General features: G+C 35.7%; 1 protein-coding gene and 1 pseudogene across 5 annotated transcripts; one reads left to right on the top strand and one right to left on the bottom strand.

Moving 5' to 3' along the window:
- Positions 1–35,564: 35,564 nt before the first annotated feature.
- Positions 35,565–94,381, bottom strand: LOC121315491 (casein kinase I-like). Of its 5 annotated transcripts, none has more exons than XM_041249622.1 (14): positions 94,229–94,381; positions 74,243–74,745; positions 66,624–66,664; positions 66,460–66,529; positions 52,684–52,832; positions 52,054–52,288; positions 50,430–50,515; positions 49,964–50,048; positions 49,533–49,681; positions 48,855–48,953; positions 45,568–45,663; positions 43,912–44,018; positions 38,949–38,972; positions 35,565–37,399 (listed from the first exon to the last, which is right to left on the bottom strand). In XM_041249622.1, exons 2-14 carry the CDS (start codon positions 74,421–74,423, stop codon positions 37,345–37,347), a joined length of 1,377 nt encoding a protein of 458 aa, XP_041105556.1. In that variant the 5' UTR covers positions 74,424–74,745; positions 94,229–94,381; the 3' UTR covers positions 35,565–37,344. The 5 variants fall into 5 exon arrangements, with proteins under 5 accessions (XP_041105556.1, XP_041105565.1, XP_041105574.1 ...); XM_041249631.1 differs by lacking the exon at positions 94,229–94,381 and adding an exon at positions 77,246–77,469; XM_041249640.1 differs by lacking the exon at positions 38,949–38,972.
- LOC121316828 lies at positions 87,431–129,589 on the top strand (annotated as a pseudogene).
- Positions 129,590–144,179: the final 14,590 nt, after the last annotated feature.

Raw genomic sequence — 144,179 nt, 5'->3', positions numbered from 1 at the left:
ACTTCATCACCATGAAGTACGTACCTATGCACTTCAACACGTACGCACTTCAACACGTACGCACATTCGTCAAATGAAAACCCCCTTACAGTACCGTGCCGTCCCTGCGTAGGTCACGTTTCCCATTCTATTCTACGATCAGTTTCTCAGTCTAGCATTTCAGGTGTTTTAAATTATTATTAGTTTTACTTTTTTAGTTGTAGTTTATATAGTTTTTTGCGAAAGCTAAACATGGCAACATATGTGGTCTTTCTATAATGAGCAATGGTGGTGAAGTTGTTTTGGAGGATTTCTATACCAGCGACAGTGATGCTGACTTATCACTCAGCGATGATGATGAAGAGGATGTGGAGCCAAGAACAGTACAAACTGTACAAACAAAAGAGCATGCAGCTTCTTTACAGGTAAGCCAGCTGCAAACGGGAAGCTGTTTGGTTTGAAATGGCAGTGCTGTGATGAAATACTATCAAAACACAGTACTGGGTACAGGCAATGAAGCAGGTATCTGCGGCTGCCAGATCCATGACAATGCCTGTGCAAAGTAGCTGTGTACACACTGTTTACTGATTATTATTGTTATTAGCATTATTCGTGACATTTTTGTTTTCATTGTTAAAAAAAAAAGTGTTTTTATCTCTATATTGAACATGGGTATGTAGTACACAGGAGCATAAAGGGTTAATGAAAAATTTTATTTATTATTATTTTCAAAATCTGGTACCTGGGAAGGGGTTTCATTTTTACATATGGAGTTGAAGTGGTTAAACAGGGTACTAGAATAAGGGCGTTTTTCAAAAACATGAATTAGTGGTATTTTAATCACTTACAGTGGGCATCTGTAGACATCTAACCATATCTGATATTTTATACCTCAATAACAAAATGAGTGTTTTTGACATCCTAAGTTTCAGCTGCTGGTAAAATTGGCTGTACACTACAAAGGTTAAAGTGTGAGAGTACTGTAGCTCTTTAAAGACATGATTTACACAAGTTTCATCATTTGTTATTAATATAATTTTGGGGAATTTATCCAAACCAAAACACTTCTTTTCACTGTCTTGATATATACAAATTAAGCGTTACTGCTTTTAAAAGAAGAAAAAGCAGATATTCTTCAGTCCTAGCTAATAGTTGCTTTATCATTGACCTTTACCAGTTCTGTGTTGTAAATGCTCAGACAGTTTCTCACGCCTGTTTAGCATCTCTCTGTCTTGTTCTGTTTTATATAGGGAGTTTTCAGGCGTTCTGCTGTGAATTAGTAGTGATATTACTAACTGCCAGGCACAAGCTCACTCTAGTCATCATTCCCGGCTGGCTGCAGGAGGCTGTGCAGCTCCCCCTGTTCTTCCTTGTTCAGACCAAAGCAATGCTTTCACTCCATCTGTCAGTGCTGTCATTGAGAGGGAAAACAGTATCAGCACTTTAAATATAGAGCCCTCTAAAAAAGCAACATAGTGATTGAACTGGCATCAATCTCTGTATCGCACACTGCAATTCATGGCTGGTCAGATCTCCATTTAGATTGTAATTACTGTGCTGACCCCATGGGGTCATGTTGGTTCTTTCCGGGTTTAGTCTATAAGCAAAGTGATAAACCTTTCAGCCTAAAGTACTGCATATTTGCCAAGATATTACCCTTGCAGAACTAAAAGCACCACCCGCTGCTGTTAAAGTACCATAAATAGTAATGATCCACTACATGGCCAAATATAGTCTAAATTATTTTTTTTTCTAGCTATCATCTAAACATTGTAAAACATTTTCTTTTTTTGCATGCATGTGACATATCTCATATTATATAATATATATATATATATATATATATATATATATATATATATATAGATAGATAGATAGATAGAGTGCCATGAAAAAGTATTTTCCCCCTGACTGATTTTCTGCACATTTGAACAATTTTTCACATTGAATTTGGGCAGATCTTTTTGTGGGTTGTAGTAGTATATAGAGGGAGTCTGAGAGAAAAAAGTTTGTTGCTTCTTTCATTTGTTTGGTGAGCAAGGTAATCAAACATGCAATCTACAGGTGTGAAAAAGTTATTGCCCCTCTAGTTAACTCAACCCAATTAAAGGGATAATTAGGGTCAGCTGTTTGAATACTTTGGTTAACAATCAGACCTGATTTGGGCCAGCCCTGCCCAATATAAATCTGTCTAACTTTGGCCCTTACCATCAGAGTGATGTTGTCAGCACACAGGTTCTAGAGGCACATCATGCCACGATTAAAAGAAATTCCTAAAGACCTCCAGAAAAAAAAGTTGTTTATGCCTATCAGTCTGGAAAGGGTTACAAAGCCATTTCTAAGGCTCTGTGGCTCCACCAAACCACAGTCAGAGCCATATTGTCCAAATAGAAGAAGTTTGGGACAGTAATGAATCTTCCCAGGAGTGGCCGTCCTGCCAAGATCTCTCGAAGAACAACGCATAAAATCATCCAGGAAGTCACAATGAACCCTAGAACAACATCCGGGGATCTGCTGGCCTCTCTCACCTCGGCTAAGGTCAGTGTTCATGACTCCACCATCAGAAAGACACTGGGCAAAAATAGGTTTCATGGCAGAGTAGCAAGGCGGAAACCACTGCTCACTAAGAAGAACATGAGTGATCATCTCAAGTTTGCTAGAAAGCACCTGGATGATTTCAAGAGTTCTGGAACAATGTTCTATGGACATATGAGTCAAAAGTGGAACTTTTTGGCCAACATGGGCCCCGTTTATGTCTGGCGAAAACCAAACACTGCATTCCACAGTCAAGCATGGTGGTGGTAGTGTCATGATTTGGGGATGCTTTGCTGCCTCAGGACCTGAACAACTTGCCATCATTGAAGCAACCAGATATTGCTGCTAAAGGTGGCGTAACCAGTTATTGAGTCTAAGGGGGCAATTACTTTTTCACACGGGCATTTGGTGTTGCATAACTTTCTTTAATAAATTAATTAAATAAGTATCAAAATGTTGTGTTATTTGTTCACTCAGGGTCCCTTTTATCTAATATTAGATTTTGGTTGAAGATCTGTTAACATTCAATGTCAGAAATATGCAAAAATATTTGGTATAGTGTGGGTGGTTCAAATTAAAATTCCACATGCAAACAGATTTAGAAGCATTGAGATTTATTAACACCAATTGTGCATATGAAGGCTCAACGTGAGAATAATAAATCATGATCAATTTGTGCATGTTCAATTCAAGAACTTAATATCTGTACATTTGATAAATATGGGCCCAGGTCTTTCATTGTTTAATTGAACCCACAGTAATTAGCTAATTAATAGACATGTAGCAGCAGACAAAGTAATACTGGGAGTTTATTTGAACCCATGTTATTAAATTACAACATAATTTTTATTTTCCCTTGTTTGGGCTGTACTACAGTTCAAAAGCATTATGTACAGTAGTTGATGAAGACAAGTAAGTTGCTTTCTCACAACTGGTAATCTAAATAAAGAAGAATACAAAAGTAGACCCTTTTTAGAGAAAAAAAACAAAACAAAAAAGTTACCAAAAAGTTATGTGTATCAAGAGTTAGGTTAACAAAGGAGTCTTTTTTTTCTGTGTAGGAGTCAAACCACACAGTCCGTTCTTTATTAACAATAGGACTCTATGCTAATTATAGTATGCTGACCCTGCTGTCATTACTGTGAATACAACATGCTTTGTTTGCTGTTGTATAATAGCTATTTATTCTTTGGAATGTGTTTGAGCTAATATTGTGAATTTGCCTGCCCTTCTGTAGATTAGAGGTTTTAGAATCTGTTTCATTTTTTAAAGGTAAAAAAAAAAAAAAAAAAAAACATGAAAAAGAGGGCTATGGACTAAATTAATCTCACTTTCCTTCTCCTTCATTATGTCTCTCATCACTGCAAAGCTGGCTGTTTTGTCCATCCTGTAATTCTACTATACAAAGTAGAGTTCAAGCTCATTTATCTTCGTAAATACATGTGTGTGTCTCTTTGTATCGTTTTCTCTTGTCCACATCTACAAAGAGCATTAATGTTTGGATGGTTCCAGTTTAAGCAGGTTGGCATTAGCAATTCTGAAGCTTCAAAGCCTCTTTGATGTTACAAGTAAACAGAACAAGTGCTCTCAAAATACTGTCATGCAAAAAGATTAGTCAGCAATCTCAGTAAAAATGGAAACAGTTTTAGATTGTAAAAGAATAATCATATTTCCTAGTGCACATACTATGCCCTGTCGTTTTATAATAATAATCTTTATATAGCACCTTTCATAGTGGAACACCATCACAAAGCGCTTTACAAGATATGAGACTAGGGTGTGTGAGCTATGCATCAGCTGCAGAGTCACATACAAGAACATCTCACCTGAAAGATGGAGCACAAGGAGGTTAAGTGACTTGCACAGGTTCAACAATGAGTCAGTGGCTGAGCTGGGATTTGAACCAGGGACCTCCCAGTTACAAGCCTGTTTCTTTAACCACTGGATCCATACAGCCTCCAAAGTAAAATGTTGTCTTTAAATTAGATTTTTCTTTCTTTCTACTGACGTTACCTTTACGCTAACATTTTCATCATAGACGGAAAGAATGTACTGAAATAACTTTGGTTGTAAACATTAGAGCTTACAGATGGATTTTATTTAACAAGGTCATACACTTAAAATTAATTGAACTATAAATACATTATCAAAAATCTCCAAAAATAAAATGGGATCATGCTCCCGATTTATTTCATAAACTGTAACAAAAAAATATCCAGTGAAGACAAAATCTGTTAAACAAAGCGTATTATTCTTGTACAGTGTCGAGAAAAAGGATTTTCACATATTTCAAACCTAAAATGTTATTAGATCTTAATCTAAGTCCTAATAATAGATAAAGATAACCTGATTAAACAAATGACACACAACAAACAAACATGATACTTTTTCAACATTTATTTATCCACAAATGATTGAACATTCAATATCCATGTGTGAAAAAGTATGTGAATCTTTAGATTCCGTAACTGGTGGCACCCCCTTGAGCAGCAATGACTTCAACTAAGCTTTTCCTGTAACTGTTGGTCAGTCTCTCACATCAGTTTTGAGAAATTTTGGCCCATTTGTCCTTACAGAACTGCTTCAACTCGGTCTTCTTGCATGGACAGTTCACTTCACTTCAGGTCCTGCCACAACATTTCGATGGAGTTTAGGTCCGGACTTTGACTAGGCCATTCTAAAACACAGAATTTCTTCTTTTGCAGCCATTCTTTTGTAGATCTGCTTGTATGTTTAGGATCATTGTCCTGCCACATGATCCACTTTCAGTTCAACTTCAGCTCATGGACGGATGGCCTGACATTCTCCTCCGGAATCTTTTGATACAATGCAGAATTCATGGTTGTATCAATGATGGCAAGCCGTCCAGGTCCTGAAGGAGCAAAGCAGCCCCAAACCATCACACTCCCGCCACCATGCTTCACTGTTGGGATGAGGTTCTTCTGTTCGAAGACAGTGTTTGGTTTTTGCCAAACATAACATTTCTCATTGAGACCAAAAAGTTCTACCTTTGACTCGTCTGTCCAGAGAACATTGTTCCAGATGTCCTGTGGATCATCTATGTGTTCTTTGGCGAACTTCAGACGGGCTGCAATGTTCTTTTTAGAGAGCAGTGGTTTCCTCCTGGCTATCCTTCCTTGTTCAGTCTTTTTCTGATAGTTGAGTCTTGAACACTCGCAACAGCCAAGGCGAGAGTGGCCTGCTGATCCTTGGATGTTACTCTGGGGTTCTTTGTGACTTCCTTGATGATTTTCCAGTTTGTTCTTGGAGAGATTATGATAGGATGACCATTCCTGGGTAGAGTGACTGTGGTCTTGAACTTTCTCCATTGTCTGACAGTGGGTTGGTGGAGCCCCAAATCCTTAGAAATGGTTTTGGAACCCTTTCTAGACTGATGTGCATCAATAACTGCTTTTCTGAGGTTCTCAGTAATTTATTTTGTTCATGGCATGACGTGTTTCCACACACCTGTATGGTGAAGACCAAACTCACAAAGTTTCTGATCTTTATATAAAGTGGGGCCTCCCAAACTCCCATGAAGATCTACCAAATTATTTAAACACCTGATCCTAATAATCCCACTTACTTTTTCACATACCCTCAAACTTAATTACTCATTGTTTGTCTAATTCATACATCATTTTGTTTAAAAAAACATAGAATTGGTTAATATAAACCCTAGTGGATATTTAAGAAAAGACTGGTTTTGATTCAAGAAATCTATCATTGTAAAACTATGTTATTTCATAATTATCATTGGGGTTCACAAACTTTTTCTCAGCACTGTATGTGCCGATATACTGTGAGAAGAAGCTGTCAGTGCCAAAAACAGTCTGGGTTCTTACCATTCCAAGGTGAAATGTGCATCTGATCAAGCTTAGATGTGTACCCTTAACAGAGATCAATGTCATATTGACAGTATTACAGTGTGAGAGTTGTTCTTGTGATAAATGACTTATATAGTGTATAATTGATCTGCAGCACTGCGTACCAGTGGTAGGTTGTCTGTTTCATTTTACACACATTTTACCCTTTGTGATCTTATGTCAGACCAGGTTCGACATTACAATTTTCCCTTTCCAGTTTGATGTCGTGTCCTGTCCGACATCATCAAAAAAACGTAAAGCACAGGTCTCTAGCTGTCTTTTCTCCGGAAAAAGCCAAGAAAACCTTTTAATGGCCGAGTTAGACTGATAGGAGCCGAATGGCTGGAGATGCAGTACTGAGTGTACTTTTGCGATTCAGTGCCTTTTAAACCTGTTTTACTCTGTGTGAACTGTGCGAGTGGTGTGGTGAATAAAACAATGTGCAAACAGTTCTTTTCCCCCAAATTGTCCATGTTTTTAATAAAAGAACAAAAGGAACCACCCCTCTACCAGCAATGGTATCGGGGGGAACACGGCTGGTTTGCAGTCCCAAATAATAAACACAACACTCCACAATAATCCTGTGCACAAAAGTGTGCTCTTAATCCGCCGGGTGGTGCTGGTGTCGTGTGGTGAGGGTAGTGCTCTAATGATGTGAGGAAGAAACTTTGCTATGCTCAACTAGCTGCTAAAGCAGAACAGCGAGGATGGAGAGTCCGAGTTTACCCAGTGGAGGTGGGTTGTCGAGGATTTGTGGCACAATCTACAACCCGGTTTCTCAGAGATGTCGGATTCAGTGGCCAAGAGTTTCTGCGTACAGTGAAGAACTTATCTGAAGCAGCAGAAAGGAGCAGCAACTGGCTGTGTTTGAAAAGGAACGATTCTCAATGGGGGTCTCAAGCACAATAGAAAGAAAACAACAGGTAAGTAAGATGTACGGGTAAGTAAGCTGGGCTGAGTTGAGTGGGGGATGGAGGGGGGTAATTCTGGGATGCCAGAATCACTGTTGAGCCCTCTTGAGGTGTTGTGGGCTAGTCGATGAAACACAGGACAGAAGGTGCCCACTTGAAGACCCCAGAGATGTACCCTACTTAGTTCAATCCAGACGGTTGTCATGCTGAGACTGACAGACTGTTCCTATTAGTGAGCAGGTATTTATACTAGTTTGGAAGGACTGAGTACTTTGTAGTTATGAAACTGCAGCAGATCTTGGCAGAAAAATATAAACAGCAGGAAAATAATGAACCATTCACTTTCATCTTAGTAAAACCACAACAATTTGCCAATCATGGAATTTGTGTGCTAGACCATTTAAAAAATCACAGGCTTATGTATCTCTAAGTAACTTTATTTATTTTACACTTTAAATTTACAGTAATGCACATTTGGATATTAGTTTACTGGAACTGACAAATTCCTGTATGCTTTGCAAGAACATGTGAGGTAATCATGCATTTAGGCACACAGTATTAAATCATATTCAAAATACAATGGCTGATTAACTGAAGTGATTGTGGTTTGTATAACCCTTATTAGATTTATGGAAACAATTTAGTGCTTTAGACTGAGGGAATGTTAACATGCTCACCAAATTTAAAATGCCACAGACAAACATTTTTCTTTCTACAAAGGCTTCAAAAGCCCCCTTTCCATCCATTTATCGAGCGAGATTATAAATTACTCTGTAAAATTGCTACAAAAATAATAGTGACATAAGGGTGAAGAAATGTTTTCCATCCACTGCAAATTCACTAGTATAGTGAGTATACATTCTACTAAGCAAGCACCTAAAACAATGGAAATTAAACTTGATCCAGTTACATAATAATAATAATAATAATAATAATAATAATAATAATAATAATATTTCTTTAAATATATATTTTTGTTTACATTTTCTTAGATATTTTCCACTTGTTTATTTATTAAAAAACAAGTTTGTTTCTTTGGTGCGCTGACGCAATATATTTTTTAAAAAAAAAAGAGTTTTTTGGAGTTGCGTATTTGAAAGCAAGTCACGCAAATGGATCAACGCAGGGAAAATACACCACTGTAAAGAACGCTTCTGTTTGAAAGATTTCTACTGCTTTTGCTGTTTATTACTGATTACTTTGTATTATTCTTTAGTTACTGTATTTATGTATTTGTTTATTTATAATTACCAATTATCTTTTTACTGTATCTATTTAGTTATTGTTTATTTATGATTACGGACCTTCCCCTCCTTCATTTAAATCCACCTATTTCTGGAATATAATTTAATTTCTTCTTTTTATTATTTTATACACCTTGTGTTTCGGTTATCATTATTAATTATTGAATGTGTCCTTTTTGCACCGTAACTTTGACGACAAAGTGCAACCCCACCATGACCTGCATGGACTGTGTAGATGCAGGAATTAGTCATGTCGCTTGATTTTATTTGGACATTTGATATTTGTTTGCACATTTATTTTGCACTTGGTGTTTTTGCGGTTTCATATAAATTTGTTTTCTCTTCATGATTTATATTTTATATTTATCTTTGTGTAATTATCACATTTCCTGTGTCTGTCCTTTTCCTTGCTATTTGTGGTGTGGTTGTCTTTGTATCATTTTTAACTTCTCTACAGACCTTAAATACTTGGTGTTTCTTTTTTTAAACTTCAACCTCACCTGTTAAACCATAGAAACCTGATATTTCCTTTTTTTTAAATTCAACTACATTCGAAATAAGGTTATTCAACTTTAAATTTCCCCTGCCCTAACCAAGGCAGACACAACATTTTGGACATTTTCTTTCAATCAGAGCATGTGCATTAAACAATTTGACATCACTGGAATGGCGAAGAAGGGCGCTAGGACCTCTAATATGCTTGTTACAGTTTACGACCTCTAGCAAGCGAGCTTGTCATGAGAGTAAAAGCTTAAACCGTTTTCCGTAGCGTTTAATGCATTTTTTTTTATTCGCATAAGTTTTACCGTGCTTAAAAGTTGGATGGAAAAAGGCTTAAAAATTACACACCATGTAATATGCTACCAACATACACCATAGTAGCAGTAGAACAGAATTGGGCCACATGGTGTTGGAGGCTGGTGCATGCATATTCATTTTCAAAAGGGAGATGATTTTGTATGTTTTATATCTTTGAAAAGAATACAATGTAAGATTATATTATTTTTTAATGAAATAAAAGACATGTTTGGGAATTCACAATCTTTATAAGTCCTTTCTATTAATTTCAAACGGGTAAACATTTAATCTAATTACTGAATCTAAGACTTCAGGGTTCACATTTTTGTGGGCTTTGCCTGGTGCATAACAACACACCTTAAGTGTAGTTTCACAATCACGCACATCTTGGCTTGTCTTTTTGCTTAATATTACCATATTTTAAATAGTACATTAACAGTAAAATACCAAACTTGTAGTATTTGTATTCCTGACATAAAGTGTAGTAACAAAAATGAATCATAGAATGCTATGGTTCCCTAAAGAAAGAAGGTTGATTCAAACCAAACGCAGTTCTGAAAAAAAGACCCTGATCACCCTTAAGTCATTAAGACATCATGCAAGTACTCAAAAACCAGCATCCTCAGAATCTCATTAGTTCTGCACACATATAGCCTGTAAAATATTTACATGTATAATGTCTTTTAACCCTTTGCAGTCCACTTATTCAGCGCTTGTCAGACGCATCGAGTCCAATTTATTTTCACACGTGCGGTTTATTTTACATGCACTGTTTAAAATGTTTTTTTCAGAGCTAAACAGTTTTAAAAGACATTGAATCACAAAACGACACTCAGTACTGTATCTGTAGCCAAGTCCCAACCCCATGTTCACTGTATTTTTCACATAACTCTTTATAGAGGTGCATACTGATAAATCCTCTCCTGATCACTCGTTTTAACACCAAACTCCTCAATAATCTGATCACAGTCATTATTTTATTAATATAACATCTCCAAAAAGCTCTGCAAATGTCCATAATATTCTTTGAGCGCTGGATGCAGAAGCAGCTACCTCCTTTGTTTTGTCTGTGTTATCTCTGTAGTGGATGGGGCTATGAGACACACCCTTTTTCCTTTTCTTCAGTTTCATTTGGCTCCTGTCGGTCTCACTCGGCCATTGAAAGGTTTTCTCTGCTTTTTCCAGAGAAAAAAATGATTAGAGACCTGTGCTTTATGTCTTTTTAATGATGTTAGACAGGGTCTGACATAGGACTGGAAAGGGTTAAATATTGTGAAATTGTTTAAAAAGGTTCTATATTTACACCTCTGATGGCATGAGATAACAAAACATATATTTTCATATTGCTCTGCAGTGTGATTTGGGAGATGTATTACATCATAGCCAATATATTACATTCATAGACTCCTCAAAAATTCACTTAATCCCGCGGCTAATCTGTCTTTATTGTTTCATTGAGATTGTTTCATGGGTCCTTCAGAAATCTATTATATGTTTTATCAAGAGCCATTTTCCAATGACTAACCTTTGAATGTATCCATTCAAATAACATCAATAACGCAGATGGATCTGTCTGTACATGTCTGAGGGTGCTTTGGGAGCCTTGGATCACCAGAGGTTTCTTCTTACAAAGTGTTTTTTTTTTTTCCCAATCCTTCATTCTTTTTGCAGCCTCCATTAAGTATTTTTTATTTATCTAGTAGTCTATGGGTAGTTCCCATCATCTGTGTTCAATTCTACTCTTTGCCTCTCTTAGCTGTGCAATTACAGCTATCTGTTATCAAACTATATTTCACATAAAAAAAGCCAAGGCTTCTGTCAGTCTCATATAGTTCTTTTGTGATATTCTAAACTTACATTTATTTGAAAATATGTGCATGTATAAACATCCCATGTAAGCTCTGTATTAGCTAATGTATATTCATATTATATCTGTATATTGTTCTATATCTTATATTTTATATAAGCTGTGAAAGTAATAGTAAATGTGTTTATTTTATACCATGTTTTTATTTTATTGTTTTCATTATGTTAGTTTGATACTGAAACAGACTAAAGTTTATTATATGGACATATACATGTCAAATGCAGATAAAATGTAATGCAAGAAGGAAGAGACAGTATGAATGATTTAGTCTTTGTATTTTTAAGTAGAACCTTAGTGCATTTTGGGGGGGGAGGGGGGAGATCTCCCTATGTATCATCCAGCTAAAATGACCTGTCAGTCACCCTATTTAAAATGTAGCCAACTCCCTAATTCTTGTCTTGCTTTTCAGTTTGTGTTTACCATGCAGATTTGCCCCATTCATTCCCTATAGGTGCAGCAACATCAGCAGCCAAATTTAAAATCAATGTCCTTAATTTAAAAAATGGGCCGTTGGTCTTCATCTGCAGTGGAATCTTACATTCTCTCTTCTCTTGATATTATTTCTGCTCAACAAAGTATTGCTAGCATGCCCAGAGTGGGGTCATCTCTCTGCCAGGACCAGAGGTGTTTTCCCTCTACGCCGAGCGGCTAGATTAGTTAAATGTACCCATTGCCATATAATATGTAGCCCCGTGAAAATTCCCCTTTCTGAAAGAATAGTGTAAATACATATTTTTTTATCACTTAAAAATAAATACAGCAAATGTTTGCCATGTTGCACTACCTGTTACATTACATTTAGGAACCTGGCAGCTGGTTTCACTTGCTTCCAGTAAATGATCGAACACACTCCATGGAGCTGCATGATTTATTTTGAAGACACAAGCTGCATCAAAGATGTTTCTAATAAAGATCGCTCTGCCCAATACAAGACGAGGACATCTGACATGTCTGTTGTAATTTTTACATTGATTTCTGTTTTTATTTTGTTTGATAATCTATTTAAAAAAAAAATGCTTGACCGTAAAGCAGTTAAACCCATTCTCAGAATTCAATTGAATATGGCATTGCATCAGCATTAGACAAAATCCCAGGTACAGGTAGTAGTCATTCAATACATTATATATACAATACTTATTACAACAATATTTAGATAGCCATATACCTTTAATAATCTGAGGGCTAGCTGATGAGTTAAAACAACTCCACAAAACTAATTGAAAAAAAAAAACAACAATTATTATAACTGTGAATAATGAAATCCTTAGGAAGCAGATTTATTATAGATTTGTAAGCACAAATGGATCAATTCAGTAATAAAGAAAAACACATTTGAGAACTTAATCCAAAGCAAAAACACCTTTTTCATTTGTTCTTTGCTTATTTTAAGCACATGACTGTCATTATTGAACCCCAGGCCAAGCTATCCAATCCTTTCCCAGACTCTTTATAAGAAGCTGTTCTCACGGTAGCTAAGACTCAGTACAGCTCATCCCAACCCCACCCTCAGCATTGCAAAGAGCCTCCAAAGAAATATTATCCTTTTCATGAACAGCAGTTGTATAGACCATAATGCATACAGTAACACCTGAAAGTAACAATAATTGTAATTGTTTATATCCTGACCGCCCTCAGGGAAAAATTGTATTACTTTGAGAGCTGATGGAGTAAAAAATGCAGTCTACTACATGTTTGTCTCTTAAGGGGTGGAAATCATAGTCATTTTACTACTCCAATATACCAAGAATTGGCAGGTGTGCAATTCCTCATTGTTCTGAATGACAGCCAATAATTGCAGTTTAATATTCATATTCCTTTTTAGAAGAAAAAAAAAAGGCATCTGGCTTTTTGGCCAAAGATGCAAGAAAGCATTCACATTAAGACTTCTTTCATATGTTGCATTTTCATGATGTTTGATTTACCACCAGCACATGTGGTCAGGGAAATGCATATTGTAACAGCTCATATGGGAGTCTTCTCTCACAGCAGGCCTCAAGACTTCACATAAAGAACTAAATGGAATCTAAAGCCAACAAAGGCTTTAGGGACAGCAAAGGATCACATTATTTTTTGATGAACATGCACTAACCATTTTAAACTGCTCGCAAAAAAAAAAAAAAAAAAAAAAAAAAAAAAAACGTATACCATAAATCTTTTAGTTCCTCCTAGGATCAGAGATATTTGTGATTAATAAATTCTTTGAACACAAATTACTTCCTCCTTGAAGTGACCAAGAGATTTTTTTCTAGTAAAACAAGAGCTTACGATACACAAAGTTGTGTCAGATGTGATTGATTCTTGTCCATCTTGTATCCGGTTAAGTTAAACATTTCTCCTACAAACTGAATCTTGATTTCTTTTGATCAAGAAATTACCCTTTGGACTCTAGCTTGGTTTTTTCATTTTGACTGACATCTACTATATGTTTTTCCAAGAATGGTGAGACAGACAATTGGTACCACATTGAAAAGTAAGAATGAGGTGAAAATTGTGTGTTATAGCAACATCTTGACAAACTAGTGCACTCATTGCAAGAAAATAAAATATAGCAATTTAGGATAAAAGCTAGAAACAATCCACATGCTGCTCAATAGGCCAAGATACAGTTTGTAGAAGTTATGAGTCCAGCTGGCAGCTAACAACATTAAGCTTATCCCACTCACTAGAAAGACATTCATGCTATTTGTCCTGTAGCATAACCATTTGCTACACTCATCTTTTCATTTCCCAGACTGAAAGTCACATTTAGGAAGTGGAAAATTTATTTTAACCACAGGCAACAATAAAAGGCAAGACCATCTGAATTAATTTATAATCCTTTTTGTCAGAAAGAAACATGCTCTGGTTTTAATAAACTACAGTAAGCTGCACTCAACAACCGGCTCCTTAATACATGATAGCTGTATATGAGGAGTTTATTTTCTAATTGCCATACGAAGCAGAATTGGTATTATGAATCATGAATGGGGGGGTTTATTCCCAGATGTAACCTAACATGGTCCATGAACACATGAACTCCAAATTAACTTTTTCTGATGCATTTCAAGTGGATTTCATATATGTAGCAAACCTTCATTCTTACTCCCGGTCGCTTCAGCCTACTACAACACATAATTGAAGCATTTGGTCCTCATATTTGAGTTGTTAAGAAGTCCAACTAAACATTATAAAAACAATAAAGTAAACGGAGCGTTAGGCTCAGCAAGTGACATTTTCCTTGATTTCAACCACCCTGTCCTCCTTTCAATATGTCAGCTACAGTGACATTTAAATCTGATCTCTTTCACAACCCTTAATGATTTGATACTACAGGTGTGTCCTTTCATTTTAAATGTCACATAATTTGTCAGCAAAAGTACTTACTCCATCAAATTAACCTTCCGCTAAGGGTTGGTAAAGAGTTCTTACTAAATCAACCCACTATAGAGAGCTCAATTACTTTGAATCAATATCACAAAGGTCAGGTTCAGGAATTTAAAATGCACAAATGCTGCATATATTTTATTTATATATATATATATATATATAAAAAATCTAAGAGCTATACATAGATTCTTGTAAGACAAGCTACTATTGTAATTGTATAGAATTCAACACCATAATGAATGGTTGTGTTTATCATTTTATTTTATCGGAGGCTGTGTGGTCCAGTGGTTAAAGAAACAGGCTTGTAACCAGGAGATCCCCAGTTTAAATCCCAGTCCAACCACTGACTCATTGGATGACCTTGAGCAAGTCACTTAACCTTCTTGTGCTCAATCTTTCCTATGTAGCTGATACATAGTTCACGCACCCTAGCCTTGTATCTTGTAAAGCAATTTGTGATGGTGGTCCACTAGGAAAGGCGCTATATAAAAATAAAGATTATTATATTGTTATTATTATCATGTAAAACCAGCAGTAATGGAACAAGGCAATGATAAAGTGCATTTAGGTAAGAGAGGAAACTTGTATTAATTGAGTCAATTTTGTAACAAAATATTGTCTAAATCTTAGCTTTAATGTTAGAAAAAAATTTGATACTTGTATGTTAAAAACTGGTGTAGGATGTGCACAGGATCTGTAAGCCATTTTCAGGTTGTCCTTGAGACTATCAACACAAATAATATCCATTCATACTGTTATAAAGGGGGCTTGTGGGTGTTGAAGAATATGTTTGTTTATTAATTTTTTTTATAACTAAAATTGAAATAGCATTTGTTTTAAACTTCACAAATACCTTCAGCGTTAAATGGAATGTACTGCCTGTTGTTGAACTAATGATGCCAATGCTGCAAAACAAAGCAGTGTTTTGGTGATTAGTGTGATTAGTGAGTTAGTGTTATCTGGCCACCAGATGATAAAGATTATCCAGAATGCTAAAATTTAACTTTTGCTGGAACAGTACTCACAGGCCAATATATGAGAGGTATTATAGCGAGACATGAGAGTAGTTCCCTATTACATCAGCTAAGTAGTTAGGGTGGTTTGTGTGAAACAGTGAAAGAGGAGTCTTGACTGGACCCTGCGGCAAAAATGAGGTAATGCACGCAAAGGAACCAGGTCTGTGACCGTGCAAGTGAGGCTCTTTTGTAGCGGGATTAAGATTTGAGTCTGAAAAGCATATCAGGTTCATGCCTAGCCTCTGTTCATTAGGTTGAATAGCTTGTGTATGCACAGGAACCGCCAGAGATCTACTTCCTTTTCTGAGCACTAGACCGATAGGAGCCAAATGAAGCGGAAAAAAAGGGCATATCTGATAGCCCCAGATAATAACACAGACATAAAGGACACTCAGTATTGATCTCCAGCCAAACCCCACCCCTTGTTCACTGTATTTTTCACATATCTCTTCATAGTCGTGTATACTTATAAATCCTCTCTTTGATCACTCGTTTTATCACAAAACTCCTCAATAATGTGATCCAAGTCATTATTTTATTACTATAACATCTCAAAAAGCTTTGCAAATGTCTGTGATATTCTTTGAGCGATAGATGCGGAAGCAGCTGTCTTCTTTGTTTGTGTCCGGGTTATCTCTGTGGTGCAGGGGCTATGTGTATTGCTCAGACACACCCTTTTTTTCAGCTTGTCTCAGCTCCTATCGGCCTCACTTGGCCATTGAAAGGTTTTCAATGCTTTTTCCGGAGACCTGTGCTTGACATCTTTTTGGTGATGTCGGGCAGGGACATAGGACTGCAATGGGTTAACTTGCATCCAAATTAGTGTGTCTGTACTGTATTTTAGTGCTGTTGGGGGACTACAGTGCCTATGATGCATTTAGAGCTGCCATAGTGCTCATGCAAAAATATGGATAATGCACCACTGCACAAGAAAAAGAAAGATGTTGCTGCAGATTTCAAAACATTCCCCCAAACACTTTGACAATGTTTTAGAAAAAAACAGGATACAACAATACAGGAAACTGTGGATGCAGGTCGTCGGCATTTCCAATTTGCTCAACGCTTCAATACCTGATGTTGAGGATGCCTTACTTGTTTAAAAATATTGGGATTTCAAGTGCAGTTCATTTGCAATGTATACTTTTTAAAAGTTCACTTCCAACTCTATTTTCAATAACTTCCAAGTTTATTTTTTTTTAAAAGTGCAATACTTTTAATTGTATAATACTTTTCATTGTTCAGTAATTTCAGTGTTAATGTAACTTCAATAGAGAATCTGACAGTATGCATTTGTCTTAGACTCCTGATAATACTAATTTTGTTGCTGATCCCTTGAATGTTGTATTAATGAGAATTAACTGTAATGAAAAATGTGACAACCCTTCATGACATCCCTCTTCTAATCACTTAAACACACAGTGATACACAGCTTTTTAATTCTGAAGGGTAACAAATTTAGCAGAAGTTTAATTAACACCAGTGACTCCACAACAAGCAAAGCAATCTATTTGTAGAGGTCCTCCCTTACAGTGTACTGGTCAAAGCAATTTTAAACATTACTGAAGATGACCTCATGGAAGTAGGTAGTGAAATACTGTCCCAAAAGAAAATGAAGTCCTTTCTTGGTCCTTTCTTCATCAACATTTTATTGAAGGCTGTTCCAAAATTGCCAGGCCATTGTTTGGGCTCACCACTTGCATGAAGAACGTCATGAGAAGGGGAGAAAACAACTTGTTGCACCCGATGACTGGACACCAGTGCAGACAAGTATTCATAAACCCGAAGCAAGCTTTATTAGACAATGTTATTTTAGCACATCTAGATTTCAGTAGCCCTTTCCTACTCTCTGTTGACGCCTCTAGTAATGGGCAGAACTGATCTCTTGCTTTTGCCTTTGCTAGCAAATCTCTAAACTATGCTCAGTCCAAATACAAGGCCCATCGATTGGAGTTCTTAGCATTTAAATGGGCAGTGTGTGACAAGTTTACACACTGGTTGAGAAGCCATACAGTGTGGACTGATAACAACCCTTTAACATATATCCTGACCAAACCAAAACTCGACACCTGTGAACGGAGGTGGATTACCAAATTAGCACAATATGAATTCAGCATTAAGTTTATTCCAGGCTTTAAAAGCACTGTGGCTGATGCATTCAGTCTAGAGCCATTTGTGAAGCCCAGCATGCACCATCACATTACACAAGTGCTGCATTGTGCCATACTGCATGAGGCTATGGCTTTGAACCCTGGTACTATGCAAGACGTGTTTCGATGGTCAAATTATCCGGTTGATAGAGACGCAGTGAAGCATTGCCAACCTTCAACTGAGAATTCTGGGTGTGATGAGATAGATATGAATGACATTTATGTCAATGATTCATCATGTACTTCGCTCTTGAAACAAGAGGTATCCACATGCATAGACATTGGGATGCTAGTGTGCAGTCCCAGGCCATCTAAGTTTACTGCCTTCAGAACAGAATAAACTGTCTGTGTTTTCACATCAAGAGTTGCAAGATAAACAACGTCAAGAAAGAGTCATTTATTTTGTGGAAAGGAAGTGTAGACCATCTCAGAGGGAGTGTTCTCGTGAGGCTGTCAAGATCTTGTGCTTGCTGAGACAGTGGGCTAAGTTTGTCCTTGAGACGGGAATACTGTTTTCATGTTTCTAGGAACATCATTTCAAGGAAGAAGACGTTTCAATATGTGATGGCAGGGTGTCCATGGTGAGTCTCTCGTGAGACAAAGATTCTTCTGGTATAGCTTAGAGAAGGACGTCAAGGAGTATGTGTGTCATTGCAGAAGATGTGGGTTCAGCAAATCTCCAGAACCAGAAGCTAGAGCTCCATTAGAAAGCATCAACACTTTGGAGCCTCATGAGCTGGTGTGTATTGACTTTTGGACCGTGGAAGAGTCATCCAACAAATCTATTGATGTGCTTGTCCTCACTGATCATTTCATTAAATTGACACATGCCTTTCTATGTTCTAAGCAGTCAGCCTAAGCTTTTATGGCATGTATGGTTTCCCACAACACATGCATTCAGATCAAGGTGCCAATTTTGAAAGCAACCTAATCGCTGAACTTTTGAAAGTTGAATGGGTCCAAAAGTCACATACCAAGCTAGGGATGGATGATATGCCTCAAAAAAACATATCACAATATTTTAGATGTTACAGGTAATGTACAATATTATCACAATATATTTAACATTTTGACTAAGGTTTATTTTATTTATTTTTTGGTACTTGTGCATACTGTTCATTGTATCATATGCTAGTTGGCCCATTTTTATTCATTTTGTAAAATCACTCAGGGTTGGACGATATTTCTGTGTCAGCTCAATTCTTTATAAGAAGCATAACGCAGTGTAATTCAGTCTACTGTACAGGAGTCATTGGCTGGTGCCGGTTTACACCCGTTACAGGCGCATAGCCCCTGAACTGTAGTATGTGTCCAATGATGTCATATCGAACACCCCTTGCAAGAAGACATTCCCCCTCCCCAAAACACGGAGGAAGATGTGTTTAAATCAACAGTAAGCCTGCCATTTGTGGCACTTGTGTGTTTGTACTACAAGGTGGTTGTTCCGTGTTAATTAAGATTTCATTTTGCAATCAGAAATGGAGCGAAGCATTGAAAACTTTTGCATCGGACATTTAAAGAAACAGACTACATTTACACATCAATAATTCCCATGTATTTTCTAGTAAGTATAAATACCTATTTTTGCTATTCAACAAAAGTGAAGATTATACTAAATAATAAAGCCTTTCATAAACCATAAAGATTTCCTTCTAGGGTGCAAATATAATCCTTTGTTTAAAAGTAAAGTGCTTTTGGACCTGAAGCTTGTGCTTATACACATATTCACATCTAGGGTTACCAGATTTCTAGAATGAAAACCAGCCTTTTTTTTTCTTTCTCTGAAGCCGTTAAAATAACAGAATATAATAACACAATCATAATTTAAAAATTAAACATTGGATGGATGTGTTGCCGATCATAATAAAGGGTTGTTTTCTTCCTATTGTCATCTTAACAAAACATATTAATTGTACAAAAAAACTGATTAGAAAAAATAGTTATTACCATTATTTTATTTTGAATGGCGCTAACACAACCTAATAAATTACTCTTTTGTTAACTTGGTGAGCACATTGATACTATTTTCTACTTTTAAGCAAAGTGAATATAATAGCAAAGCCAGGACGATTTAATAATTGTACTGTTTTTTGACCAGGACAAAAAACAAAGGCAGAAAACTAGCACAGTCAGAGCTTTACCAGGATATCTGGTAACTCTATTCTCATCACGACACTTACAATAATGCACTGAAAAATAAAGCCTATGCATTTAAATTAATTAAACTTCCACAAGCTTGCATCTTTATTTTTCAAATTGTTAGTGCTGTGATGCATATAATTAAACAAGAGCTTTTAAACAAAGGACTGTATTTGCTTTGTGAAAGACATCTTTCATTTTCTTTTTGACTTTACTGTAATGATTTGTTTTTTCTAGCTAGAGGTACCCACAAACCGAACATTTCCTCGTATTGACTTGTATCAAAATACCATCACAGGTTATGTTTGTAGATATGTGTGTAGTAATGACAACTAGGCTTCTTTCACAGTTATCCCACCTTAATTATTACATGTATTTTCACATTATAGCACAAATATAAAAGTCTGTTTGTATTTTGGAATCCTCTACCTAGGTCTCTCTTAAAGTTCTGTCAAAGATATTTTTTGGTTGTTGTCCGAGTAGCAATCACAGCTGCTGTTGTCTTTGCCTGTTTGATGTTGACAATGGGGACATTGCCCACGAGTGTACATGGCAAACATGAGCTGTCTCAGGGTCTGCTGCGTTTAGTAGACTTAAAAAAACAGACCAAAGCCATTGCAGCGGTCCCTCTGGAGCAGGCCATTTTTAGGACAGCTAGACCCGAACTGGACTGGGGATGGCCGTGTTTACACTACAAACAAAAATGTCCTAAGCCATCTCAGTCAGCTTAAAAGTGTCTTAAAAGTATATGAGTGCATTCCATACAGTTCAGAACTGTAGTGTACTCCGTTGAGCTTAGTAAGCTATATGTAAAAAAAATGAAGTGGAGTTAACTACAGCACTACAGAAAACAGGCACAAGACGACAACGAAATACAGTGCTTCTGACCTCAAGCCACAATCAAAGCGGTCTTGAAAACACGCCTCTAGAGTTAATTTAATTCATACAATTATTGTTGCAGTAGGCATCTTACAGAAACGTAATACGTTTTAATGGTTTCTACAATTACAAAAATAAAACAGGTCTGAAACCGACAGGCCATTCAGTTCATTAATCAATTGCATCCCAGATGACATCTATTGCTAGCAAGATTTTGTACTGCTATGTCATTGTGAAACACATCCATAGCATACACTGGAAAAGTCATTACTCTGGCTGCTGCATGTAACGCCAGGCAGACTGCAGCCTCAGAGCCTGCACAGCTACAGATAGGAAACAGCACAGCAAGGTCCAATTGTTATAATATATATAGATGTGATACTGGCTCTTTAAACTAAATAAAGTAAAAGGTGCTTTATTTAAAAACTTGCAGAGATAACAAGGCACATATTTTATAGGACATTTAAATCTTCAAAAGTAATTAATACTATGGGCACTTTTGCAGTACTGTTACAATTATAATATTAAATATAGAGAAACAAATGCATTTTATATGCTTTTCTAATAATTTATTTATTCATCTGTTCGTGACAGAGCACATTAAAATGCACTTAAAAGTCTATCTTCAGTAGTTCAGAATGACATTTACAGTGAATCAACTTGTGTTTGGAAAATGCAAATACACTTCTGTGAAAGTATCCCTTTTTGCATTATTTATTTTAATATGAAAAGGGCTATAGCCTTTGGAGTTAATTTTCTTAGTAGTCTACTTTTAATAAGGTATGCTCCACTCTGATTAAGCCCTTAATATGATGTGTATAACCTATTTTGAGTAACATTTTCCCCTAACGTTTAAACAAATTGCAATTTATAAAATATAGGACAATTCAATCTCAAGTATATTATCTTTTGTTTCTACACTATACCCTGCTGATGTGCTGCTTATGTGTCTTGTTCTACTTATATGTACACATCAGCAAGTCTATTTATTCTATTCACAAATTAATCAAAGTCCATCCACTGTTGTTTTACCAGACAAAAGTAAGTCATTGACATGGACCAGTCCTGTTACATGCTTCTCCTAACATTCAGAAACTGTTGACAAACTGTTTTCATCACTATATACAATTTTTTAAAATAGCAAATCTCTTGCTAGAAATAAATAAGGATGTTAAATATTATTAGTCAAATTGTAATAGTCAAAGGTCAAATTTATAAAGCAGACGTGGATCATGTATCTCTGTTTTTTTTTTTGTTTGTTTGTTTGTTTGTTTTCATACTATTTATAATAATACCTACTGCAACCTAAATGTGTCCATGGATCAAGCCATACATTTTATTCATTTAACTTATTATTCAGCCAGGTACTTTGGGATTGAGCTCCATTCTGTATTACATGCCTACTCTTAAACAGGGTGAATTACGAGCAGAGTGCAAAGTGATCTTTCATAATTCGTCATCATGCGCACTGCAATTCTACAAATGACATGCTAAGATTTGGGGACATGTATTTTTGTGCTTTGGGGAAAAAATGCCATTGTGCTAAGTCATGCTCATTCTAGGTTATAAACAATTGTACATTAAGGCTTTATTTGCATGTGTTTATCTTTCCTGTGGTGGGGGGGCACACAATAACATAAACAGGTTGATGAAATTGAATGCCTTTATGTATGTGAGAAGAGGGTCTGGTGCTCTTGTTATTGGGGTGGACAGTTCACAAGGAAAGCTCAGGGTAGAGTCATGAAGTGAAATACTCCATCAATGTTATACAACGGCAACGTCTAGAAAAAATTAAAGATTGGGGAAGGTTCGGGATACATATTTACAACTGAAAACCCATTTAACTTTAAAATGGAGCATCACAGTTAGCATTTTCAAAATTTGAGCAATGTTATCCTATAAAGATAATAAAATTTTAAAAAGCTGTCACGTGCTGTATTTAAAGCATGTATGACTAATAAATCATATATCTTATAAGTAAACAAATCAAATACACATGAGGTCAATCATCACTATTAGGGTGCTCAAGGAATCCTTTGGTGTTGATTTACTACTGAGGAACAAGGTTGAAACATTTTGAAAAATCTTTTTTATTTTAGTTTTCTTCTTTTTAATTTACTGTTCTAGTTTCTTTTTTTTTTAATGAAATGTGCAAACAAATCATATCATGTTGCAGGTATTAACAACTTAACTTACATCAAATAAAATGAAAACACAAAATAACCACATGAGAAAGGATTTCAAATAGTCTAGGAAGGTCTATGTGTGAGCCAGTCACAGTTTGTAAGCTAGTGTAAGCATAGGTTACACAACTTGGGATTCTATCCAAGGTCAAGGGTTAAAAAATATAACAGTTACATCACAGAAAGATCATTTCTCAATATGGGGAAAAAAAAAAAAAAAAACAGTTAACTGTTTCTAGGAGTTTTTAGATTTGTGCCTTGCCTGTTGTAATGTATATATATTTTAAATATATAGAAGTGATGTCCTTCAATCAGGCTCACATTTACCTATCAGCTTTCCCATCTGTGTCTCACGAATGGAGCTTTGTTCTCCTTTTTATTTTGTACCACAACTCTTCTACCAGACATTTGCTTCAAACATATTCCCAGGAAATTGATCTCACTTCCTGAGATGGAACTAATGCTCCCACTCCCTGTCAATGTTGGTGCAGCAGTGCGGCATCTGTTTGACACAGGAAAAAATAAAAACATTAATCTAACCTTGATGTTTTGGTTGTATCATCCAATTTCCTTATCAACTTAAGAATAATCTATTTAAAGCTAGTTTGGATTGATTGCACTTGCATGCAGCAGATGTACAGTGTGCTGACTATACTGTCTCCGACGTTACAGTGGAAAATGTGCAGTAAATGTTCCATTTAAAAGCTCAAAAGGCATATCAAACGGATTAGAATACCTGAACATCAATCATGAAAAGTCAAGAATGGAGACCGTCACCAGGCAGAAAAAATAAATAAATGAAATGTTGTCCTGTGATAGCCTTTTGAGAGCATATTTAACGATCCACAGAAGAGGAACGTGCTTCAAAGGAGAATAAAGTCACATCCAACATATGGAACTGGTATTGGCAGTAGGGCTACAAAGGCATTGCACACACACACACACACACATACACAAGAAAAAAGACAAATAATACTGAACACCATTTTTCTGATAGGGTCCCTATGGGCTGCATAGATAAACCAATGACAATTTGCAGTTTACATAACAACTGATATATTGTGCAGAAAGACCCTCTGGTCCGAAGTGAATGAATTAAGCTGAACCCAGTTCTGCTGTGTCGGTGTGTTGCTCTGAAATCAGTGTGTGTTTCTCCTTACCACGTCAATGCACACAATGTCATTTCTATTCTATTACACTTAAGGTATGGCTGGATATTACTGCCGCACTTCAGTGTATGTGTGAAGTCATATATCTAAGATATATCCTGTGGATTTGTGGTTTACAATTGGGTGTAATTTCACCCCACGGACAAAATAACATTCCCTGTTGTTACCCACCAAGTTTCATGGTGCTATGACACTTTTTTTCTTTGTTTTCTTCTTCTGGTATATATATATATATATATATATATATATATATATATATATATATATATATATATATATATATATATATATATGCAAAACAAGTTCCATATGCCTTCAAAACTGGATTCACCGCCAGTGTTTAATGCACTTAATTATACAATTAGATTATCAATGTAACAAATCAGGAGTTCATTTTAAATGACAGTAATAGATGGATTTAATTGTAAGCTACCACGCAATAAAGATCAATGCCAATTTTGTTATACTGAGTAATTTCAGTCAGCGACAGTAAAAGATGTTCAGATGTTTAGCTAATAAGATAAAAGACATTAACACAGAGCATACGGATATTCATTTGGATCTAGCCCCATTTACAACACAACAGATACATGTTTGTGTTGCACAGTGGCTTAACAGATTGCTCCTTTGAATTTGGGATTCCCATTTGATTACTATGATGCTAGAAGTTCTTATATTTAGTACTAAAGTACTAAAGTCTGGCTTCAGTGTTTTGTACAATTGCAGGAGAATGAAGTCAGGATATCCTAGTTAGTTGGCTGGACAGCAAGATTTCTTTTGGGTTCAATAAACCTGTATAAATAGATTCAATTAATGGTTCCTGATGGTTAATTTTATTAACAGGTATTTTGAGGTCTCCTTCAGTTTTTTTTTTTTTTTTTTTTAGTTCAGGAACAATTTATTTTATTAAGCATGCAAATTGACTGACAAGGTAATTATGTTTTTAATGCACCATCCGCAGGGTGACCAAATTACATTACAAAAATGAAAACCTCTACAAAATGGAAGGCACGAGTTTGAATATAAAACAAATGAAGTAACAGCAGAATAGCAGAGCTGTTACAGCTATACAGAAATGCATCACTGGAGGAACAGGGCGATGTTAACAATATATATACTGTTTATTTACAGTGCCTATAGAAAGTCTACAACCCCTTGAGCTTTTTTCACATTTTGTTGTGTCAGTGCCTCAGAGTTTCATGCATTTAAATGAGAATTCTTTTCCACTTATCTACACACCATACTCCACACTGTTAAGGGGAAAAAAGTTTTTATTGAGAAAAAAATTATATATTAAAAACATAAAACTGAAAGATCATAATTGGATAAGTCTCCACCACCCTGAGTTAATACTTGGTGGAAGCACCTGTGGCAGCAATTACAGCTGTGAATCTGTTGTGATAGGTCTCAAACAACTATGCACACCTAGACTTGATAATATTTGACCATTCTTCTTTACAAAACTGTTCAAGCTCTGTCAAGTTCCTTGGGGAGCGTTGATGGACAGCAATCTTCAAGTCATGCCACAAAGTTTTGATTGGATCTAGATCTGCGCTATGACTGGGCCACTAAAGGACATTTACCTTTTTGTTCCATAGCCACTCCATTGTAGCTTTGGCTGTGTGCTTTGGGTCATTGTCATGCTGAAAGGTGAACTTCTGTCCCAGTTTCAGCTTTTTTGCAGAGGGCATCAGGTTTTCCTTAAGGACTTGTCTATACTTTCCTCCATTCATTTTTCCTTCTATCCTGACAAGTGCCCCAGTCCCTGCCAATGAGAAACATCCCCATAACATGATGCTGCCACCAACGTGATTCACAGTAGGGATGGTGTTCTTTGGGTGATGCACTGTGTTGGGTTTGCGCCAAACATAACACTTTGCATTTAGGCCACAAAGTTCAATTTTAGTTTCATCAGACCACAAAACTTTTTGCCACATGGCTACAGAATCTCCTTAGTGTTTTTTTGCATACTTCAAACAGGATTCAAGGTGGTCTTTCTTGAGTAATGGCTTCCTTCTTGCCACCCTACCATACAGGCCAGATCTGTAGAGTGCTTGGGATATTGTTGTCACATGCACACTTTGACCAGTTTTGTCCATAAAAGTCTGTAGCTCTTGCAAAGTTGCCATTGGCCTCTTGGTAGTCTCCCTGATCAGTCTCCTTCTTGCTCGGTCATCCAGTTTGGAGGGACGGCCTGATCTAGGCAGGGACTTAGTGGTGCCATATATAATGCATTTTAATTCCAGGCTATGAGGCAACAAAAGGTGAAAATTGAAAGTGCCTATACTATATTAAGTATTCACCCCCCTTGGATGTTTTCATAGTTTCTTGTTGTGTTACAACCTGAAATCTTGATGCATTTAAATTGGATTTCCTTTGATTTACACAACTTACTCAACACTTTGAAGAGGCAAGAGAATTTTTATTGTGAAACAACAGTTAATGAAAAATATTTTGGTTAGATAAGTATTCACCCCCCTGAGTCAATATTTGTTAGAACCACCTTTGACAGCAATTATAGCTGTGAGTCTTTTGGGGTAAGTCTCTAACAGGTTTGCACATCTGGAGTGTGCAATATTCATCCATTCTTCTTGGCAAAATTGTTCAAGCTCTGTCAAGTTGGATGGGGATCGTTGGTGGACAGCAATCTTCAAGTCTGCCACAGATTCTCAATCAGATTCAAGTCCGGGCTTTGACTGGGCCACTCTAGGACATTCGCTTTCTTGTTTTTAAGCCTCTCCATTATCGCTTTGGCTGTGTGCTTGGGGTTATTGTCGTGCTGAAAGGTAAATCTCTGTTCCAGTCTTAGGTCTTTTGCAGACTGAAGCAGGTTTTCCTCAAGTATTGGCCTGTATTTAGCTCCATCCATTTTGCCTTCTACCCTGACAAGCTTCCTAGTCCCTGCTGATGAATAGCATCCCCATAGCATGATTCTGCCAGCACCATGCTTCACAGTAGGGATGGTGTTACCTGGGTGATGTGCTGTGTTGAGTTTGTGCCAGACATAACGTTTTGCATTTAGGCCAAATAGTACAATTTTTTGTTTCATCAGACCACAGATACTTTGCCACATCTTTTCAGCGTCTCCCACATGCATTTTTGCAAACTCTAAGCGGGATTTTACACGGGCTTTTTTTCAGAAATGGCTTCCTTCTTGCCACTCTTCCATACAGGCCAGATTTGTGGAGTACCTCGGCTATTGTTGACACACAGACAGTTTCTCCCATCTCAGACATGGAACGCTGTAATTCTCTGACCAATGCCTTTCTTACCCAGCTGCTCAGTTTTGGAGGATGGTCTGCTCTAAACAGTTTCTGGGTGGTGCCGTATACCTTCCATTTGTTAATGATCGACTTGACTGTGCTCCAAGGGATATTCAATGCCTTTGAAATCTTTTTATACTCCTCCCCTGATCTGTGCCTTTCCATAACTTTATCCTGGAGTTGTTTTGAAAGATTCTTGGTCTTCATGGTAATGTCTTTGCTTTGAATGCACTACCCAGCTGTGGGACCTTACAGAGACAGGTGTATTTAATATGAAATCATGTGAACCACTTTTATTGCACACAGATGGACTCCATTTAACTCATTGTGTGAATTCTGAAGGCAATTTATTGCACCTGAGCTTATTTAGGAGTGTCATAGCAAAGGGGGTGAATACTTATCTAATGAAGACTTTTCAGGTTTTTATTTTTAATTGATTTGTTTTTTCCCCCCCCCCCCCCCCCCATTTTTTCACACGTTGAAAATGTTGAGTAGGTTGTAAATCAAGATTTCAGGTAACACAATAAACTGTGAAAATGTCCTGGGGGGGGGGGGGGGGGGGGGGTGAATACTTCCTATAGGCACTGTGTGTGTGTGTGTGTGTGTGTGTGTGTGTGTGTGTGTATATATATATATATATATATATATATATATATATATATATATATATGCTTGTTTCAGGGGAGAGATTTACAATACGCATCAGCCAGAAGGGTACATTTTTCTTTGCCTGCCCTGCAGTTAGCTGTTTTCATGCTAGAATGGAGAAAGGTCAGGCGTCGTCCTGCGCGAGCTGAAAGAAGAAGGTCACATTCATGTGAAGACTAACATTTAAAAGCCGTTCCCCTTCTAGGACATTACATTTTGCAGTTGTCTACAGTATTTGGCATTTAATTTCAAATACCATAAAAATAAAGTAAAAGAAGACCCAATGTTAAATGGATCATCTCATTAAAATTATTTTATAATACAACCCAGACAGGATCATTACACTTGTCACTCCCATAAAACCTCATGGTGGAGAATTTATACATTTAGGAGTTCTATCCATTGCCCTTCAAACAGTTTGTACTTTTAAAAAATATCCTTAAGGAACAAGTGATCAATAGTCTTGCTGTAAATTGACAATTGCTTGCATTCTTCTTTTTTCAATGAAATGTCTTTTTAAATACAACTTATGTGTGATTGTTTTTTCTTTTGTCTTCTGAATGTGCTTTGTAACAAGATAAGATAACCTTATGTAGAATGGGGCAGTGTTCAGCAGTAATGATAGGTTTGTTAGATACAGTCTTTTACAATTACAGTACCATTGCAGCTGAGTTAAAGCAAGCTGAGACAAAATTACGTCATCCCTTTAACAATACAGTAGCCAATGCTGCCCTCAGGTGGTTAAGTAATGCAGGAGGTTCTGGGTTGAAAGCAAGTGGGAAAACATGATTAACCAAACATGAAAAACATATTTTATACCAAGAATTTCATATCGTTCTACACAATATTATGCATGTGGAAAAATTGTTTGGCCATAGTGTTAAAGTTACTATGTATAAATTTGACTTATCTTGTATCACATGTAATCAATTTATGGTGAAAAAACAACAAAAAAAAGCATCTTATTGCATTACCAAAACAATAAAACCAAGCCAACTTCACACACACACACACACACACACATATATATATATATATATATATATATATATATATACGTTCGTCAGGCAGTGTTGTGGATGCCGTAAGGTTTATCCCTGGAAAGTTTATCCCTGGAAAGACTGCTGAGTAATACAAAAAAAAACGAAATTACTTTTCTAACCTTAGTGGTTGCAGATGGCAGCGGTGCACCTGTACTGCTTCAGGCCTCTCCATAACAAAGCAGTTCTGAGGGCTGATTATATATTATTAAGGTGCTGAAAGTCCATTCTCATAGCCATCACTGAAAGCCACTTGACTCATGCTGCTTAAAGGGCTATTTCCATTTTTAGCTTTGAGGAGACAAGAGCATTTTCAATGAGGGGTGACAGTGATTCAGAGCGGATCGTATTGGATTTTAGTCAGTCATCTAAGGCTCTTATAATACAAAGAAATGAAATTCTCTGTAAATTAAAGTAAAATGTTAAATTCTGCAGAGTCCTACTGGGATAAGAATTTTGAAAGGATGTGGGGGTAGGGAAAAATGGCTGCCAGTGTTGCACAAGTGGGTGGAATTCTACAGCAGCATGTTAATATTCATTAAACTCATTAAACCACAATCAAATCCATTTGGCTTGATTTTAAAAGCCACAAGAGGACAGTGAGATGAGAGCCAGTTAATTAGCCTATTTCCCCATCACCAGGTTCCCACTGAATGTAGATAATTTGTTACATACTGTAAAAAGAAAGGTCATTTCATGTTTCTGACAAATGCAACAAGACAACACATAATGACTAACTCTAGTTCCTGAGCCACATTGGAGTATTTCTGCATAGAATAAGGTAAAATGTATTTTATGGTTGGTTAATATTAAGGGTAATTATTTCTTTCTTTTTTTTTTTTTTTTTTATTAACTATGCAAAAATATGAGCCGTTTGTCATGTTGTCAGTAATATTATTTGTTTGTTTGTTTTTCACACAGGATGAAAACATGCAGAACTGATGTTGTCTTAAAAAAAATATACACCATGTGAAAGCCTGGAATGAAGAAACAAAAGTCCATTGATACATTTCTGTAGTACGCAATACTATATATAATTTTAATTACAATTGTATGTTGTGAATGCACAGTGTTGTGGTGCAGCCTTTAATGGTTGTGAAATAGCAAGCAGTGGCAAAAGAAGGCAGGTTAAATATTGTGTGCATGTTTATTTACAAAGAGTAATGTCTCATTAATTATTTTACAACTATATACACTAGAGCCCAGGCAGAGCAAGTATATAAAGAATTGATATCATTGTTAACAGGTACAACTGTCGCACATCAATACTGGACTGGCAGGTACTCATCTCTTGATAGTCTGGAGGTAGGTTGCTGCTTTCAGTCTGGGGAGTGAAGGGGAATTGTAGACTTTCCTTTTTTGGTCTTTATATATATATATATATATATATATATATATATATATATATATATATATATATATATATATATATATGGTTTTTCTGTAAACAAAATGGTAAATTGGTACCGATAATAGATTATAAAACGGTCATTTAAATAAAAAAAATAACACAAATTTTCAAACAAATTTGAGTAAAAACAAAAAAATGGGCTCATAGCACCACCTGCTGGCTAAGTTTTCAGATACAAACAATAAATATTATTTTATGTCAAAAGTTCAGAATTATTTTTTTTCTAAATACGGTATCATACAGTGTAAAAGTGAATTGACTTTAATATAAACTAGGGTTTCTGATTTTCAATGGTTTTACCCTGACTTATAATCTCCTTTAAAAATTAATTTAGTACCTGTTAAGCCTCAATCACAACTGAGAAACTATGTTAATAGTAAACATGTGAATAGTAAAATTGATTTAATTTACAGTTTTTGTTTGTTTCTTTTTTCTGTGAAACAACTAAATGGGCTTTTAAATCAGCTTTTTTTTTATTTACAAGCAGAATGTACAAATGAGATCACAATATGTTAATAAAGCAACTGATCTTTATTAAGGCTATAATGAAAATAAAGTATTTTATGCTGGGCACACTATTACAATCATGCCTAACCGTATTAAATGAAAAAGTAAGATTTGCCATTTAAAAGTCCATTTAGTTGTTTCACAGAAGAAAAAAAAAACTGTAAAATAAACACATTTTACTGTTAATGCGTTTCTCAGTTGTTATTGAGATAAACAAATGACTTAACAGGAATAAATCGAATTTTTAAAAGGAGAGTAGAAAAGTCGAGGTAAAACACTGAAAACCAGAAACCCTAAATATAACATATAATTTTACAATTTCAGAATGCTGAGGTTTGAGAAATGAATGCATTGTTCCACCAAGTGACACATGGGAGCACTAAAGGATCAATCATATATCTTTGTGGATGAGTTACACCACTCAAGTCAGAAGTGATTCTTTGTCAAATCCAGTGTTAAACTTCATCCTGCTGGATATCTTGATATACAGTAACCCTGTATATTTGTGTGTATAATGTAATGATTTTAAGGAGCTATCATAAACACAGTTTGAACTGCAGAAATTGAGAGCACAGGCAGAGATTCCAACACTGGAGTTTTGATTTTAATAAGCAATGATGTTCAAACACAGAATCCTTTATTAACATCTCCCTAGATGACATCCATTATTGCTAATTTAACATCTTATAATTAAAGTACGTCTTCTTATTAGAAGAGTTTGGTATATCAGTGCCCTGTGGGTGGTGGTGACACATTTTAAACATCCTAAAAATACACTGTGTGCTACAGCCATTACCTTAGAGTATGCTTCTGTACTGTATCGGAAATCAGAACACAGCCATGCAGAGCTGGATGACTTGCACTCTTTACACCAGCATCAATAAACAAATAAATAGATACAATAAGAATGAAAAGCAAGCTGCTTTTCTTTCATATTTCTCTTACTATTTGATGGTGAAGAGAGACCTTGTTCATTGTTCCACTGTGCCATATACAAATTGAGTTACGGGTTGCGATTGCTCTTTACAACAGCAAAAATTACAGCAGTTGTTATGCAACAAAGTGCTCTTATATATTCATCAAGTATCAAAAGACCCAGGCACTTAATAACACTGAAGTCTTTCACAAAAGGAGCACTACTGTATATTGTCATCATATCTTCATTCCTGTTCTTACTCATTGACAATTATATTGAGTCAAACTGGTCTACTAGCAGGCATGCTGTTTACTTCTCCCCACTAATGTTTTAACTGGAAAGGACACAATTCTGTGTGAGACTGGTACAGGTCAAAGACAGACATTCCCAAATAATAGCACTGGTACACGTAACTTCTCATTTGACATGAACTATTGTGCTATCACTCCCAGGACTCTCAATATGCTTTCTTTGAGTTAACCAGCATGACAACAAAATGCCTCAATTTATGCTGGAAAATCCTGTCTGTCTGAGAATTGTCTTTAGAACAGAAAATGGATCAATTATGTCAATCAACGGACTCTAAAAACCTAAAAGCTTATATTACAGTTATGCTGCTGTCAAAGTGACATAGAGGTGACTGTTTATTTACATTTATGCACTTTAAATGGAATCTGAATATGGCTATTTCAATAAAAAAGTTTTAAGGTAAATGATCGTATGTTATTTGTCTAAATATGACATTTATATACTGTAAAAATAATAATAATAATAATAATAATAATAATAATAATAATAATAATAATACTTTTTAATCTGCTTTAATTTGTATGAATGCAGTCAGGAAAGATATACAACACCCCATATATCAACTGGGAAGCAGTCCCTCAAATATGAACAAAATAATCCAAAGCTGCCTGGGATCTAAATGAATCACATCATACAGATTGATGAGGACTGGCTCTGATAAAACCCTGAATATTAAAATGAAATTTCACTTACTCAACAGGGCTTCGACCCCACTATGCTGGTTAAAAACACTACTGGTTGTCTCAGCTTCCAAAAGTCAAATTAAAATCAAATGTGAGATTTTAGTATTGAAGTGTGTGTGTGTGTGTGTGTATATATATATATATATATATATATATATATATATATATATATATATATATATATAAACTTTTTTTAGTGTTTAGCAAGCTGCATGCTTCATCAAATCACAGTACTGTAATACAGTAACTGTAACTATGCATATGAAGAATGTTGAAATGCAGACTATGATAAAGCAGCAGTCATTCCTTGTATTTGTATTGTTTACTCCTTAATGCTTATTGATCTTCAAAAGAGAATACTGCAGTACCTTCAAGGTACAGTAAACGCCTATAGTACTAACTCATACTGTAGTTAAGATCTTAAGGCTATTCTGAAAATATCAGCTTTACAGGTGTTCTCTGTAACAATTGACCTGTATAAAAAAAAAAAAAATACTAAAACAGAGCTTGAAGAACTAATATTGAAATCTTATATATCTATAGCACTGCCAATAACATTAGGTGGACCTTGTCTGTTTGACTAACATCAGTTGTGGAAAGATTAATGGGGAACAGAAATGTCTACCATTGAGAACAAGCTACTACAAAACCTGCTTTCTTTCTGATGAATTGTGCGCTCAAAAGGCTGAGCGATTTTTAAATTATATATTAGCGTACAATTAAACATGACTGTGGGACCCTGAAGTTTGCACACAAAAGTTAATTCGACACTGAGAAAGCGGTCTAATATTTTTAAATACACAGCACCACCGAGTCTCCCTCCTTTTTGCACAAGGGTGGCAGAGCACCTTAATGTTCATGAACTCTGGTATTTACAAAACCACAAAAGGGATGCACACTGAAGGTTTGTGGAAAATGATGCTCTTTCCTCCAGTGTGTTTGTGTCAATGGCATGGTAACTGATAAGCTGAAAGCCATTTTGGGTATTATTTTTATTCTGCAATCTCTTGTGTATTAGGTTGGGAAGAATTAAAAAGGTTCTGTTCTTTTGAATTTGCTGTAGAATAATGCTCAGAAGAATAGTATTACTAGAACATAGGAACAAATTATTTTCAAACAGCAATATACGAATTAGTGTTGTATATTGATTGTGTACTGATTTGTTTTTCAATATTAAATGGCCTCATTCCCAGGTAGATAAGACATTGGTCTATACAGTTAATGCACTTTTGCAATCAGTTCATCCATTATGAATTGCTATTTTTCCACTGCCGATCATACTGTAGCTGAGGAGACAAGCTTCCTGCCTTTTCTGCTTTCCCCAAGGATCCAATTTGCTGTCAACAAAGCAAAAGCATTTGTCTATATGTAACACAGATGCCATCAGCTCTACACATATCTCTATATCCGGTTACTTCATGATCGTAATGCACAGTAATTGACTTGTAACTGCACTAAATCTAACAGAACGTACTGTTTGTGCAATAGATTCCTCTTCAGTAATTACACTTTAACTATTAATAAGATACATCATCTACCATGACGTGAGCAAGTTTCAACACTAGTAGATAAGCGGTGCTACAGATATACCATAAGAGCACACATTTATAATACAATTGTTTTGTTCAGATTAGTTACATCATGTCACATCCAAGTTTTCAGCTTTGTTTATCTTAATAAAATGGCTATTGTATGTTTACAGAAAAAATGGATTTAAGAGTCAGCATCTCCAATACTCAGGAGGTAGGGACACTACAACTACTTATTTGCCAAAGTCACATAGTAAAAAAGTAAAAAAAAAAAAATAATAATAATAATAATGATAATGATGTTGTTGCGTGACACAATGGTGTTAAAGATACATCTGAAAACAACATTTGTTCAGGGGATATATCCTTTTGTAAGTCATAAGGTTGTCTTTTCTAGCCTAAACAGCCTGCAATAAAAAGGCAATTAGAAAGAACCATTTATTTAAACCAAGTGGCAACCACAGCTATTTTTCCCTTGCTTTAAGCAACATCTCATTTTTTAAATTGAACAAAACAGTCTGTGTTTAAAAAAAAAAAAAAAAAAAAAAAACTACTTTTATTAATTGTTTCCTCAGTTACATATTCTTAAACAGGGATGTATTACATTACTTAGACAGTCAGGCAATTTTGACTTCATCAGTACGAATAGGAAAGCAATGAATGCACACTATTGTCGGCCTAAACGAAACACAGCTGCGTTACCCAACCATGAGCAGTATGCAATGCCAGAGAAACTTCCCGGGCATACAAACACATTACTTGAAATATTGCTAACAAGCACGTGCATATGCACTGGTCTCCATTGCAGCAAAATGAAAAGATTTATTTTATTAAGCTTATAGTCCATAATTAGATTCATTCTACACACAGAGACACACACCTCCAGATTGTATAAACACTGTACAGGCAAAAAGGGGGACCTACCCAAAAGAAAAAAAAAAGAAAAAATTGAAAGTAAAAGCATGACTATGAATACAGAAATCACACTGCAAATATTTACACACAATTAGAGGGTAAAAGAAAGATTTGGTCAAATACTGCAGAGACTTAGGTGGTTTCAGTGTGGTATATTAAGCGCCCCTCACCCTCCCAACTATATCTGTTACATTTTTTATTATTTGTAGCCCAAAAACAGGAATTTACAGCATAATGGCTTTCCAATGTAAGACATTATTAAACATTCAAATTAGCTAGTTCTGACATTTCTGATTTAAGGATAACACAAGAAATTAAAGAAGAAATTACAAGAAAACACTGCATACAGACTCAAAACAAAGCAGTGTAAGCTTTCCTGAAAGAGCAAATACTGTGGAGTGAATGCCACAGAGGTGGATGATTATTAGATTACAGGTTAATACACAAATCATAAGACCACTCTTAAGCCAATCTACTGCATGGCTAGCTATTAATGTGGAAACAAAAGTCTACAAAGCAGAAAACAAGGATTCCTGTAATCTAAATACAATAATGAATGCAAAAGGACAAGGATTCCTGTAATCTAAATACAATAATGGTATTCGAAGGTGTGCGAGCATAGAGGCTTCAGCTCATCATTTTCTGCACTCAACTTCGAATGGCACAAAACAAGTGTTAACTATTCTGTGTCCCCATTGGGTAAAAGTTGTAAATATTGTACAAATATTAATTTGTGGTCTAGTTTTTTCTGGACCATTTCAATTTTAAATTTTACAAAACTGACAGCAGTCAAAAAAAGAAAGGTCTATAACCTCACTGCACACATTTTTCCATTATTGTCTAAGTCAAAGCACAGAATGGAAAGTGGAATGAATCGCCTTTTATCGAAGAGCTGGTTTGTTCATAATGCAGGCACTTCAAGGGACTGTGGGGGGGAACCAGGCCCATCTTTTCTGTAAAATCTTTGACAGTCAATTCTCCCTGGTAGTGTGAGAGGTTTAGAGCAGAGCGTAGATACCACACCTAATGTATGCAGAAAGCAGTATTATCTGACCTACTTCCATTGTGTTCTTGGTATGCCATTCACCAAAGCGCAAATTACTGTACAGGCAGAGTTAAACACCATTTCATAGCACATCCAGGTTGTCATCGAACGGAGGGTAATCAGTGTTGTCCAGCAACAGGCATAAGCTACAGTTTTAAAAGACATTTTGGTCTAACGCCACGCCAACATTGTCCAGGTATACATTCATCAATGCATCCCAACGTCCCTTTATGCTCCAAATCTGAACTTCATTCCCTAAAATGTGTAATTGATTCATGTATTTATATACCACAGAAGACGCACTCAGGTTCACCATCTGTTGAAAAAAATCTGCATCTCTGTTAATTTGTTCCTAGGTACCTCTGGACAGTGACTGTACCAATTGCATTGCAGAAATAAAGAATGTAATGCTTCACCAAAACACAACAAGTACAGTATCATCAATACTGAAAAAATTAAATAAAATCAGTGCAGTAATGAAAACCAAAAGAAATTGGCAGTGAAGATGGGAAAAAAAAAATCTTTATATCCTTCTGTCCGTCCCCCCCGCCTCGACTCTTCTAACAATCAGTTAGCAATATATCCATGGATTTTATCATTGTAAAATTCACTGCAATGTTCCCCTCTATATATGACTGGGAAATATATAAATATATATCCTTGAATGCGCTTATCAAATAATGTTGCCAAATGCCAGAGACACAGTGCGCACCTTGGTATACAATTTAAATTCCAAAATAAATAGTTATATTTCAATGAATCTTTAAAGCTTCCAGATGACTGGGATGAATTTATAAAAACAACAAACAAACAAACAAACAAAAAAAAAAGACAACTAAACCTAACAAAATGGCACAACAAATTTAAGGAGGAATCCTTCGAGAATGTTTTTTTGTTGTCACTGCAGAGATGGATTTAGTTATCACGAGACAGCAGATGGACATGTAAGTAATTCCCCATGGTCTGTGCGCTTCCAGAGTCATTTGTGACGCTGAATTGTTTTCCTTTTTCTTCGCTTGAAAAAGCAGCAGCACCTGTAAATAAGGTTACAATATAAAAGTTAGACATTCGTAAATAGTATATATGTATGTACATGCATCTAATACACATATCCCTATATCCCACAAATTTTGTTCAACATTGATCCTCAAATTAGAACCACTTTTTTTTTTTTTTTAAATCAGAAATCTATCTACACCCCTGGATGGAAACAAAGATCTATTACATGACACATGAGGACTAGCAAATGCACATCACACCTTAATCTCACATGTAACACGTACCAAAGGGGCACAACAGGAACTCATTGCATGAATTTAATTTCCCTAAAAATCTAAAAGTATTCTCCAAATACATGAAGAGAACAACATCAACATAACTTTGGTTAGAATTGTTTGAATTAGTCTTGATGGGGCCCTTTGGCCTTCATCAGGTTGTTCATCCTCTGCTATCCGAACACCTGAACCAAAATGTGTTTTATATAAAGCTTAAAAGCACTGTGCATAATATTCCATGACTTCTCAATTAGCAACCAAAGTTAAAGAAAGTGCAATAAATAAGATTGAAACATAGAAGTAGAAGCAGGCAAAAAGGTTCCTCAACAAGGTGGTGTATGGGTCTTGAACTGCTACCCCTAACCCATCCCTTAAAAAAAAAAAAAAAAAATATATATATATATATATATATATATATATATATATATATATATATATATATATATATATATATATATATATAATTTAGTGGTGCAATCGGCAACCTAATTTCTTATTCGATTATCGTATAGGCATTTATCAATAATAATTGATGCATTGACATTTTATTTTTAAACAAAAAAACATTAGTTAAGTTTTATTTTAATTTTTTTAACAGACGATCCAATAACTAAAAACACTGTTGTGCATAAAAGTTAAACAAGGCGGCACAGCTTGCATTCAAATTAGAACACTTCTGATTATTTAAAAAAAAAAAAAGAAATACAAAAGGACTTGAGTTTTTAACAACTGGAAATAATATAATATGCCTGCATCTGATGTTCTTTTAACATTGTAATAATAATAAAATACTATATTTTAACAGACGTCTTTTCTATCTGAACTATGGTTGTTCATTACTGTTAAGATTTTATGTCCAAAGCAAAGCAAAACATTTTAACAAATCTCACAAATCCTGACTAATGTCAAAATTGGTCAAATTGGTAGATTTAATACTGGCATTCTTTTGAAATGATTACACATAACATAAAAGGCATATGCTGTGTTCTTGTGACTTTCTGAAGCAACTTGATTCACTTTTAACAGGGTATATCCAAACACAAATCTAGAGACCTAAAGTGCATATCCTAGCAACGCTCAGGCGTTGTTTATCTACCCCAATGGCATTAAAAGAAGCGCACTCAAGGTTCTAATGCAAACCGGCAACAGGAGACTTAAAACTGGGTTCTAATTTGATGTATCAATTTTGTAAAAAAAAAAATTATATATAGGTGTGTTTGTGTGTATGTAATTCCACAGAAATACAAAGACCAAGAGACCCCCTTGTTGACAAGCCAATTCTACTTTTATATAGGCTAAAGCAACTCACCACATGTTCAACACTTTCTGGCAGCTATACAAAAGAGAAAACAAAAGGAAAAAAAAGATTCAGAAACAAAGCCCAGAAGAAAAAAAAGAAAGCTCAATTTAATGTTATACTTTTTGCAAGTAAAGATTAATTTAAGTAGGAGCAAAAAAGCAGGATCCACAGCACAGGCAAGAAAAATCTTCTAAAAACCACATTCACAAGCTAAAACCATTTTGGCAAAAAAGTATAATTTTAGTGAAGCCAAAAATGGAAAGGGATATTTTAGCAGAATATAAAAAGGAAGATATTTAATGGGTAACCGACATGTTGGAAGTCAGATATACACAGGGCTCATTTAAAATCCCAGTAAAACTAGCCTGAGCCCACTGTTTATGCTGAGTTTATGTTACAATCAAAAATCTGATCAAACCAAGACTGTGGAACCATCTTTACCAGATGGAAATATACAAAATTAAGTTCAACTCAGTGTGAACTTGTGTTGGAGACCTTTTCAATACTGTCATAATATATCATTGCTGCTCTTATAAAAACAGCATGTTATCCTTTCTCCTACATATCGAACTCGGAGAACTGCTTTGTTTCTCAACATTGTGAGACACAAGACGAAATCGACCCCCGAGAAGTCTGTATATTCAACATATACAGACACCCTAAAGGGCCTTATTGCTTTTAGAATCCAGGTCAAACTGTGGATTAAAAAACAAAAAACAAAAAACAAACAAAAAACACAACAGAAATCATGTTTAGGGGCAAAATATTATTCATTGTCGTCATTGTAAAACGCAGACATTGTTTTCTCTCAGTTTTCTTCTTAAAATGTTTCTGACCAATTTTTAGAACAGTTCTCCTAGAGCTTTGAACCGATCAGCTCGAAACTTGGCACAACTATTGCACTCTATCTGACTTGAGTTGCTATTACTTTTGGTGCCAATCAGATGAACACATATAGGAAACCAACTTAGAGCTTACTAAAAATGTCTTGGACTTTGACCTTTGATCTTTTGTTACTGGTCAAACTGCACAACTAAATGCTACAATAGCTTAAATCTCCTTAAAAACTGCAGATACACTCATTTACAATTGAACACGTATAGGAAACCAACTAAGAACTTTCTAAAAATGTCTTTGACTTTGACCTTTCGTTCATGGTCAAACTGGACAAAAGACTGTTTAACAGGTCATATTACCTTAGATTGCAGATAAACTCATATTTACTATTGGACTGATTTCCATGTGGCGCGCAAGTTTATCCAAATTTGTCATTCCCATCCGAATAGCAAGCAGGCGCTTATATGTGCATCTGCAAAGTTTAACACGTCTTTTTTAATGTGCTTCAGTTAATACACAAGTTGACACTGAGTAAAGTTGTCTGTGATTCTAATTTTGACTGGCAGATGGCAGCAGTCCCTAAGAAATGTTCTTGGCATACATTATTGACGTGAATTTGTCAACACATCTCCTACAATTTTTAACCAATCAATGTGAAACTTTGCACAGCTATTGTACTATATCTGTGGTTAGTTGCTATTACAATTTGTGGCAATCGGATTTATGGCTTTGGTGGTCTCAGGCTGTGTCCTACAAAAACTGTAATGGCTATAACTCAGGAACCATGTTGCTTTAACAGCTTATATCTCCTTATACACTGCAGATAGTCTCATGGTTACTATTGAACACGTATAGGAAACCAACTAAGAGCTTTCTGAAAGTGTCTTGCATGTTGACCTTTGACAACCTTTGATATGAGCTTAAACTGTCTATTGTCCACTTTGACGTTCATGTCACCACATAGATTGCATATACACTCATATTTACTATTGAACACGTATAGGAAACTGTCATAAGTGAGTGAGTCAGACCAGAAACAGGAACCAACACAGAAGAAACACAGATAGGTGGAGTTTGGTGAAGCTGAGTGCTTGGCTGTGCTCAGCATTTAATAGGTAAACAGACAGCAAATAAAAAGGTTGTAACAAAACACTGACACCAAAACAGGAAACGGCACTTGCAGCCAAAATAAATAGACAAACAAAACGAGTAGACACTAACAAAACAAAGTATGGTGCTGGTCCTTCCAGCACCCGTAGCAATTGATATTATAGTTTACGTTTCTTCTCTCTCTCCCATTCTCCACTCCCAAACACACAACCCTGAATGATTGAAAATATGCTGCTTTTATGCAGCTGTATCGAGACTTGATTGCTAATCAATCATTCAATTGGAGTCTCGGTACAACTGCACGTGAATTAATACAAGTGCACTTCCCCGTGTTCACATATTATTACATTTTACCTGCACGTGAAGTGCTGTAAAACCCTTGTGCCTAAATACAAATATACATTTTAAACACTTGTGTGCATAACCCATACTACATCCCATGTACCAATGACTATACACCATCATTAACACACTACACACAACATACAACACAGAAATACACAAGGGGCGGGGCTACACTGCCACAGAAACCAATTAAGAACTTTCCAAATATGTCTTGGACTTTGACCTGTGACCTCTCGTTCTTGGTCAAACGCAACAATTCATCGCTTTAACAGCTTATATCTCCTTATACACTGCAGATAGTCTCATGGAACTACCAACTAGAAAACCAACTAAGAGCTTTCTAAAAAGGTCTTGGACTTTGATATTTGACCTCTGGTTCAAGGTCAAATGGACAATAGACTGTTTTGACAGCTTATAATTCCTTTAAAAAAAACTTGATAACGGCCTTTGAATTCACTTGTACTACACTTTTAAAGCAACCAGTTGAATAGGCAAACAACGTCAATGCTCGTGTTTTACAACAAAGACTAAGTTTCCCCAGAAACCTCAATTCTAGTTATTTATTTATTTTTATTATTATTATTATATACCCTTACACCGGTAAAGTAGTGCCATTTATAACTTTGAACTACACACTAAGTTAAGCTGAGTAAATTAATTTTATTGGAACATGCAAAATACAGTACATCTGTATTTTTTATATTGTGGACACTGCCACTGAAAAAAATTCACCAGGGGGCAGAGTTGAGACGGCACCGAGTTATTATTTACCTGTCACTTTCAGTGCAGACACACTGTTTGAGCTGAACAGATTTCAGTACTTTTTCAACGTATGTGTCTGAGGGGTGGATAATGTGCAGAAGTGTCTTTTTATGTTTTTCTGTAGGTGTTTACAAATACATTATTTTAAGTGAAAAGCAGGGTGACAGTATAAAAGACAGCATTTTTTTTTTTTTTTTTGCTCTCTTACAGTTCATTTAATTCTTATTCGGGATGTCTATTTACTAATATGGGATTTTTTGCAGGTAACTGGTCACTCAGTTTCACAGTTACAGCTGTACATTTGTAACTGTAAAAACAAGATGGCTACTGTCCGATACTTTAAATTCTGTAAGGCAGCAAGCACAGTGATTTAGAATGCGAGACAAGGCTCCAACTGTCCGTATCCATCCAATATATGGACAGCTGATCTATAGATATGTTCTTATATCTGTATGCTATTTGCAAGCTTTTATGCAGAACAAAATTATAAAAGCATAAACTACAGCAAGAGCACAGTGCACCATATGATTTAATATCTCACTTTTCATGAATAACAATTAAAAAAAAAAAACTGTAAGACTGACATACATATACATATAAAGACAGAGGGACAAGCACATTGTATCCCTGTATTCTGACTGTCTTCAATAATTTAAAAGAATGTCCTAACCAAGATTCATCACAATTAGTTAAAATTTCTGTAGTGTAAAAAAGTGCATCTCAACAGGTACTATTAGCAGATGTACAGAGCAAAATATGCAGCGCAAGCCAATAAGGCAGTGTACTTAAAACTGTAAGAAAAATAATAAAACAGGGCCTTTATTATAGTTAGACTCAACCCGCAAGGTGAAGTACGACTACAAAAACAATGGAAATACATTGGAAAAAACTAGTGTTAAGATAATGTTAAGTTTGCAACACAAACCCACAAAACCAGGGAAATTTATGTTAAGTTTTTACACTACATTGTATGTTTGCTGATTTGGAACAGCGAGATGGTAATGTTTTGAGATATCTTTATCAAGACCCTTGAATGTAATTACTAAACTTTGTGAAATAAAGATATATGTACAGCACCTGAGAAGAAAGATTAAAGTATATTATTTAAAAGTACTACCAGTGCTTTTTCTGTCAGACAAGAGAGTGCTCCACTTGCTGTTTTCTATACCAGACGTGTCTGGAAGCAGCTGAAAGTTTGCGCTTTCACTAGTGCTGATTAGCACTGCTTGGTATGGTGATCTTAGAAAACAGCAAGGGGAAAACCCTGACGGAGGGAAAGCACTGCTTATATTCCAAAGTGAATTACAGTACAGGTGTATCACAGTTGTGGCTGAATCAAGAAATATATTTACATTATCAATGATTTAAAGACAATGTAAAAATGTGACAATGTGAAAATAGAAACATATGTTCACAGTACTGTGCTAACATCATATATCAGCTGTATTTTGTCATTTAGTTTTATTTATTTTATTAAGTTATTCGATAGTGCAGACCAGCTATTACATATGTGAGTACCTGGAAGACTCCACACTTTCCCTGTCCATGCTGCAATGCCTAGGTGGAACATGTCTCAGTTAAGATGGCTGTAGTGTAAAAAATTTACCCCAATGTTCCTAGTTTTGTGGGTTTGTGTCAAAACCAAATCTGTCACAGCATGAGGGTTGTCCAGTTTCACCCAATCTCTTCCAGACTTATGCAAGATAGTATCAATTGATAAAATGACCCAGAGCATTACAATAAATAATCTAAATGCATTTGTAATAATGTTATTTTACTATGGATGACTCATTACTGCTGTGATAAAACCAAGAATGTAACCCAGTTCCTTCACATCAAGGTAAACCCTTGTATAAAAAACAAAGCCAACCTCGAATAACGATGGCTAGCCTTGCCACGCAGAGGAAAAGATACATACTTTGTCTCATCCATTACTTCTACTTCTGCAGGTGCTGTGATGGGTGCATTCGAGTGACCTGCAGTTGGGTCATCTGTGTTCAGCTCCCCGTTTGTTGAGCTAACCACCTAAAAAGAAGAAAACAAGAAATCAATGATTGACTACCAAAAGTTTATTACACTCCACTCCAAACTTCTGGATGGATGTCCAAAACAATCTTCGAAACCAAGCTTTTAAAACGAGCATGACTGAACTGTATGTTGTGACAACTGATTGAAAACAAGCAGATGGAGAGTCATGATCACAAAATTATATGTGCAACAAAATAATAGGCTTGCCATTGCTATGGGCTGCACTGAACCTTTCCTGCCGATGGGGGAAACCACCCCCCCCCACAAAAAAAACCACATCACCCCCCCCAAAGCAAGCAAAGAAGTTGCAACGCAATCTACAGACGCAGGTTTTGGATTCCAGTTTTCATTCATTTGCTTTTAAGAAAAGCCTGGCAGATAGATGCATAGATACATCACTGTTCTTCATGTACCCCCTTGTCTTGCACAGAGGAGCACCATATGTAATTCAACAATGCGCTTGTGAAACAAAATAATTCTGTACACAATTCTGAGGCATGTTCTGACAACTTCACCTAATGTGTACAGTATTTCCCATTTTTACATGCATTTAGTTCTATTTGCATTGATAAGCTCACACTACCCCCAGTGGCCAGACATTGTAACTGATTTAGAAACTTAAAACATGTTCCAGTATACACCAAGTGATTTTAGGAAAGGCTTCCCAGTCTAAAAAAATCCTCAAACCACTGTGAGTAGAGAGTGAACAGCACAGTATAATTAAAACAGGACTGTATTTTACTTTTAGTTTTTAAATTTACATGGGAATAATTACATTATCCGGAAACTTTCTGATGCTAGAAATTAACTTTTGGGGTTTTACAGTGTAAATGTAAAATAGACAGATAATACGGGGTCACGTCACATTAAGGTACTGCTGTTTAATCATACTGTCTGGCTAAACCTCATATCAGCATTATTGTTCTTGCTCTCAATTAAATAGACAAAGGCATTAATAATGACAGGCATGCTCATAACCTTGCAGCTGGCGACATTTATATTGAACCTGAGAATGGTTACATACCCATTTAACTTGATAACTCCAGCAAACCTTTTTCAAATAAAAACATTATCAAAAAGAATGTGGTTTTACCAAGTACTTTTACCAGAAAAGTTTAATAACCACACTACAACGAACATTACTTATTACAAACAACTAGATCTTAAAAACCTTTATATTCCGCAACCCCCCACCTCATCGAGAGAATTAACTGAGGTTACACATTACTACAGATATTCTGCCTATATCTTAACAGATATTAACCTCGACGCTTCCAACGTCACACTCTAGACACTGCTTTATGATGACTATTTTCACCTTAAATATTTTCTTTCTTTTTTTTGGTCTCGGATAGAGCAATTACGAAGGAAGCTTGAACAAAAGGCAATCTAGGGAGACAAACATACAAGATAAGTGTAAGTGAAGTGTAAAAATAGAAAACAAACTAAAATGGGACTCTGTTTTGTACACAGGGGCATGCTAGGTGTTCGGGGAGACTGTGGATGCCAGTAAGTAAAATCGGTCATGCGAAGAAGCAGAAAATACCTGTACCGAGCCACCATGTCTGTCAGCTGCTAGGTGAGCTCTCAATTGGTGGGAATTGGTCTGCTGAGGCTCCCAAGCTGCCCTGTGTTCTGTCGACTGCCGATTTTAATATGCATATAGCATGCACAAGAAAGGAGGAAGAGAAAACCCATAAGAGCATTAAACACTCATGCTCACACTTGAAATAACTGAGAAACAACACACACACAAAACTACGAGACAAGCACACAAATTGAAAAAAAAAAAAAAAGAATGATGGCACAAAATAAATCTACAATAAAATAAACCCCTTAATTTTAAGCATACACTGCAGCAATTCACGCAGGCCATGATCAAGCAATGAATGATCATGAAGACAGCTTAATGGATTTATTCCTACACCTTGTCTGTTAATATCCAGATAAATCTGAAGCAATTTGTGGTATTTAGTGATGTCTTACATAAAGAGATTGGACTGTTTCCAGAATTTACAGAGCAGACACACATCTTTGTATCTTTTTGTTTCATTAAAGTTTCATTTGGAACATTAACCTGAAATATGCAGATCCTCGTTAAAATGAAAGTAACTTCAAAAGGCATGAACACAAGTCTCCTACAGTCTATTTCAGTGGTCGGCAAATGGGGGCCCGCGGACGTGTGTCACCTGGCCCTCGGAAGGACAGAGCAAGAGTGAAACTTCTTTAATATTACACAAGTGGGCTGTCATAGGGTATTCCCCATATGACCGTCATATATTTCTAGCGAGTAACCAGAAAATGTATTGTGCAATATCGATTGCAAAGTATTTGCTGATTGTGATGATACATTTATGCCTCATTATGGTACTGGAATCCTCATACATAGACAGGGATGCAGAACAGCATAAAAAAAATTCAAAAGTAGCATAAATTTTATTTGAAATGCTTCAGTGCATTATGACAAATTCAATGAAATAAATGGCACGTTCCTTCTGCGATCAGCTTTAGAACATCAGGTGTGAGAGACGTGACAGCGATACGTAGGCAGTCCTCCGAAGACCTTGTGTCGACCTGTTTCGTGCATCTGTATTTATTGTATTCCCTGTGGAATGTGCCGCTTCGAATGTGTAAGTAGCGCCAAACGTGGAGAGCACAAGCAGAGTTAGCTTCATGGTTGCATAGTTCTCTGAGCATATACATGAAGACCAGAACGATTCCAGATTTGCTGTGTTAATGAATTCAGTTTTCAGCAACGATGATGCCTGCAAATCTACTAGTTCTAGTTGCAGAGCTGCTTCTTCAACTGCGGGAAGCACTTGCTTTGCATGGGACAAGAAATCACTATCAGGGTTGAGTGAAAACAGATCAAGGACGAAAACGATTACGGACCTGGGAATGCTGAAGTTGTCAAAGCGAGCACTGAAACTGTCTTTCAGCTGTACAATAAAGTCTGTCATAAGGCCAGACACTACATCATTAGCAGCAGCTTCCTCTTGATGGTCGATGATGGGTTTGTCTCGTTCTTGTAGTTTTAGATTAAGAGCAGTGAGGTGGCAAAAGTCGTCGGTTAGGAATGCCACCTTTGCAACAAACTCTTTTTTTTCAAGCATGCCGAGATACCATTTTCTTGTCATTGCTTCTTCGCAGGAAGTCACACACTTGGTTCTGAAACCCACAGAACCGCTGCAGTGAATTGCCCTTGCTCAACCATAGTTAATGGTGACAATTTCTCAAATCGCATTTCACACAAACTACATCGTTCCCTGCACTGGCGCTTTTAACCCCTTCAACACAAAATGTAAAAATGACCAGATTTTTTAATAATCTGAATTTTTATTTTTACCCCTGAAATTGCTAGAAAATACTATTAGCTAGAAAATAAAACATAAATCAATGTATATCAATCAATATATATAACTCAAGCAGTGAACAGTAGCATCAACAAAGGAAGGCAACCCTTAGATATTAAGTGTATATACAGGTGGCACTCGTGTCTGTCCTTGATTAAATTATTTGATTTAACAATATATAGAAAGTAAGTAAAATTTTTAAAAAATTGGATTTTATGTTGCAATAGAAGGGAGGCAAGATCAAACCAATAAAACCAATTTATAACCAGGTCTGCTGGGATATAGGCCTGCTACAATTGGCCCTAAGCAAATATCATTTAAGCAGAGCCATTTGCTAACCTATAATAAAGGCTAAAGCGAGTTACAATTATGGTCCTGCTTGTAACTCATTTCTGATAAAAGTGGTAACTATAAATATAACTATAAGTATAGACCAACCTCTTCTTTTCTCAGTTGTTGATAAACACAATCCTACAGCTCTGAACTCCCTTAAATTTAAATACTCTGGCATTTTAATAATTTCCACCCAGCCAGTAATCATCCCAAAGATAAAAATGACCTACCTAATTTCTCTCAACAAAGACTATCCACTCAAATGAAGAAACTGTAACAATCCACAGTCATGCAATTTTCATTTCATTCTGAGAATCCAGAAATTCTCTACCCACCGTGACCAGTTTTTAGCACACTCACTCTATAATTTATAATACTCTATAATTAAAGTTAGATCACAATAGAACAGAACTACCAAAATAGAAATTCTAGCAGAATTAAGTACACCTCTGTATTGAGTTGATTCAGCTCAGATGTATGTCCAGTGAAGTAGGGCTGTTACTTAAAAGATAAAGGGCTGTTACTTTAAGAAAAGATACAGTAGTAGTGAGATACGCAGCACAGCAACATCGGTGCTATACCAGTTTCCTGTTTTATTATTTTCCATATATAACTATTACACACCCAATAGTGCTTCATTCAGAATCTTATGAAGTTTATTTTAGTATTTAAATTGATTACTTTCCACCGTATTTATTTAGACTATTATGTCAACCTGTACTGGTACATTGTTTGCAGAGCTACTCATCAATACAATCATACCATGTTACTCAACAACAACAAAATATCTTAAAGTGGACTATGATACTAATAAGAAAAATGGCTTCTAATAAAATAACCACAATCATATTATTACATTCAAAGAAAGCCAATGAAAAGAAGAATGGCGTCTTCTATCAGTATGTACAAGTGTGGTGGGGTGTGGGGTGGGTCAGATCAATGCAATGCGTTTCTACCATTGTATTTCCTTGAATAAAATGTGTATAATTGTGTTCAGAATAGCTGAACAAGACCAGTTCTTTTGAAAGCTATATACATTTCTAATGGTGTTAGATAAAAAAATAAAAGCAGTAGCACAACACGCAGATGAGTGCTTAAATCAGAATTCAAATTTTCATACTCAATGATACCACCTCCTGCCACTTGCCTGAGTTTTGGCTTGCTGTGTTTTATCCTTGTGCTGATGTGCATCTCTGGTTGAAGAGGACAGAGCAGCATCTGTCTGAACTGGCCCCACTGGAGTCGGCTAAAATGGAATAATACGAGTAAGTAAAAAAAATAAACAAATAAAACAAAATACATTTACAAACAAAAACTTCTGAATAGCTGCAATAGGTACTGTATGTCAGTCATCTCAAGTGCTCATTTGAATTTTGGCAAAATAAATATACTTGATCTTAAAAAAAAAAACCCTAACTATTTAGCTATTTTGAACAGTGACTTTTAAGTGTTTTTGATATCTACAAATTATAATCTGAAATGCATGTCTTATTTATAATGACTTACAGATGAAAAGTGACCTTAAAACATAACTATATAGCTCTAATAGCAGCCCCTCCCACCCTCACTGTCACACACTAACCCTTTAAGACATGCTGCTATGCAATGCCACAGAGCAATTGTTCTAGGAATAGGACACATGCATTACAGATTTTATCGATCTCCAGCAAACTGGAAAACAAATGTTCAGCTGACACTCTGTTAAATATATGGAATAAATCTGTTTTGTGCTTTAAACAAGTAAATAGCAAAACGAACAGTTCACTCTCAAGCTCAGCGATTTTCCTTATTATTAAAAGATATACAATAAATACTGGATACTTACAAGCTGTTTGCCAACCCAGTCATACTCGTAATCGAACATAAAACCCCTTTGATCAAGCAAGTCTGTAAAGAGCTTCCGCAAATAGTCATAGTCTGGTTTTTCAAAGAAGTCCAACCTTCTAACATAGCGTAGGTAAGTAGACATCTCCTCTGAAATTAGAAGAAAAATTAAAAAAAATACAATATCAGCTGATGATTTGGCTCACGTGGGTCAAACATGACATTTTTTAAATCAGAACTTTTATTTATTTATTTTTTCTAAAAAATCAGACCGCTTCAGTTTTCTTCCCTGACAATTTTCCAATAGATCACTTGGGATTTTCAGATTTACTTAATTTCACAATTACTTTTTCAGCATCAAGTGCCGTGTTGAAAGAGTGGAAATGTTCATAATCAACTGTGAAATAGAAAAACAGGAGTAAGTATGCCTACCTGGAAAATTCTCACATAATACTTCTATTGGCGTCGACCTCTTTGTGTCCCCTATTTTCTGATACCTTTCTTTTAAAGTGTCTGCCTAGGTGAGAAAATGATAAAACACACTGTCAATTAGTTTCCAAACAGAGATGGTCAAAATGATCAACTAATAATATCTTTATTTTTATATAGCACCTTTCATAGTGGCCCACATTCACAAAGCGCTTTACAGAGGTAGGCTGGGAACTGTGCGTTACAGTATATGCAGAGTCACTTACAATAGGACACTGATTTAACATATCATCCGCAGGTTGGAACACAAGGAGGTTAAATGACTTGCTCAGGGTCAAACAGGGAGTCAATCAGTGGCAGAGGTGGGATTTGAACTGTGACCTTCTGGTTACAAGCCCTAGACTTTATCCACTGATTCGCACTGCCTCCCACGACAGAAAACATTTAGAAAACATTTTAAAATAATTACCTTTAGACCTTGCCAGGGAAGGCTGCCTCTGAGAAAATACATAAACATGTGACCTAGCGCTTCCAGATCATCTCTCCTACTTTGTTCTATAACAAAAGACAACATAATTGAAGAAAGGCAGAAAACACTGTATGAGAATTAAACACTTAAAAACAAAAGCCTTTTATAAGCAGCTCTTTTGTAAAACCAACAGGAATAGTATTAACTTAAAAGGGTACATCAGGACCTTTTTATTTTATTATGTTACATGTTCCCATGTGTTGCTACAACTGTTTACCTAAGGTGTGTGTGCTGTTTACTTTTTTTTTTTTTTTTTTTTTTACATTTTGACCACTTTAACATTCTTACATTGTATTCCTTGCCTCAAGATGGCTTCCCATGTACCTCTCAGAACTACATTTCTCATCATCCTCCTGCTCACATATGTAACAGATGAATTTACCAGTGAACAGGAGGATGATGAGAAATGTAGTTCTGAGAGCTACATGCAGGTACATGGGAAGTCATCTTGAGGCAGGGAATGCAACGTAAAAATTTTAAAAAGTGGTCAAAATGTAAAAAATAGTAAACACACACCTTACGTAAACAGTTGTAGCAAGAAATGGGAACACGTTACACAAGAAAAAGGCCCTTTAAAAGGTGCCTAAACACATCTATCCTGGAATATAATAGATGCATTAAAATATAGTCTCTTCTCTAAAAGCTCATACTTTTTTTCCTTGAGGAGAATCATATTCAACAGGCTCTCTTCTACTATTTCAGTTGTACAGGAACAATGCCCGCAGATTATGTCACTCAATGTGTCATGTTTCACATGTGAGGTATCTAATCATCATACAAATTAGTCAACGTGTGATACTTCATGCTTTAGATACAAACAGTAATTTCTAATTCTACTAAACAGGCACTCTCCCAGAGCTTGCTCTAATGATGTCAGCATGAAACCATTATTAACAGGGGTGGATCGAGCGCTATCATTTAAAATCTGCTATGGTATCTCTTCTGGTACTCATACCAGTGTTTTCTGCAAGATCTTTCTCAGTGATAGGCCTATGGATAGAGCGTCATGGAAAAACAAAAGTGAGCAAATTGTTATTCACTGAGCTCCCATGGTCTTAACTTCCCTAGAGAAGACACAACCCTAAATAAACATGTTTCTTCCATTATGAAAAATATGTCAGGGGGTTCAGCCAGCTACATGTAATAGGAGATGTTTTTCAGGGCACTCTTTTGGAACAGGATCCCCCTGGTTTTTGTATTTGGTACTGCAATAATATTACTGTCACACACAAGTAATGCTGACATCCATTTTATATTACAAAAATGAAAACATTCCTCCCATTACAGTACATAATGCTGTATATATGTAAGACACACTATTCCAGCAACTCAATAATTGATCCCGGCATTTGAACCACAGCCATAAATCAGATAAAAGCCTCACCTCACCTCCTGACACATTCATTGTACCATAAATGTGTGAAAGTGGAATTGCTATTCTGGAACTACTTGTAAATCAACGCTTTCACTCAGAACCTGCTACAGTACAATAATCAAGAACAGATGGTGCTTCTCCCAAATGTTTCACCAATTAAAAAAAGTAAATACACTCATCATAGCTTACCTTTTCCTAAATGGGTGTTTATGCTCATGTATCTGGCTGTTCCAGTAAGGCTCTTGTGTTCTCTGTAAGGGATGTGCTTCTTTGTCTCTGGATCAATGTATTCCTTTGCAAGACCAAAATCTATGATGTGAATAATTTGCTGGTTTTTGCTACCCGGTCTTCCTATTAAGAAGTTCTCTGGTTTAACATCTCTGTATATCAAGTTTTTTGAGTGGACATACTCCATTCGGGTAATCTGTTTCAAAGAAAAAAATATAAAAAAATACATTTTTCATAACTACTGCTGAATAAAACACATTAGTTAATCTATTAAAACGTGTTACACAGAGCACAGTATGTGTATGAAGAAATTACATGTATTCTAACAGCTACCTACAGTTTGTGTTGAAAATTATAATGAGAAAGGATAGGATTGCCCAAAATGAAATACGTATTATTAAAGAGTTATCAGTTGTATTCATGCAAAGGAGAAAAATCTGCAACTTGGTCAGAAACTTTAAAATTAGAAAGAGGCACTCTCTTTAGTAGCCAGAGACCGGTAGTAATACACAATGCAGTAACTAAAATTAGACTTTGTCATGAATTAATTTAAACCCTTTGTTTGAAATATTATGAATACACAGTACTTACCAGTTGTATCACTATCATAAGAACTGTTTTAAGTGAAAACGTCCTGTCACAGAGATCAAACAGGTCTTCCAAACTAGGTCCCAGTAGTTCAAGCACCATTGCATTGTATTTTCCACATGGCCCGAAATAATAAACCTGAGGTACCCCATCTGTGGAAGAAAGGGGAGATGATAGAGATGTATAGTGTAACAGTGGAACAGACACAACATACTTCAATTAAAATTAAGGTTAAAAATTATTTATTGGCTTAACAAAAATTATAAATAGAAATATTGTTGGATAATTGCCACTGCGATGGGTGATATAGGTCAAAATGAAATGTTAGCTTAACAGGGCAAAATTAAGCTTAAAAGAAAAGGTGTACAAACTCTTTGCACTTTATCATACAGCATGGGTTCATTTGCATTCTTTACAATGTGGCAGACCAGTTGTTGAAAATGAAAAGCAGAAATGACAGCCAGATAATTACCTGTCAGTACCTGTGTATACTGTTCTAGTTATCACACACCTTCCCATGGCAGTACTGCTGAATCTTAAGGTTTGAGTGATTGAATACTACAGAGAGATCTCTGCCCAAACACACTTAGGGTTCCAAGAGCTCACAACACCTACAGCAGATTAGCCACAACTGGAGACAAACACAGCAGGCAAACCTCTACCAGCCTGCTACTGTACTAAATCTCCTCATCTAGTGGTGTAATAGTTAGCATTCTGACAAAATGGACAGTTTAAAAATCTGCTCTCAGCTACGGCAGCTAATCCTGGGCGTTTTCTTCAGGGTTTTTATTATTAACAAGCTCTCCCAGCTGTAAGCTGTACAGCACAATCTACTGTGAAATCAAAGTTTTCAAGGCAAGTAACTGGTTTGATTCATATTACTTGTGACTGCTGACACTGAATTGGGGCTTTGGATGAAGATTTACGTGTACAGCAGAGAATGCACCCTTCCATGAAACACAATGATACCTGTTAACAATAATGGACTCAGCACTTGGTGAGTTTGCCAAGTATGAGGTTCTCAGACTCTTATTTCATTAACTGTCAGATAAGCCATCTTGCGTTTAGGGCCCTATTCACAATGCTTTATTTATTTATTTAAATAGTGCTTTTTTTGTTTGTTTTTATAAATAAAATACAGTGCATGGTTTCATGAATATACTGTACCATACTATTAATTTAAGAAAGAAAATAAATCGCTATTCAAAGTTGCCACTGCAACTATAGTGTATTACCACAGATTAATACACTGGTCACTGCTTTAGATATTACAGTATGTACATTCAGTAAGACCACAAAAATATTAAAGACCTGATTGGGTATTTCTTTCTTCAGAAACTAGTTCAAGCTGTCTAAAAAGGTACAAAATAAAAAAGTATAGACAGACATTTCTAATGTAGCTGTGAAAGTTCAGAAAATATATTTAATTAAATATTTAATAATGCATTTGTTTATTTAAGCTTGTAAAATATTACAATACAGGACAAAAAATAGAATGGCAGGTCAAATTAAAATGATTCATTCAAAACAGAAGGGCCAATGTGCAAGCTTGGTCTATATCTCTACATACCAACTGAGAAAAAAGTAACAGTATAGCTTCCTCTGACACTCTTGCAAAGGCCAACAGGATATGAAATGAAAAGCCACTAACAGAGCTCAATTATGTCCTAGCTGTCAATATATTCAAAAACTTTAGGAACTGTCATTTTATAATTGCTAAAAATAAAAACAAAAACAAAAACCAAAAAAAAAAAAACACAACACCAGACATAAACAGATTTTCATTAGTTTTGCACAACTATAGTAGAACATACTTCACAATGAAAAACTGGATTTATAAACATTACAAATGCAAATGTGGAAAGGCTTACTGTACTCTACATTTAGTTTTTAAACTGTAATAATAATAATAATAATAATAATAATAATAATAATAATAATAATCACTTTTATTGGTCCACGACACAAAAACATAAACTGGAGAAAACAGGAAGAAAATGTAACAGAGATGACTTTACGTCTAGACGATGACACCATTTCCTCTTACAGGGTTAACCACTCTGTGAAGAAACTGTATTCAAGAGAATCGAATGAAATCAAATGGAACAGGAGTATAAGCACAGACTAATCATGACACAGCCTGGCGCCACAGAAGAACACTTTAAAAGTACACCTGTAAATAGACATAATTGGTATGTAGAAAGTCAACTTTACATTTAGCCTGATTACTAATCTTTTAAAACATACAGAACATGTAGCAATTTGATTGCATTGTCCACCACTTCTTCACCCAGCATTTCCTTTGCTCAGAAGTATGTTTATTCAGAGCAGACAAGAATCCTGGGTGTATTTCAGTGCCATTTCCTACGATTGCTGTGTACTTTGTGGGTACTGTACTTTTGCATGCTGCACTGAAGAACAAAGTAAATTCATGGCATTGAATCAGGCGCAAGACCGCTATTGAAGGCTGTGTTTCAGCCACACCTTCAGTCCCACTGCCCCAGATCTGACCCAACTACTGTACTGAAGAAGCCTACATCATGAAAGTGTTGTTGCCAAGCGTTGCCATCACGGATCTTGTGGGTGTAATGCATTTTTAACCTTTCTGGTTATTACAGTAGGTTCAAAAGATAACACCACCTGCTATTGACAGACCAACTGCTGTAAGGTAAAAATAAATAAAAAAGTGTGCTTCGCTATATTCCTTATTCATCTTAAGATTGTAAATATGTTAAATTAGAGATTAGATATTAAACAAAATCAAAGCATCACGTAAGGGATTTCCACCCCTGGTCCTGGAGAGCCCCTAAAAGGCTTTCTAGATGTCTTTAAATTATCAATGGCTAAAGATCAGGAACACCTGCTAATCTTGACTAATGAGCCAATAATTGGTGAAATTAACTAACTGAGCTCAGCTGAAATGAAAACCATCAGACCCTCTGCAGGACCAGGATTGGAGACCCCTGAGGTATAGTGTAAGAGGAATGGCACCTCCTGGAAGGAAACAGGTTAAAAGTGTGCTTTAGCAGTGAATCTGTTCATTTTCACATAGTACGGTTGTGTGCACAAATGTTGAGACAATATCTCAAAAGTGTTTGGTATTTATTATCTTGAAAAAAATATATAATATATATAAAATAATTTGTACCGTAGGCTGTGAATGAAGGAACAAAATCCAGATGGGGAAAAAAAATTAACTTGAACCCAGGCTAAGGGGTAGTTTAACTTGAAAAGGTTCTGGCCATTAAAACAATACATTATTCTGACAAAAAAAAAAAAAAAAAAACATTTTTTTAGAGATCTGGATTACAATATTTGAAATCTGGTAGAAATGGAATTAGAAAAAACACTTTACTGTACACATGTCATAAAATAAATAGCTTACTGGAATGAGGGCCTTACAGAATAGCGAGGCTCCCAACTGTTTAAATAATGTATTTGTATTTTTTCTTTAAATTGTAAAATATTGTCAGGATGAAAAGTCCGTTTCAAAGCTCTTTTCAAAATGGCCGATCTTGTGCACTGAGTTTTAAAACATAACAAACACTCTGTTTTCTGTTCCGTACGACATCATGGATCGTTATTGCTGTGTTCCCTGTTTGACAATGTGGGCAGTAATCCTTATGCTATCAGTGCTCTAGAGCGGCCATTTTGAAAAGAAGAGCTTTGAAACAGACTTTAAATTTATGTGGAATAAGTTGTCAGGATGTTAACAATGAAAAGAAAGATTACAGGTACATTATTTAAACAGATGTGGCAACACATGGGTATGTGTAACACTATATTTTCCTGAACCTCGCTACTTACTCTAATACTGGAAATCTTTTCAAAAAGCACAATATAAACAAGAGTACAGCCCATTCCTTCAGATGAACCCTCACTGTTGCTACCCTGTGATAATAAAGTTGCTGGTTTAAAAATGCAGAATTAATAAAGAGTACTCCAAATGCTCCCATGAATTCTTACTCCATCAAAACACACTGTACAGAAAGAATACATCTTTTAAAAGACAAAAGAAAAAAAATTATATATAAAAACAACCTTCTGACATTTCCTTTACAAACAATAGGTTATTCTCACCCACAACCCCATCCTGTTGGGTTTACAATGTAAGCGAACTATACAGCGCTGCACTAGGTAATTTGATCTGTGATCACCAAAAGCCAGCAGCATTTAGGCAGCTGCACCATCATCTGTGAGCCGCAATTACAGCATCAAGCAACTCGACATTCTCATCACAGCAAACAATGGCAAAATGTTTTTTAATAGCATACTGTACTTGAGGTTGAGCATGTAACATTTTGCTACAAACGCACACAATCGGATGGGTCTGCAGATTTCCTTTCAGCCAAATGTAGAAAATCGATAGCTACTTTCAATGTAAATATATGACCACAATTACACCTTTACCTTTTGAAGCATAGAACAATTAAAAACACATTTTAAACTGCTTAAAAAATGCAAAAAATGTAAATTTATAGCACAGTCAAATCGCTGCAAAAATTGTGGCAATGCAGAAAACTATCAATGCACCCAGGTTTTGCAAATTATTCCCCAAATTTCTGGATCAATATGGCTACAACCACAAGTAGGAATGAATAAACTTGAAATAGAGGCAATTTAACATCTGTTCCATTTTGGGGAAAACAAATCACTTGTTCATATGCTCACCATCTGTACTACAGTTCTCTGAGGACATGAGACATTGTATTAGCCATATTTTACCATTGTTCGTGAAGAATGAAATTAGAATCTCTATGCATGCTACACCATGGAGTTGGTCAGTCTCACATGCTAAACATTGCCCTGTAACTGGCTTCATATGAATGTTACCTCCACTACTTCAGCAATACAATTCCAGCTCCGAGCTAGAACACTACTACTACCCTAGAAACAGGGATGGGGCGGGGTGGTTGGAAAATCAAAAGTTACCCAGAGTTATTAAACGTCTATATCAGGAATTGAAACTATTGTTTCCTTTTAGTTGCGCTTTAAATAAACTTGAGGCCAATGTCTGGTATTTTTTCAATTGTATTCTGTTCCCTGCAAGAATACACTGAACAAGGAAAGCGTTTTTTAGGAAATATGCATCGATGTGAAGAGGTCACGTGTTGTTTTGCAAAAGTGTGTACGAGATGTGTAGCATTTAAGTACAAGGCATTTCTAAAGTAGATCCCCATACATTTTGAAACGCAAACCAGGTTCCAGATCTATCTCTCCTACTTCATGGAACCAGTTCATGTGAAACCTTAACATGTTTGGCCTGGTACAACACAAAACAAGCCTAATGACCTAAATGAAAAACTAAATCAATAAAGAAAAATGTTATGAAAGACTGAAATATTTTACAGTACCATATATCCACTGCTATAAAAAGGATGCTGCAGGAAATTGAAAAGGGCTGGTAACCCAAAAGGCAAATAATGAAGTTCTGTACCATCTCCTTAGTATTAAAATATCTCTTTCACAGACATACAGTATGGACTGGGTGTCAATGCAGCCGGTGCTTCCAATAACCCTGGCTGCCAGCTCAACAAACCCTTCCCCCACCCCCTGGATATTTTACAAATCAGCCAAGTAAAGACCAAGCCATGCAGTTTTAATGTAAGTATGTTATTTTTCTAAGCAGATCTAAGCTCAGTGGATTCCCATTCCAAGAAAATTACAGAACACAACCTCAGATTATGTGCATTTAAAAGCAGCTGTTTCTCTTGTTCACTCACTGGAAAGAGGGAAATGGGAAATTCTGCTCTGTTATTAGCAGTGCTGCTACTGTATATGCTTGTCTTGTTCGTGTCAACTTGTGTAGTGCTACTGATACTTTATTTAAAACATTTGCTCTCTATGCACATTAAGTGCACTAGAAAATACACAGGACTATAGGGTATTTACTGACATACTAAAAGCTGTCAGCATCATTCATTGAATTGACAGCTGTAAATTACAATAAGAAAAACATTTCTACATTTGACAACAATGTAAACTGCTCTGAATGAAAGAAAACTAGCAGTTGTACATGTACATTTTTCTTAATGTTACCTGGTTCTAATGTATTGCAATCGTTTATTATTTTGAATTGTGTATTGTGGCAAGGATGGGGTTAATTCTCCATCCATAAAAACCTTGTGACGAATGTGGTTGGAGCCTTAATGAGGTCATTGCTTGATGAGGGGTAGTTAAGGCTCCAGCCACAGTATAAACGGACCCACTGTGGGCTCATTAAGGGAGTGGTTGGAGAAGGAGAGAGAAGCACAGAGACAGAGACAGAGATCCAAACAGACCATTGCTTCTAGTTTTGTGAAGTTTTTATAAAGGTACTTGTTTGGTTAGAATTGTTGTATTTTGTTTTCTGAACATTTCGTTTTGTCACAGGTGCCCTTTTGTGTTTTGTTTTGGTTTGAAAAATCTTTTGTTTTTATTTAATAAATAATACAGTTTACTACTGTATTAGTTTGAGCCCCGCATTTCAGAGTTCTGTGTACTGCTTCCTGGTCTTGTCATACACCACACAGCCCATCCTGCCACAAGTGTATTTTTCATTTAGGTGCAATCAGTGCTCCAAATAAAGTTTTGGGTCTGGGAGTAACTTACCCTCTAATTTTAGAACCGAGAGAGTAAAACATGTTTTCAGGGGGTAAAATGCAACATTGCCTTGAAGTCGAGTAATCTTAATAAATACTGTACAATCTGTAACAGTAATGGAGTAGGCATTAAAAAAAGAACCTTCAATTTTAACTGCAATGCTCCTTTGTACTATTGTACAACCATGCGTGTTTTCAGCAAGGTTCTTTATCGGCTCAGCACATTTTGTTCGAGGTATCACACGGATTACAAATTAATTATGTTACTTATTTTAACATTACATTCTTAAACTCAGTGAACATGTTAAAACTTCAATATAAAGCCGTACAGATAAATACAATAAGGAAATGCAATAATGCGTTATAAAACAGTTTAATATTTAAGATTTTTTTTTTTTTTTTTTTAAGTGGTTGCCTCTGACAAGGGTTCCAGTTGGATTTGTAGCTGGACTGGGGTGTTTACATTTCAACCTGTGCAGCTTCGAATTGTTCTTCTTCATTCTGATTGGCTGCAAAGGCAACAATGCTAGCCAGAGATTGAATAATGTATCTTGGGTTGGTTTTTCTTGTGTACAGTTTCTTAGTAACTGAAGACATTGTATTCTGAGAGATGTAGTTGTTAGTGGTAGTTTTAGGGGAGGCGGGAGGGGAAGCAGACAAGCTGTGCAGCAAAATTGATACGTGCATTTTTACACATTCAATTTAAATTTAGTGTGTATTTCTGATTTTTTAATGTGTAAAAATGGCAGGTATGCAGCTTATCTGGACTGCTGGGTGTAATTATATCTCTTTGCTTTTTATACATCAGCTGCACCATTGCAACCAATAAAAAATGTACAAAGGTATCTTATGTATTATTACACAAAGCCACACTTATTTGCATGTTATTTTTCTCAAAAAGAAAATAATTTAGGCTACACTTTACTATAGACTGAAGCACTTTTAAGACAACCGAATGAAACAAATTAAAAAGGGTTAAAAGAAGCTTTAATCTAGCACCATAGCTAACAGATTTATAAAGCATTATTGGGAAGCAAGAAGTCCAATCTGGGGAATTAGAATACATCTCTCAGCTCCAATTACTTTCTTCAGTCAGACAGACAATCTTAGATGACACTTATTCTTTTACTACTACAATTGTGAGATGAATGTACTAAAGACTGCATATCAATGCTATATCATCATACAGTTAAGTACTAAAAAGAAATGTAAGAGAGGTATTCCATACAGATGGATGGACAGGCAAATCCTTACAGTGTACCTCATGTCGCCAGGCATATGCAACCCTATGGGGGGATAACAACAAAAACAACCATAATTTGAGGGAAGGGATCACCTTTCATATGCTTATATCAGATGCAGCGCCTCCATGGCCCTTGTACTATAAGTATTGCAGGCTGATGTTGGATAGAACAGTAAAACACAAATACGTATTTCAATTAGGGGTGGGAATATCAAATAAGATATACAAATATGACAAGAACAGAACTTTTGAATAACCAAATACTTGACCTCCAATTACTCATAACAGTGACAGGTCCTTAGAACATATTAACAGAAACCACACACAGGGACGCACAGATAAATTCATTAACATTAATAGCGAAGAAACATCTAAGGCTTCTAATGTATTTAAAAGTAAAATATTATATGAACTAGAAGTAAGAAATAAGAATACACAGCAAAGGGGTTTTAACTATAAAATGCAGAACCACCTGTGTTTTTTCCTACATTCTGCAATTTCTTCCAAAGCAGCAGACGGTGCTTGCATTTTAGATTGAGCATTTACTTGTTGATTTACAATACGAAACAGTTGTGCTGCAGAGATCACATTGCACGTGGTCTCGTTTAACTTTTTTCAAACTACTTATACGTGTTGCTTTTTTTTTTCTTTTTTAAAAAGATGCAATTTTTCATTACTCATGCACTCCCTTAGCCAATAGCAGAGCTAGGTAATAAAGGGCGCCCGCTTCCCTGTCAATTATCAGTGAAGTGACAATTGTACTGGCTGATCACTTTTAGCTTGCCAAGTTTGCACATTTTTCCATTTGTTTTAGAAATTAACGAGTATTCAAAACTTGATCAAAGTATTAGAGTAGTAATTTTATTTAGAGTACTTGATTACTTGAATATTCAGACTCGCCTCCAATTTCAATTTTAATAAATGCGAGCTTTCCAAGCCGGTTTTGATAGTCATTTATGTTGACAACAGGCAGTTTTATTTAAAAAGGAAGTGTGGGCTCCTTTTAAAGAAATCAAGCAAAGCAGTTCAGATTCGTTAGTAAATTACTATTTTAAGGCTTCCTTCATTCTCCCTTTAACAAATTCTCTCTGACATGTAGTGGTGCTCAAGGCAATCTCACGAGCAACAGGTGGTTTGAGTTCAATAGACCTGCGTCAGAGGACGGCTTGATCAGGAAGAAAGAGGATGAGAGGACAAAACTACATGAGGAACAGCTTGCAAGTACAGTACAGTAATTACAAAGCTCCAGGGATAAACCCACCCTATGTGTAAGTGAGAAAAGCACATTTCTGCTTACAATGGACAGGAAACAGTCCACTCATGCAGCACAAACATGCGACTGCCTGGACTCTTATGATCTGTTCTGGGGGGGGGGTGGATGAAAATCTCATCTCTGAGTGGGTTTAGCATTATGTTTATGTGTTTTATTTAGCATTATGTAAATCAAAGAAACAACAAAATACAACGCAAGTGTCTACCGGAAGCCATAACTGTAGTGCAGTATTTCATGTCAGATTTTGAAAATGTCACATTTTACAATTACAGGTTTATCGTTACGTATGGAAAACTACAAAGCGGTATGAAATTCAATATGTTGACGTAACATTATTCAGCAGGTTTCATTCAGCTTTATGAAGCAGTATTACTGAATTATATAGGGTGATGCAACATTTTTGGCCATAGCTGTACAATGTAATGAAATAACAAATCTTTAGGTAGGTGGCAGAAGGGGTGAATTATTCAAAGCAGTGTTGTATTGACAGCATTAGGCAACACATCAGCGGACTTGCAGTCATAAAGAAAATGAATGTCAAGCTGATCTATATCAGCATTACAATAATCTATTATAGCAGGCAGTGTGGTCCAGTGATTAAAGTCCAGGGCTTGTCATCAGAAGGCTACCGGTTCAAATCCCACCTCTGCCACTGACTAACTTACTGTGTGACCCTGAGCAAGTCACTTAACCTCCTTGTGCTCCATTCTGCGGATGAGATGTTAAATCAATGTCCTACTCTGCATATAATGCACAGTTCCCAGCCTAACTCTGTAAAGCGATTTGTGATGGAGGTCCACTATGAAAGGTGCTATATAAAAATAAAAGATATTATTTTATTATTATTATTATTATTATTATTATTATTATTATTATTATTATTATTATTTGCATTTCTGGATTAACTAAATTAACAGGTCCAAGTACAGTACATTATTTCTTTGCAATAAATTACCTTCTGATATGTTGGTTTACATCTTTATAATCCCCAGTATCAAATGAATAATACATTTTCTCAAAATGGAAAGGATTTAGAGAGAGGTACTGTAGAAGAGACTCTTGTTTTATTAAACATTCATTTGTGATTATGCTTTAATAATAGTTGTATCCCAGAACAAAACCTCTTAGACAGGATGTACTGCATTAGCATTTTTGAGCCACCAGGACGAGGTCACACAAGCTTCACAAGCGCATCAGACAGATTTAAAAAAAATAATAATAATTGAATGAGAATCTTTTGAATATCATTAAAAGCAGAAAGTGTAATAAGCTCACAGACACCAGCGGGTGTTAATGGTGGCTAGGATGGTTGCGCTACGGTATTCCACAATTTTCTAAACGTCAGATTACCTTGAATCATTAGGATTCTGTGTTAAAGGTATAGCAGCATTTCAATTGGGTGTCTGACAAACCTAATGTACTAATTTTACACTGACCTATTAGTTTTTTATACAAATGTTGTTGGGCTGGTATGGAACTCCAGAGGTAAACGGTTTAAATTTCCATAGGACTTGTATGTCATATTTATTCGTCATCTATACAAATGCATATTTTATTTAGTAACTCAGATTTTTCACAGCCTCCAGAATCCACTGGCCAGCGTCTCAAGGGGCCCAGTATTAGCTAGTTTGTGATTCTGTTTGGGTTATAGAGCTGAACTCCCAAATTAAAATCCTCTACATTGTAGTGTTTCAACTTCACTACTTCACTGCACAGCCTGGTCCTTCTCTGCTGAGAAACCTACTGATTAATATTGAACATCAGTCAGGAAAGTACTGACACTAGCTCAGAATTAAACAAACATCACACTTCACAATGTACAATATGGCCAGCCATGCATCTGTTCAAGCGCAGAGTCAAGAATGCAGCGTTACATGAGTCTGCAATACACATTTTAATCACAACTGTTTACAAGTGTATTTATTTATGATAAGAAAGGTAAAAATAACGTTCTGTATTACCCCAACTAGACATGAGCGCAATGCACTCACTGCACAGCTTATCAATATCAATGGTTAATTCTGTAATAATTAATGTTTACTGGTTGAAAAATGTTAGTCTGTGCCATTGGTGTATGATAATTGAATAATAAAAAAGTGATTAAACCCACTCATCAGTAATCAATTTGTTTTAAACCAATTTAAATTGTAAATGTGAACTTTACCAGGGACTTGAGAAGATCAAAAGGACGAAATAATCAGTTACAGCAACACAAGAATCTCACTCATGATAAACATATTCATAAAAACAGTACCAGAACCAGAACTAGACTGTGCTGTATTATACACATTACAAGGAGTAATACTAATAAAAGGCAGGTCTGGGGGTTAACCAGGGTTTAATGTAGAACAATCCCCATTCTCTTCAGAAAAATTGGTTGCTATTTCATCAAAATAATTAGGTCATAACACCTTACAGTTACACCCAGGCTATTCAACTAGAAATGAAGACCTGAATTTTAATAAAATGGTCCTTTCTCAAATATTATTTAATTCAGTTCTGGCCACTTGTATTTATATGCAGACTCTTCAGAAGAGCGAAAGGTTTTATGCGATTACGATATTCACCATGACATTTCAGAATGCATTCTGTTCCTTTTATGTATTTGTTGAATCTGGCAGCAGGTCATAAAACTGGTCAGCATAATTGGTCATTCAATACTACCACCATTCGAAATGTTTTGTTCAACTTTTTCCCAGTGGAGCTAGCTGTACAATGTACTTGACTGTTCATCAATAAAGCAGGTTAGTTACTGGATGGATATAAAGGGCTTATATGAAAGGCATATAAAATAAATAAATAAATAAATTAAATAAATAAGAAGTTTAAGTTTTCTGTTGTAAACTGACAAGATAAAAAATGTCAGACTAGACAAAAAATAAGCCACCAACTTAATGCTCAATTTGTTTCAAATATGCTGAAACTCAATCCATTTAATGTACTACTGCCATAAATGGATCTTAGAGATACTGTTTTGGGTATAGAATATGTACAGTAATTAAAGATTCCACCTCTGTATACAGTAACCGACCAAATACAATGGTCAAAATTCAGAAACATCACAATATTAACAATACTATAGTAAATGGCAATAAAGTACATGTTAATCGTCAACAGTATATGAGATTAATATATGAAGCATTTAACCCTTCAAAATCTGAACCTCAACCCCTATTAATCAATAATATTTAAAAGGTACATCATAGATGAGCTGGACGTTTTATTTTCTTGTGGTCACATTTATAAAAACTGGCAATCTGGGATCAGTCTCTTGAACTAAAACTAAATTAAACTCTTGTTGGTTGATTCTGCTGCCACTTGCTATATATAGCACAACCAGGCATGCACAATAGCAGTACTGTAGTAACATTCCAGACAGCCTTTTATTAGACAACAGCCCTTGTTCTTGAGAGCCAACACCAGTCCTTTGACATAAGAGAGCAAAAATTTAAAAAAAAATGAAACCTAATTATCAAATCAGTGCACATACACAACTCGTCAGCTATAAGCTATGAGAAAGGCACATTTGTATACAGTATCTTGACCTGAATGTTCTACTCGTTATGTTTTTCGGTACGAGAGAGACCGTGACATGCAAAAGTCACAGTTCTACATACTGTACAGCTGGGTGATTTATTTAAAACAAAAAAAAAAAAACTGTGTTTAAGAGCCCTCATGCATACATTTAGGTAGACTTGTTATTCTGCTTCACAGACTCAGGTATCAGGTATCACACTTTTACTCCAGCTCTGGCTCAGTGAAGAGCTTTACGTTTTGAATTTATGAAAACAAGTTAACACAGCAACACAGTTAATTTGATCTCTGTTTATAACAATGATTCACTACACTTGGAAACAATTATCATGGCCTACAGATCTATACCATCTGTTTTAGTTTATTGATAAAGTTCTTTCATTTGATGTTTCTGTTTCTTGTTTAAATCACCAAATGCAGTTGGTATACAGTAGAACTGTCCAAACACAAATGCACAGAAATATGCAAGCAGAAGTGATACTTCAACTCCTATTTTGCCATCCAGTTGCCATGGTCCTCTGTCTATACAACACTTGAATGGCATTTGCTGCTATCACAGTTAAACTGGCAAAAACATGTGGCCCTTAGTTGGGGCACTAACACTTACTATACTCATTATAAATTGACTAATAAAGTGAAGTTCTCGCGAAATGGCAGGCTTCCCACAAAGTAAAATTGACATTAAAGCATTGATTAAACTGTAAGCTCTTATAAAGCAGAAGGGACTGTAGAAAAAAAAAAAATGTAATCATTTACAAACATCTCTAATGTTTTTTTAGCAGGAAAATAAACATGAAAAGCCATGACGCAGTAAGTTGCTAAAAGTCTTAATACAGCAGAACACATAATTGTTTTCTCACTATATTGAAATACAGTTTCAATAATAGGAAACAGCCTTCGTAACTTAAGAGTACATTTCTGCAGTTTTCTAATTTGACACATTTTAGGCAGACTGTTGTACGTGCAAAAATAGAACAGGTGTTGGTTACAAGCCAGCACAGTTAAAGAACTGGAGCATCCAAGGATAGAAGTGTAGGGGAGCTCTTAAAATGTAACCAAACCTATGGTAACAGAAGGCTTTGTCATTAACAAAATGCAGGTGGAGACCCCAAAGCATCCCCAAGCCACACATTTTTAACAATCCTTACCTCCTGATCCTAACTGCTTGTAGAATCTGTATTCCAAGTGTAACTGAGGTGCTCTGGACTTCATTGGTTCCTAGATGAGAACGAAAGGCAAGTGTCGTGTTTAATTCATGATTCTTTACATATTAAATAGCAAAAAAAAAAAAAGATAGACAATATTTACTTACCAGCTTAATTGCAACATATTCATTTGTGTACAAATTTTTACCTAAAATAGAAAAAGAAAAAAAAAAAAAAAAAAAAAGAATTATCAGGTTTCTACTGCTGAATTTTAAATGTACAAGGAAATAGACAAAAAGCAATGTTCACATCAAACATTAATGAGAGGTTATACTCTAGATAACTATGGTGTTTTTAAACTTGGCAAGATGACCTTATTGACAAAGCAAGACCAAGAACGAACGGAGTTGTTTGCTACTTTAGCAAGCAGTATTTACTGTGCAATTCTAAAGTGACCAACTACAACAGTGAACACAGAAAGGAACTTGAAAGAGCTGTGTATGTATAAATAAATAAATAAAACATTTTACTGTTCATTCTCCTGGGTTGATCGATGGACAGAAAAGACTTTATGCAAAATAACAGTGTACAATTTGTTGTGCATGAAGACGTCACTGTCTTTTTAAATGAATGGTTATGAGAAGTAGTACTATACCATCCAGGCTGGCAAGCAGATCAAATCATAGATACAGACAATCAAGTAAACAATCAAGTAATGCATAACTGTTAAAAATACATAGATGTTGTTGAGCATCAGTGGATCCAAATACACATACAGTAGGTTGACAACCATTTCAACACAGTTCTTTGGAATACAATCTAGGGCACTTCCACACACCTCTAATACAGTACTACAGGACAGCAACGAGAGTCAAAACATTAAAATAAAAACAACATGTATTGTAATTCTATAAGCCTTTAATTTAACATATTGTCGCTCCAGAAAGTTTGATCGAATGCCACCGTATACTGTATCAAGAAAATAATGCATATGCAGTATTTCTTTTTTTTTTTTTTTTGTCAGTTCACCAAACAGATAGGGCCATAATTCATGCCGGCAAGTTTTCCTGGTTGATAGATCCTTGAAGGAAGCCCAATTTATGTTGTTTTTTTACACTATAGGCTATCTTCGATGAACACTGAACACTTGTTAATATAGTACAGAACATCTTCATTCCATCCTCCACTATATATGGTAGTTATTTTATTTTTTTAAATATTTTTATTTATTTTTTTGCTCCCTCCCAATCCTAATCTGCTCTAAGGCACTGCAAGCAAGACAGTAGGGAACAGACCAAGGGTGATTTTTATAATATGCTTTCTATTTATAGTTCTTCCTTATTAATATTCCATTACTGCCACAGCACAAATGCCAGACATAGTTTATCAGGGAAATTTAAATCTGTCAGGGAATTAAAGCGTGAAAATCGTCAAGAAAAAACTGGCTTGATTTCATCTTTATGTTACTCATGTTAACAGCATATTTTAAAACTATTTTTAGCATTATTATTAGCATTACTATTGTCTACTGTGATGTCCCTGTCACCAGGTTTCAAAAGACCTAGCACGTCTCGAAGAAAATTCCTCAATTGTAAAATACATGTACAGTAAGAATCCCATGCTCCTCAGAAACAGACATTTAAAACCAAACTCTCGACTCTTGCATCTGCAATGCTACTAGCAGGCCTATTAATATATCTGACAAGTGAAGCTTACAAGCAATTAGCAGTGGCTGACTTTCTAAAGATTTGTCTGGCTTGAGCAGATTACTCTTTAGCAATCACAAACTACAACAACGGCATGTCAGTCCCATGAAATGTATATTTATTACCATTTCGTGTTTCTCTACAATCTGCTGCACGGCTTTCAACGGTAAAGTCACGCTTGTATTTAGGATTATAACAGCCTTTTCTCTGTGTGCTATACTACTGAATGTCCCCCTTACCTATGATAGGTTAAGATTAAAGTACTGTATTACTGAAGGAAACAACTAGACTTACAGTACTGTACTAGAATTCTACACTAACACCAAGACAACCTGGACAAAATCACCCCACCCCAAACAAAAAATGACAATGTGATGTTATGTGAAGTGTCATGTCATCCACTACATCTGTACAAGATGTGTGAGACAGTTGTAACAAAGCAGAAGGATCTTAGTGACTTAGTTCACAATGGCCATTATTGCGGGTGCATGTTTAACTGGCTCATCCCTTAACTCAGTGGCAGCATTTACCTTTAACATTGGACAAGATACACCTGTTTTCACACAAACAAAGTGCTGGGAGCTACACATTGTGGGCTTTGGCAACAGGTCACCTCTTTTTATAATGCTAGTTCTTGGAAACCAGTTTTACTCCTGCAAATACAATAGTGCTGGGACAAACACCCGAATATTCTAACCAGTATTTATTGACATATTCGGATACAAAAATCAGATGTTCGCATTCGCTACAAATGACAAAAATACCTTGCCCTTATTTACCACCTCACCAGACGTTGCACAACAGTTTGAAAAATGGCAAATGAAAAAGAGCTCTGTGTGATAAAACAGGATCAACACAGCAGCTCCAGCCTTGGTTTAAGTTTTAGACAGCAAAAAGTAAACAAACCAGATTATGCGAGCGCATGCATAGTGATCTCTATGGAAAGCCATCTGGGTCAAAAAAAAGTGTTGTGCTTAGAGTGTTTAGAGCAAGTCTGAAACTAATGGGATAGAAAAAAAGGCAAGCACGTCATTCTGAAATGCCTCGCCTTAAACAGTGCCCAACTTGCTGGAAACGTGTACTGATTTTTATATCGATTGTGTATACATATATTTTTTGTTGCAACTTTCTGTTATGTGGAATGTAATAAACGAGAACCAAAACAGTGAGTTTCCCCCACCCCCTTTGTTTTACAATGCCATTTCCACGTTTGCTTTATTTGAAGTGTTTCGTTTGCTTGTTCAGCTACAAAAAGGCCTCATGTTATTACTTTAAGAAAATGTGTCTATGGCTACTGTTTACTGTGAAGAAATGGCAATGGCAAGGAATGAAAAAAGTTACAAATAAATAAAATGTGGTGTCAGCTTCATGTACTGTCTATTTCGGGAATAAACAAAGCAACGTTTAACTTGGAACTGCTATTTGGCATCCTTTGTTTTATAGTTTCACTGGGGTAAAGTAAGGCCTACACAACATATTCTTTACTCCTGCTATATTTTTCTACATTAATGTGTTACATATTGTAACGTCTTGATGCAAAATAAAGGCAATACACACAGAGGCCATGGCCACACCCCCTGCTGCTATGTTGTCTCTGCCTGCATTCTGAGCAATATAATGGCTTATTACTTTTTTGAAAACAAATGGGTATCCAAACAATTATTTAAATTATGAGTAAATACCCGAACATGAAAATCCTGCCTTCGTCGCAGCACTAAAATACAATACTTTAATATCTGTTACTTTCAAGGCTGCTTAACTCCCTTTTTATTAGAAATTAATGTCATGCTAATCTGCCATACACTAAAAATAAAGCCCCACAAATGCTGTACAGAACATGAACATTTTGTCCTAAGTACTGGATTAACTGTAGGTCCACAGGGTATTAAGATAATTATCACTGCATAAAATGAACACAGTTGTTTGAAATGATTAGGCTGCTTCACAGGGTCGAGATTGCACTGACATGTAGATCAGTGTTGGTGTACTCAAATTAGTCATAAACTAGCAGAAACATGATTAGAATGATTACAGTAAGGATTTTTCTTCAGAGGTTTTCAATACTAGTGCTAATAGGATACTACATGTAAAATTAGTAAAATCTGTGGTCCAATGAAACAACAATTGAACTACCTGGCCTAAATGCAAAGCATTATGTCTGGCCCACACCCAACACAGCACATCACTCAGGTAACACCATTCCAACTGTGAAGCATGGTGGTGGCAGCATCATGCTATGGGGATTTTCATCGGCAGGGACTAGGAAGCTAAGTCAGGGTAGAGGGCAAAATGGATGGTGCTAAATACAGGAAAATCCTTGAGGAAAACCTGCTTCCGTCTGCAAAAGACCTAAGAGATTCACCTTTCAGCATGACAAAGACACCAAGCACACATCCAAAGCAACGCTGGAGTGGCTTAAAAACAAGAAAGTGAATGTCCTAGAGTGGCCCAGTCAAAGCCCGGACTTGAATCTGATTGAGAATCTGCGGCAAGACTTGAAAATTGCTGTCCACCAACGATCCCCCACCCGCTAGACTGAAAGGGGCGGTATCGTTGGAAACCTTAGAAGCTCCACCCCAAAGCAATTCTGCATGGTTCTCAATGTCGGCATTAAACAAAGTAATTTGAGAAAAGATTGAGTACATTTAATATTTTGTGAGTTTTGTCAAGTTCAGCAAGATTTTGGTGCCTGACCACAGTTTCTACCAGAGTTTGAGTTTCTCGCACTGAACTTGTAGTTTAGGATTACCAGATTTTCACAGTGAAAATAAAACTGGAAGTTTTTTTCTTCTTTAATTTACTGACCACGAAGCAACTCTGAAGCCAAAAATAACAGTATATAAAATAACACAATAATTGTTTAAAAATTAAACAGAGTGAATTTATTGCAGATAACTAATTATGTTGTTTTTATATTGTCATCTAGTCAAAACATATTAAATGTACAAAAAGCCAGATTTAAAAAAATAGATCAGTTATTAGCATTTAAATATATTGTATACACAATCAGAATGGTTAAATAAATAATCCGTAAGATTGTTTATTTTATTTTTGAATGGCGCTAACACACAACCTAACATTAACTTGCCGAGCAGGGTGATACAGTGGACACGTTGTTTTATTCACCGGTCGCTCCATCGACGAGCCTATGTGCTCACCGAACTGTTGTTAAAATCAGCCACCAGACTCACCGAGAAAATAAGCCAGTGAGATTCACCGTAACTAATGTATAGATAACATAGGACACCCCCCATGGAATCTGTCAATGTGGACTGGGCAGACTAAATTAAATATATAGTTGAAAAGAATACTGTAAATCGCTAAGTAATAGAAGTCCTACCAAATCCCATTCATTTAGGAACTTTTCAACCTTTAAATTAAGTATTCAAATTATAAAGGAAAAATTTTAAATTGATGCGAGTATTTATTATTATTATTTTTTTTTTAATTTAGTAGTCGCCAATAGCTTTTATCATTATTCCTCCCAATTTCAAATAGCCAATTATTTTTAAGCTCAACTCACTGCTACCACCCCCACGATGACTCCGGAGTGGCGAAGACGAACACACGCTGTCCTCCGAAGCGTGTGCCTTCAACTTCTTTTCACACTGCAGGACCCACCATGCAGCCACCTCAGAGCTACAGTGTAGGAGGACAACGCAGCTCTGTACAGCTTACAGGCAAGGCTCCAGTCAGGCGGGCCAGCCAGACTACAGGGGTGCGCAGTGAGCCGAGGACACTCTGGCCGACCTCACACCGGTGGATGTACTTCCAGCTCGCCAATAAATTTGTAGCAGTGAATAAAACAACAACTGCTGTCTAAAACCTTTAAATAGATGCTCAAGAGCTGGTTGAGTTGATCCTGTTTTTTTTTGTTTTTTTTGTTTTTGTTTTTTTTTACAAATACATTAATCTCACATAGAGCTCTTTTTCATTTGCCTTTTTTTTTTTTTTAAAAACTGTCGGGCAAATTCTGGTGAGGCTGTAAATAACTGAAAAGTATTTTTGTCATTTGTAGCAAATAAAAACATTTGATTTTTGTATCCAAATACATATAACAAAATATTCATTTGAATAATCGGATATTTGCCCCAGCACTATGTAAAACTATACCGATGTTAATCGAAATGACCTGGTGGTGTGCTCGTCATGCTGTTCCTGCTTTGCTACATTTGTCTTTCATCCATAAGTATTGAACACGCAACAGTTCTGAATACAGTTACTAAAAGTCACTTAAATTCAATGACAAATGTCTCAGTGAAGACACTGAAAATTACTCCCAGTCAAAACATATTGAATTTGAGTTTCTTTTACTAGTTCTGTATTTGTCTTTCACTTGTAATCCAATTAAACATACTTGCACGGTTCTTTAAGACTTATTTCAGGCATAACAAAGGTCTGTTACTTGTTTTGTTTAGTTTACCAGGACCTACAGTACAGTAAATTCATTTATAAATTCCCACTGCCCATAAAAGTCATTACTCACAACCTCTAGGTTGTAGTTTAAGTGCACTGCCATAGATTAAGCAATTATTTATTTTCAATACTGACTATGCAGCAGTTAAAAAGGGCATGTGTTGCAGAATTGGGACGTCACATTCGTCATTACACCCCCTTGTACTGTGTGTCCAGAATCTCCAACACTTTATGAAGCATTAGGCTGGAAAGGATGGGGGGGGGGGAAGAAAAATAAAGCCACTGAATTGATCAGGAACAAAAAAAGGCAGTCCTTGGAAATGTATTTGAGTACAGTGTTGAAGCCCCCTCTTTTGTGTTGTTTTCAACTGGTTAACTTTGTTATCTCATTAAAAGTTAATTATCCAGTCTAGGAGACAGCTGCGCTAGCTGGACAGACAAATTGTTTGATATACTTAGCCCAATTTACAGAAAAAAAGTTACACCATACTTGTTGTATAAAAGATGCAGACCATGAATGTCCTCTCAATTAAAAGCAAGAATGACAAAAAAAAACTTTTAAATGGGAGATGCAAGCTGGTCAAGTGGCAGACTTGGTTCAAAGTCACCTTGCAGTAAACCAAGCCTTGATTCCCTCTCTCTCTAGACATGAGGCAGACAGCTGTGAAGAAGCAGTCTTCGAAAGCCTTTTCTAAATCAAATTACCCTCTTATTTAACAAGGTCATCTTTTTTAGTAAAGCTCCGAGATTCCAGAGTGTGTACTGTAAGCATCTCTGCTTGAGAAAGGCACGACCATTCTAAAGACACCACAATACACCAACTGCTCAATGCGTTCAAATTTTGCTGCTAAAAGTTTAGTGCAGAAGACTGTGAGCAAGTCTGAAAATCTTACTTTAAGCACTGGCCTGCTGGGACTGCAATTCACACTGGTAATAAGAGACTGATTCAACTTGGAGTCCCTTATTCTACAGTACATCAGATGGACTGTACAGTAATCTCATACATCGCACTAACCTGAGCAATTTTGAAAAACATGTATGCTGAGATTACTTATGCCATCTGTCACTGCAGTGCAAAACTGCTACTGCAGCTCAGCTATAAGTGGTCAAAACCAGGACCTAGCTAGAAAATTCCTAAAATGTAAACTGCTTTAAATATGCATGCAAGAGAGATGGGGTGGCACCAGTGTTTGTCAGGGCAACTTGGTTGTTTTGGTCACTTGGCCTCACTTTTCGGGGCATTTTGATTGAGCCAGTGTAGAGATAGGCAGGGTGGCAGTTCGACTTCCATCTCCCCTGTGAGGCTAGAAAATGGTGAGGGAGGAGGTAAACTCAAGATCACAGCCCAGACTAAAAGAGAGGTTTAAATGTATCTGGCATGAAGATAGCTGCTAGCGGTCATTGAAAGTCGACATGGATGTCGGAGTTACTTCCTTTGTCGAATGTCTGCTTGACGTGATGGTTGCAAGGATTTTTGTATCAAACAAATGATTACATTTGCAGGTGTATTGAGAGTTTCCTGCCTGAAGCTGTGCATAGCTGTAAATTCTGCTGAGAAGTAATCTGACAAAGGAGTGTGCCACTGTGATGTACAGCGCATACATTTCATATCTTCATGTAAAAAAAAAAAAAAAAGATTCAAAAATGGTTACCCCTTAACTTACCTAATCGAAGTTCTCCAAAATTGCCACATCCTATTTTTTTGCCCACACGAAAGTTGGGTCCTACCATGAGGACTCCCGAGTTGGAGGAGCTGCTGCCCCGCGAGTTGTGACCACCCGACCGTCCACTCGGCCTAGCCATCCTCTCATCAGGTTTGTCCTTGTCTTTCTTTTTACTGTCCATATCAAGTTTACGGTACTCCACTTTGAAGGAAATGTTCTAATCCGTCGGGCCACCCCCCCCCCCCCCCCAAAAAAAAAAAAAAAAAAAAAAACAACAAACCTCAGACTGTAAACCCAGGCATTGGGAGCAGGACTGTGAACCGCAGCAGCCCGAGTCGTTCAATCACTAAAGTGCAGTCGAGGGATAGCCCAGAGCAGCATATTCATCCCATTCGAAGAGGGTTGTCTTTAATCTTCCTATGCAGATGAATGGAAGATCCTGGGATTACTGCGATACAGCACACGTTAATCCTGCCAGCAAATGGTTCTGTGCTGTGAAGGATCTGTAAAACAATAATAAAAATGTGAGTTAAAACAATACTACAAAAAAAAAAAAAAAAAAAAAAAAAAAAAAAAAAAAAAAAAACACAACAACAAAAAAACACATCCCTGGAGGCATAAAGAAAGAGGAATGGCATTTCTGATAATCCACAAAAGGGGTTAGGCCTACATTTTCTTGTACAATACCTACAATCAAACTTGACATAACAATCAAATAATAAAATGTTTATATAATGAACCCAATATCTAAACAGTTTTTTTTTTTATTTAATTTTTTTTTTATCATCAACAAATTAAAAAGTCACATAACCACAATATGTCAGCTACCTCACGTCACAGGTCAAAGTGAAGGGTGCCGTTAGATTATCCCGGACTGACAGTTACGATAATTGCCTACCAATTGTTATTTTAGAAGTTTGTTTTACTGTAATATTTCTATAAAATACAGCACTCTCCCCAATCCAAACCAGTTGGACCAGACCCTGTTCAGAGTTGTACAAATACTGACAATTGTACAATTTTGCATATTTCTATAAATAATCATATGTATATTTGTTTTTAGCAGCTGCCACCACTATCAGCATGCAATCTATTATGGCTCGTTTCGAATTTTAGGTCAGAATGAACATCTACAGTGTGGATCACTGAGACTGTGCTGCGTTTTAAAAACATGTTCTCAGTGTGTCACTGCAGCCAAGGTTACTGTGTGGACACAGAAAAGCCCAAAGTGCAGCTTTAAATCAGCATGTTAACTGGAGTGGGCATACGCTGAGACAGTGTTAATCTTTGTTAAATCACAGTCATAATTTGGGCTTTTAATTTGAGGTTTAAAAACATTCAGTTTGTCAAACTGTGTTTGCTGAAGGTTTGATAGTGCTAGACAACTGGCTAGTGAAGGAACTTTCTAACCTTTGAATAGTTGTACAGAACCCTAGTAGTATTCACCCTCCCATCCACCCCATTCATGTAACCATTCATGCCTCTTTACAGTTTCTATTTTAAGCAGCATGACATTCCACAGATCCTGTAATAGGAAGTCACACCTACAGAAAGTCAGCAACCAGGCCCATCTGCTCAGCAAATGACAATACTGAATTAGTGCAGTATGAATGCCTCTAGAGAAATAAGCAAATATCTACCGTTGAGGTGGGGTAAAGACCATCCTGTTAATCTAACATCAGAGAAGTTTCACTTCACAAAACAATATGCATATCCCCACATTCTGACAGCAATTATGGACAATGTGGCCTTCTCCTACTGTATGACTGTCAGGCAGTAGCCACCATGGCTTAAAAGCACTCCTGCATTTGGTACAGTATGATCCATAATGATTGCAGGAAACCTCCCGTTTCTTAAGGCAACTTGTTTTCTGAAGCCAAACCATCAAAGTCTGAAATTTTTAAATAATGCTTTAGCCCCAGAAAGATACAATTGTACATGGGGCTACAGGCTACATCATACTGGGATAAGCCCTTCAGAACATTTGTACAAAACTTTATTTATTTAATTATTTTATTTCCTCTAAAATGCTGACACAAACTGTCATACCAGTTCAGTTCAAATTAAAAAGACACCATTAAAATAAACTAGTCTCTGCTTTTGGAAATCCAAATGTTTTAACACCATTTATTTTTAAATATATACCCATATGCACTATACACTGTGGCTAAGAACTGATGATACTTTAAACCTGTTTGATAAGATTTTATTACAGTAACAAATAATGTTGGATACAAGAAATTAAAAGGCTATTTACCATGCTATCATACATTATATTGTTGTAAACTAAATTAAGTTTTTACGGCCCGCGTAATGGCACCAAAAGCCATAATCACTTGCAGTGCAAGTTACTTTCTTATTCCATCAAAGTATATGTATGTATGTATGTATATATGTGTGTGTGTGTGTGTGTGTGTGTACCAAAAAGATTCCTATTGTTACAACAGTAGTTAGGCTGAGCTCATATTTACAATAACACAGAAAACAACTCTGCAAATAACTATCATGTAGGTGATATTTGCAATACGGCGGCATTTGCGTCACAATTAAATACACCTGTACCTATTTATACTTTTTAGATGTACGTACACCCAACTCAACCACCTGTTGATACTGCAATAGGAATACTGAAACCAACCACCCCCACCCTAAAAAAAAAAAAAAAAAAAAAAACCTCTATTCGCTACTACTACAGTGTGCATCACAACAGCAGTGCAGCAAATATCCCAGCAAGCCAAATAACTGTCTGAACACATAACTAACCGGTATCGGTATGCATAAACAAAGCGATTGGACCTCAAAACACCGAATAAAATGGGACCCTCGAAAACCAGTCTGAAAACACAGTATACAACACAGTACACAATTCAAGTGCACGATCACAATTAAACAAACCCAACACTGACTGTACTTGTTATACAACGATGCAGTGCTTTTTTTTTTTTTTTTTTGTCCCCTTCACGATTGATTGCTACAGAAACTGCAAAGATGAATAATGTTTACCGTTATGGATTTGAAGCAAGCAGCAAGAAGGTTGTCATTGTCCTTATTGGGCGGTGACAATAACAAAGCAAATAACAAGCTTCTATTTTCTTATTTTGAAGTGCCTAAATGATTGTAAAAAAATGGCCAATCTCAGGAGGTTTGAAAAGAAAACGTTCCGAGTCAAGAAAGGGCTGAGCGGAAATAATCCAGCAGCAGGAGGGAGTGGGTAGGTTAGACCGGGGAGACTGACTGTATCCAATTAGCACTAAGAAAGCGGAAAACCACGCTGAATGACAGGGCTTTCAAGGAATCACAACACAGATAAGAGGCGTGGACATAACAGAAACGCTTTGTTGGGCCAGAAAATATGCATGGCAACATGCTGACAGACAGAATGAGAGACCAATTGAAAACGACTCTGGGAAAGGCCAGGGTGGTAACACCCCCCTTCCCCCACCCGTTTACTTTGCATTAACCAGTCGAGAGCCAGTGGCACTTCAATTAAGATCCAAAGCACTAAAAACATGTAATCATTTCCCATCAATACATAAATGCTTGTGGCTGTCAAATTAATTGTAATACAACCTTGTCTCAGAGCAATAATAATAATAAAATATTACACAAAACATTTAATTTATATCCAAAAATCATGTATCAGTGATTTGGGCAGGGTTTGTTTAAGATAGCTTATACATTATAACTGCAAATGAATAAAAGCAAAGTCAATACTGAGGTTAATGTTTCTTTATCTTAACATTCATTCTCTGTATGAAATTAATTCACTTGATGCTTTCATTCACTTCAAAACTACTTATTTGGCCTTTTCTCTTTGCAAGTCCCCCCCCCCCCCCCCACTTCCAGCTGATTATCTAATGCACATGTTGCTACTGTTTTCCAAATATTTCAAAATGTTTTCCAAATATTTTGTAATTCTGGTACTTCATGCACAGTACTAAAATTAGAAATTGAATATATTTTTGTAATATCTTTCCAAATATATTAAATGTGTGAATTTAGTTTATTATACAATTAATTTTCTTAATATGTATCTTAATTTACAACATATATGTTGATACTGAAGATATAGATCAACCTTTTAGTTTGTCTCTTAATGGGCAGATGCTCCCCAGCGGGTAAACTGTACCTCTATTACTGTTAAAATAAAATAATAAAACGCTGATGTTTTACATAAAACCAGCTATATGCCATATGGCATAATTAAAACATATTTTAAGGAGAATTCTTCACGTCACTTTGCATTGTTACAATTACTACCTGTCTCAGGGGTTGTGACTTTTAAATGTTTTCATAATGTGTCTATATAAATGAAAAAAAAAAATCTACATTACACACACACACACACACACACGCACGCATGTATTGCAGCTGTAAGTAGCATTCCCCATTTAACAACCCAACAGCAAAATTAATTCAAAATGTTGCCCATGCACAGAACTGTGTACAACGTAAAAGGCAATGCAATTTAGCAAAAGATTAAAAAAAAAAAAGTTTCCAGAATTAAAACACTATCCAAAGTCAGTATTCTAATTTGCAGTATACAGTGCTTGATAAGGCCCTAATGTCACAGTTCACTTGCAAATGAAAATGCACAAAAACAACTAAAGATCACAGATTAAAAAAAAAAAATGCATCACAGTATCTAAAACAGTTTAATGATTAATTGTTACACTACCCTAGCTTGTCTCTTCGCTTTGTTTTGGCTGCATTTTCGTCAGGTAGGAGCAAGCGCTGTATAACTACACAAACTGATTTGGCATGCAAAGAGAAAAAAAGAGGGTTGTGATGTATATTCAAATAAATTATAACATTGAGATGGCCTTTGTATCAGAAACTGGTGACAAATCACGTGTGACAGGTAGGTGCATTAACTTGTTACATATATATATATATATATAATGGGGATTGATTTCATTCTTAACACAAGGGCGGTAAAAGGCAACTGACATGTATCAGAGATATCCTCAGGGTAACAGATATAGGCACTATATATATAGTGTCTATAGAAAGTCTACACCCCCTCGAACCTTTTTCACATTTTGTTGTGTCAGTGCCTCAAAATTTTAGGCATTTAATTGAGGATTTTTTTTTTCCACTTATCTACACACCACACTGTTAAGCGGAAAAAAAGTTTTTATTGAGAAAAGTTTTATATATTAAAAATACAAAACTGAAAGATCATAATTGGATAAGTCTCCACCACCCTGAGTTAATACTTGGTGGAAGCACCTTTGGCAGCAATTACAGCTGTGAGTCTGTTGGGATAGGTCTCTACCAACTTTGCACACCTAGATTTGACAATATTTGACCATTCTTCTTTACAAAACTGTTCAAGCTCTGTCAAGTTCCGTGGGGAACGTTGATGGACAGCAATCTTCTAGTAATGCCACAAATTTTCAACTGGATTTAGGTCAGGGCTCTGACTGGGCCACTCAAGGACATTTACCTTTTTTGTTCCATAGCCACTCCAGTGTAGCTCTGGCTGTGTGCTTTGGGTGTTTGTCATGCTGAAAGTTGAACTACTGTCCCAGATTCAGCTTTCTTGCAGAGGGCATCAGGTTTTCCTTAAGGACTTCTCTGTACTTTGCTCCATTCATTTTCCCTTCTATCCTGACAAATGCCCCAGTCCCTGCCAATGAGAAACATCCCCATAACATGATGCTGCCACCACCGTGATTCACAGTAGGGATGGTGTTCTTTGGGTGATGCGCTGTGTTGGGTTTGCGCCAAACATAACACTTTGCATTTAGGCTAAAAAGTTGCATTTCATTTTATCAGACCATAAAACTTTTTGCCAGATGGCTACAGAATCTCTGTGTGTTTTCTTGCATACTTCAAGCGGGATTCAAAGTGGACTTTCTTGAGTAAAATACAGCCCAGATTTGTGGAGTGCTTGGGATATTGTTGTCACATGCACACGTTGACCAGTCGTGGCCATAAAAATCTGTAGCTCTTGCAAAGTTGCCATTGGCCTCTTAGTAGCCTCTCTGATCAGTCTCCTTCTTGCTCGGTCATCCAGTTTGGCGGGACAGCCTGATCTAGGCAGGGTCTTGGTGGTGTCATACACCTTCCACTTCTTAATAATCGTCTTGACCACACTCCAAGGGATATTCAAGGCCTTTGATATTTTTTTATAAGCATCCCCTGATCTGTGCCTTTCAACAACTTTGTCCCAGAGTTCTTCTGAAAGCTCCATGGTGCTCATGGTTGAGTCTTGCTTTGAAATGCACTACCCAGCACAGGGAACCTACAGAAACTGCTAAATTGATCCTGAAATCATGTGAATCACTATAATTTAACACCAGTGGAGGTCCCTTAACTTGGTGTGTGATTTTGAAGGTGATTAAGTTACACCTGAGCTAATTTATGATTGATATTACAAGGCGGGTGGAGACTTAGGACCTCTGAAAAACAGTTATTGATGCTCTTCAGACTAGATGGGCAGACACATGGCAAATGACATTTAATAGAGAAAAATGTAAGGTACTGCACGCAGGAAATAAAAATGTACATTATAAATATCATATGGGAGATATTGAAATTGGAGAAGGAATCTATGAAAAAGACCTAGGAGTTTTTGTTGACTCAGAAATGTCTTCATCTAGACAATGTGGGGAAGCTATAAAAAAGGCTAACAAGATGCTTGGATACATTGTGAAAAGTGTTGAATTTAAATCAAGGGAAGTAATGTTAAAACTGTACAATGCACTAGTAAGACCTCATCTTGAATATTGTGTTCAGTTCTGGTCACCTCGCTTTAAAAAAGATATTGCTGCTCTAGAAAGAGTGCAAAGAAGAGCGACCAGAATTATTCCGGGCTTAAAAGGCATGTCATATGCAGACAGGCTAAAAGAATTGAATCTGTTCAGTCTTGAACAAAGAAGACTACGTGGCGACCTAATTCAAGCATTCAAAATTCTAAAAGGTATTGACAGTGTCGACCCAAGGGACTTTTTCAGCCTGAAAAAAGAAACAAGGACCAGGGGGCACAAATGGAGTTTAGAAAAAGGGGCATTCAGAACAGAAAATAGGAGACACTTTTTTACACAGAGAATTGTGAGGGTCTGGAATCAACTCCCCAGTAATGTTGTTGAAGCTGACACCCTGGGATCCTTCAAGAAGCTGCTTGATGAGATTTTGGGATCAATAAGCTACTAACAACCAAACGAGCAAGATGGGCCGAATTGCCTCCTCTCGTTTGTAAACTTTCTTATGTTCTTATGTAGATAGGGTTACAAAACCATTTCTAAGGATTTGGGACAGACAGTCTACAAACTGAGAAAGTTCAAGACCACAGTCACTCTTCCCAGGAGTGGTCATCCTACCAAAATCTTCCCAAGAACAAACTGGAAAATCATCAAGGAAGTCACAAAGAACCCCTGAGTAACTTCCAAGGATCTGCAGATCGCTCTCACCTTAGCTAATGTGAGTGTTCATGACTCAACTATCAGAAAAAGACTGAACAAAAATGGTGTTCATGAAAGGATAACTAGGAGAAAACCACTGTTCTCTAAAAAGAATATTGCTGCCCATCTGAAGTTTGCCAAAGAGCACATAGATGATCCACAAGACTTTTGGAAAAATGTTCTCTGGACAGATAAGTAAAAAGTAGAACTTTTTGGCCTCAATGAGAAACGTTATGTCTGGCAAAAACCAAACACTGCGTTTGAACAGAAGAACCTCATCCCAACCGTTTCTAGAGGAGAATGCCAGGCCATCGGTCCGTGAGCTGATGATTAACCAAAAGTGGGCCATGCAGCAAGACAATGATAATAAACATACAAGCAGATCTACAAAATAATGGCTGCAGAGAAGAAATTTTGCATGGTAGGACCTGAAGCAAGCTGTCCATACAACGAAGCCCTCAAATGTCATCGAGTTGAAGCAGTTCTGTAAGGAGAAATGGGCCAAAATTCCTGAAAACCGATGTGAGAGACTGACCAACAGTTACAGGAAACGCTTAGTTGAAGTCATTGCTGCTCAAGGGGGTGCCACCAGTTACTGAATATATATATAACTGCAGTGTACAATTTTTTTAAAGAATTTACACAAAAAGTTTAAAAGATATAAAGTTTAGAAAATATAATTAGTTCATTTAAAAAATCACCTTGAAATTAGTTTCCAATTCTGATGTGCAGTTGTAAATGTATTAACAGAAGGAATGCTTTTATTATGAAATGCTATTTCAACATGTCTGTTCATGTCTCTGCACTAGTCTGGACCAGGTCCAAGGAGAAAGATGCTTCTTTAGGTCACGCAGAGGGCAACCTGGCAAATGTGGACCACAGCTTTCTTTGTTGTTGTTGGTTTTTCTCTAATATGTTTTAATGCTACTAACACACCCAGCAACTGCCCTTATGTTTTCTGAAAGACAATGTACCATATTTAGAGACAGCTCCTTGAATTTTCAGATCCACTGCAGTCAGGTCATGCTTTTCAGTTACAAAATGCTGATTCATTAAACAAAAAAAAATCCTGGGACAAAAATTATAGCACAGCTTTATCCCATTGCAAATTCCATTTTCTCCTGCTTGGTAAAGAAATTCCACCCAATGCTTTGCTTGGATGCCATTGTTATGTATTCACAAGACAGAATTTAGTGATCAGGAACGGAATTTAATTGTTCCAACCAAACAGACGCACATGTCTCTTTTGCAACTGCCGTCAAAACCCAACTGGCTCAATTTACGGTAGCTATTGCGACAGTCCATAACGCAACAGCGGTGCTGTACGACTGCATTAGTTTTAAAACTGAACATAATAGCAATGTTAACAACAACAACAACAACAACGGAACATGGACAATATATGTCGCAAAGAAATCCGCTGCACAAAGCACATTTAACATCAATAACTGTACTTAATAATATTATTATTATTATTATTATTATTATTATTATTATTATTATTATTATTATTATTTTGATATTTCCAGTACTGAAAAAGGTTACACAAGTCTACAGATTTGAAGGGACTACATGTAAGTTTACTTTATAGTATTTAAATATGTATCATGCACTTAAAACATTAATATATGTTTTTTTTTTTTTTTTTTTGTATCATTACCCGAAAAAGATCCGGATACCCTGGTATTTTTCACAGCGGGTACCCGGTTCCGAATTTTCTACATGTGCCGAACCTCTTATTTAAGCCTATTTGCTTCACTACCCTTAGTAGCAGTCCTAACACCAGTCAGTTTGATGCGACGCAGCAATCGTGATGTCTTTATAAAAGGTCTTTTAAATTAAAAAAAAAAAAAAGGCTGATGGTTCAAACAAGAATACTGTAACTATAACGTAACGTAACAAATTTGGACATGACATACATTTGCTACAATTTTAAAATTACCTCAGTGAGGGAAATAAATTGCAAACATTTGTGGAAATAATGCAAATTATGCAAAGAAAAAAAAATAACACTAAAACAATGTAAGTAGAAAGGTTTTTATTTTTATTTTTTATGGACTATATGTGTATTTTTGGTGAAGACGTGTGCATTTAAAACAGGAATTTAAGTATATCACATTTCCCCTCTTAACAGTGCATTTTTTGACAGACAAGACGTTTATTCAAACATGTTTCATCCTCTGACTTATTTATCTATACAAACACCACTTATTGATTTACAATTAGAACTGCAGTCCTGTTGCGTTTTGTTTTTACATTTTACTACACAAGTTTACTAACCATACAATGGTAACCCCTTTTAAAGAAGTGACCTATAGGGCTCATTATTTGTAAAGTGATTTGTGTGTGTGTGTGATACATAATTTCCCTTGAGAACAAATTGATCTGTACCTTAAAGTGTCTGGAAACTCTATGAAAATGAATCCATATATTCTGCCTCTCAGTTCCTTAGCTCTGGAATGTGCTGCCAAAGGGCTTGCTCAAATGCAAGCAGATGAAGACTAATCCATTTTAACCACTGGACCACACTAAGGTGGGGAAAAGTGTGAATTATTCAAAGCAGTGATGTATTTACAGCAATAGGCAACACATCAGGAATTTGCATAGAAAATGAGTGTCAAGCTGATCTATATCAGCATTACAATAATCTATTATAGGAGGCAGTGTGGTCCAGTGATTAAAGTCCAGGGCTTGTAACCAGAAGTTCACCAGTTTAAATCCCACCCCTGCCACTGACTGACTCACTGTGTTACCCTGAGCAACAACCTTAACCTCCTTGTGCGCAATCCTGTGGATGAGGTGTTAAATTAATGTCCTACTGTAAGTGACTCTGCATATAATGCACAGTTCACAGCCTACCTCTGTAAAGTGCTTTGTGAAGGTGTCCATATATATACATTTTTAATGTTTACTATCCAGAAATGTCATAATATTCTAAAATCAGCTTGATCATCTCATTCGGATTATCTTCCTTCGAGAGTGTATATATATATATATATATATATATATATATATATATATATATATATATATATATATATATAAATCAGACTCAGAGACTTCACTTGCTGTTTTGATGGTAATGAATGCATTGGCGTTCCAGTTTGATAGGACGTCAGGATGAAACAAGACAACCTCCCTCCCCCAAAAAAATAAAAAGTACACCAACCTCTTCATAGGTCAAAGCTGCCAACAAACAAGTTGAATCAACAAAGTACCATAGCCTTCTGTGTAAAACTCATGGAAGCAGCCAAATTTACATGCTTTCATATTTGCTGCTGTTTGTGATAGGAAGACCCCTCCATGGTGATGTTTTGTTTTTGCCAAGTTGCTACTGTACTGTATGAAAAGGCTTACTTCTCCTGAAAAATTGCTTTTCAATAAGATTATTTCACGTGAAACTAACCAAACATGATTTTGTTGCACTACCTCCTCCTGTTTCATTACATTTTTCACAGAACTAGAACTTTCATTAAAAGATGCCCCCGTGAAGTAACTTACAAAAAATAGATGGTGATTAAGTAGATTCAAGAAAATGCACAGAGTCCTTTTCTTCAATCAGTTGCCAGGTTTATTGAAATATGTAGGAAGTCTGGTCCCAGGTACAGGACAAACAGAATGCTCAACATTACAATGTTTGCATGACATTAAATACTCTTCTGTATAGATGGTCCACCTCCCCTTTCTCTGACACTTAACCAATGGTCAAGGTACAACACATTATTCTGTTACTTTAGTGTGTGTGTGTGTGTGTGTGTGTGTCTGTGTGTGTGTGTGTGTGTGTGTGTAGTCTAGTGTGACAACCTCTGAACTCAGTGCATTCTTCACACTCCTGGAGAAAAAAGGTCCATAAATCTGCCCCTTTGATCCCAGTGGCATTATCTCTTTCGATCTCTCTGAGAACCTCTGGGTCCAATGCCAGTCCCTGGGAGCCTTTTAGCTCCTTTATGCTTTGCATTCCAAAGTCTTACAGCCTGGCCCCTTCTGGTCCACAGCATTGTTATCTTTTTAGACGCAATGTCTCTATCAATTGTAAGCAGTACATGCAATTTGAACCAAACAGTCTGCTATCTGCAATATTAGTCTCTTTTCAGAAAAAAACACCAGTATAGTTCTGCCAGTCCACATGCGCAGCAAACTGCTAATCAGTTCTCAATCCATGTTTTCCAACACCCCGTATTTTCAATATGCATTACCTGCCTGTCATTGACAGGTTACCACCCCCACTGGACAGTGATCTGAAAATGTGTTGTTTAATGACAGCAACCTGTGCAAACTTTTAGTACACTTCATGTGGCTTTACAATAAAAGATAATGTCCTACTCACTTTTACTTAAAATCCCTAAAATGTACAGTGTATGAATATAGCACATTTTATAGATATTTTCTTTTAATACTAGAGTCATAGACAGTCGATGCCTGTAGAAGCCTGATAGCTGTGGCCTGACCCTTATACCTTGCAATTAGCAAACTTCTCCCTGTGCGCTACTGTAGATTAGCATACTGCATCATCCCACGACTCGTCTGGAGTGGAATACAGTTGTACAAAATAAATAAATAAATAAACACACATAAACCTACTCAATTAAATATGCAATATTTACAGCTTTTCCAGTCTTCCCTATTTTCTCACGTTCCACAATAATCACTATATTGCTAGGATATACAGGTTAGAGCATCAGTTCTCAACCGGTGGGGCGAGCCATCCATGGGGGGCACGTGAAACCGTCCAGGGGGTGCAGTGAACATTTGAATAATAACATACTAGTAATAATAATGATAATAAAATACAAAAATAATAATTTTAAAAACTTTAAATGTGACTATTACACATTTACACTCATTATTATCATTATTATTATATTTTATGTTTTTTATGTTTAAAGTAAATAAATAAATAAATATGCGTTTAAACTAATCAGCGAGCCAATCAGGGGTGAGTTCGTGCTGAAATAGCACAGTAAAAGTTTTGCACACTGTTCCGTAGTCAACACAAAATGGATCGTTTTGTGATGCGTGAAAAAAGACACATCAAATGTGTAGTTTCATCTTCTAAAAAAAAAATATATAGGAAATATGAAGAAAGTTACTTGGAATTTGCCTTTACCTTTGCTGGAACTGCAGAAGAACCACGTCCTCAATGTGTCATCTGTGGTGATGTACTGGCTAATGACAGTTTGAAGCCTTGCAAATTAAGACGTCGTTTGGAGACGAGACATTCTGCAATGAAGGATGAACCACTCGACTTTTTCAAAAGAAAACACGATGCATTAAATCAGCAAAAACGGACTGTAAGCAAGCATACTACAGTGTCTGCCAATTATCTTAAAGCTTTTTATGCCGTGTCACACCGCGTTGCTAAACTTTGCAAGCCGCACACCATAGCCGAGACATTGATTTTGCTAGCTGCAAAGGACATTTGTTCCGTTATGTTTGGGGAAAGCTCTGCCGTGCAGGTTGGTGCAATTCCATTATCAAATGCCACAGTGAGTCGCTGGATTTCAGAACTTGCCAGTGATGTGAAAAATCAACTCCTCAACTACATCAAGACTTTGCCATACAACTTGACGAGAAAACGGACGTCGCTGGAGCTGCACAACTGCTTGTTTATGTCAGATTTGTGCATGAAGATTCACTTCTGGAGGAATTTTTTTTTTGCCGACCTCTTCCTATGCATACAACCGGCAAAGAAATATTTGCAGTGTTGAATAATTTCATTTGAGAAGAAGGTTTGCAGTGGGATTGATGCATTGGGATTTGCAGTGATGGAGCTCGAGCCATGACCGGGAAGCTGAGGGGTTTAGTCACTCGAGTTCAGCAAGTAGCCCACCTGGTTAAATGGACACACTGCATAATACATAGAGAAGCCTTGGCCATGAAGAAAATGCCTGAAACACTGAAGTCTGTAATGCAGCAAGCAGTGCAGGTAATCAATTTCATTAAAGCACCGCCACTTAATGCACGCCTATTTTCGGTTCTCAGTCAGGAAATGGGATCTGATCACCAGCACCTACTTTTTCACACCAAAGTAAGATGGCTCTGCTTGCTTACTTGGTTGATATTTTTGACCATCTGAACTCATTGAACTTGTCACACATTAACAAAGTAACAGGTTTTGTTAAAAAACTGGACATTTGGGCCACTCGACTGTCAAATGGAAATTTCGACATGTTTCCTACATTTTCGAATTTCATCCAGGATTGTGGTGGCACTGTGTACGGGCTGCTTGAAAGCAGTTACGGTATACAGCAAGCAGGGTTTTCATATTTTGGAGATAAAACCCTCTGATGTGTTTCACAGAATCTCATTAAATCATAAAATAACCTAAAAGTGCCAACGTTACACAGTAAGTAAATACTGAAATACACGAAATACTCCCTGAAATACATGAAATAAGCCTCCCGACATAAAATAAGAGCTATCAGTATCTTGAAAATGGAAACTTTTTTTAAAAAAAATCACAAATGGATATGTGTAAATGTATGTGTGAAGTCTATCTATATTACTGAATGATAAGGTCTAGATCAATTAAAATGTATGTATATATTTTATTTGCGTTTGTGACAGTATGATGAAAAAGTTAATGACCATGACATATACCATGGTCATCAACAGTATCAGAATAGTACCCAGTGTACTATAGTATAATGACCAGTACCCAGTGTACTACAGTATAATGAACAGTACCCAGTATACTATAGTATAATGAACAGTACACAGTATACTATAGTATAATGAACAGTACACAGTATACTATAGTATAATGAACAGTACACAGTATACTATAGTATAATGAACAGTACACAGTATGCTATAGTATAATGTTACTAGCAAGTTTCATGACAATTGGATAAGCTGTTCTACAGATAAATGGGAAGTACAGACTGGGACGACCACCTTCACTACTGCATATCCCCTTTGCAGGGGATTTCACCCCCAGCAGGGGACATTAAAACCAAACTCCTGATCTAATTAATCTCAATACCATACTGTAGCTCTGTTGCATTTTATATATATGCAAAAAGGGCCAGACTATCTGTTTAGTAAACATACTGCACAGAGCAGGAAGTTATTGGCTGTCCTGTGTAGTTGAAAGAAAATATCAATATGTGGCTTCAGTAAAAAAAAAAAAAAAAATTCCAGTGAGCTGTGAATCCTCGGCTTTAAATGGTCAAAGTCTTGCATCGGGCACTAAGCAGCGGTTACTGCATGTATTCTCTGACAACAATATTGGAAAGGAATGTTCCATTTCTTACTTAGTGCAACAATGGCATCCTCACAAAATGAAGCTACTGATTTGCTTTAACGATTCACTTCAGCTCTTGAAAACAGACGAGTCCTGATCACTATTTTATTTCCACAGTCCTGTTAGTGTTGATGTCCTTTTAGAGTTCTACTTTACCAGGTTAAACAATAAATAAGGATTATAAAGATAACTGCTTAAAGCATTTGCATCACACATTCTTCTCTTTCACGCTACCGAATACAGTTTGCAAATCTAAAGCATCACTTCATACCACAAATGCATACATACTGCATTTAATACAGTAAAAATAGCTGTAATTGAAATAAGAGGACACACATACAGTACACATACAGGGAGTACGGGGAAGATGGGAAACAACCCTACACTATAAAAGAAAGGTTGATAGCATATTGACATAACATTGTTTTCTATCTCATCCATTATTATTAGATTTCAGAAAGCTACAGAAATCTTTAATAATTCTCCTCTATATTTCGTAAATTGCACGGTTAGGCTTATCACTGAAAAAATCAATGGGCAGTCTCTAAAGTCTCCACCGCTAAAACCACAGAATGACACCTCATGCATGTCACCCGAGACATTTCTCCTTGACATTCTTATACACTCCTCAACACCACAAGTGTGAGCAATGACACATTTCAGTAGGATTCCAGTGTCATGCCAGGCATCATTTACTGTGGGCTAAACAACCCACATTTGTGCAGTCACTACAGAAGCAGGCTCCCGTACTGTAATGCACATTTTTTTCACAGAAACAGAGATGACTGATGACACATACTGGATTTTTTCTGACCGTCAAATCTAAATTTTGGGAATTAGTCAGCTCTTGGTTTCTTTGCTTTCTTAATATTTATGAAAGTAATTTTTGTTTCCTGAATAAACATCAAACGTAAGGGAGATTGCTTGAGGGATGTCAGCAATGCCTTCATGGTGTCTAAGCATATTAAAATGTACCTAGGGAGACCTGAAGCCTTGGCTGACGTAAACTTGTTTTAGTAGCATGCAACTCCCCCCCCTCCCCTCCAAAGAAAGATTCATCAATTTATTAAAGCTGCTTTACTGTAACATTCAACAGGTACATCATGTTGCAGTGTATGGTATATTCTTTCCTATGACCTGTTTTGAATCCACAATACAGTAGGTGTCAAGTGAACGAGTTCAAAACCAGCACACCCTCCCTCTCACTCCAACTTAAAACCACAGTATTCTATATATGGGTGCTTTAAATTACTGTTAGATATACTCTTTTTAAAGTATTATTGAAGAATATTGCATGAATTCATCTATTAGTGTGACAGTGGTGTGCTTACATCATGGACAGTAAATAACTTATTCTAGAGGAGGGAATTCACAAATCAAACCTCACAAACCTCCAGCAGCAAGGGGTCGATGCACCTGCCTATTTGTTTTCATATTAAACAGGCATGACTGTTTAAAACACGCCTTTGCACAATTTAATGCAACTTAGATCATTATGTTAGTTACAGCATACATGTTGTAGGCCTATATACCTCTGCATAAGGATGACAATGAAGGGTTTTGACCTACAAGCTGTTTTAAATGGGAAAGACAGTCCCCAAAAAAGGACTTACTTAAGAAGCACTCCAGACCAGCTTCTTCCTCATACAGGAAAAAAGTGACACAAATATAAATTATAAAAACACACACACACACACTCAACACTGCAGAAACCTGATCCACACCCATTAATTACTCAAGCCCTTAACAACATTTATTCAGTACTTATTGTAGTGCTTGCAACCATTTCTGCCCCAAGGGCCAATGCTACAATGATACAAATCCTGGAAGATGACATTTAATAGAATAAGGCGGTAAACAAATATAGTATTTACTCATTACTTACTTAGGCCTGTTTTGTGACATATTGGATCAGATTTACTAAGCTTTTGTTCTGGACTGTGTCGAGTCTGCTCCACAAATAAAATAAAAAATACTTCCAACATTTACAAAGGAAAGAAAACTTCATTAAGGCTATCCTGATACAGAATGCACCAATTCAAAATAAATGAAAACCACCGTGGAAAGGGTAGTGGAAAAAAGCATAGCACCCCTGCGGACTTAATATCCACATAGATTTAATTGTTTGTATATTCATTATGGCCAGAGGTTATTAAATGGTAATGGGAATTAACTGAGAGAATCATATAATACAGTTTAGCAGATACTAAGACAGTAATTAAAAGTTTACTATATCTGAACCCAAAACACTTAAAAAGGTCATTACCTCAATATTGTAGTCATATTAGTTAAGAGGTCAAATCCAACGCATTTAGCATGCAGACTTTATAGCCTCAAAAATATAAAGTAACAACATCAAATGGTTTGGCAGATATATGGGGCTCTGGCTAAAATAGTACCACATGTGAGTTAATTTTGTCTTATAATCAAACCTGACCTCGATATTTACAGAATACAGTGGCCAAGTATAAAATCAATATCTATAGTGTTAAATCTTTATCATTTCAAATTGTGTGGGGGGTGGGGGGGGGTGTTCTGTTTGTTTAAACTATAGTGTTTATGGAAGAGTAAACGAAGAAAGCAAAGATGAACATCTTCAACGAACGTACTGCACAGCAAGCTAATAAAACTGACCACCGGAAAGGACAGTTAAGCAAGCTGGTGTGTGGGCAGGAGCAGAGGGTATGGTTTCTTGCTAACAAAGGCAACCAACACTAAGCAACAGAGATCAAAGACAGTCATTCGAAAACAAACAACAACTCAGCAGCTAAAAAATACTGTCAAATAATTTCTATCTGCATCACCGTTTAAAGTTAGTATCATGAATTTAGATGGATGACCAGTTCGCGTAGGGCCTTCAGCATTGCAGGCCAAACATACAAAGAAGGAACAAGACTACTCTTAAAATGACAGGAACTACTGTAGCACTGTGATGCAGACTGTACAATGATACATCAGAAATTCACAGAACTGTCATCCACTCATAAGGAATTTCAATTGCAGGGCACAACTACACCACAGATTACCGCAGAATATTATCTTTAAAAAAAAGAAACAAACAAACGGCAATACAACCCTGATGAATAGGCATTACCGTGGCAGCTGACTTCACCTGCGGTTTGGACTCTTACCTTCACAATCCGGTCAGCAATGCCCTTTAAATAGGGGTCTACTCATTTATTATGATGAGCCATTGTACACCAATGTACTATATGAAAAAATAATGTCAAAATCTGAACAAAAAAAAAAAACATTCTTTAGACAGGACTGCCACTTGTAATACTGCTGCTCTGAGTGAGTTAGAACTGAAATCTGACAATGCTTATGATGAAGTTACTCCTTTGTTTTGCTCCCTTGTGTACTGTATGCTGCACTATTTCCATGTCACTTACTGTATTGGGTGTCTCCTCCACCCAATTGTTTTTAAACTCAGAGAACAACATTGGCTGTCTCTGGCCGGCACTGGGAAACCTCTCCTAAATCTGTCGAAGAAATCAAGGACCAACCCTGAAGAGCAACAAATTCACACTAATCCACTGGAAAGGCCCTGTCAGAACTCCATATGAGCTTTGTCTAGTTAACCTTTTTAATGTATTGACAAACAGCCTATGAACGTTTACCCACATTACCTGTGAAAAGTACAGTTCCTTCAGCAGCTTTCCATAGAAAGCCTGGATTGTGTTTTTCCCTGACAATTTATTGACAAAAGGGTGCAATTTCTGTTAAACTACTCTGTCCTTCTCAAAGCTCACTTATTAAAATTACAGTAGAATTACTCTATGGAAAGCAATACACTAAAAACTCTAAAAGGAACACAAGATGGTAAAATCTTCAAAATACAAGTTTGCCGATACCACTTTACAAAAGACTTTATCATTTAAAAAATGTTTTGAGCAACCAATTAGCCACTGAATTGTGTTTTTAATGAGGGTGACAATGTAAGGTGTTTTGGGTCCTGTCATAGTACTATTGTGCTACTATTTGGAAGGTCTTTCTTAGTTTAAGGATTTTCTGCTTTACTGACTTTTAAAGCACTAAAGTATTTGAAAATGAAATGCAAGTTTCAACAACGTATCTTGTTTGTTATTTATATATATATATATATATATATATATATATATATATATATATATATATATATATATATATATTATCCAGGGGCATGCGGGAGACTCTAGTGAACTTCATCCTGAGAATTCTTAAAAGAAAATTGTTTGTCTACAGTCACTTAGGGGCAACCGAAACTCCAGTTAAAAGAAAATAACAAACAGATACAGTACATAGAGTAGACATACTTAAACTAAAGCAAAACCAGTTCAAGAATAAGGAATAAACAAACTGCAAAAAGTGTTCTAACCACATGACAATGTTAGTGTTGCACTGGTGATTTCCAATCTAACGGGTTTATACTGACTTGTTTAGGAAGTGGAGTGTAAAAAACACAACTTGCTTCAGCTGACGTTAAAGGAAACCACAGCCCCAATACAGCAAGAAACGGTGTCCAACGTACCACAGTGCTCTACTGTAATATGTCCTGTTCTGAGTAAGGTTGTCTGCCCTATTCTATCACCCTTTTATATTTCCTTTAAAGTAGATAATCCAGTAATGATAACGGTAATACAATACACGATGCAAGTAAATACCATGGACATACAGAACATGTTTATTATATATAGCTCGTTCTGGTGCTAGCCTAGTTACAACAGGCACAGTCGCCACAGTGTAACCAAAAGTATGAGAAAGATTCTCTCTCTTTTCTGAGGTGGGTATTCTTACGAGCAACATTCCATCCCTCAACCGTCCCATCAAAGACGTCAGTGCTGCACCAGTGACAATGTAACGATAACTCGTTTCGCAGCTTTTAAACACGGAACATTCAGCAGGGACAATACCCTTGATTCGCATGTCATATATAATACAGTAATCTACCATCTGTCCACTTCTTTTTGCACGGATACAACACAGGTTATTTCATAATGTCTTAGATTTGATTGATCATCTCTAATGGTATAGTACAAACAGGATACCTGTCAAACAGTTGAATATGATATTGATCACATCCCATAATTAACATCGACATATTACACATTCTGTAACTTACTGTGAATGTGCCACTGTGATCACACCTCTGAAAACACTCCATTAGCATATAAAATGCACATACAGTATAGCAGGCTACATATTAGTACATTACAGCATGTACATATAAGGCTAATCGCCTTGCATTGGATGACATCTGCGCAAGGGATCCACTTTCCCATACTCGATTAGACTGAACAAAAAAAGCAAACACGCTTTCACAAGTAGAAATATCGATGTCTTTAGTCTTACCGTTTACGTCCTGAGATTTTTCTTCAAATGTTTTGAAACGTGCGACCTTGTTACTGTTCTACTCCGTTTTTGTCAGATTAAATGAATAATACATTTAAAAACGCTTCTTCCAGAGACCTCCTCTCCCCTGTGTCTAGGATCTCCAGGAAGTGATATGATGTCAGCAACTACAAAACATCTCGCCACCTCGTCCTGCCTCCACATCCAGGAAGTCATGGACGGATACAATGAATAGATTTGCTTCAAGGGTGACTGCGCTTTGACAATGCAAATAGACAGATAGCAATAGTAGGTTTTGGGGGAATGCTAGTCTATTGGGAGAGGCCAGAGAACAGGCCAAAGGGAAAATATTGCTAACAGCAGTTACAAGTATATATATCTTCATAATTATATATATATATATATATATATATATATATATATATATATATATATATATATATATATATATATATATATATATATATATATGTGTGTGTATATATATATATATATATATATATATATATATATATATATATATATATATATATATATATATATATATCTTCAGCTATGGCCAAAAGTTTGGCATCACCTTGAATTTTAAAAATAACTGTCTGAACATAATCTTTTGATTAACATCATGGAATCAAATACGTCTAGAAACCATAATAGTATTTCATGTTAGATTTCAAATATTTTTATTATAATATTTAGTAAAGGTACAAACATTTGATGGCTGCTAATCTACTGTCCAAATGTCATACCTTGGCAATTCTCTGTTAAAGGTACCAAAATTGGTGTGGTGCAGATTAGCTGTCAAACGTATATACCTTAACCCGAGGGGGTTGACTGGTTGTCCTGGGAAAGTCAGAGCCAGACCCGGGGCCCATGGAACTGGAAGACCCCTTTCTTGACCCAATATGCAGGGATCCTGGAAGGCTGCAACACCGACTTCATGTCTCATGTCCCTATTAGTTACACTTTACACATATGACACTCACAGGCAACAACTAAGTTAGGAGATTGCTATTCTTTTGTTTCCCCTTGTTTTCACTGAATAAATCTTCATAATTGTGCATTTTTATAAACTCCTAATATAGAATACTGTGACTATGTTAAAAAGAAAAGTGGTTATTTTCAATCAGACATGATTCAACAATATATTCAGTGTTGATGATCTCAGGTACCATTTTTGGCCAGTCTGTAATCACCATTGGAGAGGGGGATTACATTTTACAAATTGCTTACATTTTAAAAACTTCTTGAGTCTTGAAACAGCTAACTGATAATGCTTTCAACCTTAGTAAACCAGAGATTTCAATTATATTGGAAAAAAAAAATGAAACAATCTATCAGTATATTCAGAAGGGACTGGTAAAACTCAATCAATACAAGGATACACATTCACAATTAACACTGAATGATTCAGCAAGCTAATTATACATAGAGACCACCGACTGCGGTGAACTCCAGGTTTGGTTATTTGTCTGTATTAATGTGCCAGGATAGCATCACACCTTATACAGCTGTCACATTTTTTATTACACAAATAAAACTAATTGAAATTCTGATTGGATGCAGATTGGTACCTGCTGGCACATGCAATCTATCAATACATAAATAAATAAATAATTCAAATGCTTCTACATTTTTTTTAATCAAACTGTTTACATTTTTGTCATTTAAGCTACAGTATAATCAAAGACCAAGCAAAAGGGGACTGAAGAAGATATGAAATAGATAAGTAAGGCTATACAAGTAGAATGACCTCAACAGTTATAGGGATAATGCCTTATGATGACTGCTTTAATGACATGAACCCTTGTAGACTTGTAGGTCTGTTGCCTATTTCATCTCTCATTTGGGCCAATCAGAGTCTGAATTTAAAATGTTTTGATCTTGGCCTGTTGCCTATGCAAACAGGACTCATTTCAGTTCACTGTTTGGTATAGCTGCTGAGTTTCAGTGTTTAAAAGTATATTTCAAAGAGAGTTTCATATATATATATATATATATCGAATATAGATATATATATATTATATAATATATATATATATAGATATAATATATACGTAATATCATATCATAACGTACGCAGTATTTGATTGGTCAAATGTACGGAGAAACAGGCCCACCAATAGACCACAGAATCTAATAATCTCAATAATTTATGCTAAATAGTGTTGATGCATGTACCAAGGTTTCATCATAATTGGATAAGTGTTGGATAAAATTATTTGTATAAAAATAATAACATTGCTTTAGTAACTTTGTCCTGATTCCATTTTTTTTGTTTGTTTTCATGACTGGGTCTCATTTAAAGTGGGCCAGAAAATATGACTAAATTTCTTTGGCTCTGTTCAACTAAATATCGACAGAACTAATTAGTAATAATTCTCAAAGGGATTTGACTAAAATAAACTCACATAGACTTTTAGTATTTAGATATTCAGTAAGTCTGCTGCCATTTGGATCAATTGATAGACCCTGGCCAGAACACTTGGGTACCTTTTCTCAGTATTTGTGACTAGTTCCTAAAATATGTAAAATGATCATGGGTGTCAGTAAGTCTAAAGGACAACGTATAAGAAACACATGTTTCAGCTATTGCCTTCTTCAGAATGAATACTTTGATACTTTGACCCATGGATTTCACATCAATCACAAGTGACAAAAATAACTGATGCCGTCTCTCTAAACGAAGTCCATACCTCTGAAAAGGAATGGGAAGTTAAAATGTGTATTCTTCCATCACTTTCATTAAAGTGGCTATAACTTTAAAAATGATTTCCTAAATCTCACCTGTCGACTATTTCTATTCACTATTTAGGTCTCTCAAGTGTACAATGTGCAATTATTTAAATAATCACATGCATTTTTAAAAACAGGACACCTAGTATGACACAGATACATTATTTCTCTGTTTACTTGCCTCACTTCCAGAAATATGTTACAGTTTCCTTCCTAGGTCCTTTTACCTCCGCAGTGTCTTTTGGGTCTGAGCATGTTACTGGCTGCAAAGCAAGTCATTTATTAGGGCAAGCAGCTTGTTGGATTCTGACAGTGAAGAAGACCCTGAGTGGGTGGGGACGATGCCATTCCCAGTGAAATGACTAGGAATGAGCAAGACTATCTGAAAGCAAGGTTTCTTTCAAAACTACACATTTGAGGAATATGTAGTGAATGGATTTGCATAACATGAACAATTTATTATTTTCTTTGCTACCACCCCTTTAATGATCTAAGTTAGATTTGAGTTCATTGATTTGGCATGGAATGACCCTCTTCTACTGCAGGGATTGGAAGTGCTGTCATCACTGCACATCAATAGTTAGATATTGAAGTACTTACATAGTTAGACAGTCTGCAAATCTTAGCTCATACAGTCTAGGAAAGGGTCCACTCCGATTGCCCAAAGAAGAGCTATTAGAGCCAAAAGCACTTATAGTAGATATTCGATAAGCGTAAATTGGTTGTTTGGATGGTTTTGAAATAAAAGTACATTAAGGCTTTTGTTCATAATTTGTCAGCCAGACTTACAGCCCAGGTGGGGTCTAAGTCTGGCTGACAACTGTTTTTCAAAAAGTTTTCATCTTTGAAATGTCTTGCCTTTAATAGAAAATGTTTTTTTGGACTGATTTCAGCTGAATGCCTGAATCAACGGGTACCATGTATTGCCAGAGCACGTCCATCATCGTTGTCAATGTAACCTTTCCCCCAGTTGTCCATTTTCTTTTGGCAATATTGTGTCTTTTATACCGCAGAATGCATCAAGTATACAGTAAAGTTTATATTTAGATTAAGATAACCTAATACAGTGTATTTGTAAATAATATTTTATCCTGGTGTAATTAGTGTGTATACTTTGCTTGTGACATTGTAACATTAATTTAACGGGCTATCAGCATTTTTAATACAATTTGAAAACACACGGTAAACTATAGTTAAATGTTGCATGGCAAATCATGATTCGGTTTGTTTACATGCAGCAATAAGCACAAACAAAATGGAAAACCAATATAAAACTACACGTGAACAAGCTTTCAAGGCTTGTTAAAGTGCGCAAATATAAAATTTCACAAGAAGATACTGAAGATTATTTTGAAATAACATCAATGCTGCAAGTAATCACTATAGGCACTGAATGATGAAACAGTCAATACTAACCACATCAATATTTAAAGTAAAACGCATGTACTGGTAATAAGTACAAACACATGAAGGTCACAGTTGAAGTCATGGGTAATGAGAATACAAAGGGTTTTGACAGGTATTTTATCTAGCAGCACTGACAATGGTGTATGTATACACTATATGTATTATTCAGATGAGGCCAGGCTTAGTCTTAGCAAACAGTTAATTGTAGTAGATGTTTCTTCAAAATAAATAAATAAATACAAATCTCATTTTCTCTCCTAGTCAGTAACTAACTACATACTGTATAATGTTGAAACCAGTTAATGAAATGCTAACTACGACTTTGAAATCCATTATTCAACCTATGATTAGGTCTACCAATACTGTAACTGTCTCTCTTTTTTTTTCACTGCATAAGGAGATGGCAGTCTTCTTGAAGATTGAAAATCAAAGATGCAGGTTATACTTGTCTTCAGTTTTTATGTAGACTGTTTAAATAAGTAAACATTTATACAATCCTAACAGTAAAAATGCACATGGATGTATATTAAAATATTTTTCATAAAACTATTTTTTAAGTTATTCCTCCTCTTCGATAAATGGGGCGTTACAAATGTTCTCACCGTTTTTAGGATGCCATAGGCATTCTTTACCATTGTTGTTGTTGTTGTTGTTGTTGTTGTTGTTGTTGTTGTGTGACCTGTCACCCTTAAATCCCGGATTGTTTTCTTTTTTTTCTCTCGGGTAATCAGGCGGAAGTTGATGTTGTTTAAAAGGGAGGCGGTAAATGTGTATTGTGGAGCGGGTAGTGTGTTTTCTTTAACTGAGGTAGTGCAACAGGCAACCTGGTTCAGAGGGGCGTGACAGAAAGTCAAGAAGAGACACTGGTAGTGAAGCGTAAATTGAATAGTGTTAAAAAAATTTAAAAAATCACTGTGGAAGATTTAGAAAAATGGGATCCAAATCGGATCAATTGCTGTCTCCATTCTTGAAGGTACTGTGCAAATATAAATCTAATATATATTTTATGCCTCTGGTTTTGTGCATGTTGTAATCGTACACGGCATTCAAGTGAATCTGTTCTGACTACCACCAGCACTGTACGTGAAACTAGTCAGCCGTTTTGTTTCGAGTGTCACGTTAGTCTACAATTTGCAGTTGTTTTTTTAGATAGAAAAAGAATCTCACTGTTGCTCTTCCGTATGTGCAGAGTGTTATTTTAACGGGTTTGCACTTCAATCAGAATTCAAAATTTTCTTTTTTTTTTTTTCACATTTTACAACATAAATTCACTGTGTTGATTTGTTGAGTAGTTGCCTGGTAGTCATCAGCGGCGCACTGAAACTGCCATCTGGTACCTGCTGAATTACAAACTGTTGTGCCACCTGTTACTAGTAACAGATTAGTACATTAATAAATAACACATAGGGGGTCAGTTGTATACCTACTTTTAGCATCATAGTGTAAAAAAGCAAAAAAAATATACATGTATTTTCTTTCTACACAGCTGAAGAAGGGATTTTGTCTGAAACGCCCTTAAAAAAATGTTTTAATCATTTAAACCTTTTGTGCACATTAATCAACAGCTTAAAGTTTGCATTTCTTATTTAGAAATAAGAATGACAATTTTACTCAGAAGAAAATGTTCTCTTATAAAAAGTCTAGTTTTCGTTTTATAGAAAAATATTTATACATTCAAACAATATTATTTCATGTCTAACATTAGTTGACATCAAATCTCAGACAATTAGACATTTGCCTCAGCAGTTCATTAAAATAAATAAATGTAAACAATAAAAAATACAGTTGGTGTAATGATTAAATAAAGTTATTCGACTGACGGACTATTATGAGAACTGCAATAGATATCCAGAGGATGAACACTGCTGTGTTACTTACCATTAGCCTTTCATTTGTTACAACATGGCACACTAAAGTCTTTCTTTGCCATCAGCCTGGATGGCTTTGGGCAGTTGACAAACTGCCCGGACAGATGCCAGAATGACATAAAATTCGAAGCTAATTCAGCATGTGCCTGCTGCAGCTGGGCACTTTGCCAACTGCTCGAGCATTACAGCAACTGCCCGATTTTGGCAACGGTCCATTTTATATAGTCCCTTTCAGGCCAGCACTTCCCCAGACGCCCTCAGCACCTAGGTGTGGTGGAAACCAAGTTTGATGGAGAACAGTTAGCTACAGAACCTGTAGACCACAAGGATCAACCACAGTTCTCTACAGAGCTGGACTAGGCAGAAAGACCAGCATTTACTGTGCACCTCAAACCAGGCTTGTAGAGAATTGAAATTATTTAACTTGCAACTCAAAGGGGCTGTAAGCTTATGGGTTTTATATTTAAAGACTAAAACCGTATACTTGTGCAACTTAATGGAGCAATGTGTTTGTTTGCCTTTACTTTGGACAGATCAGTACATGATAACCAAGGCCATGACATTATATTTTGACCTCTTTTTAGCATTAGCAATGTAATCACTGTCTCCAGACCCTTAGCTTTGTGCTGAAGATAGTTTTGTTCTTTGTATGGCTCATGCTCACTCCCAGGAAGAAGTGAAGTGCAAAACATGTAAACTGCCCTTTGTCGCAGTGTGGTGCTTGACAAAATCTGCAGTTTAAAAAAATAAGCACCTAACATCAAGCCATTGATTTTGCTGTGCATACCTATATTGCTTCCTTGATTTGCATGTTTTTGGTCAAAACGTACAGTTAGACAGGATTTTCCTGAAAATAACACGTGGTCCTGTTGGCAGATTATATGGTTTATGAAATTTAAAAAAAAAAAAAGTTTTCAGATTACAGAGGACACCCATTAAGCTACAGTGTTTTTTGCAGTAGATGTGTTATCATCTGCAAAGGAATCAGGGGGCTATATTATTCTTGACCTAAGACCTGTTCAAGAAAAGAAACAGGTGACTCTTACCTTGCCTAATCTATTTTAGCATTTTAATACTGTAACCTTGTATTTTCAAAGAACAGTAAACAAAAAACAGTAAGGAAAATTAAGTAACTTTCTTATTTGAACCTCTTTTTTTACCTACATCTATTAATCTGACCTTCTACAATAATGGAGTATGTTTATGAAACGTATGCTATAAGTTCTTATACAGGTGCACTCAACTTATAACGGATCCTGTTAGAATTGAGTTCCATTTACAACGTGTTGAGGAGGCATGTCCCTGTCAAACAACATGGTCTTTAATGGGGAATTACCTTGGTTAAAACAGACTAGTTTATAACTTATACTGTTTAATCCTTACAGATTTCCTTTTCCACAGGCAGGTCTTTTGCATTTACTGGTAATATGTACAGTTTAATACATACACTACCATTTCATTTTTAGTATTCCTGTTCAACAGGTAGATATTTTACAATTCCGGGACAGTAAGATACAGCGGCGTTTGTGACGTCAGGCAGGAAAAGATTGCTGTTTACTTCTGTTCTTCTATATTTTTATTGTCACAGCCATTGTACAGTTTAAACGTGTACAGTTTTAATTACATTTAGCAAAAATCAAAATTTGTAAAATGGTACTACTTGTTATATTGTACAGCCCACAGCGTCTTTTGCACAAATAAAAAACACACTATTGTTTATAGCTTTTTAGGGGGAGGGTTATGACAAATTTAGCAAGGTCTACAGGGTAAAAACAAAAAGTTAAATAGTTATTTTGAATTACTACAGGACACAAAGGGATGCAAGGAGATTACTGGATACATGCCACCATGCAGTTAGGAAGACAAGGTGACTCAAAATATACACCTTTATTGCAAATTCAACTTTTATTTCCTTTTATAGACTCCTAAATGGTCTCCGTTGTTAAGCAGCAAGTACACAAAGTGAAGCTTGAGATTCTGATGGGTAAGGCACTTGAAAGTGATGCCAAACCTTTAACTGATGGATTTATAGCTATAGAAGCACCACTGAGGGAAGGTAAGGGTAAATGAAAGCTGGATACCCACTTTGAGCCTGTGCAATTCTGTTTTAGAAGTGTTTTGTAGCAATTGAGGTTTGGAGTGGAATCTCTCAATGATGCACTTACAATGGGATTCCAGAATCTGTTTTCTGACAATTTAACACAACACAGAACTTTTTGGATAAACAAATGTTTCAAAGGGTCTCATATTGACAGCAGCCTGTCTCTTGATGAATGCCTGGTTTGGCTGAAGCCACATGGATGAAGCCAGACATGGCGGAAGCAGCACATGACATAAGTAGAGGTTGCGTCAAGTGTAATTGGAGAAAACTGTCTCATTCACTGGTATTAAAACCTGAACTAATCTCCTTGTATGCTAGATGCGTTTTAAATATATGTCATAACACGCTTAACATTCTTTTTGTTTTATCTGTTTTGTGCTGGGGTAACACTATGGAAGTGGTCAGTTTTGGCTGGTGATGGAGTGTCTTTAATTTAATTTCACCCTTACTCTTTTCTCTGCATGTTCCTTTCTTCTGTTTTTTTTTTTTCTGTCAAAAAGCCAAAAGTAAATACTTTTATTAAGAACAAAAAAACGCAACCTAAGTGGCTTTCAGATTTAGGTGAGTATTTCTCAGTTTGCTCTTCAGTTGTCTGCTTATCTTAAAATACATATTACAGTAGCTATGAGAACACCCCTCAGGAAGTAAGCGAAGTATTCTCTTACCCAAAGTGTTCTTTTAAGACGTTGACCACCAGACAAAATCCGCTTCAATAAATAAATAAATAAATAAATATTACTTGTCTTGACGCACATGCATCAACATATGAAATATTAATAGAATAACTAAGAAAAAAGCAATAGGCAAGTGTACGTTAATAAACTATAATAATAAAGTAACAGACAAACTAATGTTAATAAAATAACTGTTAAACTAAATTAACACAGCACCCCTGCACACGTTAAAAAAATGCAGCAGCAGCTCTAGATTACTTATGAATACCTGAACAGGAGCAATATTGAAGACCTGCACACAATTATTTAACAGAATGGTGAAGCAACTCACCAGAACGGTAACACCAACTTGCTCTGCGACTTGTGTCTTCAGTTTTTTTTTTTTTTTCAGGAGATTGAACCAGTTCCAACTTTGTGTATCAGTAGAAACAGCGGCATCTTTTGACGTTTGTTTACCTGCCATTTTGTAGCGATGAGGTGCATTCGTGGAAATCAGAATACAAAGTGAGGGAATGCTGTAACGGCGGTTCTGGAAACATTTAATAAACCAATCTGTGTGCCTCTCGCAAGGACAAGTCACTTTGGAAAAGATTGAATAAACCATTTGAATTTAAGTTTGATGATGAGTTATCAGGTTCCAAAACAGTACCGTATCAGCTGTGAACAAATCGCTAGCGGTGCCAAAAAGGTGCTCTTTTAAGCAAAGTTCCTGTTTCTTTAGGCGGAGCATTTACAATGTGAAAAATCAGTTTCACAACAAGGGTGTTCTCTTAGCCAAAGTGTTCTCTTAGGAGGTGTTCCTATACGCAGTGTCTATTGTACTATACACACAATAATACCAACACAATGTGAACCACTGTTTTGTTTTGTTTGTTTTTTTCTTTTATTAGCCATTTCCTGCTCAATGCTCAGAGATATATATATATATATATATATATATATATATATATATATCTATATATATATATATATATATATATTGCCTTTTAAATTAAGTAATTTTGTTTGAGGAGTAGCTGAGGTTAGTTTCTTCCTGCAAATGTTCTGCAAGAATAGGGCTGTATCAGGTGTCATGTTTGGCTAACCAAGTGTTTATCTTTTTTAAGTAACTCCTGCGTTCTCTAGTCCTAAAAACATCACTGCAGTCCTGAACGAAGAGGAAGGATATCACCAAATTGGTCAACCGGAATAGTATTGATCGATCATTACAGATCTGACATGATCTTCAAAAGGGTGTCCTTTCACGTATATTTGGTTTTTAATCCATATTTAACCTTTTGTAAGCAGCAATAATTGAGCTCTACACAGAAGGTGGAAAGGTGTGCAAATGCACGGTTAACTTATTTAAAGCAACAGAATGACCTAAAGCTGTTTTATATTATTATTCTAACAAGTCTGTGTAGAACTAACATTATTTTGAAGTGTGAAGCATTTTTTAAATATTTGATGTACTATTTCAAAAAACAAAACCGTGCTATTAAGAGTACATGCCTCTTAAGTTGACAAAAAAAATATTGTATTGCAAAGTTAACATGTACAAAATCTAGTAAATAAACATTTTGTCAACACATACCTGTTCTTAAATATGAGGTTGCATTTGTACATAGTCTTTTCTATAAAACAGAATGTGAAAGAACTTGTATCCACAAAAAAAGCCAGTCCATAGCAACATTATCAAAGTGTCAAAGTCCTCTGTATAGCAATTCCACAGTACATGCACACTTCAATTGTACCTTCTTTCCTTTCCTGTCTTCTGTAGTGAAATCCTTATGATCACAGGCATATTCTTCAGGGTTTTTTGTGTGTTTAGCCATTTCTTTACATTTCACCACAATTTGCAATTCTGTTTTAAATTCTAAGAGAGTGTAAATACTGTCTAGCATGCTGTAATATATGTTTAAGTCTCGTGAGCAAGAACATCTCATTTTAAATCTTGTAAGTGTGTTACAATCCTCCAATAGAAATGCAGGAATTTGCTCCCAGTCAGTAATTGGGATGGGTTTAAAGTATTCAAAATGCGAAATACATTCAGGAAGGAGGGACATTGCCCTATTTTTTATTTTTTTCCCCCACAGGGAAAGGGATCAAGTCAATGTCAGTTGAGTAACCATTTGCAGTGTTTTTTGGTGTTTATTAGATATACACCAATTTCATTTAATGTTTTTTTTTTTTTTTTTTTTTATCAGAGGGAGAATTTATTGTTTTTTAACAGTTAAAACCGAAAATCAGAAGCCCTAATTGTACACACACAGATGCTCATTCTAATGTAGAAAATTGAATACATGCTATTAAAAAATAAAAATCATCTGCAGGGCTAAATCAATAATTGTAGAAGCAGTACATCTTTTCTACATCCATCCCAGCCCCCCTGCAAGTCTCAGAACGCTATCCTGCAAGTAAACCAGAGCAGTGCATGGTAGGCTGTACAATATATGGAAGACATGCCTTTTTTGCATGTCTTCCATATATTGGGTAATAAGCAGTATACTGTATTTCAGTTCTCAAATACAGTGCTGGAATAATACGTAATATACACACATAGATTCATAGGTTCATGTAAATGACTATTGGCTAAACAAATAGCTGGGGAGAAATCAATAATTTTAGAAGTGACACATCATTTCTACATCTCCCTCCGCTCTCCCACAACTCAACAATCTGTTCTGCTAACAAGCAGGAGCAGTGATTGTGGCATGTGTAAAATATATATATTTTGTAACCCTCAGAAGGCGAAAAGGGTTGCACTTGCTAAAAATGTAATCCCACGTAAGGATATGCCGTGATCTTTAAAGAGTTATGAGATATGTTAATATTAAACACCATGGACGGAAATCATGCTCCCCTTGCATAGCAGTTTCATTCGTTCCTGGTTTTACTATGACTTTAATAAGACACACATGAACTTGTTACCTATACACTGTGGCTAATCAAGCTTGTAGTAACACCTTGAGTGAGTGAAACTGCTATGCAATAGAAATCCCTGAACACACTGGGGAGCATTTGCATCCCTTGCTGCTGTTAAAGGGTTAAACAGGATAAAAAATTGATTTTTTTTTTTTTTTTGCAAAAATAAATAAATAACAAAAGTGTAATATTACTGGACACTAAAATCCTATTTTGAATCCACAGTGCAGGTATAAGGTGTGTAGTGCCAGTAAGTCATGTCCTTACTACCCAGAAGATCTGAACTTTATTTTCCAGAAGTTTTTATGAAGGTTAAAATAGAACAGTACAACCGGACCCTTTTTTTCCTGAACCCTGGCCCTTTATTAGTCTGCCCCTCAGACGGAATGGGTATTTTGAATCTTTCTTCTAACAAAGAATCCTATTGAAAGAGCTTTTGTTTCCTTACAGTACTCAGTTTTTTTTTTTTTTTTACTTCTGGAGCAGGAGTTTATAATCGTGGCAAAACAAGGTGTGTATTGCTGTGAAATTACCACACAGCATCTTTGCTTCTGCCCTGACAGTGCACCTTGTTTAAATGCAGTGGCTAATGCAATAGTAGCTTTTTGTGTTATTACTGTACTGATCCACATAAACAAACTGTTTATTTGATCATTTGCAGTTGATTCCTTGTACAATGAAGCTTCCAGAGGAAAGACCAGAGTTTTTCTTTTACTATACATTGCTGGGAAATGATGTGACCAATGAGCCTTTCACTGACCTGATCAACCCAAACTATGAACCAGAAAGAGAATCTGTGAAAATCTGCAGTAGTATTAACGTCCTCCGAGTGTTCCTCGCTGCACAGCCAAACTTTCAAGTATGAAAATATGTAATTTATTACCTTAATTGTATGATCGCTCCCATTCAGAGGTTCAAATGTGTACATGAGCTTATGCAGTAGCTTCGCAGGCCAGTATACATTTGTAAGTACAAGCTATGTCTGTGTGTGTGTCACAGAGACGGACGAAATGGGTGGCGTCAGAACCAGGAAATGAATACACAAAACAGGACGGATGAAATGAAATGATGGTGGCGCTTGCTTGTGCCGGTTTATTGTAAAATAAAACAGTTGAACAAACAGAAACAACAGGACACGGCACTGGTAGCAAAAATAAAGAGACAAACAAAAACTGACTAATACTAAACAAAAATACGGTGAGCAGATTGACAAACAAACACGGTGACTTAAATAAACAAGTATCGTGCTGGTCCCACCAGCACGCAATAGCAATTGAAATTCAAAATCTACTCTCTCTCCCGTTCTCCACTCACCGAACACCCAACCCCGAGTGGGTGAAAACATGCTGTTTTTATGCAGCTGTACCAAGACTCGATTGCTAATCAATCATTCAATTGAAGTCTCGGTACAACTGCACGTGAATTAATAAAGTGCAATTCCCCGTGCTCACATATTATTACATTTTACCTGCACGTGAAGTGCTGTGCAATCCTCGTGCCTAAATACAAATATACATTTTAAACACTTGTGTTACACAGACCCGTTTATATCCCGTGTACCAATGACTATACACCAACATTAAACACACAACACGCAACACATAACAGATAATATACACAGGGACGGGCACTTTGTCACAGTGTGTCAGATATTTTAAGACACAGTATCATCTGATGTCGTGAAAGTTCCCATTTTAGAAAGACGTGGCACAAGGAGGTTAAGTGACTTGCTCAGGGTCACAGTGAGTCTGTGGCTCAGCTGGGATTTGAATCGGTTGCCTGGTTACGAGCCCTTTTCTTTAACCACCGGCTCAAAGCCTCCTACCTAGGCTTGATGTGACATGAATGAAGAGCTAGTTGTTGTTTCATTTAATACAGAAACCCAATTATATATAGTCATAGCAATATTCAAGGAAAGTGCTGTTTACATTGCATATTGTACTGTGAATTTTACCTGCATATCATCAAACTATCTAACCATTTTAGATTTTCATGCTTTCTTTTGTTTTATTTTTACAGATATACCTTTGCTGTGGAGACCAGTCCCTTGGCAGTACAGATATTTCAATAGCAGGTCTGTTGAGTGTTGATATTGAAAAGCAGCATGTTGCGTTAGAAGGGGCCTTCACCCTGATACCACCAAACAGCTAAACAAAAGCTGCCATCTGTTCCTCTTGAGCTGCAGCCAACTGTCGGGTTGTCGGTGACATTAAGAAAAGAGGTAGTTAATTCACAGGTACTGTTAACACTTTAGAACAGAAACACAACCTTTAAACAATGACATACCGTATATCCACTGCATTGTTATGTATTAAATAAATCCCCAAGTCCCCAGGTCCAGTTCAGAGACCGAGTAGGGCCCCCTCTCCCAACAGCCCCTCCCCTGAGAGCCCCCCATCCCCTCTCAACAATGATCCAGCAACCGAGTGTGAAGTGGATAGCCTGCAGGGGGACCACAGGCAGGCCTTGCAGTTCCCAAATTTAATTGAATAAACTCCTGTTTTCTTTTTCTTCTTAAATACATGAATAAACAAAACCAGAGAAGGCCAAAAATGATTACAAAGTGATGTAGTTAGAGGATTAAAATGTCACTTTCATGCTGCTTAGTCTTTAGTTATAACATGTAGGCGTTGTGCAGGGGTTCCTTTATTTAAAATGCAGTACGTGTTGTAATTCTATAGTCTGTTATTGTTCAGCAGGTGCCGTTTGAATTAAATCTCTTGACGTCAAACTGAAAGTTTTATTTATGTATTTATTTATTTATCCAGGAAATTTACCCGTTGAGACTGAGGCCTCATTATAATACAAGGATAATAATAATAATAATAATAATAATAATAATAATAATAATAATAATAATAATAATAATAATCGCAAAATACAAACAAAATAAAAATGTGTCTGGTTCAAACTTGATCAACAGCATACAGAGAAAGTAATTCCTAAAACTTTAGGATTCCATTGGAATTGGTTAGAAAATTAAAGTCACCTGAATTGTCTTTCTGAGATGTATAAATACATATTCAAATCTATACTTTTCCAATCTATATAGTGACATTAGTTTAAATATCTTGTTTTCTGATTTGGCAGAGTCTAATGGGAAGGCTAGTGAACCCCCTGAAGAACCACCTGTATCAAAATCACAAAGCAGAGCGAAGTCCCCTCTGCTTTCACAGCCTTCTATTTAGCGTAATAGTTTTTTTTTTGTGTGTATGTTTTTTGGTTTATTTTTAATGGATGGAGTGGGGAGAGGACCATTGCAACGAATGAGACAAATATTATCGTCCCAAGTTTAAATTGTCCATTGTACTGTAGCTCAGAATCAGCTTGAAGTCAGCAGCCTTGAGCAGACAAGTTCATTTTTAAAAAAGGCTCGGAGACTAGTTTTATTGATGTGTTGCCACACTGGTTTGAGGTGAAGAAACATCCACAGAGCATTCAATAGGTACCTGTTAGAGTCACATTCACTTTCGAGAGTCAAGACTTTGTGTCTGTCTTCTGACAGCAATTAAACCGGTGTCGTAAGGAAAAAGTAGACTGGGGAAAAAGTATATCACGCAAGCTCAGTAAGGTAAAAGGAAGGCACGACAGCATTTGATTAAAGTGGAAGTTAACTGCACTCAGCATTTTATGTCTGATCATTTTATTTGCCAAATCGTATGGTAATGTGTTCACACACCTCTTTCTTGGTTTTGTTTATTTTCTGTCTGTAAAATATGTGTGATGCAAAGTTTTCTGTTATGTCTTTATACTCGGACTAAAGTGTTAAACGTTGGTCAACTTTTTCCGCCAGTGTGTATTTAAAAATGTTGTTGTTAGTCAGATGTAGGCTGTAGTTGATGTGTGATCGCAAAGATTTATTTACTGTTTATTAAAAGGCTTTACACGTCAATGTTTCAGTTAGAAATTAACTTTAATTTTACCAAATCATCAATAGACATATATTCTGTATATTGTTTATATTAAGAAAGATAGTACATATATTATATATATATATATATGATATAGTATAATATATATATATATAAACTATATAAATATATATATAGATATATCATATATAGATAGGGGTGGATATACTCTCTGGTATATATATTACTATATACATCTTACTAGTCACAGTAGGTTATAAAATGTAAGAAACATGAACGAAAAAAGTTTACAAAACTAAAAAAATCTAATCAAATGAGTTTTATCTTACTCCTTTACAAAGGTCTTTAGGAATGTATCACGACATATATATATATATATATATATATATATATATATATATATATATATATATATATATATATATATATATATAAAATAAAATATACTTTCTTTCTCATCTATCTTGGTTGGTATTGAACTACAGGAATTAAACTATCTATCAAAAACTTTGAGTTGCAATAACGTTTGTTAAACAGACATAAAAAATTACACTTACAAACTTCATTTTAAATTATCTATTTATTGTTAATGTATATTACAGCATTCTCTTATCTATCGATATACTGTCAAATACATCCAATCTACTTATTTATGTAAATTTTATACTTACAAAATCCATTTAAAAGTATTTATTTTTTGTTAATATGTCCAATCTACTTATTCCCTGGGCTCGATGTACTAATTCCCCAGATGTAGCACTAGTACAGCGATCTATGCATAAACCTTAGAAACAATGGAACCTCCCCTTTTAAATTGTAGACTGCCACCCACTTTTTCACCGATCTACTTTTTCTCCAGGACACTGGCACCCTCTGAATTTTGATAACTATCAAACTACAAAAGTGGTAACAATGTATCCATTTATCAACTGTGATTAGATTGCAAATGTCATTTACAGGCAATGCTATTATATTTAATAATGCAGTAAGATGACATGGACAGCAAAGGTCACTCAAGAGATAACATCCCCTACATAAAATGCAGTAGTCCCCTTTGTGTGGAACAAGTTATGCGCTGGTCGTGGACAATTTAAGTTGGGCTAGTAATACGGTACATATGAATTTATTTTGGACTGAAATTGTTGGAAGGGCTATAGCAATAACAGATCTGAGCTAACTTTTTTTTTAACTTTTGATTGGAGTATGTTGTGTATTTATTTTAGTCCTTACTGTAACTTGGCTATAATTCCTTTGATACCATGGTCTTCCTGGTTGAAAGAGGCCATTCTTTACATTTGAAACAGTTGGTGCATGGGGATGCAGTACTATGTAGTGTAATTGGTTATTGTCTTTCTGGTTTGGCAGCATCTGATGGGGTTAGTAACCACCCTGAACAAACTGCTTCAGAATCTCTCAGCAGTCCAGGGACTCCTCTGGTTTCAAATCCTTCAGAACAACGTAAGCATTTTTATTCTCTCTGTTTGGTAGTGCTGTAGTAGCGGTGATGCAAAGTTGTGTGTCCATTTTCTATAATAGTTAATGAAAAATAGAAAAAACTGAAATGTCTTGGTTAGATAAGTATTCACCCCCCTGAGTCAATACTTGGTAGAACCACCTTTGGCAGCAATTACAGCTGTGAGTCTCGGGTTCGCCCATTCTTCTTGGCAAAATTGTTCAAGCACTGTCAAGTTGGATGGGGATTGTTGGTGGACAGCAATCTTCAAGTCTTGCCACAGATTCTCAATCTGATTCAAGTCCAAGCCTTGACTGGGCCACTCTAGGATATTCACTTTCTTGTTTTTAAGCCACTCCAGTGTCGTTTTGGCTGTGTGCTTGGGATCATTGTCCTGCTGAAAGGTGAATCTCCATCCCAGTCTTAGGTCTTTTACAGACTGATGCAGGTTTTCCTCAAGGATTTGCCTGTATTTAGCTCCATCCATTTTGCCCTCTACCCTGACAAGCTTCCCAGTCTGTGCTGGTGAAAAGCATCCCCATAGCATGCTTCACCACAATGCTTCACAGTAGGGATGGTGTTACCTGGGTGATGTGATTTGCTTTGTTGGGTTTGTGACAGACATAACACTGCATTTTGGCTAAATAGTTCAATTTTTGTTTCATTGGACCACATAATCTTTTGCCACATCTTTTCAGAGTTTCCCACATACCTTTTTTCCAAATTCCATGCAGGATTTTACAATGGCTTTTTTCAGAAATGGATTACTTCTTGCCACTGTTCCATACATGCCAGATTTGTGGAGTACAAGCTATTGTTGACACATGGACAGTTTCACCCATCTCAGTCATGGAAAGCTGTAGGTCTTTCACAGTTGTCATTGGCGTCTTCATGGCTTCTCTGACCCGGCTGCTCAGTTTTGGAGGACGGCCTGCTCTAAACAGATTCTGGGTGGTGCCGTATAGTTTCCGCTTCTTAATGATTGATTTGACTGTGCTCCAAGGGATATTCAATGCCTTTGAAATCTTATTATACCCCTCCCCTGACCTGTGCCTTTCCACAACTTTACCCCAGACTTATTTTTTAAAGCTCCTTGGTCTTCATGATAATATCTTACAGTGACAGGTGTATTTAATCTGAAATCATGTGAACCACTTTTATTGCACACAGATGGACTCCATTTAACTCATTGTGTGAATTCTGAAGACAATTGGTTGTACCTGACCTTATTTAGGAGTGTCATAGCAAAGGGGGTGAATACTTATCTAATGAAGACTTTTCAGGTTTTTATTTTTAATTGATTTGTTTTTTCACCCCCCCCCCCCCCCCCCCCCCCCCCCCCCATTTTTTCACACATTGAAAGTGTTGAGTAGGTTGTGTAAATCAAAGGGGGAAAATTCCATTTAAATGCATCAATGTTTCAGGTTGTAACACAACAAACTGTGAAAACATCCAAGGGGTTGAATACTTCCTATAGGCACTGTAGCTGCCTGTACAAGAGCTTTTGTGTTTTTGACTAAATGGTGGAAATGCTCTGAAATGAGCCACTTGGGTTGTGTTGTTATCTGTAGGTTCTCTACTGATGTTGAATAAACCTGCCATGAGATCAGTGACCATGCTGACCACTAGACATCTTGACTCCAGCTGGAGTGAAGTGTGACCAGTAGTATTCTGCATTGATAATTACAATTTGTTCTAGACCAGTGGTTCCCAACTCCGGTCCTGGGGACCCACTGTGTCTGCTGGTTTTCATTCCAACTAGCTAACTTGAAATATGCAGCTGTTAAGAGCTGAAAACAATTAAAAAGGTCTAATTCAGCAAATTGTCAATTAAATTAAGGGTCTAGTTAAGTAATTGAGAGCTCAGTTGGAGTGAAAACCAGCAGACACAGTGGGTCCCCAGGACCAGTTTGGGAACCACTGTTCTAGACAACTGTCAAAATTAACCTTGTTGGGGAATGTCCACTAGATGGCAGTAGTGTAGAGCTGATATTTTCCAATACGCTGTTTTTTTGTGTGTGTGTGTGTGGGATGGGGTGTCATTGATGGAACAGCACAATAAACATTTCACCAATAGCCTGAGATTTGATTAATACTGCAGTAAATACTTAATTTATTAAGACATCAAATTATGCATTATTTCGCACAAACTATTAATAGAGAATAGTTTGTCAGATTACATATTCATGCTAATCTGATATACCATTTTGAATACACATTTCAACAAATCAGAAGCCATTTGTGTGTTGACTTCTTTTTAAAATCAGCTACAAATATACTACAGTACATTCTCAACATCCTACTCCATCTCCTGCCTGTCACTCAGCAGTGAATGCACACACCCACCCTATCATAGTTTTCACTCTGTCACAAGCATTAATACCCTGTATCTTTCTTAACCAAAGGATTTAGGGGAGTTCCTTAATTAATAAAAGCTGAAAATCAAAGCAATAATATAGTACAGTAATTGTTACAGCTGTGTATAATGGTATTTAAAACAGGATTCATTTATCCGCCTTTTTACATATCCACCCTTACTCTGGTCCCATCACAGTCAGATACACAATGCTTTTTTTTTTTTTTTAAATTACGTTCATAGATATTAATACCTCCTTTTTTTTATTAAAGTAATGACTGTCCTTAGTAAAGATTTATCTGCATACACACTTGTTTGTTTTGATTACTGTACTGGTGATTGGGGGACAGTATGACTGTCAGGTTATTGTGTGGGAGTTTATACCATCCATTGCTTATTGCAGGTGAATCACGTTAACACAAACTCGCCCGTTCTAAGCAGTATATATAAAATTGCTTTTATACTGGTAATTTTAAGGTATGTATTTCATGTTTACATTGTTGTTTCATAGGCATATTCCTAAACTATCAAGATTATGGTATCATATTAAGTAAAAAAATAAAATAAATAAAACCAAAAAATTATTAGAGGACTGTTTACAATACATTTATATTATCATGTAGTAAGATGGTAGATATAGATTTTTTTTTTTGGCTTATTAGGGTACAGGTGTTCTGATTCATGTAAGTGGACCTGTAATTCAGTCTTGCAGTACACAATCTGTCACAAGACTTTTATGACACAGCTAAGTATAAGTGGTTGCATTCTTTAACAGTTAAAACAGAAGGAACTCACACACATGCCAGCCCTGGCAGGGGAGTAGAAGAAAAGGGATAAGGAAAGGGAAGCCTTTGTGATGAAAAAAGTAAGTATTGGCAAAACTGTGAAGACTGTTAATAAATAAATACGTTTATTTATCTATCTATCCCCCGTCAGTTTTGCTCCACTTTTGTTTTCTGAATCTAATGTAGTTGTAGTTTTCACCATGGTACAAGTATGTGTTGTGAATAACTTTAATATATTCTTTTGTATTAAGTTGAGAAAAGAAATGTAACAGTTTGCTGTTGTGTTACTGGTTTTTTTTTTCAAAATCTTAAACATGTGAATTACCATTGACTCTTTGTTTTGCTTATCTAACTGTACTGATCTGTAAAGGAGAGTTTAACCACAGTTGTTTGTGGCAGGTATCTGAGTATTCTATACTGGAGGAGCAGCTTCAGAAAACCCTGGCAGATCTGGAAAAGAGAGAAAAGAAAACTGGCCTTTTCTGAGATGGAGGTGAGCTTGATTTCATTTCTGTTTTTTAAAAGGGGGTGACTCCTTTCCTATCCAGGCAACTTGCTCTGCCTGCAGTAATAAGTCATCATGTGTTGTAAATCTGACCACCTGAATATGGGGACCTCATTGTTTACAGGGTTGAAAAGGCTGTATGCATTTCTTAATATTTAGATTATTCTGAAATAAACAAGAGTGAATTATTCAGTAACTAATCTGGGATTGTTGTATATATATATATATATATATATATATATATATATATATATATATATATATAATAATATATATATATTATATATATTGTTGTAACACCATTTGAAATCGTAAAAATTTTATAAATATCTTTCTGCAAAGGGTTGGGTGGAGTGATTTTAAGTAGAGAGAAACTAAGTTTCCTTTTACCATACTTGACACGCATTGCAATGTGTACCCATTGAAACATGTTTGTTTTTTTTTAAAAAAAACTTTTTAGAAACAAAAGAAAGTCAAATACTTATAATACAAAATATATTTGAAATGTTTGCCAGAATATAAAGGTTTCTTTATTTTAAAAATGTGACCACCCGGATTCCTAATGTGTGCTTCAGTACTTAGAAAATAAAGTTCAAATTGTTCAAACTAAACAACACCATTGAAATATGTAGTGCACTATTGCAAATCCTTTTGTAATAGAGGTAGTAAATGAGGTCTTATCTCTGTGATATATGCGTTTACTGACCATAATAATTTGCTAGAAATGGAATTGGCTGATAGCAATCGTTGGTTAATAACATGTTTCTTTTCAAATTTATATTTGTTAATATAATGTGTTTTTAGGGGGTAGGGGGATAGAAGTTGGGTAAATAGTAGTGTAAATCTGTGTTGGAACTGGTGTGGTATACTCTGCTTGGTGTGTGATTTATGCAGTAGAGTGACCATTGAAAACCCCTTGTTTGTGACTGAAGCTACAGAGACTGAGAAAGGAGATGCAGGCTGACCATCAGCGTAGCCTGCGAGAGCTGCAGGACAACAGCCGCTGTGTCCGAGAAGACTGTGTCCACCAAGTGGAGCTTGAGAGGTTAAAGGTCAAACAGCTGGAAGAGGACAGGCACCGCCTGCAACAGCAGGTTGGTGATGATGGCACTGCATTGCCTCCGCACTGGGTCAATATGTGAAAGTCCATGAGGTGAACTATTGACTCTGGGGTTAGGACAGCATCAGATAACATTTGTGAGGGGGTGGGTTATGACTTTGGGTTGTTTTCAATGGATTAATTATCAGTGATTTCAGTACTTGAGTTTTTATTTTAAATATGGCAATTGATCAATCAAAGGCTTTGTTTGACAAAGTTAATAGTATTGAACTTAAAGGGGCATTTTATTGAAAAGTAGCCTTCAGTCAGGAATCTTCAATGTAAGTTTAGAGTAATTTTATGTCAAACCATCCATTTAAAAAAACACATAGAATGGGAAAGAAAAGCATATGACGGTCATTATGCAAAATAAAATTCTATTATGATTTTAATAGGTACACCATTTCACCAAATATACCACTGTATTGCTGTTTTAAAAACAGTTCAAATATCATCTTAATTTATATGGACATTAGTAAAATTATAATATTTACCCACACACACACACACACACACACACACACACACACACACACACACACACACACACACACACACACACACACACACACACACACACCTTTTGTATTTATCCCATGCCAGGGATCAGACGAGTCTCTTCACATCAATATTTAATTATATCCTTCTGCTTTCGTCATTTGCAAGCATTAACTTTTCATTGATCAGCTGACAGTTCTACTAAAACATGCTTTGGAGTAGATTTTTTATTTTTTATTTTTTTTAATAAGAAGATATGGAAACTTATGTTAACACCTGGTTTACATGCACATTAAACTTGTAACCCTGTTGTAAAACAATGACCTGGATGTGCGCTGTAGGTTTGACAGACATGATCTAAATTGAAAGATGTTTTAGAGTTTTTGTTTTTCCAGATCTTGATATTTAAAATCTTCAGATCATTAATGTAGAGAAGGTATTTCTTGTAAGGACCGATTTTTTTTTTTTTTTCTGAAGTGGCCAAGTGGTTCAGATTAGTGACTGTACTGTTAGATGTTAAATTTGCTTTTCGAATTGCATTCCAGCCTTAGAATCGTCTGAGAAAGTAAATAAGGCAAACACAAATTTACACAAGGTTCATATCCAAGGTTGTTTGGTGTCTGTTCTCTGGTTCATCAGTGAATGATTCTTTGACCGTAGTGTGGGAATTTCAAAATTGTCACAGCCCATAGTATAAAATTTGCACTGAGAAAATGCATTAGTAAGATTTTTTTCTTTCTTTATGACTAACATACTTATGTTTTTTGTTTGGGTTTTTTTACACTAAGGTAAGAGTAAGTGCTATGTTATGCTCCTGTATTGTAGATGTTTCATGTTCCTGTCTTTTTTTTCAGCAATGTCCATATTGAATAATTAAGTTCTAAGGTTGCTAGCATTTAACTCTTACTTGCAGGAATTAACCCTTTTAAATTGTTAATGCATTTTCCGTCAAATAATAAATCATTATCCATTTCCTTGACTAGATAATACAGAAGAAAGGCCACGTGTTTACAATACACTTACTAATGTATCCTTAATGGATACCATATTAAAATTCTGTGGTGTTGTTTTTCTTATATTTTCTTATTTATATATCTGAATTAGTGCGCAGTATAAATCGCTTTTGTCAAGGCTTGAGAGTTAAATAATGCACTGCGCTGAGGAAAACTAGAGGCAAGATGCTTTATATCATTACTCCTTGTGTCAGGAACATGTAAACAAAGACCTGTTTCTTCCATTTGCTAACCAGAGCCCAATCTATCTGTACTCTCAATGATGGACTTTGTGCACTCGCCCTGTGCCCTATATTCCCATTTCTTGTTTGCAAGATTTTTGCAGCATCTGCTTAATGTCAGATAATAGCCTGAAAAACCTTTCTAATGGGTATGCCAGTGTATGGCAGTGGTCACATTAAGCTGTTTCCTATAAAAATGTTATAATTTGTGTTTCTTTACCTATCTAGTGTATTTATCTTTCTGTCACTGTATCCAGTGAGATTTACAGCATTGTTTATCCATAGGGGTTGCGAAAAAAATAGCCAAGATATGTAATACTGCTTAGAAATTTGACTGCAGCACTTATTTCTCTAGTGAATAGAACACATATTCATTGGTATACTGGTAACCCTGTTTACTGTATTTAAGTCTGTGAAATTAATTTTAAAATAGTTTAGGGCGGGTGGTGTGGTTGTCATTTTATTGAGCTACTTAATTCCCCCTTTATTTTTATTTATTTAAAATACGCCACATGCTGATTGGGTACTCTAGTAACCTACCACAAGACACTGGGAATTCGATTTTTATAACTTGATGGTTATTTTAAAATGCATTTGCATGTTGTTTGTTTTTCGTCATTGTATAATTTGTATGCTTTTTTTTTTTTCATCTATCTTCAAGATGCAGAATACAACTGCAGGCTGCTAGAGAAGAACTTCCTTCAGTTCAAGGACCAGCAGAGTACCAAACCAGAAGTCCGACTTCAATCTGAAATTAATCTGCTCAATCTGGAAAAAGTAGGAGACCATTTTCTTTGATCCATAGTGTTTGTTTGGTTTTTTTTGGTTTTTTTTTTTAAATCGACAGAAATAATCTTTTCACAAAAAAAAAATGTTTTTCCAACTTGCAGCCCATACCAAGCAAGATAGAATTTAAATAAAACTTATTTTAAGCTTTTTCCAAGCTTTAGTTCAGTCAGACTCCATTGACTTCACATTATAAATAGTTGGTAGTTGTACTGGTACGTTTATGAATGGGAAGTGTAAATGCAACTTTTATATGCAAAGATTGAGCTTTATTAAAGGAAGGAAATTGCAGTTCTTGCCTTATTGTTGGCAATTTTGTAAGATTAAATAATTATTGTGCTCATTTATCCTTTGCCTTGCACCAGTGCAGAATTTGGCTGGTCTACATCTACCTAATAATTTTCTGTCATTTTAAAGGTATGCTAAATATCCATTAGTGATTTAATATAAAAGCAGTCATACCAGGACATTTTTCCACATTCCCAGACTTAATGCAAGACATTTCCAAACAGACCAGGCCAATTGGTTATATTAGTTATTTTATTACTAATATATTTTATTGATTTATTGATTTAGAGTTGATACTGTGTTTTAGATTTAGGTTAGGTGCTAACTTTAGGACTTGGTGGTTGCCCAAGACATCATTTCTAAATACTTTTCTGTAATATGTTGTGTTTTTTTTTTTCATTTTGTGTATTTCAGAAATTGCCTACTTAGTAGAGCGAGATATAAGTCCCATATGTAGATCATATGATTAATGAGAATTGGGTTTTGTGCAGTGATAAGGCTTCAGGGTTTTGTTTAACCCTGTAAACCACTTAGGGTTATAGATTTCCCGTCACCATCATCTCCTCCTATGTGAGGGTTGTGTTGCTGTTGGATGGCTGCTCCAGCAGCTGGCTCCATGGTCAATAGTGTTATTGTCAGTTACTCTTCAAGGAGGACACCATTCCGACTCACTGGAGAGGGCAACCCCCAGCCACCCATGTGGTCTTGAGGCTACAGTTCATTTTTATCCCAGTTTCAATAGGTACAGTGTACCAAGTGCTTGAAGTTCGATGTTTAGAGTTATCAATCTTCCCTGATGGAGGTGCTGTATAAAAACAAAAAACCTGATATGTTTATAATTACTAATATGTGCAAGTTGCAGAATCCCAACAGGGAACAAAAACTGTTTAATTGTTGCTATCGCCCTTTGTTCTTAAAATAGCTGAGGCTGGCTTTTATTAAGAATAATTTATATTTAAATAGACTTTAAAAAGCATTTACTGTAATGTCATTGACAAATTAGAATTTGAAAGAATGAAGATTTTTGGAGGAAAATAATTTATTTTGGATGTCCAAAGTTTAAGACTTGCCTGTGGGTAGACTTCTAGGTAATAAAAAATAAGGTCATATTTTAAGAAAGAAAATGTTCATCTGCCATAATATTTACATGGAGTGACATAACAGCTTGAAACCATATTGTGCTTTAGAACAGATAAACGTTGTCTGAGCCAGACTTTTTGTATATATCATCTTTCTATAACTGTGAACACTGAGATGCTGTTACTACTTTTCATTTATTTGATGTATTTGCTTTTTAAGGTGGAACTGGAAAGAAAGTTGGAATCTTCAACAAAGCTTAAGCTGCATTATAAGCAACAGTGGGGACGAGCGTTGAAGGAACTTGCAAGACTAAAACAGGTATTGTAAACTACAATGTGCATATTATTTTGACCCGAAGCAAAAAAAAAAAAAATAACTTAAAATAATTACAGCACATTTTACCTACCATAACACTTGTTGTCCTCTCTTAATAGGTCTACGTTTTCAAATGAAAGACGCACACATTGTGGTAAGCATGCATTTGTTTTTCAAATGGAATTTTGTTTTTTGTAGCAATTAGTGAAGAAAAAATGTCTGAGCTTTTGTACCTAAATATCAATCCTTTATTTTGCAAGGTACTTCTTCAATTTTAAAGTACTGAACTGTTTAAAAAATATTTTAGAACATTCTTAGGATAAGCTTCTTTGTAAGTAGTCATCTGTTTTAGGTTACACACAAGCACAACAGTGTGTTTTTGTGTAAAGTACATTTTGATGCATATTCCTTGATTTTAACAGGGTGTGGGTATGAGCTGTTTGTATTTAATAGCTGTAGGTGTGTCTTCTAGCAATTTGTCACTTTAAATCCTACTGGAGGACTGGCAACATTTGTGTAGTGAGGATTAAACGCTGAAAGCTCTATCAAAGATTGTTAATAACTGTTAATGACAAAATCCAGCTGGAAAGCCTAAACCTAATGTTTTAGGGAATGTGCCAAAGTCTTTTTTTTTTTTTTTTTTTTTTTAAACAGAGGTGTCCATAACTAAAGGTGAAATATGGTTATAAATCTGTAACATATTTATACAACACATCTCCAGGAGTAGACATGAACGTAACTGTTTTCAGTTCAGCTCCAGAATGGCTTTTTACTGTATAGGAGCTTTTTCTTGTGGAAAATACATTCTGCACCAAAGCATGTGTCCCATTGGTGCATTTTTATTGCCTGCTTTGTACATTCCACTCTCACTCTTTGTGTCTGGTACAGATACATTGAATGGGAACATTAATGCATGTCAGGAATAGTAGTAGTTACTTTGCAAACTTTATTTATTTATTTATTTATTTATTTATTAGCAGATGCCCTTATCCAGGGCAACTTACAATTGTTACAAGTTATCACAGTACAATGTATTGCATTATAAAATACAACATTGCAGCTTATCACATTATAAAATATCACATTACAGAATATCGTAATGGATAAGATCAGTAAAGAAAGCACAATGACAAAATCCAGCTGGAAAGCCTAAACCTAATGTTTTAGGGAATGTGCCAAAGTCAGAGTTTTTTTTTTTTTTTTTTTTTTTTTTAAACAGAGGTGTCCATAACTAAAGGTGAAATATGGTTATAAATCTGTAACATATTTATACAACACATCTCCAGGAGTAGACATGAACGTAACTGTTTTCAGTTCAGCTCCAGAATGGCTTTTTACTGTATAGGAGCTTTTTCTTGTGGAAAATACATTCTGCACCAAAGCATGTGTCCCATTGGTGCATTTTTATTGCCTGCTTTGTACATTCCACTCTCACTCTTTGTGTCTGGTACAGATACATTGAATGGGAACATTAATGCATGTCAGGAATAGTAGTAGTTACTTTGCAAACTTTATTTATTTATTTATTTTTATTTATTTATTAGCAGATGCCCTTATCCAGGGCAACTTACAATTGTTACAAGTTATCACAGTACAATGTATTGCATTATAAAATACAACATTGCAGCTTATCACATTATAAAATATCACATTACAGAATATCGTAATGGATAAGATCAGTAAAGAAAGCACAATAAAATCAATTCAAGTAAGAGCAAAATAAGGCATACAGTAACTTTTATAAGTAAGAGTGAATTTGACTAAGAACAGTTGAACCTTACAGTAACTGCCTGATTATATGAGTAAAGTCCAGTAAGAACACATAGTCAGTACGATAAATGGATGATAATGATTTCAAATAAAAGAGCAATTACAGAAAATGTGAGTACATTTACTTATAAGAGTAACATCAAATACAAGATATGGTAAGTAGTTATAGGTAAGAGTAGTAGTTGAATGCAGCAAGGTATGGAGCAGTTCAGTGCAAGTACAAGCTGATGCAAGAACTGGTACAAATGGCTACCATATAGTCTAGCATGGTCGAGAGTTATAATGTTTACAGATGCTGTCTGATAAAAACAATGGGACCTCATTTGCAATTTTAGTGACACGACCGGATGTACAGTGCTCCCCCTTTATAACGATGTAGTTGGGAGCCATAGTTAAAAGATTGTGCTGTGTGTGTTGCGCCTTATAACAAGAATACTAGTGTTAGTGTAATGGCATTATGGGGCAAATGGGAGCCATGACCGTACCACCTTATAACCAGTTCCACAGTATAAAGGGGGATCACTGTATGTACATATGTCACATGCTTATTCTACTTATTCAAATGTGATGAAGCATACTAAGGATATACAGTAGCACACATCATTGATATAGTATAACAATCTGAGGGTCTAGGGTGGCATTAACTCTTACTTCTGAGTGTGCTTTGTTAATTATGTTTTATTTGTTTATTCTCAATAAGCAGTAGAGTATGAATCTCTACAATCCTGACGGAAGACGTGTTGCTCTGTCCTCATTTTGATTGCCTTACATAGACAAGCCCTAGTTTTAAAAAGCACTTGTAACCTACAATTAACCTTCTGTACTAATAGATCAATGTTTTCATTCTAACAAGAATCAATCCATACCCCAATATACATAGTCAGTCTCTACTAATAAATTCACATTACTCAAAGTCAAAGGTGAAGGACAGATGCAGTAGTTTGATTTAACGCGAATCATTCTTGGTTTCATACAGGATAACCCAAAATGTTTTTTTTTTTTCTTGAGATGCACTTAATAGTTAATTGTCTATCTTTTATTGTTACAGTATTACCTGGAAGAACCCTCCAACCACCACATAACAATAGGAAAATACATCTTCTATTTTATTGTTGAATCATACACAGTAGGATTATTAGTCAGTAACTTACAAAAATACAACCCCCTGGCTTAAACATGCCTAAGTGAAGGGTATCCTGGTCTGTGGTATCTCAAGAATCACCCATGATGGATTGGTCTTTCCTGAGTTTCTGTAAAAAAAAATTAAATGATGTCAGAGTTCTGCAACATTTAAAATCAGTGTTGTGCTGTACATTTGATAGAGATGGCAAAGTCCAGTAATTTTTAATATGCAAGTCTTGTTACAGTATGGACATTCAAGTACTCTAATCTACTGAAAATCTAGGTGGCATACTTATTCACAAGTTCTGACTTGCGATAGTACTTCTATATCCCGAGTCTTTACCGCAAATTATTGAAGTTTTAAAAATTGGTGACCTACTTCTGCATGGTTTTTGTCTTTTAATTTAAGGTTATAGCCTGAGTTTTTTTTTTATAAAAAATTCATGGACAGTATATGATTATATATGCAGATGATACTACAGAAAATAGCCCAAGCTTGCTCATTTCTTATTTATATTCTTTGTGGGTATGTATATTACTAACATACATTTTCTGGTTAAAGCGACACACAACTTTTATGGTTTGTGGCAGGTGCAGAAGGGGATGCAGTACATGAAATCATACATAAACCATAACTTTGTAGAATACCTTTCCAATGAGGACTATAGAGGTTGCTTCACTACATTCTAAACAATGCAGACGTTCCTGGCTAACAGTCATGCTGTCTTGTCAGGCCTGCTTGTAAACCACTAGACATAATTAAACTGATTCATTTGCAGCTAATTTGGCCTTCTATAAGTGTTTTTTTTTTTGTTTTCTCCTGGGTGAAAAGTGTGTCTTGAAATCTTCCAGACCCTCCTGCTGACCTGTTGGTCTTCAGTTCTTTTCAGAAAACTGTATTTGAGTTCAGTCTCTAGTTCTTCCCACAGTTGTGGGAGAGTGTGTTTGTGGTTAATGTTTAGTCTAATGTGTGCATGTTTACAGCTGCCCTCTCAATTTATAGACTGCAATCACTAACAGACACTTATTCATTTAACAGATTGCTATCTTGGTTGTTTCCCCTGTGGGGTTAATGTTCTGTTTTATTGCATTGTACAAGGAAGACTATTTCTCACTTATAAAAATAGGGCTGTCAGTTAAGCCTCAAAATAGCAACAGTATTGATGATTGTACCCCCCACATACATTTCACTTAAGTCCTCTCCCCCCCGACGTGATGATTTTAATAGCATTGCAGTTAAGTAAAAATTTGCGCACAACAATTGAATGCGAGGGGTAAGTACACCTGGGTAGCGTCAGAAGAAAAAAACAAACAAAAAAACACAACAGCATTCGCAGCAAGCCTAAAGCAAGTTTAACATACTACAACGGTGTTAATAAAATATTTATTCTAAACTGATTACAGTACTTTGGAATGTAATCCATATAGACTAGACATGAGTTTATGAACCGTCTTTTTTTTTTTATTCAGTGACAGCTGCAGTGTCACGCTTTGCATCTTGTTAACACTGTACCACTAACCTTCCTTCTAATAATATTAATAATAAATGAATTTACTTACCACAACATTCATTCCTGCTGAAGGTCAAGCTGTTTGTTACTGAATATTGTTAAAAATTCATTATATAACAGTTAATTTTGAAACTCTAAAGAAGTGCATACTATAAACTACATACAATAGTTTTCTTCAGTGTGCATAATTTATTTACAGGCTGTTTGCCAGTAATACAAGCCTGTCATCCTGCTTGGGATTCAAGACTTTTTTTTTTTTTTTTTTAACATCAAATACACACAGGGGGTTGTACTTTCAAAGCATTTTCAAAACTGATTCGCAGATAGGATGGGACCAGCAAATCAGATGCTAGATAACATGAGCAGGAGAAGAAGAGCACGCCCACTGCAGAAATTCTGTAAATAGCAAGGCAGGGCGTTCGGTGCACTTTTCGTTGCTAACATAAATAATGCGATTAACAATGCGCATTACAAAAATGTAATTATTGAAGGGATTATCCAGTATTTATATTGATGAATATAATGAGGAATTTAATCGATCGAAAAATCAATTTCCGATTTAATCATAGCACCCCTAATGCAAAAGAGAAATATAAATGGCCACACCACTGTGTACAGTACATGGGCATTTTGTAGAAGGGTTTAAAAAAAATATATATTTTCAAATACTTTATAAACGCAGACATTCCCTAGAATGTATAACATATTATTAAGCACTGTGAAAGTTTCTAAAGACAACGCTAAATACAAATCCTAAATACCTCCTGTTTCATGTTTTTTCTGAAATAACTGCCAAATTTTGCCTGACAATTTAATGGTCTATATAATTCTTGCTCACGTCATACAGTAATTATATTTCAACAACTGCAATTTGCATTAATAAATGTAACTGATATAACAATAGTTTACAGTTAACATTTCCAGAATGATGCCAAATCTATGGTATAGGCCCACTAAGCTTTTCTTTAGTTGGTCTTTGGCTTCTTTTTGTGTCCCAGAGAGAGCAGGAAAATGCCATGGCTTGCCTGAAGCAGCAGCAGCAGGAGCTTGAGCACATGAGACTTCGGTACCTGGCAACTGAGGAGAAGGATGTTGTTAAAACAGAGAGGCAGGAGCTGCTGGAGATCAGAAATGAACTGAACAGGTACAGTCAATGAAAGGCATTCAGTAAAAAAGTTTATATATGTACAGTAATCCATTGCATATCCGCCATGATCAGTCTCTTCAGCTATGTTTTATTATTGAGGTTCAGAGATTGTAGATCCTACCAAATATTTCATACACTGTGTTGTATGTGCTCCATGTGCTGCCATTGCTGGTAGTGTCAAGTGAGCTGTTCAGTATGTTGATATGTAAATTTTAAATCCTGTTCACCTGCGGGGTGTGTGAACTTCAACTTCCGTCTCGATCTCCTGCCTGTCACTCAACAGCTAATGCACGCAGCCACATAGCAGGCGACTACCCTCTCACAAGCATTGATACCCTGTATCTTTCTAAACAAGGGATTTAGGGGAGCTCCCTAATAAAAGCTGAATCTCAAAACAATAATTGCGTGAATATAGTCATTGTTACAGCTGTCTATAATGGTATTTAAACTCAGATTCATTTATCTGCCTTTACATATCCGCCCTTATTCTGGTCCCACCACAGTCGGATACGTGACGGACTACTCTATGTGTGTGTATTATATACAGTGCTTATGGAAAGTCTACACACCCTAGAACTTTTTTCACATTTTGTTGTGTCAGTGTCATGCATTTAAATGAGGATTTTTTTCCACTTATCTACACACTATACTCCACACTGTTAAGGGGTAAAAATGTATTGAGAAAAAAACTATATATTAAAAATACAAAACTGAAAGATCATAATTGGATAAGTCTCCACCCCTCTGAGTTAATACTTGGTGGAAGCACCTTTTGGCAGCAATTACAGCTGTGAGTCTGTTGGGATAGGTCTCTGCCAACTTTGCACACCTAGATTTGACAATATTTGACTGTTCTTCTTTACAAAACTGTTCAAGCTCTGTCAAGTTCCTTGGGGATCATTGATGGACAGCAATCTTCCAGTCATGCCACAAATTTTCAATTGGATTTAGGTCGGGGCTCTGACTGGGCCACTCAAGAACATTTACCTTTTTTGTTCCTTAACCAAAGCAACATTGGAGTGGCTGTGTGCTTTGGGTCGTTGTCATGCTGAAAGGTGAACTTCTGTCCCTGTTTCAGCTTTCTTGCAGAGGGCAGCAAGTTTTCCTCAAGGACTTCTCTGTACTTTGTTTTCCATTCATTTTCCCTTCTATCCTGACAAATGCCCCAGTCCCTGCCAATGAGAAACATCCCCATAGCATGATGCTGCCACCACCATGCTTCACAGAAGGGATGGTGTTCTTTGGGTGAGGCGCTGTGTTGTGTTTGCAACAAACATAATGCTTTGCGTTTAGGCCACAAAGTTCCATTTTAATTTCATCAGACCACAAAACTTTTTGCCACATGGCTACATAGTGTGAGTGCCTGAGTGTTTTTTTTGCATACTTCAAACGGGATTCAAGGTGGGCTTTCTTGAGTAATGGCTTCCTTTTTGCCACTCTACCATACAGGCCAGATTTGTGGAGTGCTTGGGATATTATTGTCACATGCACCCTTTGACCAGTCGGCCATAAAAGCCTGTAGCTCTTGCAAAGTTGCCATTGGCCTCTTGGTAGCCTCTCCTGATCAGTCTCCTTCTTGCTTGGTCATCCAGTTTGGAGGGACGGCCTGATCTAGGTAGGGTCTTGGTGGTGCCATACACCTTCCGGTTCTTAGTAATCGTCTTGACCGTGCTGCAAGGGATATTCAAAGCCTTTGATGTGTGTGTTGTTTTTGTTTTTTTTGTTTTTAATGTACCCATCCCCAGATCTGTGACTTTCAACTACTTTGTCCCGGAGTTCTTTTGAAAGCACCTGGTGCTCATGGTTGAGTCTGCTTTGAAATGCACTACCCAGCAGAGGGAACCTACAGGAACTGCTGAATTTATCCTGAAATCATGTGAATCACTACAATAACACAGGTGGAGGCCATTTAACTTGATGTGTGATTTTGAAGGTGATTGGTTACACCTGAGCTAATTTAGGATTGCTATTACAAGGGGGGTGGACACTTACCCAACCAAGCTATTTCACTTTTTATTTAATTAATTTTCTACAAATTTCTAGGATATCTTTTTTCACTTGGAAGTTGTGGGACAGGATGTGTAGATACTTTTTTTTATTATTTTTTTTTTTTAATTCCACGCTAAAAGGCAACAAAAGGTGAAAATTTTGAAAGGGTGTGTAGACTTTCTGTAGGCACTGTGCGTGTTTGTGTGTGTGTTTATTTATATATATAGAAACGCACACACACACAGACATTTACAGACGATCCTCGACTTACGACATCGATACGGCATTTACTACACGGCAAGACCCGAGCCATGCGTCATGTGCACAGCTCGGTGTCCGAACCGCTCTACCTGTTGTGGTCACCCTGACTTAGTCATATTTTTTTTTTTTTTTTTTTTTATTTATGCATGTTTCTTTTTTTTTTTTTTTGCCCTTAAAAATGACTGACAAGAGCAATTGACTCAAAACAAGCCTAAACTGTGAACTTTGTCACATGATGAGGGGCTTAACTTCAGGCGATCGTATTTCCTGCTAGGAGTTCCACATACGCACACTGAATACGTCATTGGAAAGCCCTGAGTCTGTACTTTTTCAACAAGCCAGGTAGGTGTCTGAGTAATATGTACGTAATCATCGGGCTGAGTGTAAAGAGTTAAATAAATATTTGCATAAGTACAATATAACGGGTCATTTTTGTAAAACTATTATCTGGCTGAAGAGTCAGGAACGTAACCCCAATTTCTAACATTATGCTTCGACTTACAACGCGACTTTCAGGAACCAATTGTGTCGTAAATGTGAGGACTACCTGTGTGTATGTATATATATATATATATATATATATATATATATATATATATATATATATATATATATATATATATATATATAATATATATATATCTATCTATATATATATATATAGATATAGATATATATATATATTTCCTGAGAGAAAGGCTAAATATTTTTCTGGGATTGATGTTAATATAATAAATGACTTAGAAGTGAAAAGTATTACAATCTTCCTTACAGTGATAAGGCTTTTTAAAAATAAATGAAGGCAGCATGTAATGGTGATTTAGACACCATGACTTTTTGAGCCTGTCCCGAGCCTGTAACTTGCAACATGCAAAGCACCAAGTTTAGTTTAACACCATATGTCAGACTGGTACCAGCCATCATATTTATGTGTTTACCATGCGTGCTAAATTATGTGATCTACTATACTAAGAATAATAACTTTTTATTCTATAACATCAATCATACAGTCCAATAATATTTTGAGAGAGAGAGAGAAAATGTGTTTCAACAGAACTGCCTTCAATTCTTTCTTGGTACAATGCACACATATGATTCATGGAATCCAAAACTGAAGCCACGGTGCTGGACTGGTGAAAGAACAGTTAATAATGAATGATCTACAATCAGTCATTCACTAATATTATACTTAACAAACAATAGGCAGTAATAAAACATTACATTGTATTTGTTCATCACGCAAACGACCGTACCATAATAAAAGCTTATACCTAGTTGTAAACTGTAAGTTTCATAACAAAGAATGCATCAAGCTCACGTTGACCAAACTTCTGGGTGGTAAATTGCTGCTTCTTTGTTTGTCAGGTTAAGGCAGCAGGAAGACAAAAAACAGTCACAGGATGAGAGAGAGACTGCAACAGGGAGAACAGATGGACACCACATCCAGCTTCTGAACGAAACCCTGGATGACTATCTAAGCAGGCTAATAGAGGAAAGGGACACCCTTCTAAGGACAGGGGTGTATACTCACGAAGACCGTATTATCAGTGAGCTGGATAGGCAAATACGCGAAGCTATTGCAACACGAAGCAGCAAATAAATTAATTAAATGTTGTGTTTTTTTGGTTTTTTTTTTTTTTTTTTTTTTCTGATAATTACGGGTTGTGAAGACATCTCTGTAATTGTCCTGCAGCAGTAAATGTTATATATGTATTATACATTGTAATTGAAATTGTGTATATTTAAATAGTGTACATTTTTTAACAAATTTAATAATTTTATTTTAAAATTCTTTTCGTAATTTATAAAATGTGTTTCATATTTTACAACACAAAGTGTGTGTTGTGGTATACACCGTACATATATATATATATATATATATATATATATATATATATATATATATATATATTGCATATACTCTACAAATTGAATTGCCAGACTATGAAATATTACAATGGAAATGGTGTTGTCTTTTAAAAATAAACCCTGTAACATATACTGTGTGTATCAAGAGCCTTGTATTTTTTTTTTTTTTTTTTAAATGGGCATTCCAGCTGGTGATTAAGTGTCTTTATTCTGTTTGTGAACAGAAGAGGGGGCCCTAATGTGAAAAAATAAAAAAGGCCTTTACAGAATACAATAGTTTTCAGGATTAATTTATTTATTTGTTCTTGTACTGTAAAGTATACTGAAACTATCAAATAAGATTTGAGTGTCTGTTGTTTTGTAAATGAACCTGTTTAGATGCTTTAAGTAGCAACACTTTGTGTACAAATCAGCTGCCCTTACACTGTATTTAAGCATTTTTTTCTAGTTGGACTAATAAACATTTATATTAATCAAGCACTAAAGACACAGTGCTATCCAAGGTGGGGTTTTTTTTTTTGTGTGTGTGTTGTTTTTGTTTTTATTTTTTGCAATTAACCAAAATCCAGCAGGTCATTTTATTCACATTCTTTTAATACTGAATTTTATTCAAAGGAGAATATATGTGTGATGTTTAAATTGGCACAATGATTCAGTTTGAGCTTCCAAAAAATGTTAAACAAAAAAAAAAAAAAAAAAAGAAACTAATGCCAGAAGATTTAGATTTTTTTTTTTTCTTAGGAGACTCATGCTCAAAGCACTTTAGGAAATAAACAGATTTCTGAACGACAATTATTTTATCCCCTGAAATTAAGCTTGATAGTGCAGTATAATATCTCTCTATTATGTTTATTTCAGTCTGTTTTATATTTATACAAAATAAATAATCCTACATTTTGGAACGCTTCTGCTTGAACACGTTTTCAATTGTAAACCAAGTAAGCTATGTGTTCTCTTCACATAAATTACATTGTAATTCTTTGATGCTAACTAGCTTTTTAAAAATTATTATAACACATAGTTTATTTCCCTTTTTGTTAGCTATATATAAAATGTTTTCTTTAGAAATATTTAGACAGATGTTTGCTAAGCAGACACGAAGCCTGGTCAGTGCAGAAGCTGTGAGGGGTTTGGCAAAAAAAGTTACTGTTCATTGTTCTTTTTACTGTTTTACAGAAATAAAAAAGTATAGACTTGGTATTTTATTATTGGACAATAGTCTCTTCACAGTGACCCCAATGTTGAGATGTTGTTGTTCCATTGCAAGACAAGTTATGAAACATTTTACATGCTGTTCTTAATTCCCAAGCACAGACTGCTGGTATATGTGCAGTATAACAATAAACAAAAAAACAGATTCCATTAACTTTAAAAATGGAGCGACGTTGTCTGAGTTTGATGTGGTTTGTGGGAAAGGTATATAAAATGCGGATGGGAAAAATGGAAAGTAGCCTGAGATATCCTGTGAGCTTTAGAATCTACTTAACCAAATATAACACTGTACAACAGAAATCCCATTAACAGACCTAAAACAATATGCATTTTTACACAAAAAGAATCAGTTTGCATTAGTATCTTCCACAGTGGGCATTTCCAAATTTTAACATTCTAAGAAGCCTCACTCATTTTAAATTTCGCAATATTTTAAATTTATTTCATGCAGGACCAATACAGCTACCTTATCATAAATAAACACAAATGGCATCAATAATACTGTTTTCAGTGCATTAATGCAGGTTTCTAATCATGCTATCAGACTTTCACACTGTACTACAAACATAGTGTTACAAAAATATGTGCTGGTCGCGGGCAATTTTCCAGTAATTGAATTGAATCAACGCAGAATGGTTTGCCTTCCTAGTGCATGGCTCATTGATTTATCAGCTCAAAGTCAACAAAGGCGGTAAGTACTTGGAGGGGGGGGAATAGTTCTTATAATAGTTGATTTTTCTTTCTTGACCATAAACTGTTTAAAGATTAAGGTAGCAGTAAACAGCCAGTTTTTTTTTAATTAAATACTTACAATTAATTACTCAAAGCACCTTTTGTGAGTTTGTACATAAATACTGTAAATACTCCATAGTTACTAGTGTAATCCGATGCATTTTCTGTTAATTTTAACAGATGTATATTTCCATTTTAATATAATTGTATTAGAAAGGCAGATGGATTGAATGTTCTAGTAATGAAACATGGTTATTGAAAACATAAGTTAAACATCTATTAAACTCAACACCCTTCCTGATACACCCTTTGTTTTTGCAACTTTTTACACTGACGTTGCAACTGCTGCAGTAAATTGATCCCAAGGTGATGTGTCTCCAGAGTTTTTGTTTCAGTTATATAAACTCTGTATTTAGCTCTGCTGTGTAACAAACAAAATAGGCTTTATGTGTCTTTCAGTGCTGTTTAGTAAGCAATTGAACCACATCGGGACCTTGAAAGATATCAGAGACCATAGTGAGGTCCAGTCAACATTATTAAATAGGCTTTATTAAGTTTGTGTGGTAACTGGTCCCACTGCTTCCCCTTTTGCACATAGATGAGCTTAAAAGAAAACACCTTTTAACTTAAAGGAAAAACAACACTCAAAATGACAATACCAGTAGTGACAGAGTTTGCTGCTACTTTCGTAACTGCTGTTTTTTTTTTTATACACAGCCTCTTAGGATTTAAAACAAACATTTTCAAAGTGTTTTTTTTTTTTATTTGTTTTTTTTTTCATTTTCCTATTTACCACATAAAGTACATAATATATAAATCAGAAACAAAAATACTTTTAAGCCCTTTTCCATTTGTTTTACACTGATCATGTGTTCACACATGCCATATCCCTTTTAACAAAAACAAAAACTCAAGGAAACTTACATTCAAAGTAGAATATTTACAAGGATATTTATACATATATATTACACACAAACATTGAATAAGAAAAATAAAAATATATACCATTATTTGTAGTTGGAACAGTTATGCACATTGACTGTAGGTCAATCAATGTTGTTGACTTGTGCTAACAGATGCACTGCATTACAGCACAAAATTAAAAACCTCAGCTTTAAAAAAGTGAAAAAAAGTTATAACAGAAATGTTTGAAAATTACAAATGCACAAAAGCCAGAAAAAAGTACCAGAATTGTTGTTTACATTTATAATCTTTCTTTGTTTTTTGTTTATTATTTTGCATGACAACAGGTAAGATGCTAGATAGTAAGCATCTAAATAGTTATATTGACACCGTCTTGAAAAAGGACTTTGTCATCATACTACAGTGTCCACTATACTACAGCACAGACAGTTTGAATTTTGATTAAATTGTCCTTTGACCATCTTTTACTTCTGATTTCTATTTTCGATCCCTCCATGTGTCTACCACCCAAGATAAACTGTATCAGAGCAGCTCTTAGAAACAATAATGGATGATGCGTCATACTTGTGCAAAAAGAAGAAAAAAAAACTTTTGTACTGTATCATCTAGGTCTAGAAATGAGTTACCATACTATTCTCAAATCTTCTGAAAAGTTCAATCATAAATCCATCATTCTGATATTAGGAGGAATGGCACTGCCTGCCCCGAGTTAGCTCCTTTAAACTGAAAACTCAAATCTTTCTGTTTTCAATGACTATTGAGCTCTATTTGTGCTGCTTGTCTTCTTTCCCAAGAAGCTTTAAAACAACAAGATATACATTCAGCTAAGAACTGGAAAGTATTCCAAAGAACCAAGGATTAACAAGCAATAAACAATCAAGAGCATGGTGGCATACTTTGGAATTAAAACTAACATCACTATAAATATTGCAGAGGGAGAAAAGAAAGTTACAGAATCATACATCACCATGTACCAGGATAACATTGCATTAAGAGCCCATTTCAATTAACTTTCAAGCTAGGAAATTTTAAGTTCATGGAATACACAAAGCAAGTGTGAATATTTATTGTAACTCAATTAACACAATGTTGCTTGGCATTATCTACATTTGCTGCATCACATTATATATATATATATATATATATATATATATATATAATATATATATATATATATATATATATATATATATTTTTTATTTTTATTTTTTTATTTTTTTTTTTTATTATTTTTCCTAGTTAATTGAACTGAGCCCTAAGAGAGAGAAACTGCCTTTGTTTCTTAATTGCATTTCAAATTAGAGTGATATGCAAATCACTAGAACTCAATACTCTTTCTAACAGATGCCTTTGTAATGTGCTCTCTAATCAGATTGTTTAGTGAGGCTAGCCCCTGTGAGATAGATCATTTTGCTTACAGTACAGTAGAGTCCCACTGGGACTCAGATTCAAATCCATGAGGAGTACCAGATACAATGTAACACAGGACGTACAGTCAAAACACCTGGGGGTGTTACTGCAGACATATGTCTTTTTAGCCCAAAGCCAGAAACCCGGTGTGGGAAGAACTCAGCAGAGTCTTTCAGTCATTTTATATGCTTAGTAAAAAAAAAAAAAGAACTGTAACAAGACATTAACAGATATCAGACAACGTTTATCTAATTGACTTCATCCATAACTTCAAATCACTCAATCCAATACTGTAAGGTAAAAACTATAAAAACAAAGCCAAGTAGACTGGCTTTAGTTATTCTGTAAAAAAACATAGTATTGCCTGAAATCATGTAATTTGGTACCATTGTGGATAATAACAGAGGTACAAAATCCACCATCTAATTCCCACAAACTCTAAAGCAAACATTAACAAATAGTTGCATACGTAGCACTGATATTGTTCATATTTCACAGCAATTGAGAGATAGGGCTCTGGAAAGAACCCTGTATGGAATGAGACAAATGAATGATTTGGAAAAACCAGGAGAACAGGATGAAAAGAATCCAGAGGCTGGGTTACCACTCGTTACATCCAATTCATACATTCTTTGTACCTGCTTTCTTCGAATTTTTTTTTTTTTGAGATTGAGTTGCGCTAAAAAAACATAAAATAGAAAGAATGAGGCTTTACGTTTCCATCTACAGAAGTACTGCACAGAGTGGCTATTTATATTTATATATCTACAGAAGTACGAATATATATATACTCTATAATATATATATATATATTAAATCTCAATATATATATAATATATATATATTCTCCAAAGGACACCTGCCAATTAGGGCTGTTTTTTGCCCATTCAAACAATAGTGATGAAGCCACAATGCAATTTAAAGGCTATACAACACCTGGTTGTGAAATAATTCAGGCAAAATAACAGCTAGTATTCCTGCAGGATTTCCAGTTGATATGGCTAGGTGGTAGGAAAAGGTTCCCCTCCCTGTAGAAACTGCACGTTGACGATTTGCCCAAATACTCCAGTGCACTACAGCATCCATTTTTATAGAGCTTTGAAACCGACTTTAAAGTTATAAGTGTAAATTACATTAAAACATAAAACACATTTTTGGGAACACCACTACTTACTCTTTAAGGTTAGGCTTAGATTTAGGCTAAATGTCATCAACGCCTTTTGCGTGGAATGTTTTTATAACTCTACCCCTGCTCCAGAAATGGCAGCCATCTTAGGTCCAAGATGAGCAAGATGAGTTTCCACAACACTGACAAAATGAAGCTTCTGGCTGAAATGGTTTACTTATAAAATACTGTATTAGCGGCTGTGGTGTTGGTGATGGTGAAAACACCTACAGGGGTGCTTTAAAAACCAAGACACAGTATGAATGAGTGTTTCAAAAAGAAAACAAAATCCAGTCATGAGAACTGGTTTTATATTAGCTGTGGTATCCTTCAAATCTGAACAAGCAACAAGAAGAGACACAGTGCTTGTTTAGACAGTACAAAGCTACTCGGTTGAATCCTTAGCACTTAAAAGAACAGCTCGTCACAGACAGCTTGTGCAGCTGATATATACAGGCATTATCCTAACATCTAGAGTCCCACACATGCTTTGCCTGAAAGGCTTGATTTATAAATTTCAGTGATTTGATAAGTAGAGCCAACCTCCAGCACTAGAGACACTTTATGTGGATAACATGTTTTCTAATCGAGGCAGATAATACATTGTGCTTGTGCTAAATGTATGTTTTCTGGAGCTGTAAATGGGTCATACCAGAAGTTGATTTGAACAAGAAAACATGTTTTAAAAAATTACAGAGAATTGGATATTTATGTTTACAATAAAACACTCAGTAGACCATTTCAATTGATCAACAGTAAAGATTAACACATTTACATAAAAATGTAAGAATGTACCATATCCCAACTTTGGGATTATTAACTCCAGATTGATAACATCACAAAATGGGGGTAACTTTGTTCAAAGGCGCTTTCAAATATATTACAGTAGTAATGTTAAGAACATCTGGTTTTTTTTTTATTATACATTTTTATTAGTTATATTAGTTAACATAAATAAGATAATATATTTACTAACTATATATTTTTTTTGTTAACATGATAGTAAGCTAGTTGTTAACAGTTAATAAGATGAAAAAGTGAACGTTAAAAATATATGACCACATTAATAAGTGACTATGGGCTTTCCCTTATAAAAGTTTACCATAACAAAAGTATAACAAAGTGTAATAAAGCCTAGTGAAAGCATGATAAAGCAAGCGAGAAGTAGGGCAAACTATGGCAAGCTGTGCTAAATGCACATCATAATCATGGTAAAACTGTAACATTACTGTATATATACAATGTGGGTATTTTAAAGCAAAGCACATTTTGTGAGAAAAAAGAAATGCATGGTATAAACCTAGCGAGGTTGCAGGAGGTTCTCTTGCATTTGTGGTTCAGAATATGGCCCCATAAGTCTAAATAGTTGATGTCCCAATGGACTTCAGCAGTCATATGCAGCACACACCATTCATTTCATCCAGCCCTTCTACGTCAATTCAGTTAAAACAATCCCTGAATATATTGATCAAGAAAATAAATCCATATACCTGTTTTCCACTGTCCAGAAGGCAATAGGTGAAAGAAGAGCTTGATTTTCACAATTGTGTGGCTGTTCCTAATACACATCATGACTTGGCTGATGGAATTCATAGCAGTGTGTAAAATGCAATCAATGTGGCAGAAGTGTGTTTCCACAGTATCCAGCGTCAGCTTTAATGATTTTGTAATCATTTTCTGTGGCATTTTATTTAGGATGAATTTTACTGGAACAAGGCACAGTTAATCACAGAAATACATGCCGTGTAAAAACTTCTGTTAATTGGAAGAAATAAATGTATTGAAAAACAGTAAACAAAAAGCAATTCTGATACATATTTTAGTTTTTACAATTTAGCAATTTAGTTTGGTGTTAAATTTTACAGCAGTGTGAAAATGCTACTATATATATTTGCAGCTACGTGTGTGTGTTGCATATATATATATATATATATATATATATATATATATATATATACTTCTATATTTTATAAATGTCCAATAGGCCTGGGATTAATTCATTATATCCGTGAAAATATATCATCATAAAATGTCCAATAGGCCTGGGATTAATTCATTAACATTTTTGATATAGCAGTTTTCCGTGAAAATAATAATCATCTAAATTAAATATCTGTTTCAGTAACCAGGTGCTGTATTAAACTGACTGTAAGCCATTTAAAGAGTGTTTTGATAAATTAAATGCAACTTGATTGTGAAAGTATCAATGCAATAAGCAATAACAAGACACAACACAGCTAAAAATCCAAACAGCCATTCATTCAGCTGCGTCACTGGTGGCAAATATAAATAATAGTAACTGGCTCTATACAATGACACCAATGTCTATTGCTCAGTTAAAACCCATGGGGTTCAGTCCAGAAATAATAAATACACTTAACACAAACACAATCAGAAGTCCACAGTGAGTGCTCTTACTGTTAGTGGTGAAATAAAATTACTTGTGCACAGTGATGAAGTGTAGTCCGGGTCGGTTCTGACTCCAAACAACAGCTCCGGGACAGTATTGACGTCTAACAATGACAAACAATACAATTACTAGACTGAAAAAACAATACAAAACACTCACTGTACTTTTATAGATTGCTTGGCCACATCCCCTGATATAGCTTCAGTCACACCCCATTTGGTAGCGAGTGCAGTAAACTTTGTTATACTGTTAAATGGTGTAAGTAATTGAGAGTATCAGATTCTGGATAAATAGGGGATGTCTGTCTGTTTTGAATAAATCTAGAGAATCACTTTGTGACAAAACATTTCATTGCTAATTCTTTTTCTTTTCATCAAATTTTTTACCCTACTGATAGCTCTTATTTTGAACTGAGAGCAGTGGCAGAGGATGCATTTTACTGAAATTCTTGTTATAGAAGAGTAAATATTTGCATAATAATTCGGTAACACTATTGTGTGGCATAAATTAATATTAAATAGATATGCACTTGCATATTAAATGAATGTTAAATTAATATTTAATATATATGCAAATATTAACCAAATGTCGATTGAAATTGTAATTGCATATCACAGCCATTTATATTATGCTTTGTTACCCTTGAAAACATGTAATAATTTCCCACTGTTTACTTGTTTTTAATTGAAAATATAGTTAATTTGACTTAATGTTAATGGAAAGTAACATGGAATAATTGAACGTACATTTTATATCAATTGCATGCCTATTAAATATGAATTTAACATTAATTTAATATGCAATTGCATATCTATTTAATATGAATTTATGCCACACAATATAAAGCATTACCAATATTTCAAACATATGCTTTGTAAACACCGAAAAACTTTTTTGTTGATTAATACTTGACCAAATTTACTGTGGAGTTTAAAATTTCACTGCGCTCAGTTCAATTAACTAGAAAAAGAAATTTCAATTTCAATTTCTTATTGTAGAATTGACCTTTACTAAACCCGTGTCAAATTAATCTTAAGCAAATGCACAAACTACTTTGAAACTGATCCAAATGCTCCAAAATCTTTTTGTATACACAAATGGATGCCACATCCATTCCAAAGCAAATGACTCCCGACATCCATCACTTGGAAGAAAATGTTTCTGCTTGTGTTCCATTCTTATGTAAACCTACAGGCAATATTGATTGCTTCTCTGTGATTTATGGGAAATGTAGTGCACTACACCAACACAGTAGCAGCATCCAGCTGGTCTTGTTTGTGCATTTTAAAAGGGCAGGAGTATATTTTTATCCTGATAATTAGTACAGGCTATCTGTTTCTGTTGAAGTCGCTTACTGTGTGTAATTTTTAATGTGGTAACTGCAGTAACATTCAGTAAGTAAGACTAATGACAGGATCATATATATTTTAGTCAAAATGTATATATCCCCTTGCATCACTTTTTAAAATATTTACTTACTTTAAATTTTAAAACAGTTTGTGTAAACTCAAAAAAAAAAAAAAAAAAAAAAAAAGATCCGTAGATGGGAAACTTAATGTGGCACAATTATGCATGCAGTGACTGAAGTGGGTATATATTCGTTGCCTTTGCCGTTGTCACTTATGTTTCACCTTTGTTGCCCCATTTATACAGATAGGTTAAGGTGCATAAATGCAGTTTTTTCAGAATATACTGTATATGATGGCAAAAGATCAAGTCACTCTAATTTCTCATGACAGACTACTGGTTCTTACGCAATATTGACACGGTGCATGATAAGGAAAGGCTATACCTTTATTAGTGTCTTCCAAATGTTAATGTATGTTTTTAGCATTAATAGACTTGCAATTAACAAATACAGGATCTGCGTTAATCTACAGTATCTATCAATGACTTCATTAGCCTGTTTCTGTTTTGTTTTTTTAGGCTGTAGTTGTGCATGTTTCTTTCAAAGTTTCTTATCAGTGTAAAGCAGATATAAGTTTATCATTACTGATATATTTAATGAAACTTGATTCAGCAAGGTTAAAGAAATATTTATATTTCTCTGAGACTTTTTTTGCACTGTATGTTTTCAATTACTCTTGCAAAGAAGTAAAACAAAAGTTTCTCCCTCTCTGTCTCTCTCTCTCTCTCTCTCTCTCTCTCTAATTGTTTTTGAAAGTGTGTCCTTTTCAGTTTAATATTTTCCTGAGCAGGAAATTCCATGTAAAGCAGAACAACACAGTTTTCAACCTCTGGGCCACATTCACATGTAAAGATAAAAACATACATTTGAATGTGATCATTTGTTAGGCCTCAGGGTAAAATTATGTTTCACAGGTCTCTTGTTCCCATGGTATAGCAACATGAGATTGATGTCTTACAATTTAACTATATTTGTTTTAGAAATTTGTTTAATTCCCTTGAGAATAATTTCTTCATATCACTCAAAGGCTGGCAACTTCGTTGGTATGAGATTATGATTACATAGTGAACACTTGTTCATGGCAACAAAAAAAGTGACAGGACAGTTTTCTAAAGTTCAAGGTACAGTTTGTAATAGTTTTGAGGAAAAGACACTTAAAGCAGACAAGTTGTGCAAAAACAGTGGTTTCCTCAATCAAATTAATAGAATAAGCACCTACGAGAACAGTGCATCTAATGGTTGCACGGAAAATGGTAGACATTATGCACCTCTCCAAAGAAGAGGTAAAAACAGTAAAGCAAAACACAATCACTATCTAATAGGCTGGTAAATAGAATCTACTTAGCTAATTGTGCAATCTTTAAGTAAGAGGCATTTGTATTTTATAATGGGAGTGTATGAACAAGCTCAAGGCAAAATATTGTATAGAATGTACTGGAGTATTCTGGAGTGCCCTTTGACAGACATTTAATATTAAACGTGGAGGCAGGCTGGTGGAAGGCAGGCTGGTGGAAGAAGTGTGTCCAAGAAGATAGATGTGTAAATAATAATAATAATAATAATAATAATAATAATAATAATAATAATAATAATAATAATAATAATAGCTTACAACACCACAGTGTAATCTGCTGTTGTATTGGTCAATACAATACATGTTGTTGTCCCAAAGCAAAGCATATTATTGCCAAGCCCTGGTACATTTTGTTCATGCTGGTCTTTCTTACAGTGAAATTAAAATAATATTATAATAATATAATTGATACTGGACATTAATACTGTAGAATGGTGCAACAGTACTGTGCCAAATCTATGCAGGTAACGGTTTCTTCACAAATGCACTATTAGAATAGTATTGTAGCGATCTCAGCTAACGCAGAGAGCTGCAGTAGACGGCTGGCTCTTTGATACAGCGGTATTGGCGCTATGCTTCAGTATAAGAGGTTCTAGGTTCGCGCCCGCCCGCCGCCTGTGTGTGGATTACTTTGCCCTGTGTGATATGCCTGCCTGCATTAGCTGAGATTGCTACAAGCATCTCCGTTTTGAATGACGTGTTGAAATCAAACAACTGCATGCAGTCGGATTCGTTTTAGCAGCTTTATTTAAGCATATCACAGTAACAACACATGCACGTTGCCTCTCTTGTAAAGCGAGAAGAAGGAGGCTTTGACTTTATGAACACACACTGTGAACAACTGAACAAACAGCACGATCAGGATTAAAGTTGCATCCCTACTGGACGCGAGCGAGAAAAGTCGCCGAATGTCAATCCACGGCAGATGTGATTTAGAAACGACCCAAAACACTGGATACATACATGACCCAGCCAGTGCATTCCTATTGAACATACTAGAGATGGACTGTCCCATTACAAAACAGGTCTTGTTTTGGTAAACAGTTACCACCCTGACCTCTAGCAACTCCGTTGTAAAATAAAGGTTTAGTATTATTATTATTATTATTATTATTATTATTATTATTATTATTATTATTATGCGCTAGTCACCACTTACCTTGTATTACTAGCGATGCCGTTCTGCAAATCTATTATTCTATTTTATCGTAAACGCTATTGAAGACTGACGCATCAGATCATGGGTGAGTGTTTGAGCCGTCTGACTTAAATTACTTATGAATGATTATACACAGAACACGGTCGTGTGCTTTGGCAAGACGCAAGTATTTAGTTTTTTAGTACAGTCCGGTGAACAGATATGGCTCATAATCCAACTATGAGCTTGGTAATTGGGGTGTATCACATAGAATACAGACGTGTTGCTGACTTTGTTTTACAACGTAGTCGGAACTCGATAATATTTGTGTTTGTTGGGTGAATCTCTTTATGTATGTCCACTTTATGCGTATGTAAAGACATTATTGTCACTGAAATTTTGCCACAGAACAATTTAGTGAACAAAACGTTATTCGTCATAAAAGCAAACAAACAAACCAAAAATAAGCCATAGCTTAAAGTTAGGTCAAATGTTCAAGTTGGATGCGGGGCCTTTTGTGTCATTTTTAAAAGCTCCGGGAAATATTCCATGAGAATTAAAGCCCTGGTTACATTTTTAAAAATACACCTTGTGTCCCGCAAGAAAATGAATCAGCACTTTTGGAGAGCCACGCCCTACTGGGCAAACGCGTTTGACTTTAACCACTGCATCTGCGCCTGCACGCGTTTCACCAGTATCGAGCCCTGTATATATCACTGAATACTATATTCACAATATAACTACATTCATAGCTGAATTCATAACTGTATTCATAGAAAAAATATATAACTGCAATCGTCACTGTACATATGTACAGTAGGTAAATTTCTAGATCTTGACGCTTCCTCGTCGTCAGTTTAATTTAAAAACAAACCGCCGCCATTATCAGTCTGGCTACAACGAAGAAGAAATAATACATTCAAAATAGACGAGAACTATCTACAATCTAGAAACAATGAGGTCCAGACCAATAACAGAAGAGTTTAAGGAGACGTTTTTAAAAAGAGTTTAATGGGCAATGTCATATTGCTCTACTAAAGCCACAAACACAGACAAGCTTGGCTCTTTTACATTGTGGTTAAGGCACTCGTTTTCAATGCGCTGAGTCGCATCCAGCATCCACCTTGTTACAAGAGCAAGGAAATGAAAATACAAGGGGAAAATAAACCTCACAAAAACAAAAACAAAATGCTAACTACCCACTATACATGTTTATCTGAGAGTTTTAATATTACCACCCTTTAGGGTTACCATCACTAACATCCCCTTCGATAATTTCACTCTGTATAGGTTTTGTCAGCTGGTTGCAAGATGAAGCTTAGAGTTATGAAAATGGGACAAAGTAGTCACAGGTTTTGAGCACAGATTTAAAACACGTAAACAAATATGCTTTACTTAACCAAATAGTTTACTGACTAAACAAACAAACATAATCCATGTATTTGTAATTCAGATTAATTCAACAAAAATGCATGTGGTATTGAAAGCACACCCCATTAAAACCGTGATGGATTGTGTAACATTAATGGCTAAACTAAAGAGAACTGTAATAAATAAGAAAAGCGACCACACTATTAATGTCAAAACCATTTAATAGTTTTGAATAGCAACTCATAATTCTCTCAAAAACATAATTATTTGTACAAAAAACAGATTGTACATAAATCTGTATGTTGAATTTATTTACTATAATGTCCAAAAAAAGCTATTAAGGTAAATGGGTTGAGTCCAATACATTTTTGTCTATGACTTTGTACACCATTGCAACCCCAAACCATGTTAAGGTTACAAAACTGGAAAAATACAACTCAGAATGTACGCTATATTAGATGCACCCTACTTTAGAGTTGTTTCTATCCTGTCCCATTGTGACCTATTCTTTTTTCTTTCTTTAACTGGCAACACTAGATTGCCTTTGACTGTGTCAGTGTATTTAAAAAGAAATGTTCATTTCAGAGCATTCCAGTTATGAAGAAAGTAACAGAAATGGTACTTTACTTAGCCTGAAAGGGGAAATACAGTAAGTGCTTCCTTACACCAGTAAGGTGAGTATAATAAATTGTATTTGTGGTGCTTTGTCATTACTGAAAAGAACACATTGAATTTAATTTATTTATTAAGACAGACTGTATGGTGGAAAAGTGAACTCTTACAGAAATAAATCTGCTTTTGGTAAGTTACAGTTCTTATTGTAAAAAATGAAACCAAACAGGTTAAAACATGCAGGCTTACTTTACAGACAGATTTAATACCACTAAAATATTTATTAAAAAAAAAAAAAAAAAAAAAAAAAAAAAAACACAATAATGAAAACAAGCAAGTTGGTAGGGTCATTTAAAGTACCCAAACAAAAACTTAAGAATTTATGACCCTGTTGCTAGATGTGGAGGCCAAATAAACTCACTGTGTTGATTTTAGCGGTGTTTAAATTTGTATTCTTTCTGGCACAAGGAGCAGCAGTGGAAAGAAATCATTTAGTCATTGTGGAATCAAACATTTAGAAATCTGAGAGTGCTGCAAAAGGGCATTAAGAATATAATTTATGGAGCATGTGTGGTCTCAGGAATT

Source organism: Polyodon spathula, chromosome 1 (assembly GCF_017654505.1).
Source record: "Polyodon spathula isolate WHYD16114869_AA chromosome 1, ASM1765450v1, whole genome shotgun sequence".
In the NCBI taxonomy this organism is placed as follows: Eukaryota; Metazoa; Chordata; class Actinopteri; order Acipenseriformes; family Polyodontidae; genus Polyodon; species Polyodon spathula.
This window is presented reverse-complemented; position numbering and strand designations above follow the sequence as displayed.

Bases quoted from the DNA above. Each gene is read 5' to 3' on its own strand.
- LOC121315491 (XM_041249622.1), bottom strand. From the start codon at position 74,423: ATGGACAGTAAAAAGAAAGACAAGGACAAACCTGATGAGAGGATGGCT. The intron at 66,530-66,623 runs GTAAGTAAATAT...GTTCTCATCTAG, and splicing joins AATATGTTGCAATTAAGCTG to GAACCAATGAAGTCCAGAGC. The intron at 52,833-66,459 runs GTAAGGATTGTT...TTTCTTCCACAG, and splicing joins CAAGCAGTTAGGATCAGGAG to ATGGGGTACCTCAGGTTTAT.